General features: G+C 38.7%; 3 protein-coding genes across 6 annotated transcripts in view; all 3 read left to right on the plus strand.

Annotated features, from left to right (window-relative positions):
- LOC134530323 (UDP-glycosyltransferase UGT5-like) overlaps positions 1 to 629 on the plus strand; it is a 12886-nt gene extending 12257 nt beyond the window's left edge. Inside the window, exon 6 of the mRNA XM_063365052.1 lies at positions 321 to 629. Within this exon, the coding sequence (XP_063221122.1) occupies positions 321 to 612 (292 nt within the window). The 3' untranslated portion in view covers positions 613 to 629. The remainder of the gene's footprint in view (positions 1 to 320) is intronic.
- Positions 630 to 9784: 9155 nt separating this feature from the next.
- LOC134530324 (UDP-glycosyltransferase UGT5-like) lies at positions 9785 to 41908 on the plus strand. Of its 3 annotated transcripts, none has more exons than XM_063365053.1 (6): positions 9785 to 9908; positions 13930 to 14173; positions 35390 to 35979; positions 38192 to 38414; positions 40145 to 40364; positions 41504 to 41908. In XM_063365053.1, the coding sequence occupies exons 2-6, from the start codon at positions 13930 to 13932 to the stop codon at positions 41787 to 41789; spliced, it is 1563 nt and encodes a 520-aa protein (XP_063221123.1). In that variant the 5' UTR covers positions 9785 to 9908; the 3' UTR covers positions 41790 to 41908. The 3 variants fall into 3 exon arrangements, with proteins under 3 accessions (XP_063221123.1, XP_063221125.1, XP_063221124.1); XM_063365054.1 differs by lacking the exon at positions 9785 to 9908 and adding an exon at positions 11361 to 11436; XM_063365055.1 differs by having other exon boundaries at positions 40145 to 41908.
- Positions 41909 to 61036: 19128 nt separating this feature from the next.
- Positions 61037 to 87311, plus strand: LOC134530326 (UDP-glycosyltransferase UGT5-like). 2 transcript variants are annotated; one of them, XM_063365056.1, is made up of 6 exons: positions 61037 to 61245; positions 64232 to 64475; positions 80777 to 81366; positions 83650 to 83872; positions 85579 to 85798; positions 86897 to 87311. In XM_063365056.1, the coding sequence occupies exons 2-6, from the start codon at positions 64232 to 64234 to the stop codon at positions 87180 to 87182; spliced, it is 1563 nt and encodes a 520-aa protein (XP_063221126.1). In that variant the 5' UTR covers positions 61037 to 61245; the 3' UTR covers positions 87183 to 87311. The 2 variants fall into 2 exon arrangements, with proteins under 2 accessions (XP_063221126.1, XP_063221127.1); XM_063365057.1 differs by lacking the exon at positions 61037 to 61245 and adding an exon at positions 62368 to 62460.
- Positions 87312 to 128847: the final 41536 nt, after the last annotated feature.

Below are 128847 nucleotides of genomic sequence, written 5' to 3' on the forward strand. Positions count from 1 at the left end.
AACGCAAGAATCATTCAAAGGTTCTCACATCCGACACACTTCCTGTTGGAAAACGGTTATCGAAACAATCTTCGTGCTTCACTTGCACCGCACATGTGATGCATAGTGGCCTTCTCTTGGTTCGCGTACGGATCCATTTCGTCGGGGATCCACAACACTAATGACGACTGCGGACCCTCTAGCGCTTCACTGGTTTGAGTTCCGAGTACATTTTGTAGGTGACTTGTGCTTGTCTATCACCACATGAAGTATGAACCACGAGTTTCAAAACACTCTGCGTACAGCGAACGCGTGTATAAATTTAAGTATTTGTTTAACAGGTACCTAAAACGAGCAAAAGAGGTGTCGAGAATATTTCGTGACCAGCCTCAGAGTCCTCTGGAAAAAGGGGTCTTCTGGACGGAGTATGTTCTGAGGCACAAGGGAGCCGCGCACTTGCGTTCCGCGGCCACGGACCTCAGTTGGTACCAGTACTTGCTGCTAGATGTCGTCGCGGTGTTAGTGCTCGTCCCAGCCGCGCTGGTGTACTGTGTTCTGATGCTGTGCAGGAGACTGTGTTGTGCGACGAAGAAAATTGTAATCAAAGATGTAAAGAAAAAGAAAAAGCAATAATACGCTTTACGCCAAAATGTATAACGATCATTTATCATCACATTATTATAGACCATAAAATATCAGTTTGTGTATTATTGTTAAGAAAGCTGCATCTTAAATATTGTCAGTAAATCAAGCTTTGTGCGAGTTTGTTTGTATAAGACGTAAACTCGAAAACTACTCAAACGATTGAAAAAACTCTTTCACTCATTTAAAACTACATCATTCCAGGTGGACATAAGCTTTTGTAAACTACATTTTCATAAGATACATTAATACTTATTCTTAACTTAAACCACAATATAACGGCCACTCTGACTGCTTTCTGCAAGTTTACATAATTATATAACGTGTTTAAAACGTTTAAACTATTATAATAATGCAAACGACATGATAGTTGAAATTTCAAACACAGACACAGGCTACTGCATATTTATATCGCTGTTGTGGCCCATATTGGCCTTTATAAATGAATTGTATTTGTATTCCCTAGTGAATAGTTTTTTTTTAATTGAAAAAAAACCTATTAGAATATCTGCAAATTACTTTATCTACTTGTGTGAAGCTGGTCACCGGTCACAATTTATTATTATATTAAATTTTTTTGTTTAGGAAAGTGTGTACTAACTTGGATAATTTATTCTAAACCCGAAAAAAAATGCATAATTAACACCCAAAGTCAATCTCGATCTTGAAAGACTGCAAAGTCTTTTGAAGATCGCTAAAGTTTCCCTTCAATTTTAACTGTCTTTGGATTTTATTGTTTCGTAAAGTATTTTGATCCGAACAGCGAACAAATACTGCACCCAATCTTTGTTTTGACTGAGCTACGCCCCCGCAGAAAACAATAATTGAGATATCAATGTGTTTACTATGTACAATTATTTTTTTAAAGTATCGAAATATATATGGTTCCGCTACATTGCTGTCTTACAACAATTAAAGTTTATCGTTTATTTTAAAAATTTATTGGCCGGTTTAATTTTTTTTCCCCGTTTTCTGTTAATATCAAAATTTAGGTACATTTTACCAGATTATCAAATTTCGTAATTTCTTAAAATACAACACAAATTATTTGGCTTAGTGACCACTTATTATTTTTGTTTTTCTCCCTTTTTGATTTGACGACTACTGAAATTGGACACAAGTCCGGCGACAAAAATTCGTATTACTTCCTCACACTCTTCTCCTGAAACTTGCCATCAAACACTCCTTATCCAAGACATTCCGTTTCCCTATCGTTCTCACTACCATCGAGTTCCCCCCCTTGCCACGGCCTTCCTCAATTTTTGGTTTTTCTTCACTTCTTGAAAACTTTCCAAGAATTCTCCCCTTTTATTCTAGGCTTTCCATATGCCACTCGTTGCCCCAGCTCCCACCCCCTTCCTTGTTCTACTGACTATTTCTACCATATTCTCAAAAAATTCACCATAAATCTCAATAAAAATATGTGTGGAAGGTGATGTAAAGAACTGTAAATCAGAAATGTTAATATCATAACAAATAGTGTTACCCCCAACCCCTTTTCCAACCCGGGAAACAAGGGACTGAAAACTAGTGAACGTAAAAACTGTGTTGTGAGAACCGCGTTTATTCACAAATAATTTTAACATCCAAATTTCAAAAGAAACGATTAACCGACAACATGTCTTCTGGATTGTGTGCTAAGTCGTTCCCACAGAACAGCAACACGTTCCCATAACACATATATAAGCATAGAACAGAAAATACCAATTTACTCATCAACATAGATTTAGAAAAAGGAAACAACTTTCACAGTCCTAATAAATTATTTGTACGTTAGTGGACACACCAAAAAATCAATATGGCAAAAATTAAAATTTTATGACTACACGAAAAAGCGTGTCGACTTGAAATATTATACCGCAAATTGTACCACTACAATAGACTTAAAAAAATTTAAGAAATCAATATTCTTTCGTAAGACTTCAACACGAAATAAAAAATATATATTACAACTAGCTGCAGTACCCGGCTTTTCCCGGGCTGAACACCGGGTGATATATTGTCCGCGAGTTACAGCAAAATGGATAGCGATATGTCCAGTGTGGTGGACATTAAGAAATGACACATAATTACTGTTTGTGTATCTGTGACCTATGGTTTTCTGTTTACCCATGGCGATCGGTTGAAAGGTTTAGAAGTTGATGCGCTACAGCGCCATCTAGCGGCGAGTTACAAAAAAAAATTGTTAGCATAAAAACCTTCTCCATGATAAAAACACTTCGATGTGCCAACTTTCATGGCGATCGGTCAAACGATGTAAGAGTTTATCGACGACATACATGCCAACATCCAATTTATATATATTCTTATATTTCAAAATTTTGGGGCTTTCACTTTTGCGGAAAGTGGATGTTCAGGACCTCGAATGGTTTGGAACACTCCATCTCGAAAGAATAGATATTTGAAATTCCTGAAATTGTCGAAATTTTGGGGCTTTGATCCCAGAGGGGGGCGGGGGGTCCGAGGACCCTGAATCGTTCGAAAACACTTAAAATCGAAAGAGATAGATTTTTCAAATTTTTTAACTTTCGAAATTTTGGGGCTTTAACCACCGGGGGGGGGGGGGGTTGACGTTGAGGACACCGAATGGCTCGGAAACACTCCAAATCGAAAGAGATATAAAGGAATATAAGAATGTAGGCATTTACTGTACTCCTATCTACCATAATAACAATATTGACAAATAGAAAGCTTATTACCTACCTATGAATAATTATCTAAATAAATTATTAAATAACTCTATGTTTAAGAATTTACGTACATACATAATATTAAACTTCAAACTATACACACCAAAAAAAAAAAACTAAGGATGTTTGTGAAACTATATTTATTTGTCATAATGTTTAAAACATTTGTAGGATTTCTTTATATGTAAAACTGTGGTGGAAATATTCCGCTTATCCAAAGGAGTATAGAAATTAATAGAGACATCACTCCCTGTACACACCACAAATCTTTGAATTTTGTATAAAAAAAAATAGTCCAAAATAAAACAAAAAGTATAAATAACAACTAATTTGACCAAAAAATTATACAACTGGAATCACAATGTTAACATCCGCCTGAAATTTAATAGAAGTAGGTAGGTAAGAATATATATATAAGAAATTAAATGAAATTAAAACATACATAAATAAAATTATCTCACACTCAACCAAACATAATGTTTAATATGAAATAAAGGAAGATGGCAATTACACGTAACTATTCTAATTAATAAAAAAAATCAACTTTCCTGAAATAGTTAAATTCAAATTTTTCAACAATATATTACATAATTGATAAATATATCTGGTCTTCGGTCTCAGCAGCCCTAAGACTCTTGACGCTCAGCAGATAAATTATAAACACTAAACCAAACTCCTTGCAAATAAGTAGGTAATGTAAAAAAAATAACAATATTGACAAATAGAAAATATTAGTAGGCCCTACCAACCTATGAATAAATTACGAAGAAATTTATAAGTTTAAGAATTTATGTACCTACATAATATTAAACTTGAAACTATCCACACAATAAAAACCTAAGAATGTTAGTGAAACTAATTTTTTTTGTCATAATACCTAAAATATGTATGTTTCCAAAATGAAACAAAGTATAAATATGACCAATTTGACAAAAAAAATTGAACTCGAATGACATTGAATACATAAACGTGAAATTTAAAAGAATTATGAGTGCCCTAGGTAGGGAGGAAAAATATATATAGAAGAAATTAAATTTAAAAAAATGGTTGCGTGTACTTAGGTACGCGCATGTGAAGTTATACTTCTTTGGCATCATTAAAAAATAGTTTCTAATTGCATGCAAAAATATTGCGTGGAGTCCCTCCGCGTGGAAGAAGTGAAACTTCGTAATGTGGAAATGAAAATAGGAAGGGGTGGGAATTGATTTTTAGTGAAATCATATTGTATCAAATCAAACTAAAAAAATAAAGGAAATAAATTTGTAACGATTCATAGATTGATCTTCAGAGAGAGAGAGAGAGAGAGAGAGAGAGAGAGAGAGAGGACACCTATTCAATGTCTATAAAACTAATTTTTTTATGAGAGCCGAATTTCATGAAATATATCATGAAATCATTCAACGATAAAACCTGTTTATTTAATCAAGCGGACGGGTTCGCCCCAAGGAGAAAAAAACGCGGCGAGACCTCGTGGACATAGAGAAATGACACACTCACTATTTATGTGTCTATGAAACATGATTTTTTTTTCTGCAATTTAAATTGTAATATACAAAAACGGTATTGAAAATTGAAACAAATATGGCGACACTACAAACTGTCAAGAGCTTTTTTTTTCTTACTCTCTACTTAGTTCCTTACAATAGCAAAACGTAACGTAATGGCTTGACAGCTATTGCAAGGCAGACATAGAGGAATGACACTAACAGTTTGTATATCTATGACACACATTACATTTTTTAGGTTCTTCTTAACTCAGAATCGAGATAAAATATCCAATTGTGAAACTAAACCATCCTCGAATCCCCGTGAACTCACACAAAAAATTTCATCAAAATCGGTCCAGCCGTCTAGGAGGAGTTTAGTGACATACACACGCACACAAGAAATATATATATATAAAGATATTCGTGAGGGAACTTGAGCAATTAAACAACTTCACATTAAAGAACTCTGCAAAACATCTTAACTACTGTGCTGAAACATGACTGTCCTACGCACAGAAAGTGTTTTGTTTTATTTAAATAACATTTTTAATTATTATTATTATTATTATTTATTGACATTTTATGTTTTGTTCTATGATTATGTATTTGGACGTATCTGCAACTACCGTTCTCTATGGTGTAATCTCAGTGACGCCGAAGCTCAATTAACAAGACCCCTCTAGGGAACAATGGACTTAAAACGGCAAATTGAACTTTTTATTTATAATTTGCAAAACAGAATTTTCATTGTTGGAAAATCCTATTTTAAATTTAAGGCATTTTGATGTATTAATTTGTTTTGTTTATTGTCTGTGAGTGATTTTGAACGTGTAATTAAGTCAACAATCTTAGTGTTTCAGCCAATCAGCGGCGGTGTTACTTAGGATAAGCGTCACTACGGAATTAACGGTAGAGAGTCTTGAATTAACGGTGATGATGGCTACATAGCCCGGGTTTAAATCCCCTCAAAAATCAACGAAGATAAATAGCTGGGTAGATCATCCTACAACCAGGATGTTTCATACGTCGTATAAACCTAAAGTACATGTTATTTAATTAGGGCACGTCATAACTGACGTGTATTTAGGAGTGATTTACCGTGAGTAAACAACCGACTCATGATGCTATACTAATTTAACTGTTTTCTACCTACGTACATCGTAATATTGCCGACGGACTTTTAAATATTACATTTCATTGTTGAGCACGTTAAGGGACTTATTTGAGATAAACATTTTATAAAAAAACAATCCCAGAGGTGAACTGAGACAGATGTCTCAAGGTGCTTTACCGCAATTATTTATTGAGTTCAGCCGCGGAATACAAAAATCAACTTTAATAGAGAACACTACAAATAAATATTATTTTCTCACGCAAAATTTTCGATTATAATTTGAGATTTCAACAGACATTATTATTTTGAAACTAGGTGAACTTTTGTTTTATGCTATCATGTGTGCAACCTAGATCCAACAATTTTAGAAAATATGAATGGCATACCACTGGACCAACTAGAAACTAAAATATATTTTTATTTGATTAAAGAATATTGATGTTAATCATATGTTTCCATGTTGTCATTTTACAGTGTATGTGTATGTGTCCTTTATGTTTTCAAGTTGTCTGTTGCCTATTCTCATGCCTTGTGAAGATTTTAAAGTGTGAGAATATTTCATCTTTCCCTTATGTATCACACTACATTAACCTTGACCTATTAAGGAATTTAAGTTGTGCATAAGGGTGGCGCCCATATATGAATTTTGAAACTTAATCACAGAATATACTTATTACAGAGCCATAAATATCCACAGAGAATTATTTATTATTTAAACTCTAATAACTAAATAACACCATTCCTACATCTATAGACCATATTCAGGAAGTGACAATTATATTTTGTTTCTACCTAACAACACCACACATTATCTGTGTATATGTGTAGATAGTGCATAGCACACTACATAACATTAAACACGAGACACGAATCACCGCCTCGTACTCCGGCGGATGGCGTCAGTCCAGAGCCCCAAGGTGAGTCTTCCCACCATCCTCCTTTATTCTGCCGAGTAGCACTGGCCCAACTACTTCATCACTCAACTCGGACTTCGATGGCGCGGACGGGAAGCAGGAAGCACCGGAGTAAGTCCCAGCGACCACTCGGACACATTTTCCAAAATACTGCTTTCCTCCCCCCCCCCCCCCCCCCCTTCACCAATCTATGTTGCTTGGACTCGGAAGTATTATTAGTTCAGAACTTTGTTTCATGTGGGGCTATTTGAATCACACTGAAATTTTCCTTCGCTTTTTGTTACATCACCATTATGTTTTAAGGTATGACAAACAACAAATTAAAATTTAAAAATTAATACAAGGTCTACCAACATTTTTTTAAACATTTAAAATTAAGAAGCATATAATTTTTACAAAATAAACATAAAACAAATTTATATTTTTTAATGTTTATGGTGATTTTATTTATTTCAATATTGTTTTTAGTTAATGTTAATTTCAGTTTTCAAATTCTGGAACAAAATCTTCAATAATTACTACTAATGCATACAGATTAAATAATTTTATATATTTCATGGAGGTAGTTTTATATTATTTCTTCTTTGTTTTAGGTTGGGAGGTATTATAAGATGAAATGCGTATTTGCAGTGGTTTTAAGAAAAAATGAATAAAGCAAAAATAGGCGTTGTTAATAGCCTTTTAGGCACGACAGTGCAGCATCGCACCACGACGTTCCCTACACTACTCTGCAGAGAGGTAGCCGTAAAGCTATTCTTTAAAGAGATTTGATGAATGATCCTCACCATGCACAAATTCCTACGAAAAGAAAGGCCATTGGTCATCCCACAATATTTTCACCAGAGCAAGAAAAAAAAACAGTGATATAGAGTATCGTCGTAACGTCTGCCATTTGGGACAAAATTAAACGATATATAATTCATCTTTCCACGTGACATCACACTTCCTAAGCAAACTGACACTAAACAAATATAATTTTTTCCTTGTCTAAATGGCTCTATATGGCCAAAAATAAAGATTGCACTTTCTGGCTGGTGCTGGGAAGTGTGTAAACAAATCAGCTGGAATAATTATTATAAATTATATTTCTTTGAAGTACTACTTGGGGCTGGGATTTTGTTAATGATAAACTTAAAACACATCTTAAAAATACTAGTAAAATAATATTCAAGATGATGAATAACGCCGCTCTTTACCTTTCGCACGACGTGGAAGAGACTGTAGACTATAGCATTAAAGTAATATTCTGAGAAGAGGAATAATACCAAGGAAAATGTAGTGTATGAACACTTATCCATGTGCATCGATTACAAGTGAGTACATAAATGTACTGCTCACATAAGGAATATACAATAAACTATTTGGCTTACTTATATTGCAAAGCAGTGCTTGAGATGAGTAAGTTTACTTGTAATAAAATAAAATTTTAATAATGAATTAACTTTGTAAAACGCTAAATTTTTTTCAAACATAGTGAAGTACTTTATTTCGCATAGAGTTAAACTAGGGACTCTGACTTTAATTGTATGAGTGAGGTGATGATTAATTAAATCCTTCTTAATATGTATTTTCAAAACTAAATTACTTTTTACACTGAACAGAGAATGGACCAAGTTATATAAACAATCACATCAATGAATATATAAACAGTTAATGTTAACAAATGTGTGTTTATTTTTATATTTTCTACGATATTTTATGATTTTCAATATGGTGGCCCAAATGGCCGATAAGCTGGCCGCCGGAAAGGTGTCGTACGACCTGATGATTTGATTTAGTGAGCTCTTGATAACAAGTGAAGTAAAATGACGATCGACATAAGAATACATAAGCAAACTAAACGAGAATCCAATATGACGGCTGAACCAGATGCCGTAACTTCACAAGGGTGAGAGTAATTCATAAATCTCTGTGTGTATTGATGTCGGTATGCTTATGTACATCGTAGAAGTATGTAGTATGTGTCGCCATTTTTTTAAAAATAAATCATGTGTTATCTTTAAAAGATTTGTGCAATGGAAGTGCATGACTTGATGTAAGTTTTTGGACATACGCCATTGCTAAGAACTTTTTCTGTTGAAGAAAATCTAAAAGGATCTAACCCTCAAGGATCTAACTATCAAGGATCAAACCCTGGACCTTTTTTAGTCTGTGACGTTAGTTTATTATTTTTTATATCTATTAATTTAAAAAAAACTTTCTTGCACTCGAAGGGAATGACCTATTCATAATTTTATTATGAATATTGTATTAAACCTCCTCTCGATGAGTTTGGACCAAGTAGTTCAACCTTGACTGTACATGTACTTTTTATATTATTTATGTTTTCCAATATTTTATAATATATATTTTTGGTTTGTAGGTTTAAGTTCAAGGTAATGACTTCTGATGGGGAACTTTGTGGACAATACATCCACGCTGTGAAGAATTAGACTCTCTATGGTAAATAGTCCCGCCATTATTTTTTTAACAAAACAAATGGAAAATATCCTTCAAAATGAAAATTGTTTCAACATAGGGAAATTTACGGTTGAAAAGGAAAATTTTGAAGGACAATGTCAAACCTCGATATCATCTAAAATGGATAACCAAGACATCAAAAATTTCAAGTGGCGGCCGGTTCCACAGGGTGCACCTCAAGAACCTTGCACCAGAACCGACATATTTATACTACTCTTCCTCTACCACCAGGCCACGAAACGGTTATGTAAAAGCATGATTTTCGTAATTTATAATCGCAGTTTTAATATTTCAAGCAGTGACAGAGTAGGTATGCACTAGCATTGTCCGTGCAACAAGAGGAATGAGAACCGTCCGAATCATGTCCTCAAGCATCTAAAACTGCATCGTCAACGTCGTCATCGTCTTCTTCAACAGCAACTTACGCAAGTCACGGGTGCGAGCCGAAGAGAGTGATAACGAATGAGTTGGCAGGAATAAAAGAGTGCGTCGTTATTCTCAGCTGGCAGTTGACCTCGGTCGCCGGTGGACGCAGGACCGCTCCTCTCGCCACTCACAACCGTGAATACTAGCGCAGCAGGTCGTCGTGTCTTGTCGTTTTACAGGACTTTCAGAATAAGAGGTACGTTGTCACGACAAAACGTTACAATCCTGACAAAAAATCAGTATGATATTTAAGTTACATTAATTCTGTAATGATATGTGTACAAAAGTACGGCGTTCCTGCACAATTTAGGCTTCTGGGAATAAAGACATAATAATAATAAAAGTAAAATTTCTAATATATAACTTTTATTTACGTATTAAATTCTTCTTATTAATGCAGCTGATGTAATCTAACCTACGTTTCACTTTAATTATTGTTTGTCTTATTTCCCCGAAAGCCGCACATAATGCATGGGCGTAGCTAACTTAAGTGTTATAAAAGCTGGCAAAACATATTTTGGAACATGACACATGGGAAAAAAAAAAACTAAAAAAGGAGGAAAGACCGATATATGTGGGGTCCGACACCCACCTGGCTAGCGAATATCGTTGACATGTCTCAGCAAAATATGTGATTTCTAGAATCAACACACATAGGTATGCTAAAGACATTTAAGTAGTATAGGAAAGTATGTCAGAGTACAGAAGCCGTGTGGTGGTGGTGGGGTCAATGACCCACCGACCTCTGATTTCACAGCGGCTATCTTGGATTCAAAAATTCCTCAAAATTCCTCAAAAATGACTCAAAATTTCTAAATATTTCCCGTATTTGCGGGGAAAATGTCCCTTTTGATAGAATTATTACCGGTTTTTGTCCAAAAAAATTCAAAAATTGAGATTTCGAAAAACCTCAAGAAAAATTTGCCTTAGAACACAAAATCCTAAGCATCCATGTCTACAGCCTCGGATATGCCTCTGACGTCATCTAGGATTATGACATTAGCGGTGGAATTTTCGTTACTGCCGCTATCTTAAATATCTTTATTATCTGATTTAAAAAATTAATTAAAGTTTAATAAAAAATCTCTAAAAAACACCATTGCAAATATCTTTACGGCCACCATCTTGGATTCAATAAATCTTGCATGTTTCGTTACTCCCGCCATCTTGGTTAAGTACGATGTCATCGATACACTTTTCCTTACGACCGTCATATTTGATTCTAGATAGTTTTCGTTACGGCCGCAACCTTGAAAAACTGTAAAATTTATGCTATAAAATCGGAAAAATTTTCAAAAGTGATAAAAAAATTATTAATCAAATTTTTATAAAATACAATTTAAAAATGCACTTAGGCCTTAAAGTCCTCGGTTCAAACCCGGTAACAGCAAAATATTATAAAAATGTCTATAGATCCTTTCTCCACGGAAACCACCTGCAGACTGACCTCCCACCACCAATACCAAGGTATATTTTTTTCATCAGCTGGTATGATGTCACATCTGCCATATTGTTTTCGTCTGCTGGAGGCATCCATCTTGTTTTCGTCTACTAGAGTGCGCCGCCATTATATTAGTTTCTGGAATTTTTTGATAAGATAAGAATATTGTATTAAGATAACGCAACATGATAATAGAATATAGACTATTTGCTCTTCGTATATAGATCTGTCGGCGCGTTTGCACACCGTGGCTGGGAATATATATTGGCTGTTGAATGCTCAGGTACGGAAACTTATTTACTTTTTGTGTATATGGTCCTCCGTTAAATGCCTGTTGGCTGAACGGTCAGATCTTCTGGCAAGTGAGCTGTAGATCCCTGGTTCGAATCCCGGCCGGATGTAGTGTTGTCCCTACACCTCCATACAGCGCAAGGTAATTACGGTTCTCAACGAAAATTCTGGCTTATCAACCCATCAACTTAGCTGTAACGTTTGTAATATTTATATATTATAGTTATGTGAAACAATTTATGTTCCTTGTCTATGGCATAATGTGAAGAGAACATTCAATCTCGATAAACGCCTGACACTCAACCATACAAAAACTTTTAAATCGGGTACCTTTGACTATTATTACTGTAAAAAAAAGTTATTCTTAGCAAGCAAGTTGTTAGAAAATATAGCTAGTTTAGGATAATAGCTTGCTAAGTTAGCATATAATTTATTTACAGTATTAGGTAATGCTAAAGTATGCAATGTTTTTTTTTAAATTGTTATCAATAGAAGGGTTGTTGTTTTATTAAATGACATAGGTTGTTCATAATGGCGTAAAAAAATTTGTGGCTATGTAATTGAATAAAAAACTGCAAATTTTGGAATACCTTCTTTATTTTCAATTCCGAGTTAAATATAGAATTCCGTAGCGAAGTACAGTTACATCAGCTAGTCGTAATATAAAAATGAGAACAAATAATATATATTTTCTCATTTAAAAGTAGTGTGTATCAACAACAATTTCTTCTTTCCATTTATTTTATCACAATTCATGATACCTACTATATAATATAATACACAAATATTTGAAATTAGATATTGGTTCAAGAAACAGAATATTGGTAGTAAAACAGAAGACAGGAGAAATGATGCCTATATTAATAATGTAAAAATTTACAAAAAATAAGCTGTATCGCATTTAGACTTATTATTTATTAATAAAATGCATTCATTGATTTACGATCCGTATTCCTATTTATTTAGTTTGTCAAGTTTGTGATCATGTAGCACGAATACGAAGAAAACGTTGCTGTTTACAAATAATTGTACATGTAGGTACTCAGTAGGTACCCTATAGATAGAAACCTGCAAAATTCGCGGATTCATTCGGTGATAGGCTAGAATTCAAACACAAATACCTCTTAGATAATTTTGCTATTGGATTACTGTTCATCTGGACGAATCTCAACCAGTTAAAACCCTCAACCAAAGAAGGATCGAATCATAGACAAACCAGCTGAGACGACTTACAAGTTGGCAGCCAATGTACTTGCGTTATTTGTCCGAGTGTACAGGGGTATGTGCAGTCTATCCTGAAGGCCATCGAAACCGCGATTTTTAGATTGTCTCTGCTTTGTAGGTTAGTAATCACCGCTGAAAATTGTATCGATCAGTCTGCGAATAATAAACTCATTTACAGGTGAAAATAATTTATTATAATAATTATCATAACGTGTTCATATAGTCAGCAATTTGCGTTCTCTGTTAATTTACCTGTTATTAAGGACAGTCTCTTTTTCGACAGAAGTTATGAAAATAAAAGTTAAAAAATAAGTATTTCGTGGGTACTTTTCTGAAAAAATAAACATTATTTTTTTTTAATAATACTACTATCGAAAAAGTCGTTAACTGGTATTAATGTCACATACCAAACTAACCGTTAGCACAAACTTACAGCATTTTAAATGTAGTTTACCTAACCTAACCCATTTTTCAAAACTAGTAAACAATTGTATATATTGCAACGCGTTCGAACAGAATCATCAAACAGAATCACAGGTACCCAATATACTATATTCAGAATTTTATTTTAATTATTTTCAGAAAAGCACCTATATTAGAAAATTACTGTTTGGTGATTTCTTTTAGTCCACAAATATCAGAAAAAAGTGTAATTTTCTTTGCCCACTACTTTTTGTAGAAGTAAAGTACACAGAATTGGTTCAATAATTATTTATTTTTATAGTATTATTTTGGAACAAGGAAATCAACTTTAAAAAAAAACTAGTTGTATACAGTGTGTGTTTATTGCACTGTTTTTCCAGTAAAATAAAATAGCATTGTCTGCAAGCAACGTACCTTTGTGATGAATTGCGTACCACCTAGGTATAACGATAAAACATTAAATAACAAGAGAAACAATAAAGTAATCAAAAAATCTTCATTAGTTAAAACAATTGTTTTTGTAATTTTTCGTAAGTTTGAAAAAAAAAACTATAAATTTGATGCAAAAAATAATTATTGCTAACGACACGTTGGTTATTTCATTTCCTTGTCGTTGAGCTTGAGGCTACCCCTTGAGGGATACTCATGTATCTCTTGCATTTCTTTTTTGGCCGCAAATTTTGACACCAAATGGTATTTGCTTTCTGTAAAATGCTGTAAAATGATCACACATCACTGACACTTTCATGACGTTTTGCTGGGATTTGTATCTGCTACGTTCTGCGGTTTGCATCTGCTAAGTTAATATCTGGATGCAACATTTGTGCTTGGACAACAGATGGCCGGTTGGTCGAGATGGCTGCTGCTCGCCCTTGTCGCACAAGCGCTGGGCAGGGCGCACACCGCCAGGATCCTGGGCGTGTATCCCATGCCCAGCAGAAGCCACCATGCAGTGATAAACTCACTGCTCAAGGAGTTGGCTGCGAGGGGCCACGAGGTCACCGTCATATCCAGCTTCCCTCCGGAGAAGCCACTCGCCAACTACACGCACGTCGACGTTGACGTCGACGTGAAGAAGTTGCGTGAGTAGAGTCGACATGGGCTAGTAGAAGATACAGTAAATTCACTGGCTTTCCTGGAAGGCATGCAAAACGTTCAGATTTAATTTGTATTCTTAAGGGCTCTGCCTATCTGTGTTAATGAGGGGGTAATTTTCTTATGGCATGGCTTTTCTGTACACAAAATAATAAAATTCTGGAAATAACTTTTTTGAATACTAAAAACGTTTCTATTTACCCTGTCATCGCGTTTCTTAATTGCTACTGGTTTCTGAGAATTTACTGTTTCTAGTTCACATTTGATAGCCTACGCAGTGAAGTGGCCGCCACCTTGTTGTATTTAATTGCTTTGTCGATCCTGTGATTTTCCCCTACACAATAATGAGCATATTTTTGATTTGGATATTTTAATGTAATGTAAAGTAAATAATAATATAAAAACAATATAAATGAGTACTACTGTTCATCCAAAGTCAAGTCACAACAGTTGAGTGCAATTTTTTTTTTTTTTGGCAGTATAGATGCACGTAGTGCCGACATGTTACGTGCGATAGCACGTAACCGGACGTATAAAAGGAATTGTCATTGCTTGTATAAACTTAATAATTTTTACCACTTGATAGTAGTTAAGTCAATAAAGTAAAGGGGTCCTTATAGTCGGCTTGCAAGTGTACATCTGTGGGATTTTTGATGATACAAGCATGGGAGTAGTATCAATCTCTTAGTTATAACATGGAGAATCAGTATTTGGATGGTGGACAGTAGACACTAGTGGCAGATTAATCTTATACTCAAAAAACAAAATGGCAGCCACTCTGCTGTACACGGTATTGGTTTTTCATGTTTAGCTCGTAAAATACAATATTTATGACAAAGTTTCTTCTTACAAAAAGTATTCAGTATTAAATTATACACAAAACATGTGCTTAGGGTATTTTGTGTACGACTGTCCTTTAACATAGAAATTTAGCTTTTAAATGAATAATTCACTCAGATGCTAGAAATCTCCAGTATTACTCGCCAATATCAGCTTCTGTAACTTTGTACATGTTATGTATGCATTTAAAATTTGTATGCATTCAATATTAAGCTAATATAAAATCTATTTTTGTTAGAGATAACTTGGAGAAGTAACTAGAAAAAAAACGTAATAATGGATGCTGCATATCATTGTAGTTTGGCGAAGAAGAGGAAGACAATAAATAATCCTAGTTGTGTCCTCTGTACCTCGTCATCGTCTGAAAAACTATTATCTCATCCATCTAGTGATACTTACAAGAAACTTGTGGATTGCATAGCTGAAAGACAATGTTATGGTGATGAACAATGCGAAAATATAGTAAACCAGTTTGATGATGATTTTAGTGTTGATTCTATGATAACACAAAAGATTGCATGGCATAGGTCGTGTTATCATCGTATAACCCATAAAAAGCATATTGGACTTTTAAGAAAGAAATACGAGGAAAGATTAAATGAGCCATTGCAAGAGGCATGTGCATCAACCTCAGAAAATTTTTCTATGAAACTAACAAGATCTCAAACAAGAAACTATATAAAAGAACAGTGTTTTTTTTTTGTGACAAGCCAGGTTCTAGAAGACTTAAATTAAGAAAAGTGTCGACTAATACTGCTGGGAAAAACTTGCGCCATGCTGTTGAAATAAATAATGATGACATTTTACGAGTACAGCATGGCGAAGCTGTAGACCCAAATGACGCTCATGCAATCTACGTGATGTACCACCCTAAATACTGGGCAAAAAATGTCACTAACATCCTTCGACCGAAGAATACGGACACAAAGCAACAGATTAATGATGTTGCTTCAATGGCAGTATGTGTAGAGTTTATAAATATATTGGAGCAGGAACTGTCTTCAGGAAAAATATTTGGAATGGATGTCCTGGAAGAAACGTATTTAAATATTTGTTCTTCAAACAATGTACAGCGTAATGCTATGACACGCAAACAACTTAAAGTTTTCATTGAAACAGAACTATCAGACAAAGACATTGAATTCTCTCGTCCAAACCAGGGTAACAAGCCGCAAAGAGTTTCAATGAAATGTACTAGAGACAAACTGATTGCTGAAGCGGAATGTTGTGCCGATGAAATGATGAGAGAATTGAATGTATTGCTTCAATATGCAAGCATTATAAGAAAACACATTTTTAAAGCAAAATCATGGACATTTAATGGTGTTATTCCAGAAAGTCTCACAGAAATTGTTCCACAAGGAATTGAAATGTTCTTTAAATGGTGTATAGCAGGGAAAAATACCATTAATGAAAATAAAATAACAAAGAACGAAGATGTACAGAGACGAGCAAGCAATATGTCACAGACGCTCATGTCAAACTGTCTTTCTCGAAGACAAGTAGAAAAGAAAACATCTTTAAGTTTCCACCACAGTCGAGAACTACCTCTTCAGGTGGCTTATGGCTTAACTATTCATAATACAACACGAAGTCAGTCTTTTATCAAACTCATGTATAACATTGGTTGCAGTATTTATTACTCAAGAGTCCTGAGAATTGAAACAGATATTGCAAGAAGTGTGGTTAATAGGATTATTAGCAATGATGGTGTATACATACCACCAGATTTGGTTACTGACAGGTTTATACATTGTGCTATGGACAATATTGACTTTTGTGAAGACACCGTTGATGGAAGAAAGACATTTCATGGGACAGCTGTAACTGTTTACCAAGATGTAAAAGAGTCTGATCGGCATGCTCCAATATCATTGGCCTCATCAAATAATTTGCCATTACCAAATCTTGAAGATGCCTTACCAAAAATACTGTATTGTACAAAACCTACGAACTGGAATACATTTTGTCCAGAACCAGTCGTTTCCAACATTGTCCAACAATAAGGTGAATTACTTAAAAAAGCAATATGTTTTGACAAAGTTTGGTTTCTGTTACGAAGATCCATATTGAATGATAATGATATATCTATATACTCTCCCACATGGATAGGGTATAACAGCTATTTAGGAGATTTGAAATGTGTTTCCAGAGTTTCATTGCTGCCAGTAATTCCAGAGCCTCCAACCAATAGTTCTGTTCAGTTAACAGTTATGAGGCAGCTTGAAAAACTAAACGAATATGTGAATAAAACGACAAACAAAGTTGTTGTTACTGCTGACATGGCAATTTATAAACCTTTAAAGCAGTTTGAAATGGCAAAAGAAGATTGCAAGGGCAAATGGATATTGAAGCCTGGAGAACTGCACATAATCATATCTCAACTTAGAACAATTGGTGAGTTTGTATGTGGAAGTGGAATACCAGAGCTGTGGGTGGAATGTGATTTGTACTCATCAGTGACTATGAAACAAATACTGGAGGGATGACACGTAAGGAGAGCTATTGAAGCCCGTTTAACAACTGCAACCACATTAAATATTCTTCTTCTAGAAGAATTTGACAAAGAACGACCGGGAAAAATTACATTGTTACAGCCTCTACTGGATGAACTGGCAGTAAGTTTACAATCTCACAATGAAACCAATATTAAACAAAACATGATGCGGTAATGTCTTTCATTAAAGAAAATAGGATACTTGAAGAAATTAAAAGATTTGTGAGTTCTAGAAAATCAGGGGAACCGGTCTTCAAGATGGCATGTTCATATATGGATATGGTACAGTCTATGTTGTGCTTTATCAGATATGTTAGAACATCTGATTGGAATCTCAGCCTGGCTGCTCTTCATGACTTTCTGAAATATTTCTTTGCTCTAAATATACTAAATTATGCATGGATGATTTCACTGTATCTTGCTGAGATGGATGGATTACAATCAACAGATCCAGATATCTGGAAAAACTTCATAGAGGGAAAATGGGTTGTCAATCGTAATGTTTTACCCTTCTATGCCCTAGGTGCAGATGAAGCTTTAGAGCACCAAAACTGTAAATTGAAAGTGCAAGGAGGACTGGTAGGTATTACACAAAATGATAATGCCAGAAATCGTTTCTTCCTTGTAAATCCCGAACTGAACAGAATTTCAAATGAGACAGAAATTTTGCTTGGGATGAAAACTGGTGGACAGACAAAACACCACGGGCTTCTAGATACTGCCCAAAAACCCCAGGATCGCAATGTATTGAAACTCAAAGATGCATTTATAAATTCTACCAACCCTTTTCAGTGTAAAAACCAACAACTTACCCACATTCTTACTCAAAGAGTGTTCCCGGAAGATGTGCAAGATTTTGTAAGTAACATAGAAGAAGTGGGTCAAAAGTTAGAGGAATCTTTTATGGCAGAGCGTGTAAATAGCAACAAAACACAATTTTGGTCTCCAATGAAGAAATATCCCACAAAAACTTGTAAAGCATCAGCGAAAAAGGTTAAAGTTGTCCTTAAAGACAAAATAGTATCTATGAAAACAGATCTCTCACTTATGTCTAGGCTATTGATATCATCTCGAAGCAGAGATGATATTGACATAAAGTTCAATCTGAGCAACTACGAATTTTCACCCCTCCCAAAATCATTGTTTGCTTGTGATGGGAAAATGCATCATTGTTCCAACAAATCAAATCTTGCAGCGATTTTGGAGTCATTGCCCTCAAATGAAGAACAGATTGATAGAAGTTCACCACTATCACATCCAACAGAAGACTCACAAGGATCGGACAAAATCGCGGCTATAATTGATGGAATGGCTCTACTGCACACTTACAATAAGCCTAACACAGTAAAAACGTGTCACGATCTAGGAATGCACTTAAGCGAGTGGATTGGTAAAAAATTGAATGCCTATAATTCAGTACATATTGTGTTTGACACGTATAAGGACAATTCATTAAAAAATGAAATGAGATGTATTCGGCAACTGAGCAGTGATCCCATCCGTTACAAAATAACGCCTGGAATGATAGTTAGCAAAACTTCAATGAAGAATTTGCTTGCTCATAATAAAAACAAAGATGTGCTAACAGAGTTCCTATCTAGTCACATATTACAATGGGGAGTGAGCAATAACAAGTCATATATAGTTAGTTGGAGGGATCAAGCTGCATCATCAGATGGAAACAGATGTTTCAAGCCTTCGGACCACACAGGAAGAAGCAGATACCAAAATCATACTTCACGGAGTATACGTGTCACTACAAGGATACAGAACAACACACGTTTATTCGCCAGATACAGATGTTCTGGTTTTAGCCTTAAGGCGATTTCCTCAAATGACATTACAATTTGGAATTTTCCTTGGTCAGGGAATGAAAAGGTTTGTTGACATAGCCCCTATCCACAAGTCATTGGGATTACTCAAATCTGCTGCTCTCCCTGGACTTCATGCCTTATCAGGTTCAGATGTCACTGGGTCATTTGCCAATAAAGGGAACCTTAAGTGGAGGAAAGCATTGTACAACACCCACTCTTCCAAATGATGTCAGAAACGCTTTGGAGTCATTTGTTTGTCAATTATATATTCCAAAAACTACAATGACTGAGATTGGAGATGTGCGATGGTGGCTTATCACAAAAAAAAACAATGTCAAGATTAAAATCTTCCATCAACAAAAGCTGCACTAACTCCAGCACTGTTAAGAGCTCATATTCAGGCACTTAAGTGGAATCAAGATATCAAACAAAACCCAGTTATACCGTCACCACTCAGCTTCGGATGGACGTACGTTGGAGGAACGTTTGAACCAATCGTGTGCACCTTGCCTTGTGTTCCAGACCTTATGGCAGAGCTTTGTATTTGCACGTGCTCCCTACGTCGCTGTTGTCCACCATGCACCTGTCTCACGTATGGACTAAAGTGCACAGAAATGTGTATATGTGAAGGCGATCCAGAACTATGTGGAAACTCTAAGGATACAGAAGACATAGATGAATGCAATGAATCAACTATAGAAAGTGATGACGAGATTTAGAATGCAGATTTTATTTGATAAATCTTGCTTTAGTAAAATGCAGTATACATATGTTAGATATTTGTGTAAACTTTGAAGTCTACTTATGTTTTAGATAATGTAATTAATTTGAAAATGTTAGTATTTTTTCTTTAAAAGAAAAAAAAACACTGAGTACTTTTTGGAAAACAAAATAATAAATTATTCATTTAAAAGCCGAATTTCTGTGTTAATGGTCAGCTGTACACAAAATACCCTAAGAACATGTTTTGTGTATAATTTAATACTGAATACATTTTTGTAAGAATGATTTTGTCGTAAATATTGTATTTTACGAGCTAAACATGAAAAACCAATACTATGTACAGCAGAGTGGCTGCCATTTTGTTTTTTGTGTATAAGATTAATCTGCCACTAGTGTCACCTGTCCACCATCCAAATACTGATTATCCATGTTATAACGAAGAGATTAATACCACTCCCATGCTTGTATCATCAAAAATCCCACAGGACATAGTTTTTGTACATTTGCAAGCACACTATTAAAAACTATTAATTTTTGATTGTACATGAGGTTAAGAACCATGATACAATACTGGAACCTCATTTAAATTCATATGACCTGACATTACTTAAAAGCCATTATTAAATTTTTAAAATACAAGTGAGAAAATTAAGTTAGTACTTACTTGACTAGAATATTTAATCAATATTATTATTTATTTAATATGAATTTAATTATATAAATGACATCATTCTATTTTGTTATTAACTAATGTAATAAGAATTAAATATCATGTGAATAAATGTACATATATATTTATAAATATGTTGCTTTTATTGATGAAATATTACTGGTTTCTTTTACTCTGCTATCACTAAGAACAAGATATTGCTAATTTATTTTTAGTAGCTTTTATATGTTTCACTTTGTGTTAAGCGTTGGTGGTGAGGGGGTCAAATTGTATTATGTAGCCTCACTTTCAGGGTGTAATATAATGTCGGAGTTCCTAGATATTACTAATAATGTCTTTGGTCAATCCTCTTGGTTGCCACCATGTAGAAAACCACGTGGACCCAGCGGAGACTCTAGTTAACCGGGACGTGACGTGACCTTTGTCGTCTGCTCTCCTGCTCTCGGCGTATCGGCACGCTACTTACTATTTACAAAAAATTGTGTAATATGTTGTCTCTTTAGGCATCCCACATGTCTCAACCTCTGCGTCATAAAACACATGGTCGCCTAAAAGATTCACTATGTTAACTGTAAAAATTTGGTTCTGTTGGCTGTAACTCTCTTGTTCATTAATAAGAGAATTCACTATGAAATTAAGATTGTTTGAATAGGTACGTCACGGAATTCAAACCAATTGAAGTCCAGGATACCACGCAACCTGCTCTAAGTTCAGCGATAATCTACTATATCAAAAATAATTAAACGGGAGAAGAATTATTTAGGTAAAGCAGACTACCACATTAAGAAGGCCTACAGGAGAGACAAGAAGATTTATAGAATGCTTTGGTAATGTAAGGGAACTAACAGTGGACATTCTATAGAAGCAGTGTGAAGATGTACCGAGATATAGCCAAGACCATGGCTGCAGTTTGCCGGAATCCTCCTGCCTCTGCATGCTACCCACGCTCTGCGTTCTGCTGAAATGTGCCATCTCGCGTTCTGCGTGCCGCACTGCCACTGGCTAGAGGCAATCACAGTTCGTTCGCCAGACTTATCTCCTAACACCAGGGACAGGGTAGAACCATGAGTAGAGACCCGGAAAATTCGCGGGTTCAATGACCTCCAGGATAGACTCCAATATCCTCTACACACTCGGGCAAATGCCAACTGCTCATTGGCTGCTGACTTGTGAGTCGTCTTGACTGTGTGGCCTGTGATTCGACACTTCTATGAGTGAGGGTCTCTAATTGGCCCTCAGTCCTCCAGATTAACAGTGAACCAATGGCAGAAGCAGCACTAAGGTATAATTATTTGAATTTTAGCATAACACGAAATGAACCCAAGAATTTTCCGGGTCTCGAGCCATGAGCTACGGGTGTGTGCACGGAGGTTCCAGGTTCAGGTCTCGATAGGGTTAAGAGCCTGCAGCAACACATCCCATCTAACTTGGATGAATAAATCGGAATTCTCTCGCATGGGAGTTCAGGTCTAATAGAGCAAGGACTACGAAATCGAGAACACAGTGTTTCCAAGAAATCAAAACTCAAAGGTTCTACAAAAGACAGCAAATGTAAATGGATCAGTAATGAAAAATTTAATGTCATTGGGGCACGATGAGCATCCTACCTTGAGTCGTTATCTCAAGAAGCTGAGTGGAGCACTGCGCACAATGGCCACAGTGTGTCCGGCCACGGAACTAATGACAGCTGGGTTACTGCAGACCATGCCATAGGCCAAACAAACACTTCAATAATACCGTTAAAATAAAATATAGACCCTTTTACAATAAACATGTTTAGTTATTAAGTTACTTCAATTTAAAAGATGGTAAAAGAGATTTTGGATTGGGGTGCATTCCGAAATACCATGAGCATAGCACGGCTCCATCATTATTATATTGTTTAAACATGCTGAAAAAGGAAATCTCTACACTTGGAGCAGTAATTTAAAAATTACAAAATTGACATATGATTATATTAAAGGAACGTGCATTGATTTTGCATAATAAATCTGCATACGTGTGCGGGGCGCGATGAAAGGGTGGCCGTTATCCAGATTGGAGTGAAATATTTCAACTCTAAAAAGACAAGCCAAGGTTTTTTCATCTCGTAGGTCCCTTGTCTTTTTTCCGACTTTGTCAGGGCAAAACAAGCGTAATCAATAGGTATAAAGGTGTTAGCCTCCCAATTTACTAGGATTGCCCCTTGAGCTACAGAATATGATTCTACCAGGAGTGCAAACCACCGCATGAAATCTTGCGAACTTAAAACAAGCTTTGATGCAACCCGTTGTTTTAAATTCACAAATGCCCTTTATTGTTCTTCTGCTCAACGGAATTCTATGTTTGTATTTCTGAAAGTGTTCGATGGTGAAATAATGGTAAAAAAAAATTGCCGTATTCGCCTATTAAACCCAGAAAACACTAAACGCTCTTATGTTTCTTGGATGCAAAAATTTGTGATACTATCCGGATCCATGATTTCTCGCCCTATAATAAAAAATGGCCAGTAGTATGTATTGGTTCCTCCGGGCACAGGGTCCAGGGTGTGGTGTCTGTGGTGTTTTCCGCCATATTGGATTGTGACGTCACGGCGGCCATCTTGGATGGTTGTGACCTTGACCTTTGACCTTGACCTTGACCCCGGTGGCCATCTTGGATCCGCCATTTTTGATGACGTCATTGTGTGTTCTCGAAAATTCCGGCGATGTGTTTTCCGCCATATTGGATGATGACGTCACCGTTGCAATTTTCGTTACGGCCGCCATCTTTAAATTTTTTATTTATTATCCGATTTTAATGAAATTTGTTTTAAAAATTATAAAAAAAATTAAATAATAAAATTTTAATACATTATTTATAAAAATTGTACTTTTACGACACGGAGTTCGGAGTCCTCGGTTCGAACCCGACGAGTGCAAAAATAAATTTAAAATGGCGACCGATCCTTCCCCCTAGGTGACTGCAGGCAGACTGACTCCCACCACTTTTTTTTCAAAGCATATATAACATCATCTAGTATGACGTCATGACCGCCATCTTGTCTGCGATGCTGGAAGCCATCATCATTGTATCGTCGGCTAGAGTGCGCTGACGCCATGTTAGTTTAATTCTTACCCGCTAGAGTGCAGTAATCATTTATTACTAAGGTGTCCGCCATCTTGTCATTTGGCCGCCATCTTGAAAATCCGTAATTATTTAGCTAGAAATTCGGGAAAAATTCCAAAATTCATTAAATGAATCACTCATTAACTTACATATCGATTCGATCTGCTCCTGTTCTCGGTTCGATACCCGAACTATGCAATAATGTTTAATTTTATGTAAAAAATAATAATTGCAATAAACCATGTTCAACATATTTAAAGAGACTCTAAATCCTCTACTACCATCATCCTATCAGACATCAAGACCACCATATTGGAAATTCGTAATTTTAATGCTAGAGATTCGGGAAAAAGTTCAAAATTCATTAAATAAATTTGTTATCTATATACTGATTGATTAGATCGAATAAGGTCCTTGGTTCGATCCCTGGCCGATACAAAACAACTTTAATTTTAAAAAATACCACAAAAGCGACAGGTTTGAGAAAATAAAAACACCACAAGTTCTTTTAAAACAATTTATTACATAAATTCAATACACTACTACAAGTACAAAAAAACACTGACAAATTACCAAAGCCTTTTGGATTCCTCGTTTCAAACAGTCTTCTTATTGTACGGACTAAGCCTTTTACATGACTTTAAATGTCTATCCGATCCGTTCACTACCGCAGCCAGAGACGGACTGAAGTCCATATCACCAGGGTCTCACTTATATAGACTCATCAGTCGGTACAACACATGAGTCAAAACAAGAACCATGTTCATTATACGTCTCGGAGCATTTTTTATAATGAAGATGTAAGCTATCAAGACGTGAAATTAGTTTTTTGCACTTATTGCACTGAAATTGTATTCTTTTAACATTATTAGAACAACTGCTTCTTTCATGTCTGCGAGCATTTGAGGTGATAGTAAATGATGCGTCACAGTATTTGCACTGACGCAATGTACGCTCTTCATTAGTTTAAGAATCCATTGCTGACGATGAAACTTCGGATGATGGTGGTATCACGTCTGTTGAAATCTCCTCCAATGTTGACATCGTCGTTGCACACGGGATCTGCTCCTTCTCCGTCGTAGCTGTCGTCAAGGTTCCCGTAGTCGATGGTACAACCTCCGAGTTCAACGTTAAAGACGGTAAAGATGCCATCGAGGTCTCAAGAACAGCTACTTGACACGACTTATGCACCAGAAGAAATAAACTAGGTGATCCTTACACCGCCGTCGTCAAAAACAAACTGAGCGTCCTGCTGTCTAGGACTCGCTTATATACATGCACCGTATGGAATAATACGCTAGTCAAATCAAGAACCATGTACAATAATACTAGAGTCAAATCCACAAATTAAAAAAGAGGATCATTTGATCAAAAAAAAATTCGATCTCTCCAATATACGCCAGGCTCCAAGAGCTACAATTCACGTCACCAGATCCATCTACATTTTGCTCCTTTGCTTCAATTGACCATTAGCTGCAAGTGCTCCAACAGCTCCATCAGCTTCAACACGTAATGTACGCAATGTACGCGCAATACATGCAATTTACACGCAATAAATGTAATGATTACACAGTACACACAGGAAACGGAACGTACACACAGTACACACAGGAAACGGAATGTACACACAGTACACACAGGAAACTAAACGGACACACAGTACACACAGGAAACGGAACGTACACACAGTACACACAGGAAAATGAACGTACACACAGTACACACAGGAAACTGAACGTACACACAGTACACACAGTACACACAGGAAACGGAATGTACACACAGTACACACAGGAAACTAAACGGACACACAGTACACACAGGAAACGGAACGTACACACAGTACACACACAAAAATGAACGTACACACAGTACACACAGGAAAATGAACGTACACACAGTACACACAGGAATCTGAACGTACACACAGTACACAAACAGGAAACGGAACGTACACACAGTACACACAGGAAACTAAACGTACACACAGTACACACACAGGAAACGGAACGTACACACAGGAAACGGAACGTACACACAGTACACACAGGAAACTGAACGTACACACAGTAGACACAGAAAACGTAATGATCACACATACAGTAGCGGAAACACACACAGGCTTAGTTGGAAATCAGAATACAAGAAATTAAAAACATTAAATTTTTACTTTCAATATTTTATTACCTCTCAACATTACACAAATACAAGTAAAAGAAGCCATTATTGTATGTAGCCAGCTTTCCTCAGTTCTTTGAGTATGAAGGATATTTCTTTGATGCACGGATAGTTTCCTGCACAAAGCGAGCCATGTAGAAGTCTTAGCCGGTCAACCAATATGTTTGGATCTTTCCATGATGTGTAATCAATCTCTTCTACCACCATCTTACTTGCTTGTTTATTATAAATACTTTTAATATCACAATCATCCCAGTGATCATAATAAGCATTATCAGATTTATTTATTATAACACGACGTTTCCATCGTTTCGGTCTCAGGACATCGCCACATTCTTCTATCTTGTCAGCTCTAGGTGCTTCATCACAGTCTATGCCTTTGTCAACAGCCTCAGAGTCACTGTAACAATCACTGTAGAAGACATCCTCTTCACCCAGATTACCGTATGAATTCGCTATCGATGATGTCGAAGTGTCTTCATCGTCTTCATGCTTCCTTTTTAGGAGTCCATCATTTTTACAAAGAATGGAGGATCTACTGAATATAGGCTTGAATGTATTCTCACTTTTCACGGTGTTGATACTTCCATTAGTTTCAGTCTTCCCGAAGCCATTAGCATCCTTCAATTTATGTTCTTCCTCACGATCGGGTGAGCTAATACCATCACGCTCAGGACAAGGAAAATTATTGTCATAATGCAGATCACTCTTCTTTAGTCTAGTGGATCCATCGGTGTCCTCTATGCCGTAAGTAGTCTTGACTTTACATGTTCTACCATGTCTTTTTAAGCTGTCAATTCGTGTTAACAACCTGCTACAACGATTACAGCTTAACATGTTGCGTAGTGAGTTTCTAGCACAATCATTCTTCTCATGACGTCTAGCATTCCTTCTCATGACAAAATCCTTGCCACAGTATCTACAGCGGCTTCCTTCCGATTCAGCTATAGATAACAAACCACGATCCATGGTAGCTTCTGTGACTAATGTTAGATACAAACTGTCAGTTTTCTTCAATTGGAACCATTTCTTAAATAGAGTTTTTGAAATATTTAATCAGCGAGAGTTAAGTTATCTAATGCAAAGCAAATTTGTAAATAGTTCCGGCTGTCGTCAACAGATGGCGCCACGTGTTGCTTGCAGGTAAATAATATATATTTCATTAATGTGGGATGAGGAACGCTCACTATCGATCGCAAAGGGAGGTTGGCTTCGATAGTATCCAAGGAGAAAAAGTTCGTCCTTCCTGCTTGTGCTTCTCAGATTTCTCACGGTCCGCAATCTTGGATTACGACGTCACGGCGGCCATATTGGATGGGTGTGACCTTAACCTTTTACCGAAACCGCAGGAATGATCGCAAGCACACGGATTAACCATCAAAATATTGATAAGAATAATCAGGAGCACACAGAGAAAACCATCATAATATTGGCAAGAATAATCAGGAGCACACGGAGAGAACCGCCACAAGTTTTCATTGATATCATTAAAATACAAAAAAAAAATTTAAAAAAAAATAAAAAATAAAAACTAAAAAAAATAAATTCAAACATTCTGGCTTGTACTAGAACTCTATCTTTGCTCAACAATGAGAAGTTCACAAGCTAGCAGAATGTTTGAATTTTTTTTTTTCGTTTTTATTTTTTATTTTTTATTAATTTTTTTTGTATTTTAATGATATCAATGAAAACTTGTGGCGGTTCTCTCCGTGTGCTCCTGATTATTCTTGCCAATATTATGATGGTTTTCTCTGTGTGCTCCTGATTATTCTTATCAATATTTTGATGGTTAATCCGTGTGCTTGCGATCATTCCTGCGGTTTCGGTAAAAGGTTAAGGTCACACCCATCCAATATGGCCGCCGTGACGTCGTAATCCAAGATTGCGGACCGTGAGAAATCTGAGAAGCACAAGCAGGAAGGACGAACTTTTTCTCCTTGGATACTATCGAAGCCAACCTCCCTTTGCGATCGATAGTGAGCGTTCCTCATCCCACATTAATGAAATATATATTATTTACCTGCAAGCAACACGTGGCGCCATCTGTTGACGACAGCCGGAACTATTTACAAATTTGCTTTGCATTAGATAACTTAACTCTCGCTGATTAAATATTTCAAAAACTCTATTTAATAAATGGTTCCAATTGGAGAAAACTGACAGTTTGTATCTAACATTAGTCACAGAAGCTACCATGGATCGTGGTTTGTTATCTATAGCTGAATCGGAAGGAAGCCGCTGTAGATACTGTGGCAAGGATTTTGTCATGAGCATGAATGCTAGACGTCATGAGAAGAATGATTGTGCTAGAAACTCACTACGCAACATGTTAAGCTGTAATCGTTGTAGCAGGTTGTTAACACGAATTGACAGCTTAAAAAGACATGGTAGAACATGTAAAGTCAAGACTACTTACGGCATAGAGGACACCGATGGATCCACTAGACTAAAGAAGAGTGATCTGCATTATGACAATAATTTTCCTTGTCCTGAGCGTGATGGTATTAGCTCACCCGATCGTGAGGAAGAACATAAATTGAAGGATGCTAATGGCTTCGGGAAGACTGAAACTAATGGAAGTATCAACACCGTGAAAAGTGAGAATACATTCAAGCCTATATTCAGTAGATCCTCCATTCTTTGTAAAAATGATGGACTCCTAAAAAGGAAGCATGAAGACGATGAAGACACTTCGACATCATCGATAGCGAATTCATACGGTAATCTGGGTGAAGAGGATGTCTTCTACAGTGATTGTTACAGTGACTCTGAGGCTGTTGACAAAGTCATAGACTGTGATGAAGCACCTAGAGCTGACAAGATCGAAGAATGTGGCGATGTCCTGAGACCGAAACGATGGAAACGTCGTGTTATAATAAATAAATCTGATAATGCTTATTATGATCACTGGGATGATTGTGATATTAAAAGTATTTATAATAAACAAGCAAGTAAGATGGTGGTAGAAGAGATTGATTACACATCATGGAAAGATCCAAACATATTGGTTGACCGGCTAAGACTTCTACATGGCTCGCTTTGTGCAGGAAACTATCCGTGCATCAAAGAAATATCCTTCATACTCAAAGAACTGAGGAAAGCTGGCTACATACAATAATGGCTTCTTTTACTTGTATTTGTGTAATGTTGAGAGGTAATAAAATATTGAAAGTAAAAATTTAATGTTTTTAATTTCTTGTATTCTGATTTCCAACTAAGCCTGTGTGTGTTTCCGCTACTGTATGTGTGATCATTACGTTTCCTGTGTGTACTGTGTGTACGTTCCGTTTCCTGTGTGTAGGGGAAGGTCGGGTAATACCGGACAGCGGGTGATACCGGACAGTACCAGTTTCCAGAGGTGCGCGCTAGGGGCAGCACCAGTCGGTCGTTTGTCTCGTAGGTCTCTGTGAAGGACACGCAGTGTCGCCATTATGAGTTCGTGCGTTGTCTGCTTGTTGAGTAGTGCTACGTTTTATTGATTTTAGGCCAAGATCTTCTGCACGAAGATAACTTTGCCGGGTTGTTACAACATAACAAGTAAGATATTTATAAGTTTAAGTATAGTAACTTGTGTACTAACCATTTATATATTACCATACAGTGTAACATCTGTGTGCGACAAATACTAAATATTTTATGACGTAATTTCGATGGCATGTCCGTCGGGTAATATCGGACAACCTGCTGGAGGGTTATATCGGACGGTTGCGGGTGGTATCGGACACAATGGTAGAGTAATTTCCCGTCTATTCTGATTCAAGTATTCTTTCTATTTGCAGAAAATGGAGAAAAGAAGGGGAAGGTGGAAAGAAGAAGATATGAAATTAGCAGTAGAGCATGTTATAAATAAAGAAATGAGCATTAGAGAAGCAAGTGAACAATTTTCTGTTCCGAAGAGTACACTAGGTGATCGACTCATTAAACTTGGTTCGGGAAATGAGGCAATTATGAAACCACACATGGGTACTTTCAGTAATACATTCAGTGATGCACACGAGGAGCAGTTATACAACCATGTTAAAGCTTTAGATAGACAACTCATGCCATTAACTCGAGATGAATTTCTTAAATTATCTTTTGACTTGGCAGAACACCTAAATATTGATCATCGCTTCAATAAGCAAAAAGAGAGGGCTGGGAAAGACTTCTATTATGAGTTCATGAAGAGGCACCCCGATTTGAGCCTAAGGTCTGCAGAATCCACAAGTTTGCAGCGAGCTGCAGGGTTTAATAAAGAACAAGTTGATCGGTTTTATGAAAAGCTGACTGAATTAATGGACAAATATTCATTTAGTCCATCGCGGATCTTTAATGCAGATGAAACTGGGGTATCCTGTGTTCACAACAATCAACTGAAAGTCATGACAATAAAGGGAAAGAAACAAGTGGGGAAATTAACATCAGGCGAAAGAGGAAGAAATGTAACTGTTCTCTTATGCATCAATGCTTCTGGAGACATGTTTGTTCCCCCACTCTTTGTTTTCCCCAGAGTTCGCATCGATAAGGATCTCACTAAAGATGCTCCTGTTGGAAGTGTGTTTGACGGACAACAAAGTGGTTGGATAACCAAAGATGGATTCCTAAAATGGTTCAAATTATTTGTTGAACGAGTTGTGCCAAGTGAAAAGAACCCTACACTGTTAATTGTTGATGGTCATTCAAGTCACAAGGACTTAGAAGTGATTCTGTTTGCTCGTTCCCACCACGTCCATATCCTGAGTTTACCACCTCATACAACTCACAAAATGCAACCACTGGACAGAGTAGTTATGAAGCCATTTAAGAATGCTTTCAATGAAGCATGTTCTTTGTGGATGCGAAAATATCCAAAGCTGAAAATTGCTCTCAAGGACATAGCTGGACTGGTTAACTATGCATTAGCAAAAGTCTGCAGAATGGAACTCGCTCAATCAGCATTCATGTGCACTGGAATTTACCCACTCAACCGTAGCATATTCACAGACTTGGATTTCCATACTAGTTTGAATGACTTACCAATCACTGTTCAAGAAGAATCTCCACCGTGTGTTCGAAGACAGAGTTCACCAGAGCCTTCAACTTCAGATCAAGCAGTAGGTCTAACAACACAGCAAATGTCAACTCCATCATGCTCCAGAATGGAAGGTTCTGAAAGCACTGTACTGCACACTTCAGCCTTCACTGTAGTAGAACAAATTTCTCCACTTCCTAGCAGTGCAGTTGCCAAGTTGGCCTCACGAAAACGACGGGGAGACAGAAGTGAAGTTCTAACATCTAGCCCATACAAAAATGAGCTTGAAGCAAAAAGATGCAAGTTGAATGTGAATCAAAAGTCGCAAACCACTAAGAAACTAAAAGGGAAACATCTCAGAAAAACATCAATGCATAGAACACCCCAACCAAAAGTTCCATGTGCAACAAACGAAGAGACTACTGACTGTATCATTTGCGGTGAAAATTTCAGTGAGGATTGGATACAATGTACCATATGTAAAGGATGGGCACATGAAAACTGTGCTGACCTTGAAGGGGATGCTGTATTTTATAAGTGTGATGTTTGTAAGAAAACCTAAATGTTATTTACAGGCGGTATTTTGTAAAAATCTGAAGGGGAAATGACTGTCCGATATAACCCTCCAGTTTACTGAAACTTCCAAATACCACTGTTTGTTCAAATGTAAAATACTAATATTTCTAAATGTTTTGGCCCATTTTCTTTATTAGGCATTATAAATAATTAAAGTACAATTCCAGAGACATATGTACATTTCATTTTTTGCAGTAAGTTATATTTTTATTAAAAGAAAACCTAAGGTGTCCGGTACTGCCCGACCTTCCCCTACTGTGTGTACGTTCAGTTTCCTGTGTGCACTGTGTGTACGTTCCGTTTCCTGTGTGTACTGTGTGTACGTTCAGTTTCCTGTGTGCACTGTGTGTACGTTCCGTTTCCTGTGTGCACTGTGTGTACGTTCCGTTTTTCTGTGTGCACTGTGTGTACGTTCAGTTTCCTGTGTGTACTGTGTGTACGTTCCGTTTCCTGAGTGTACTGTGTGTACGTTCAGTTTCCTGTGTGTGTACTGTGTGTACGTTCCGTTTCCTGTGTGTACTGTGTGTACGTTCCGTTTCCTGTGTGTACTGTGTGTACGTTCAGTTTCCTGTGTGTACTGTGTGTACGTTCCGTTTCCTGTGTGTACGTTCCGTTTCCTGTGTGTGTACTGTGTGTGTACTGTGTGTACGTTTAGTTTCCTGTGTGTACTGTGTGTACGTTCCGTTTCCTGTTTGTGTACTTTGGGTACGTTCAGTTTCCTGTGTGTACTGTGTGTACGTTCATTTTCCTGTGTGTACTGTGTGTACGTTCCGTTTCCTGTGTGTACTGTGTGTCCGTTCAGTTTCCTGTGTGTACTGTGTGTACGTTCCGTTTCCTGTGTGTACGTTCCGTTTCCTGTGTGTGTACTGTGTGTACGTTTAGTTTCCTGTGTGTACTGTGTGTACGTTCCGTTTCCTGTTTGTGTACTGTGTGTACGTTCAGTTTCCTGTGTGTACTGTGTGTACGTTCATTTTCCTGTGTGTACTGTGTGTACGTTCCGTTTCCTGTGTGTACTGTGTGTACGTTCAGTTTCCTGTGTGTACTGTATGTACGTTCATTTTCCTGTGTGTACTGTGTGTACGTTCCGTTTCCTGTGTGTACTGTGTGTCCGTTTAGTTTCCTGTGTGTACTGTGTGTACATTCCGTTTCCTGTGTGTACTGTGTGTACGTTCCGTTTCCTGTGTGTACTGTGTGTACGTTCAGTTTCCTGTGTGTACTGTGTGTACGTTCATTTTCCTGTGTGTACTGTGTGTACGTTCCGTTTCCTGTGTGTACTGTGTGTCCGTTTAGTTTCCTGTGTGTACTGTGTGTACATTCCGTTTCCTGTGTGTACTGTGTGTACCTTCCGTTTCCTGTGTGTACTGTGTAATCATTACATTTATTGCGTGTAAATTGCATGTATTGCGCGTACATTGCGTACATTACGTGTTGAAGCTGATGGAGCTGTTGGAGCACTTGCAGCTAATGGTCAATTGAAGCATAGGAGCAAAATGTAGATGGATCTGGTGACGTGAATTGTAGCTCTTGGAGCCTGGCGTATATTGGAGAGATCGAATTTTTTTTTGATCAAATGATCCTCTTTTTTATTTTGTGGATTTGACTCTAGTATTATTGTACATGGTTCTTGATTTGACTAGCGTATTATTCCATACGGTGCATGTATATAAGCGAGTCCTAGACAGCAGGACGCTCAGTTTGTTTTTGACGACGGCGGTGTAAGGATCACCTAGTTTGTTTCTTCTGGTGCATAAGTCGTGTCAAGTAGCTGTTCTTGAGACCTCGATGGCATCTTTACCGTCTTTAACGTTGAACTCGGAGGTTGTACCATTGACTACGGGAACCTTGACGACAGCTACGACGGAGAAGGAGCAGATCCCGTGTGCAACGACGATGTCAACATTGGAGGATATTTCAACAGACGTGATACCACCATCATCCGAAGTTTCATCGTCAGCAATGGATTCTTCAACTAATGAAGAGCGTACATTGCGTCAGTGCAAATACTGTGACGCATCATTTACTATCACCTCAAATGCTCGCAGACATGAAAGAAGCAGTTGTTCTAATAATGTTAAAAGAATACAATTTCAGTGCAATAAGTGCAAAAAACTAATTTCACGTCTTGATAGCTTACATCTTCATTATAAAAAATGCTCCGAGACGTATAATGAACATGGTTCTTGTTTTGACTCATGTGTTGTACCGACTGATGAGTCTATATAAGTGAGACCCTGGTGATATGGACTTCAGTCCGTCTCTGGTTGCGGTAATGAACGGATCGGATAGACATTTAAAGTCATGTAAAAGGCTTAGTCCGTACAATAAGAAGACTGTTTGAAACGAGGAATCCAAAAGGCTTTAGTAATTTGTCAGTGTTTTTTTTTTGTACTTGTAGTAGTGTATTGAATTTATGTAATAAATTGTTTTAAAAGAACTTGTGGTGTTTTTATTTTCTCAAACCTGTCGCTTTTGTGGTATTTTTTAGAATTAAAGTTGTTTTGTATCGGCCAGGGATCGAACCAAGGACCTTATTCGATCTAATCAATCAGTATATAGATAACAAATTTATTTAATGAATTTTGAACTTTTTCCCGAATCTCTAGCATTAAAATTACGAATTTCCAATATGGTGGTCTTGATGTCTGATAGGATGATGGTAGTAGAGGATTTAGAGTCTCTTTAAATATGTTGAACATGGTTTATTGCAATTATTATTTTTTACATAAAATTAAACATTATTGCATAGTTCGGGTATCGAACCGAGAACAGGAGCAGATCGAATCGATATGTAAGTTAATGAGTGATTCATTTAATGAATTTTGGAATTTTTCCCGAATTTCTAGCTAAATAATTACGGATTTTCAAGATGGCGGCCAAATGACAAGATGGCGGACACCTTAGTAATAAATGATTACTGCATTCTAGCGGGTAAGAATTAAACTAACATGGCGTCAGCGCACTCTAGCCGACGATACAATGATGATGGCTTCCAGCATCGCAGACAAGATGGCGGTCATGACGTCATACTAGATGATGTTATATATGCTTTGAAAAAAAGTGGTGGGAGTCAGTCTGCCTGCAGTCGCCTAGGGGGAAGGATCGGTCGCCATTTTTAATTTATTTTTGCACTCGTCGGGTTCGAACCGAGGACTCCGAACTCCGTGTCGTAAAAGTACAATTTTTATAAATAATGTATTAAAATTTTATTATTTAATTTTTTTATAATTTTTAAAACAAATTTCATTAAAATCGGATAATAAATAAAAAAGTTAAAGATGGCGGCCGTAACGAAAATTGCAACGGTGACGTCATCATCCAATATGGTGGAAAACACATCGCCGGAATTTTCGAGAACACACAATGACATCATCCAAAATGGCGGATCCAAGATGGCGGATCCAAGATGGCCGCCGGGGTCAAGGTCAAGGTCAAAGGTCAAGGTCACAACCATCCAAGATGGCCGCCGTGACGTCACAATCCAATATGGCGGAAAACACCACAGACACCACACCCTGGACCCTGTGCCCGGAGGAACCAATACATACTACTATGGCCTAAATACTTTACGGAAGATTTGCACAAAACTACCTTGTTTAGGTTGACAGTCAAACCAGCCTTATGATGACATCATCCCAATTGGCATAACGTAATATAATTTAACAGGCTGCCTAGAAAACAAAATTTGTGTAATAAAGTGTAAATTATAAATATTAAATTTATTTAAGATATTCAGATGCGATGTTGAAAGTGCTGATGTTGTTTGTACACTTTGTGAAGAAAAATTTTGCAATCATGACTCTAATTTCTTTGATTTTTTTTTTTTTTCAGTCGGGAAAATAAATACATTTGATTTTGGCAAGATGAACTCCTTTTCAAATGTGTTACAAATTGTTGCGTTCGGGGAGGTTCTTTCTAAATATACGTTTGAAAACGAGAAAGTACAAGAAATAATAAAATCAAAGAAGTACCAGTTTGATGTTGTCATATTAGAAGATTTCGGCAATGAAGCATTAGCTGGAATAGCCCATGTATTTAATGCACCACTAATTTACTTCAGTTCTGCTGTTGGTTTTGTTTGGACGAATGACTTCATTGGGAATCCTGGCTGCTACGCATACATTCCAAACATATTCTCGGGCTATAGTGATCACATGACATTCACAGAGAGAGTACACAACACTCTCCATAATCTGTTCTCAGAACTGTATTATCATCTAATTTTCATTCCTAAACAAGATTATTTGATGAGAAAATATTTGCAAGAAATTGTTGACCTGCCACACCTATCTGAAATAAATACAAAAACATCTCTCGTCCTTGCGAATGCATTGCCAGGCATAAATTACCTACAGCCTGTGTTACCAAATTACATTCAAGTTGGAGGAATTCATATATCGCCTCCAAAACAGCTGCCACAGGTATGTATACACATTCGTTTGGCTAGCTACATAGCTGCTGGTCTATGGGTCGGCATACCTTACTTATAACTCTGGAAGATGGTGGATTAAGTTTCTTTGAGGATATATGCTTTTAGAATAATTTAATAGTATTTTTTTTAATATTCTCAATAAGCCTAGCATTTAAGTAAAGTATGCTAACTTCTTATAAATAATAGTTTTGTATGAGACAAATCATACCAGAAAAATAAAACTTGAGCACCACAAATATGTATCTGTTTGAATTTTTATATACTGCAGCGTAATGTCTTTCACTGACGTCTGTTAAAATTGAGTTTATGGTGTCCATAGAAATAATCTAATTTCTTAAACTTTTTTTAATATATATTGTCGGCAGTACGGTCATCATGTGTGTAGTGCTTGTATTTAGTGAGTAGTGTTTTTTATGTTATATATGGTTGCGTATGCATCCTGCCAATCCGTAATATATTCCGCTGTATTGTGGGTGCTGTGTTGCACAATGCAGTCGTGGTAGTATTGTGTAAACTGTTGTTTGTGTTGTAGTATTGGCAGCGTACTGGATTCTGATCCAGCAGTCAACACATTTAGCCACGTAAAACACAAGTACTGCAATAGCAATAATAATAAACTAAACAACGCAAACTTGCGTATAGCTTAATGAACAAAATACTGATTTTTTAAATAGATTTTCATATGGAACAGAATTATACTTTTCCAACGTACACAAATACCAAAGATATCAGGGTGGCTTGCAAAATATATGACTGACGAAACAATAACATTGGATAGTGAACAGCTAATAGTGTAAACAAGGTTGTTTATACTGTAAACAAAACACTATAGTTCAGTCATTCAATAAAACAAGGATAAGTAGTCTGTGCCAGAAGAGTGCAAATTAAAAACTGGAAGTTAAGTCAGACACTCTCACAAATACAATATCATCACAAAACTATAATCTTCATGTAAAAATATTTTCTCCGGGTTATAGTTTTTTATATAAATTTTGCTAGCATTCAGTAACCTAGTAGTTGGCAAGACTGGGCCATACTAGACTGATATTCACAATGTTGAAGAACAATAGTTTGTTTACAAAATGAGAATTGGACACAGATCATCATTAGCGAAAATTAGATGGTTGCATTTCTGTTGTATATGACCTCCATGGCGTAACAAAAAATAGTTACCTGCGGTGCGCCGTGGTGGAAACCGCTGTCAGCATAAGGCACATCAGTAGGACGGCCGGTGTAGTGACATACTTACGACTATAGTTGCGTCACATTCACACACAAGCACAGTCCTAATAACGCAGCCCAGCCTATCATGTATTGAATGTTAGTCTATAAGATGATGCATGGGCCTAGGCCTACAACAAAAGCACTATATCTTTAAAATTTCTAAGTTCACATAATCCAAATTGGCACCCAAATACACCGCTGAGTGTCGCAGGTTCTGTCCGTGGAGGCACGAGGAACTCACCGAATAAACGGGATCTGGCGTTTATACACCGGCGCCGGCGTACCGATGGCTTGCTTGGATTGGAGCAGATTTAGCGGCTGAGCGCCTAACGTAACAATTGCAATAAACAACAATCCAAAATAAAAGCTACGTAGTGGTACATACAGCACAACACACGTAGTAATTACTGACACAGATTAAATGTTTACTAAAAATGCACTTAATAATTAATATAAAAATACTTCACACTGCTTCCTGATAACATGTGTAATCCCACTTCTAATTATTTGAAAATTGGTCCATGGAGTACTGTGTTTGTAGGATGCTTTCAAAACATAAAGAATGAAACAATGGAAATGCACACGGAAGTGCATGCACATAATGTTTATGTCTTTAAAGTATTTATTATATTTAATATCATGTGGCCACATATCAGCACAAGCAACGTAATATCTTGTTTAATGAGGTCTGTTAAAATTGAGTTTATTGTGTCCATATAAATATGACATTTTCTTAACTTTTTTGGGTTTTTTAACTGTCAGCAGCAACGTCATTACAATCGGACAAAACTGGGGAAGGAATTGGCCATGGCGTATTTTAAAATACACGGCCCATTAACATCCCCTCAAGGCACATATATTTTATCCAACTAAGTTTGAAACTTTTGTTTTTCTTTTTTAAAATTTATGCCTGGGTTTTAAAATTGTTTGTAGGTTTGTTTCGCTGTAGACATCTCTTAACAACTGTATGATTTCAGGACCTACAAGCATTTCTGGACAATGCCAGCGAAGGTGTGATATACTTCAGCATGGGGTCCTTTCTTAAGAGTGCAGATTTTCCTAAACACATACAAGAATCCTTCTTAAAGGCATTTGGTAAACTGAAGCAGAAAGTGCTATGGAAATTTGAGGTCAACAATTTGCCAGGGCAGCCAAGTAATGTTGTCATTAAAAATTGGTTTCCACAAAATGATATTTTAGGTAAGTAATTTTGTTCCAAGACAGGGTTTTTTATGTAATTAGTTTGAAATTATTTTCTGAGTTATGCTATTTGATTATAAACTTTGTTCTGGTATTAATCTGAAACTCTCTTAATACGTGTTTACAGCCTGGAATATAGTTTATGAGTTTAAATAGTTTCCCTTTGGCTGTAGTTCTATGTAATAAAATCATTTATATATTTAACGTTATTGAATAATGGCTTTGTACTGAAATCACAAAATATTAAGACTTTTTTTATTTTTTCAAACTAATAATTATAAAAAAGGACATTTTATCATACTTCCCAAATATCTCCGCCTTCAAAGTAAACATTTTTCTTTGCAAGGTTTTGAAGTAACAGCACGAATAACTTAGTGCTTGGTTTGAAGAAGTAAAGTTATATATTCGAAATACTACTCTAATATTTCTACGTGAATTATTTTAATTTCCACGTTCACACACTGTGTATTCAAAATAGCAAAGCTGTTTGTTTTGTCTCATAATACTATTTTACTTTCTATCTAATGCCACAACATTTGTGTAACACTAAATACGTTACAAATTAATAATATAGCAAATAAAAATAGTAAGTTATTCTCGCCCTAAGCCTTACGCAGGGGTAACAAAGGGGAAATGGGGAGGGGTATAGCCCCTCGGAAATCATTTTAAAAAATCTATTAATATATATCATTCTCAACAACAACAAAATAATTTTTAAATTGAAAACTAGCAGTAGGCAAGATGGTTCCGACCCCCTCCCCGCTTTCCTTCCTTCATCGACATGAAATTCTGCATACATCCCTTAGGTTGTTTATTTCATTCCAGGTCATTATTTTATACTTACATTAAACCGGTTTAACTTGTACACATTTTAAGTGGCATGGCTATCACAAAATGAAATATATATTTATGTATTTTGCATAATTATCTGCATGTTTTACGTTTTGGTGCAGTACCAATGAAAAAGAATTTAAAAAATGACAACAACAAAAAAAATTTATTTCATTCTACTTAGCTGTCAAAATCTTAACCATTTCTCTGCCTTGTATCTGAGGGCTTCATAGAGGATCGCTTGTGAACTACATAATCTAAAAAAAAACTAATGCCCAAGGAAGGACTCAAACCCACAACACCAGGGCTATAACCGGAAATGCTCACCCCTGAATACCACCGAGGCAACAAGTAATTGTACTTCAGCATAGTGTCTTCAACTATTTTACGGGTACTATCTGGTCGGGATGTATGTGTGTTAGTGTGACGGAATGATAATTGTGACGTTCACTGGTATTTCTAGCGCGGTATAGCCTCTAAGCGCAAGGCTCTGAACTGGCGCGTAGTCTTCTCTTCGTTACAGGAAAACTGTGAAATTTTGTGATGGCCTTAAAAACACAATTTAATAACTTAATCCAAAATCAAAAGAACGTTTCGGCACTCGGCGAATTCTTAAATGCTTTTTGTAAACAGGCCCCACTTGTATATCTTGAGTAGTTTTGAAATAACTTCGTTTTTACAGAAGCTCTGCACACCGTATGTGTGCCCGGGCAGACAGCATCCTTATTTGCTGCTTCTTCCTTCATTCTCCTTCTCATCCTCTGAGATATGTCAATGGGTTTGCCTTCTAAGAGAAGTCATTGTATGATGCACTGCTTCAATTTTACCCAGTGCTTCGACACTTTGTTTTTGTTTTACTGCAGAACGCAATGCTCATCTGCAAACACATGCTGTTTCAGCTCACCCTAACACGAAGCTCTTCATCACTCACGGTGGTCTCCTGAGCAATCAGGAAGCTGTGTATCATGGAAAGACTCTGTTGGGAATTCCCATTCTTGGTGACCAAAGACTCAATATGAGGAACACCGTTAGGCTGGGTTATGGTCTCATTCTGGAGATGTCCAACATTACGGATACATCCGTGGAATGGGCTCTAAATGAAGCTCTGAATAATCCACGGTGAGTGCAGTAAATTAAAATAAAATTGTAGCTTTCAATTATGGTTTCACTGCTGTTTAATTTCATTAAAGCATGGTTACATATATTACTGACAACCAAAATATAGTGTCTATATATTATATTTATCATAAATAATATTGTTCTATTTGAAGTGTCGTGATAAGGGTTTTCAGAGGGTCTTTAAGGTGATGAGAGATAGTGGGAGGACACGTGGACCCGGCTGAGACCCGCCTCAGAGCGTGACGTCACCCGTGTGAGGCAAGATTCGACCCTCAGTTGCTACACGTAATTCGCTCAGACCTGGCCCGCTCTCAGCGTCGGGCACGCTTATACTTTATGAATCGTGGGCTCCCAAGGCGTCCCACACGCCTGCTCACAGTGGATAGGTCACCACGTGGTCGGTAAAAGAAAAGAAGAAACGCTTTTTCATACTTAAGGTATTTAATGTATTCACGCGCTCCCATACACGGCTTCGAGATGATACAGTTTAAAGGCCCAGGAGACTCAATCGATTCAGGGTAGTGAGACCCACGCAAATGCCCGCGCAAAACAATTACGTAGTATGTGATAAAAAAAGAGTCTCGTTAAGAGCTGAGAAAGATAATAAAACAGTCCATCGACCGAGTCAAGTCTCGGGGATAACGCGAAAGTGATTGATAATTGATTACAGACAAAGTAGAACTATGGATCAGAGTAAGAAGGGTGAAGTCCCCTGGGTACGGAGGGCTGTCTTACCTCGGTCGTTGGCGGTGGAGAACTGGCTGAGTGTACACTAAACGGGACGGACGCTGACCAGGCTCCTAAGACACAGGCCCGGTTGACATCAGTAGTTACACAATAATATATAAATAGATAGTATTGCCGGTATAGCACTTAAAAAAATAAAAATATATTAAGGGGAAAAATTGGTCCAAACCTTTTTATTTCCCAAATGAAGTTTATTGGCGTTTTTAACTAGAATTGCAAGTCAACTCCTTATTAAATATCTTGCACAGCATCAAATTTAAATGTATGGATATTTTATGTTATGTTGTCTCTGCTGGAAAGTTACCCACTATCCAGCTTGGAGTTAATCACGAGATTCTTCCAGTCTCAGTGTCGAAGCATGCTTGTGTTTGTAATACAATTTTTTTTTTCAGCTATGCGAAAAGAGCGAAAATGGTTTCAAGAATATTCCGGGATCAACCTCAGACTTCGAAGGACAAAGCTGTGTTTTGGACAGAATATGTTATTAGGCACAAAGGGGCACCACACCTACGTTCGGCTGCCTTAGACCTCGCGTGGTACCAGTACCTGCTTCTGGATGTCGTAGCTGTCATTTTGCTTGTTATTTTCACATTTATTTCTATTGTTATATTTTCATGCAGAAAACTGTTTGGTAGTAAAAGGAGTAAGCCTGTAAGTCTTAAGAAGAAAATTAAGTGATAAAGACTTCAAACTGTAGTCTTATATCAGTTTTTGTTTTACTTTTGAAATTTTTGAACTGTTATCTTAATATAAGTTAAATTTATCATAACAGAACTATAAAATAAAAAAGATCAAAAGAAGAAGAGAGAAGTGGTGTGTTGATTGTTTTTTATATATAAATTCCAATTGCATCTATATATATATAATGTATTTTATAATATATATTTGTTAATTAGTTTTATTGATTTTTATAATGTTTCCAACAAAAAAAACGCTAATATATACAGTAAGTTACCATTATAATTATAAGTAAATAATTTATTTTATGTTTATTATTTTGTATTCTTTGCTAAAAATCTGATTACGTATTTAAATAACAATAACTTCATTAACAAAAGTCTAGTGTTCATTTATGAGTAATAATTTTAAAGCTTAAAATTTATTTTTAATTACATTAGTCTATAGGTTAATAAAAAAATATTTATGTTTGCTAATGCATTTAACAGGGTTCCTTCACTCCCAGCCTGCATATGACTATTAATGGACTTAATTGGGGGGAGTCGAATTACTAGCTTCACTTGCTTGGCTAGCACTTAAAATAATTCTTCCTCGAAGGACTGAGAGATTGTGGTGTTCTTAAATGATTCGTGCAATGGGGAATTTTGATTTAATGCAGTTACACCAATGCAGTTTTGCATTGTTTTCTATGGAAAAATTTCATAAACAAAATGAAAAAAAAAAATTAAAATTTAAAATTCACAGAAATAAGACTGAATCAGCTTATGTCGGAAAAACGAAACCAACGATAAAACTCAACAAGCATTATAGACAACATAGCTATGACGGCACGGACATAAAATGTTCAACCTCTAAATATCAGACAGCAAAGAATTCCGTTGAAGGAACTTAGTCATGAAAAACAATATACAACATCACAAACAAACACAGTGGGCTAACAACGACGAGCCAGACACATTAATTATTCCCTATGTTCAGTGGCTGATCTACCAGCACGCTGAGTAGGCTTGAGCCTAGGGCGGCAGATTTTTGGGGTGGCAAATTTGGGGACCGATTTTTTTTTTTTTGCTACCTCACATAAATCTGTATAACGGTTTTCTGTTTTCTGATGTTTTACTGATAGAAGTCTGCAACAAATTTTGCCTATGACTTTCCCCTCTCCCTTGTCATTGTACGTTCCGTGAATCTGTGTAGCAAACTTCCATATTCTAGAGTAAAACAGCTAGTTCGCCGCCCCCCAACCAGTAATCGGCCTCTGCGCCCTCGGCCCACACTTTTAATGAGTGAAAAGAGCGAAATTATTGAAAATGAATTTCTCTCTTCCCACTATTAACCCATACATGCCAGTCCTACTAGGAGTCTGCGAACTGGATGGTTTGTATATAATGAACAAGATTAATTACGACGATATCATCGATGATTTTGCCAACAAAAAATTGCGCAAAAAAGTATTGTAACGAACTTTTATAACTTTACTGAGTTGATTATTTTTAACTGTTTGCAAGCGCGCAATAAAGATTATTTATCCACGTTTACCGTATGTACATTATTGTGTAAGTAGCGTGCATTACCCCGCCTTATAAATCGTACATGATTGAGCTTTGATTAGCTCAAAAATATACCCAAAATTTATTTTACGTGCAATTTCAATGAAATTGTTGAATTTCAAAAATAATCTAGGACATGAAAGTTGTGGAGGCAAGGGCGGCAAAAATAAATAAATAACATAAATAAATAACATTAGATGAATTTGCCATGTTAAAAGATAACATTTTTGTATTTTGAGTTACGTTTTGTCAAATTTGCTTATTGATTTCAGGTTTTTAGTTACATTTCAGTGATAAATTGTGTATTTACATTCACATCTGTGTTAGATACGCGTCACTATGTTATTTTGGTTTTTATCGCAATTCACTTGTCCATAGCTATTAGATAATATTATGTAAATTCTCCTAAAAAAATTGAAATGAAACATAAAATGCAAGAGCACTGTGGTCTAAAATTTGTAGGAGTAGTATAGGAATGACAGACTTGACACTGGGTTCTGGGTGTGGATTGTGTGGATTGAGATTGCCGAGCGCCATCTTGGATTGTGACGTCACGGCGGCCATCTTGGATGGTTGTGACCTTGACATTTGACCTTGACCCCGGCGGCCATTTTGGATCCGCCATCTTGGATCCGCCATCTTGGATGACGTCATTTTGTTTTCTCGAAATTTCCGGCGTTGTATTTTCCGCCATTTTGAATTATGTCATCACTGTTTCAATTTTCGTTACGACCGCCATCTTTAAAATCTTTATTTATTATCCGATTTTAATGAAAAAAATTTTAAATTTATAAAAAAATCAATTAATAAAATATTAATGAAAATATAAAAAAAAATACTTTTACGACATGGAGCTCGGAGTCCTCGGTTCGAACCCGACGAGTGCAAAAAAAAATGGCGGCCGATCCTTCCCCCGTAGTGACTGCAGGCAGACTGACCCCTACCACTTTTTACCATGCATATATATCGTCAGGTAACATGATGTCATGTCCGCCATCTTGTCTTCGTTTGCTGGAAGCAATCATCATGGTATCGTTGGCTAGAGTGTGCTGACGCCATGTTAGTTTAATTCTTACCTGCTAGAGTTCAGTAATCATTTATTACTGACACCCGCCATCTTGAAATGTTGGAGCCATCTTGAAAATCCGTAATTTTTATGCTAGAAATGTGGGAAAAGTTCCAAAATTCATTAAATAAATCACTCATTAATTTACATATTGATTCGATCGATTCCCGTCCTTGGTTCAATCCCTGGCCAATAAAAACCACTTTAATATTTAAAAAAATTACCACCAAAGTTGCAGGTTTGAGAAAATAAAAAAACCGCAAGTTCTTTTAAAAAAACTTTTATTACATAAATTCTACACTACTACAAGAACAAAAAAAATACACAGACAAATTACTAAAGTCTTGTTCAACCTAAACAACCTCTGTACAAGATTTATTTCTGCATTTAATCTTGTGTTGTTCAAGACGCTGTATAGCTGTGAGCCCTGATTTGTGAGGTTGATTAGCGAAATACTTAAAGCACATCTTACACATATAAATCTTATGTTGATGTTTCGTAACCTGGGGTCTCATAAGTTGGGAGAAGTTTTTGATGTAGCAGTAGTGTGCAACACCGCTTTCATTTGTCACAAGCAACAAATCGAAATGATTTTTTATTTCTTGTTTGGTTACCCGAATCGGACACACCTTATTATCTGCATTAAGTGCATACACATTAACTGAAACTTCAGGGTTATTTTTCTCAAAATTTTTTATCTGATTCAATGGTGGCGGATAGTACAGTCCATCAAAATTGTACTTATTCTCCAAAGCATAATACATTTTATCAACGTGGTTTTGATGACTTCCCTCGACAAATCTTGCCAAAATACTCCATTTAAAACAAAACTGATCCTTCAAGTTTTGGCAATTGACTACTGCTCTTTTGTTGACTATTGTCTCAGGTAAAGCAATAAATGAGGATGTCTGATGGTATGGAAGCATACTAGAACTTGATTCTTTCCCTATGCACATAATCTTGTGACTATCCAGACTGTTACAATGCGAAAAAACCTTATCACATTTGTCGCACTTATACGTCTCTCGAGAGATATTCGAATGCCTACTGCCGGTTATAAGGTGTCTTTTCAAGTTACCATTCCGTACAAATTGATTATTACACTTGTTGCACTGAAATCGTATTTTATTAACATTATTCTGACAACTGCTTCTTTCATGTCTGCGAGCATTTTAAGTGGTAGTAAATGATGCACCACAATATTTGCATTGATGCGATGTACGCTCTTCATTAATTGAAGTCTGGAATGCAGATGGTGAAACTTCAGCTGATGATGGAACAACACGTATCGTTGTCTCCTCTGCAGTCGGTATGGGGATCTCCACAGCTGTCGACACCGCAGCCATTGAGCAAAGTATCAGACAAAAAGCATAGGTGTTTGGTGGAATATTTCCGCTAGTCGTTATCTCGATCCTGCAGTCAATGATGTTTGAATTTATTCGATCATCGTGTTTGGAAACGTCAAACACCATTAACGGAGCCTTGTTCTTGAAACTGTCGGGACTCAGTATCGGTGACTGTCTCCGCCCATAGTAAGCTTGCTGAAACATGGCGTACATTTGATATGCGAGAAGAAATCTTCCACTTTAAAAGTCCATGTTCATGGCAACATAGGGATAAATTTCGCTGTTTAAAATTATTTTTACATTACGTATTTGGCAGTTATCGAATACGGAGCGACTTACTCCTGCATTGAGCTGTCTTCCGGTCTGAAACCCGACGATGATCTATCTTGGTTTTTCCGTAGCGAAGCTGGACTTTACTATCCAATTGATACGCTGACTATGAGGCAAGCCAGAATAAGTTTCCAGGCTCCAGGATCGGAATGGCACATCGAAATCTTGCCATTTTCTATGTTCTTCAACATCTTTACTGGTTCAACGGTGCTCACTTGGATGTGGGGCAGCATCCACTCGATTGACTGCAGTGTTAGCGAGACATCTTGAGGGTTTTCTGCAGCGGCGACAATTGCATTAATGTGCGTGTTGGCGAGAAGCAGTACGAGCTCTTGTTTCGAATGAATGATTATATGCTTTTAGTCCTCAGCGAATCCAAGAAGCATGGACAGAGGAACACAAACTTCGAACTTTCCTTCGGCATAAATCAGAAGCTTATATTCATCCTCGAGAGCCCAACCGGCCATCTTTGCAGCAGACAGTTCATTTAGCGTGAGCGAAAGGTAATTTTTCATAGCAGATGTTATGCCTACATCTCTCGACTGGTCTACCTCGACACCATTGAGTACATATGTAATGCGCTCGATTAGGTGAAGAATACCATTGCAGGATATTGATGTCGTTGTCGGGTGTGTACCATCCGCTTTTGTCAGCGTGCCTCTTATAAGTAGAAATGACTGCGAAGGTAAAGTACAAATATCTTGGTGCTTTACTGCAATGAGTACTTCCGATGGTAGTGCGTACGGTCCGAGCAGGAATGGCTGGTACTCGTGCAATTCCATTTTCGTAATGCTGTCATCAAAAATGACTGGATCTTCCACGTTGAGGACTTCGTCTTCCATATTTATTCGGCACTTGTCCAATACTGAGAATATACTTTATGCTGTCAGGTGTTAATGCACCGATGTCTGGTAGAGAACTGTTCTTATTCACGGCAATACGATTTCTTTTATAACTGTTCGGTGTTACGAAATTTATGCCCATCGCTTCAAGTGCAGACGTAATGTAATTTCTTCGTCTTGAAAATTCACCAATCGTCCTCGCTGGTCAACGATTCTGACGACGACTTTGTGTGCGCACTTCACGACGACTGGAACGTAAATGATACTTTGCGTTACTTCGACCAGTTTATATCCTGGCGGGACCATCGGTGAAAACTCGTGCAGCATATTGCTTAGTCTTCCGTTGAGATACGTTCCACTTGCCAAATTAAAGTTTATTCTTATGACATTCACAGGCAAAATGTTTACTGCACGCGTAGATTCGTACGTTCTTCCTGTATCATACACCTTTGATTCGAATCCGAGCATCGTACCTATGGTGTCAGGTTTCGTAAAGTCGACATTTTCACTACATGTTAGAATGCTTTTTTGAGTGTTTAGATTTCCACGCAGTTGAAAGTCTACATCCTGTGGTAACATATCCCTGATGTAATTTGCAATGTCATCAATTTCGTAAGAGCCAACAGGTAACCGTATTTCATGAGCGGTCCCATCGCTTTTCAGGAAGCAGATCTTGCAATTTTCTTCGTCGATAATCGGTATGGCATTATACGTTTCAAAATCTACGAGTCCGATACACCATTCTCCGTCTAAATCCAGAGGCGGGAAATGAACCGCCCGCAGCTCAGATGCGTGACCTGTCAAGGTAAGTGTTATCGACATGACTAATAAATTATCATCACTGCACAGCCTTTAAGTAGCAATTTTCATTTGTCAGCTAATTTTTGTTTGTTAAAAAGCGAAGACACAAGTATCCGCAGTTTGTTTGATTAGGCTTCTGCTCCGTTTCGTGATTGTAGAACAATGTTGTGGACCGGCCCAGGTACTGTCGCAGTTCTGGCGGAGGCCGTAAATTTCCAAAACTATCGTAGTACTCGGCCATTTTTTTAGTCTTTACATAAGCCACCCAGTGCGTGCCACGACACGACGACGTATATAAATTAATGATGGCGCACTCACGTGTCTTTGGCTTGCTGGGCAAAGTGTCTCGCACAAACACGCCTCGGAAATTTGGTTATTTTCAGTTTGCGTGCGTACTCGATTAAATCTATATTGGTGAGCGGTGGTTTCGGTAGAGAACTTAGGATTTTCTCTTTACTCGTTTTTTTTTTTTCATGCCACGACCTGCCTTGTGAGGTCGTTAGTACAGTCCTGCGCCGTTTTTTTTACCAATGGCAATGGCTTCCATGCTGGCATTGTGTCGTTGTGCTTCTTTTAACTGCTTGCGCTCATTCTTCGAAGTGTCGACTGCCCGCACTATACCGCTCGTTGCACCGATGAGGCCGCCGAGAGCACCCAATGCAGGCAAAAGCAAAGGAAGAAATCCTCCTATAATCTTCTTGTTGAGAGTCTGTAATTTTTCTTGGCTTTTTGCACGCCTGCGCCAGTCTTGCGTTTGGTCTTGCGTGAGTTAGTCTTTGACTTGATGGAGCTGGCTCTACGAGCACCCAGTCCTAATTTGGTCTTTGCCGTCATGATTTTAGATACACCCCACACTGCGATTTTTTCTCCAAGTCCCACGTTCGACGATTTACTTATATCTTCGGCTTCCTGTGCCAATATATGATCTGCTCTGTGCCTGGATTCCAGATCCTTGCTTAATGAATATGCGATATCGTGTTGTTTGCACTTTTCGTCTAGAGAATTAATGCCCACGACACCGTGAGCTAACCTTTTCGCTAGTTTATTGCCGGGGCCGTAGAATTGGTAGCCGGGAATGTGTATCTCGAGTTGCAGATTGTTTATCAGCGAGTTTACGAGTCCTGCACCGATGTGTTTTTTGTTCTTACCTCTTCGAGTCATTGCGCACAACTGACCATAAAGTATAAATGTGTTTGATTTTATACAATTTCGTCAGTACAATGCAAATCGTCAAGCAAGAAGTGTGTTTGCCCGTGCACATTACGCAAGATGATGTATTTAGTGCGCCTGAATCACGGCATGGCTTACTGTTGCCTTCTGCCGTACGATGCATAATGGCTGGTCCATCCAACTGCGGTAAAACGTGCGTTCTAATGAGTTTATTAGAGGAACCAAACGGACTTAGGTTCGAAAACGTGTACCTCTATTCCAAATCGTTGCAACAGCCAAAGTACCAGCGCCTAGCTACGGTTCTACAATCGGTGGATGGTCTGGAGTATTTCCCATTTAATGATAATGTGGATGTGGTACCTCCAAACGAAACAAAAGCCAATTACGTGTTTATTTTCGACGATGCAATGTGCGAGAAGCAAGGCATAATACAAGAGTACTTTTCCATGGGCAGACACGCCAAGGTAGACTGTGTTTACCTGTGTCAGACGTACAGTCGTATTCCAAAACATCTCCTACGAGACAACGCAAATGTCATAGTACTTTATTGCATGGACGAACTTAATTTACGTCACGCTTATGACGATCACGTAAACACCGACATGACATTCCAGGAATTCAAAAACATTTGCTCCTTGTGTTGGAAAGAAGATCACGGATTCCTAGTTATGGTCAAAGACTGGCCTCTATATAAGGGCAGGTACAGACGAGGTTTCGATCAGTTTATCGTCAAACATGAGTCATAGCATTTCCAAATTTGGACGTACCAGTCGAGACTTAAGTACTGCTCTCAGGTCTCATGACGAAGATATCCGCAAATACATTTCGCTACTGGCTCAAAAAGTAGAAAGTGTGAACAACGAATTACTAGAGTATCTCGTTGCCATCGACGAGCGTGTGGAAGCCTCGGATTCTCGCATAAGCGACATGATCGAAGTATCGAATACACAAAGACGTGACGATCTGAGGACTTTTCAAAGTAGTCTGAAAGCATCACTATCTCACTTGTCAACAAATTCAGATTTAGCCAAACACAAGAAAGAAGTTTCTGCGAACGAATAAAACCCTATAAAAGGAGGTCTTGCAATATGTTTTCAGCCAGTACAATGTCGGACCTGGCCAGTGACCTTCATCGAGCTATACAGTCTGTTCGTGAAAAATATTTACTTGCTAGACGAACCAGACTTGCACGTGAGATGGAAAATGAGGAGATATTTAAACCAATCACTAGTCACCTCGACGAACTTAAAAACAAGGAAGAACCATCCATCATTGTGAAGACAGAAGTTGAAGATGAAATGCCAACTGTAAAGAAGAGAAAGTATGAACCAGATCGAGAAGAAGAGGACTTAACAAGTACAGAGTCCATGCACAAGAAAAAAATACCGAAAAAGGGGCACCAAGTTAATGCAATGGTACGGCCATACCTGATATCGTTTACGAGTCGGAATAATGACACGACCTACGGAGTGTACAGAAAACATAATAAGTGGTTGCTCGGTGCTAAAGAAATAGACTTTCTACCAGGGACTTTCTACAACGCGCGGGACTCCGGGTCTGTACGAATTGCTGTTTCGTAGGGAGCCAAAAGGATATTCTCACAAAGACTTACAAGAGTACAAAAAACTGCTAGAGCTAACCAATGCACATTTTCGCGATAACGATCCAGATAGTGGTGTATATAAAGACGAAGATCATGAAAAAATCGACATTCTCGCTAATCTCTTCAGTGAACTAACAATACATGGAGAAGGTTTAAGAAAGCTAGAAAGTGGTCAGATATTTGACTATGTATATTGGGACGACCCCAATGAATTAGTTGATCGTCTTAGAGTTCTACATGCTTCGCTTAGTGTAGGAAACTATTCGCACATCAACGAAATAGTCTCCATACTTGAAGAACTGAGGGAAGCCGGCTACATACAATGAGTCGAACCGGAAGCGCTCGCGAACTTCATGCTCCTGCTAGACAGAAATACCTTCGTCGCAAAGTCATAGTTCGTGGAATTGATGATTTATTCCAGGTGGACCTTGTTGAGATGATACCGTATTCCCGATTGAATAAAGGTTACAAGTACATGTTGACAGTCATCGATGTTTATAGCAAGTTCGCTTGGTCGAGACCTGTCAAATGAAAGACTGTAACTGACGTAGCCAAGGCCATGAACAATATTTTGCAGGGTGGACGTGTACAGTCGTACCTGCAAACGGACCTCGGGAAAGAATTCTACAATGCAACCTTCAAGGCTTTGATAAAGAAGTATGGCATCAAACACTACTCTACATTTAGTAACGTCAAAGCCTCCGTTGTCGAAAGGTTTAACAGAACTTTGTGTTCCAAGATGGGGCGACAGTTCACGGCTAACAGAAATAACAAGTGGCTTGACATCTTGCCGAGACTAATAAGCGAGTATAATTCCACGGTGCATTTTACCACGAAAATGAAGCCAAATGACGTAACGGACAATCGCCTGCTTCAAACAGTGTTTTCCAACACGAAGAAGAAAGATCCATAAAGGCGTAAAGCTAACATCGGTGACATTGTGCGAATCTCCAAGCAGAAAGGTATCTTCGAGAAAGTTTTTACTGCGAACTGTAGTCCTGAACTTTTCCGTGTGACACATATTCGTGAATCAGAGCCTAGGACCTACTACCTCGAAGATTTGGACCACAAACCTATCCCTGGCGGCTTCTATGCCGAAGAGATTCAGCCTACGTTGTATCCCGATACGTACTTGGTGGAGAAGATTATAAAACGAAGAAACGGACGGTCCTATGTCAAGTGGTGGGGCTTTCCACCTCGCTTTAATTCGTGGGTGGCTGATACAGAAATCGAGGAATCCAAAAAACTTTAGTAATTTGTCTGTGTTTTTTTGTACTTGTAGTAGTGTAGAATTTATGTAATAAAAGTTTTTTTAAAAGAACTTGCGGTGTTTTTTATTTTCTCAAACCTGTCACTTTAGTGGTACTTTTTACATGAAATTATTTTTTGTATCATCCAGGGATCGAACCAAGGACCTTAGTCGATCTAATCAATCAGTATATAGATTAAAAATTTATTTAATGAATTTTTAACATGGTTTATTGAAATTAATATTTTTTTCCATACAATTAAACATTATTGCATCGATCAGGTATCGAACCTAGAACAGGAGTCGATCGAATCAATATGTAAATTATTGATTGATTTATTTAATGAATTTTGGAATTTTTCCCGCATCTCTAGCTAAATAATTACACGATTCCAAGATGGCGTCCAAATGACAAGATGGCGGGTGTCACAGTAATAATAAATGATTACTGCACTCTGGCGGAGAAGAATTAAACTAACATAGTGTCAGCGCACTCTAGCCGACGATACAATGATGATGGCTTCCAGCAACGAAGACAAGATGGCGGACGTCGCGTCATGTTACCTGACGATATATATGCTATTAACAAAGTGGTGGGGGTCAGTCTGCCAGCAGCCACCACGGGGGGGAGGTTCGGTCGCCATTTTTTTATTTTTTTGCCCTCGCCAGGTTCGAACCAAGGACTCCGAGCTCCATGTCGTAAATGTATGTTTTTTTTATATAAAAAGTTATTAAAATTTATTAAGTGAATTTTTTATAAATTTAAAAAAAATTTTCATTAAAATCGGATAGTAAATAAAAAAGTTAAAGATGACGGGCGTAACGGAAATTGCAACGGTGACGTCATATTTCAAAATGGCGGAAAGTTCGAGAAAACAAAATGACATCATCCAAAATGGCGGATACAAGATGGCGGATACAAAATGGCTGCCGGGGCCAAGGTCAAGGTCAAAGGTCAAGGTCACACCCATCCAAGATGGCCGCGGTGACGTCACAATCTAAGATGGCGGACACCGACACCACAACCACATCCTGAATCCTGTTTCAGGAGCCCCCAAACTACACTACTTTTTGACAATTTACTCAGCAGACTAATTGGCCTATAATTTTGGGGCAGTGTCTTATCTTTTCCCGATTTATGAAAAACTATCACATTCGCTTCTTTCCACTGCGATGGAAAATACTGTAGTTTAAGTATTCCATTTATTAATTGAGCTAGGTATTCCAAAATTTCGTCAGGCAGTTTCTTAAAGACTACTGCCTTAATGCCATCGTTTCCCGGTGCCTTACGTGGTTTCATACGCCTGATAGCCTGTTTAACTTTATGAGATTGAGTTAAGTAAGGTTTTGAAGTTAAAGGCTGTACCGTTACGGTGCATAGTTATCTTACAAATTGTGCATGTAATTCATTTAATTATTTTTGTTACTCCATGGTTGCGGTCAAAGACAACCATGTCTATGTGTACATTATTCTTTGGAAAGGCTTGTTTTATGAAAAATAAGGTGGTTGCTAAGGACGCTAAAAAGGAAAATGTATGTAATTAATGCCGAGAAGATTGAAAATAATATTACTAATCCTATCTGTTGGGAAATACCAAAGGAATTGACGTAGAGTTCATTTAAGAAACAATGTTCGTATTGTAAGTTCATCCTGCTGATGTGGTATGTGTACTTTATTACATTTCTTTTCGGGTTCTACAAGATTCAAATATTATATATACATATAAGTAACAGTCTAAAGTGAAATCGGTGATAATTTTAACCAGAAAACTGAATTAAATATAAGTTAAAATAAATCAAATATTTTCTGGATAATATGTTTTCTGTTGAAAGAAGTCAAGTCATTTTCGGCCCCCAGAAGTCTCCTTAGAAAGAACTCAAGAAATGCTACCCTGAGATTAAACTATAGCCGAGGAATTAAAATAAATTTTAACCTTAAAGGAAATAATAATTAAAAATTGTTTGGTGTCATAATTAAACATAGACATCTTAACTAAACATTCATTATATTTAAGAACACTTGAGTGTTATGTGTCCGACCTAATCCGTGTACTTGATCAAAACTCAGTCTGGTACAGGGTAGATCCTATAAATTATATATTGTAGTTATACAATAATGGTAATTTAAATATTAGCTTTCATACCTAGTGTAAACATACTAATAATTCTTAAATTTGTATTTATCATTTTATTATAAAATTTGTCTACGGATCTGGATACATAACAGTGTGATGTATATACGCAAGGAACATATACGCACATAAAAATTTGTCACTACAACGTGGGGCTCGATATTAAGCCAGAAAGTGATTTGATTTGGTTGATAGTTATTGTTCTTTTGTGTGGTATAACCCACTAAATTTACTATGTCTAGACAAACTACCGCCGGATATTGTCTGCGAAATCGCTCTGAAATGCATCCTGATAAAGAATTAAATGTAGAAAAGCAATCATCAAGTAGCGAAAATCTGACTGCAAATTCGGATCACCTAAGTATAGTAGATGTTAATGATGTTGGCATTGACAGTGCATTGATGACACGACAAGGGGAAAACGAGGAGGTGGAGCGGCCGTTGTTGAACGAAACAAACTTATCTCACGCTTTTGTACAGCCAGATGCATTGTTAGAAAACAATGATATAGTAAACACTCAACACCCTACATTATATGACCAATTTCAAGGTGAAGATATCGAAAGTAATGTAGATGTTGGCAGATCTATTACTGCAAATAGTGAGTACACACGTACACCGGTAATTACCGTGGAAATATTACAACAAGTGTTGGCTAGTTTTAAGTCAGATTTTCAATCTAGCCTAGAGTCTGGTTTGAACAGCGTACGATCTGATATAAATGGTTTAGAGGTTAAGGTGAGCAGTGGTCAGTCTAGCCTACGTGCTGATTTTCAGTATGGCCTAAGTAACGTGCAGAGGGATATTGGGGAATTACAGGACAGGTTAGGAGCACATATAGCAGAACAGAATTCTGCTATTGAACATCTCAATGAACGAGTATCACAAGGACAGTCTCGACTTGATATTTTAGAAACGAAGACCACGTCTTTATTAACTACTGCTCAGGAGAAACAACAAGAAATTCAGAACCAGTGCACGCACAACCATATGTTACTGAGGTCTGAAATACACAAGCAGGCAGAACAGCTGAATTTGAGGTTAGAGCAGGTGGAAGAGTCTACTGCTACTTTTCACAGCAGAGTAGATGCTCTAGGAACTAACTGCATCCAGGTAGCTACCGAAACAGTAAGTAGTCACACTGAACTGTTACGAAACCAGGTTAAGGAGCTGGAGCGGCGGTTAAGCAAAATAAGCTGTGATATGTCACCTCCCCTACCAACAATAAATAATACTACACCTATTCAGGCACCTAGAGTCGATTACATTCCTGAACCAGCGGTAAATGATCATATTTCAGGACAGGCATTGTTGAGTAATACCGTCAGTACCCCAAACATGGACCCTGCCACGCTTATGCATCACCCGGCACGCCATTGGTCTGAGGCAATGCCGACATATTCCGGAAAAACATCCGAAAATCCTATCAGATTCCTTAATAAGTTTGAGGAATACGCCCAAACGTTTGGACTACAGGACACAGAAAAATTAAAATGCCTAAACACTGCTTTAAAAAGTCACGCATTTTATTGGTGGGAGATGGTCAACACTACGATCACGTCATACGAACATTTCAGAGAATCGTTTAAACAGCAATACTGGAGCTTAAGGATCCAGGGAAATTTGCGTGCGCAACTACATACTGAGCGGTATGATCATAAGCGAGGAATGTCGCTAGAAGCTCATGTATCCAGCATGTTTGAACGCACTCGTTATTTGGATTTGCAGATGACGGATGACGAATTCATCGCCACCATACTGACGCAATTACCGATAAAATATCAATTGCAATTGACTGGTAGGACATACAGAGAAATAAATGATTTCCGAGAACAACTACTAAATTTTGATAAACTCGAGAAAATGAATCGCACACAAACACCTCGCGATAATCCTGTCCACGACATTGTTCAACATTCAAAAAATACCCCCGTTCATAACTATTGGCATAATAGAGATAATCGACCTAAGGATGAACGAAAAGCCGCGGTAAACTACGTACGCTGGCAGTACCAGGAAGAACGACCAAGGCACCGAAACAATTTCAAGGGAAATTATCAACAATCAAACCAGCACCAGCGAAAAGCAGCATACAAGGGGAAAACATGGTGGTCTCGCAACAAGTGGTACAGTAATGATCATGAAGAGGATTACCATCAGAATAGGTACAGCAGGAGCGACAACCGACAAAGATCACTAACACCAGAACAACAGCCTTCTAGGGAATCCATGTACGAGAAACGGCGAGCTTATTCCGATGATGAATATGAAGATTCACGCAAGGCGCACGAGACAAAAGAATACCAGCAAGCATCGAGACACTGCACGGAAGATCAACAGCCATTATCCCAGTCTTTTACTGTACGAGGAGATCGTCTCAGCCCCAGAACAGCAGGGTACGCCTCGAACAGTAAACAAATCATTTCTACATTTCCTCCACCGTTCACTTCAACATTATCACCACAACCACAACATGGCTATTTTTCTAGGAACGAGCCATTGAACCCTACAGCTCCAAACTTCCAAACAGCTGTAAATAATGCCAACAAAGCAGGCATATGGATGCCGTCAGGAGCTGCTACATCTACAGTAACCGACGGAAGAGAGGAAGGTGACCAGACGTTAAACTAGAACGGGTCAAGGTAATATCGCCCGGACCGATACCCTAGTACTTGGAAAGAGGTTAACTCCATTTGAAATCCTTTGTCTGAACCGTTCCGATGCGATAGACCCGCGTTACCTTCCTGGACTAGACGAGAAATCATCAAGAGAAGACCTACCTACGAGCGAAGATGTCCATCAGCTAGTACAGGCTAAACTACTGTCTGCCGCAGCAACAAGATGCCGAAGAAAGCCAGCATCTAAGAGAAGTAGCTTCGAAATTGGATCGCTAGTTCTTCGTAAGACGTCCAATATTAGCAAGAAATGATAAAATGTAACCAGCAAGTTATTCTTACTATTCACTGGACCATATGTGATTACTGAAGTCATCAATGAAAATTGCTATATGCTAGCTGAGGTAGATACTAAGCGTGTAATTGGTAGATACAATATTGCTCAATTACGCGAATATAAGCCTCCGATAGTTAGATAGATTGATGTCAACACAATGCTTATGTAATCTGTTATGAAAGTAAGCAATTGAGTATGGTCAGTTAAATGAAATTTAATTATCTACATAGTTCTCCGGAGTAGAGAGAAAATTCAGCTGCATCGTGTATAACAGTATGGTACAGTAGTTATAAGTGCCGACGAGTCGCTGGAATTGACTGACTGTGTTTTTTTTGTGTCGGCTGAAGTATTTTCCAGTCGATGTCCGACGTATAGGTGAGGTGTGATACCACCTGCGTACGGAATATTATGTCACAGTTCGGCGAAGTCCGAGGACTTAAAGCATAGATTATATTTACTGTGATTTGTGATCAAACCATGAGTTTGGCATTAACACGTCAGGTCAAGATATACAGAAACTATTCGGTATCAACTAGTACACTACTCAAGCACGAGAGCCAGTATTATTTAATTTGACGAGATTTTATCATATGATGATAGCTGATTTTACTCACATGTATATTTCAATAACGCCTGTTACATTTTGTGATCTGACGAAAAGCGTATTTTAGAACAACATCGTAACTATCAGGCTATAAATCAATCAATATTATCTGCAAAATAAAGGAAGAGACTACACAGTTGCAAATACACTGTCAAGAATGAGTAATTACCTTGTTTGATGATAGTTCCGTTGGTATCCAGTGAAATAAGAAAATATATATATCCTCACTCGTAGTTGACACTATTTCGATTGGATTGAAAAATTTGAACATTTTAATTATCTTAAGAAGCACACGAAAGGTGTACGGTATGTACAACGCCTCCGAAAAGCGTTTATTCGCCTTGTCAACGCAACACATCACTATACACTGTTTACATATTTTTTTCCTCAGCTGACAAGCTAATTAAAAAATTGACTCTAGGTTATTATGTTAATCTAACACAACGTTAGTGTTAAATATTATTAAGTGTATTTAATTTAGTTAAAAAAAAATAAAAGATCTATTCTGTACCAGACAACTTCAAGAAAAGAAGCTTTGTGTAGGTGTAAGACTTGCTCAAGGAATAGTGCAAGTAGACACATTTAATTTCGAAATTAGGACACGCTATGTTTCAAAGTGTGTGATAGTTATATGTAAGTGCTGGGACACCTACCATTAAACCCAAAAACCATTTAAGAGACTTGTATAATGGGTATCTGAACGACGATCAGCGGATGGTTGTGAGTCCAAGTGGCGGAAGCGGCACGGATCGCTGCCACGTGCTTCGTCGCGGTGATGGCGCTGTCGCCTGGGAGAGGCGCCTGTCATCGGCAGCAGCGACGCATGGACCAGAATCATTATCATAGCCCCGAGGCTGACAACTAGTGACTGCCTGTCAACCCAGGAAGCTGCTTGAGTGGTGTCCACTGCCAGGACACTGCCAATCGACCTGTACCATTGCCTCTACCCAAGTACACTGTTGTTTTCAACATGGAGGTAAGAGTGCACCGTGATGTCTGCTTGTTTGTGTCGTCGTCTTTGAACATCAACGCAGGATATGCAGAACATGGAGTCAGATGCTGCTGTATAATGCAGTACGTCTTCGTGCAACGAGATACAACATTGCTTCGGACAGACATCACCCATTGTTGTGAATGTTTATGTTACAGTGTGTGTTGATCGCCCGAGCGATAGTACGTGTTTTATTTAGTAATACAGTTGAGTGTACACGGTTAATGTGATTCTAGAGATTGTTAATGAACACAAAAACTCCATAGTCCAATTACTGTGTGCTGACATAGTCTGTTTTGTGTCATTATCAGAAGCGGCAATTATGTACCGTTACGGTGCATAGTTATCTTACAAATTGTGCATGTAATTCATTTAATTATTTTTGTTACTCCATGGTTGCGGTCAAAGACAACCATGTCTATGTGTACATTATTCTTTGGAAAGGCTTGTTTTATGAAAAATAAGGTGGTTGCTAAGGACGCTAAAAAGGAAAATGTATGTAATTAATGCCGAGAAGATTGAAAATAATATTACTAATCCTATCTGTTGGGAAATACCAAAGGAATTGACGTAGAGTTCATTTAAGAAACAATGTTCGTATTGTAAGTTCATCCTGCTGATGTGGTATGTGTACTTTATTACATTTCTTTTCGGGTTCTACAAGATTCAAATATTATATATACATATAAGTAACAGTCTAAAGTGAAATCGGTGATAATTTTAACCAGAAAACTGAATTAAATATAAGTTAAAATAAATCAAATATTTTCTGGATAATATGTTTTCTGTTGAAAGAAGTCAAGTCATTTTCGGCCCCCAGAAGTCTCCTTAGAAAGAACTCAAGAAATGCTACCCTGAGATTAAACTATAGCCGAGGAATTAAAATAAATTTTAACCTTAAAGGAAATAATAATTAAAAATATTTGGTGTCATAATTAAACATAGACATCTTAACTAAACATTCATTATATTTAAGAACACTTGAGTGTTATGTGTCCGACCTAATCCGTGTACTTGATCAAAACTCAGTCTGGTACAGGGTAGATCCTATAAATTATATATTGTAGTTATACAATAATGGTAATTCAAATATTAGCTTTCATACCTAGTGTAAACATACTAATAATTCTTAAATTTGTATTTATCATTTTATTATAAAATTTGTCTACGGATCTGGATACATAACAGTGTGATGTATATACGCAAGGAACATATACGCACAAGGCTGATTAAGTTTAATTGTAAGGTCTCTATATTTTCCGGCATTAAATTGCGGGTCACGGGGTTCGATATTAGGTTGAAAGGCTAATCCAAGGGTATTCGCGAAGGCTTGTGCCTTGTCTGTCGGTGTAGAAGCGAACTTAGTGCGAGTTTGTAGCGGAGGTATTTTATCTATCGCGCTTTAATGTCGCGCTGCCTACGTCAAGTATATTCGCGCCTTAATCTATTTTTCTGAGAAATTAAATCCCTAATATACACCGGCAGTTCATCTTGCTTAAATCTAACCACCTTTTCTGGGATGCACGAGTTAATTGCAGTTAGAATTTTAACTGTAAGTTCAGTGACTGCTGATTCGATGTTATCTTTCGTTTCGAAGTTGGCAGCATCGGCTGCAGGCCAATTATCGACTAAATACGTCTGAAAGCCTCTCCAGTCGGCTTTCTTGTAGTCTTTAATTTTTCTCGGAGGACTGATGTCAGTGTCCACGTCATCGAATAGTAGATGTACTGGAAAGTGGTCAGACGACATTTCGTGAAAGACTCTGAGTTCGAATCCCGTTTGAACTCTCTTATTTAATGCAAAATCTAAAATATCGGGGTTGTGCCTTAGTACTCCGCTATCGTGCGTGGGCTCTGAGGGAGCATGTACTTGAGAATTTTCATTATACTCGTGTCTTTGCAGCAGTAGGCCGATTTTTTTTTCCTAACCTAACTAAAACTAAGTGTATTTTGGAGGGGTCCGGGTTAGGGAGGGACCTAGGTGCGTCTCAGGCCGAAGCCTATACGCCTAGTCATGCTGGGATTAGCCATGCAAGGAGAGGGTCGCATGCATCATGTGCTAGGAGGGGATTGGCCAGCCATGGCAGCGATTGGCGCCATGACTAACTCCCCTCACTCTTAAATCTAGACTATAACTAGAGATAGGTTGGGCCCAGGTAAAACCTGCATAGACACAGGGAAAACCCTGGGCACATTCATGCGGGATGCAAATTGGCATGCATTACGTGTAGTAATTTACAGGAGACAGAGGATGGTCTGGATGAAGTGTTGGACAGAGTAGAAAAGAGTCTACCATGCGGGGGTTGGGCACTTGGACTCGTGGTCCGCTTTGAATTTTATTTGTATCTGGAATATTTGACCAGGGACGCAAGCGCCCCTGGTGGTGAGTGGTTGCACTGACCACTCACTCCGCCGCCAGTCAGCCAGCAGTAGGCCCCTCTCGTGCGCGCGCCCGAGTCCGCCCGAGTCCGCCCGAGTCCGCCCGAGTCCGCCCGAATCCGCCCGTGTCGCACGGGACACAGCGCCGGCCACGCCCACCCGTCCTGTCTGTGTTCAAGGCAGTCGGATCAGCAACGGACAGAATAGGGAATAAGAAAACCAATGTGACGCGGAAGTGGTGCAGAAGGTGGTCACGCGAGAAGCAGACAAATGGTGTAACGAATTTTAACCTTAACATTATCGTAATTTTCTTAGGATGAATTCTTCACTACTATTCCAAAAGCTTTCAACGCTGCTAATGCCACCAAACAATATGGAAAGAAAACCACACTTATCAGATAGGCTGAAGAGCGACTGGCTGTAACACTGAGGTATTTAGCTACAGGTAATACACTCGAGGAGTTGAAATTCGCAACAGCGATTGAACTTCTTTGAGTTATCATACCTGAAACTTGTGAAACCATTTTTTTGCATTAAAGAAACAAAAAATGAAAATAAGTTGTAAAAAAAATTTAAGGCATCTAAAATGAAAGCGGTCTTTTCCCTCTATTTATATATATACACACTATAGTAATAACTACTTATTTAATTTTAACAAAAAAGGGTATTTTAATCAAATTCCTTGTACTCGTATTTGTTTCAAATCTTTTTTCACTTTTATTGGAGCAGTTTCATTATATAGTTGAGAATTTCGGCCTGCAAATTGAATGTTTCAATAATCGACGTATCTGCTCCGACAGCGAATTCTAGCGGCGGATGTGGAAACTACGTGTGATTGGCGTCTAGAGATGTAGTTGGAAACATATTTTATGTATATTTACCACTCTTGGCATTATTTTTAAGAATTCTACCATAAATTTTATGTCTGAGTTTTGTATTATAAGTCCATTTGCACACGATGTCGTTACCAAGGTTAGATGATGTTGCTGGCGAGTACTAAAAAAAATTGTTTGCATGTTTAATTTTAAGTTTGGAAAAATGGCTAAAATGTGTGTTCCAAGGGCATGAAACTTCCTGTACATTTTCTTGAAACCACTCAAGGGACTTTCATTACATCATTATCTTCATTTATCTGCCATAAAATGTTACGTTTACCACTAAAATCGCATAGTTTCCTTATGCACGACAAGAAGACTGCGCGCCAGTCCACAGCCTTGCGTTTAGAGGCGATACCGCACCAGCGAGCGTCGCACTGTCATTCTACCTCAACAACACAAATACACCCCTGAATAGGTGGGCCCCTTAATAGCTTGTTCGTCATCAGAATAGCATCTTCCGCGAAGGAAACACTCCATCAGAATTCACGTGAACTAGCAGAAAATAAATAAATGCGATCATACTGTGATTCTAAAGAAAAAAATTATAGTTTTATCTTTTTGCAACTCACATGCAGTCTCTGAAAGCGCAATGATTCATTATAATTTAACTTACGTCATATCAATACACAGGAAATTTTTTTGATAAGATAACAATATTGAAGTAAGATAACGCAACATGAAAATTGGATATAGTCTAGTTTCACTCTTGCACTGGGTATCTTATTCCGTCGGCGCGTTCGCACACTGTGGCTGTGAATACATCTTGGCTGGTGAATGCTCAGGTACGGAAACTTATTTACTTTTTATGTAAATGGTCCTCAATGTAGTTAAATGCCTGGTTAGACCTTCTGGGAAGTGAGCTGTAGGTGCCTGGTTCGAATCCCGGCCGGATGTATTGTTGTCCCTACACCTCCATACAGCGCAAGGCGATTACGGTTCTCAACGAAAATTCTGGCTGATCAACCCATCAACTTAGCTGTAAGGTTAGTAATATTTATAGATTACCGTTATGTGAAATAACTTAATTATGTTCCTCGTCTATAACAATATGGCGAAACGTGAAGAAAATATTCAATCTCGATAAACACCTGACACTTAAACATGCAAAAACTTAAATCGGATACATTTGAAGATTAATAATGTAAAAAAAAGTTATTATGCTTACGTAGCAAGTTAGAAAATATAGCTAGTTTAGGATAATAGCTTGCTAAGTTAGAATATAATTTTTTGTTACAGTATTATGTAATGCTTAAGTATGGAATGTTTTATTTTTTTGAATTGTTATCAATAGAAGGTTTGTTGTTTTATTAGATGACATAGGTTGTTCATATCGGCATAAGAAATATTTTTGACTATGTAATTTAATAAAATCTTGCATATTTTGGAATAGCTTCTTTATTTTAAATTCCGTGTTCAATGTAGAATTCCGTAGCGAAGTACGGCTACATCAGCTAGTCGTAATATAAAAATGAGAATAAATAATACTTGTTATTTTCTGCTTTAAAAGTAGTGTGTACGAACAGCAATTTCTTCTGTACATTTTTTTTTATCACAATTGATGATATCTACTAGAGAGCATACACAAATATTTTAAATTAAGTTTTGGTTCAAAAAACAGAATCTTGGTAGTAAAACAGAATAGAGAAGAAATGATACCTATATTGATGATGTAAAAATTTACGAAATTAAGCTGTATCGCTTTTAGACGTATTATTTATTAATAAAATGTATTTATTGATTTACGATCCGTATTAGTATTTATTTAATTTGTCAAGTTTGTGATCATGTAGCAAAAATACGAAGAAAACTTTGCTGTTTACAACTAATTGTAAATGCACTCTGTATGTATAGATTGTCTCTGCTTTGTAGGTTGGTAATTACCGTTGAAACATTTATATCTAATTATCTATCAGCAACTCGTTTGAACAGAATGATAAAAAAGAATAACAGGTACCCAATATACTATATTCAAAATTTTATTTGAGTTATTTTCTGAAAAGTACCTACTTTGAAAAATTACTGTTTGGTGATTTCGTTTTGTCTACAAATATATATAAAAAAAATGTGTAATTATCTTTGCCCACTAATTTTTGTAGAAGTAAAGAACACAAAATTGGTTCAATCAATCTTTATTTTTATAGTATTATTTTTGAACAAGGAAATCAACCTAAAGAGAAAAAACTAGTTGTCTACAGTGTGCGTTTCTTGCACTGTTTTTCCAGTAAAATAAACTAGCATCGTCTTCAAGGAACGTACATTTGTGATGAAAAATCTATAAATTTGAAACAAAAAATAAATATTGCTAAACAACAGGTTGGTTATTTCATTTTCTTGTCGTCCAGGCTACCCCTTGAGGTATACTAATATATCTCTTGCATATGTTTGCAAGAGAATTTTGACACCTAATGTTATTTGCTGGCTGTAAAATGCTGTCAAATGATCATACATCACTGACACTTGCATGAAGATTTTCTGAGATTTGTATCTGCTACGTTCTGCGATTTGTATCTGCTAAGTTAATATCTGGATGCAACATTTGTGCTTGGACAACAGATGGCCGGTTGGTCGGGATGGCTGCTGCTCGCCCTTGTCGCACAAGCGCTGGGCAGGGCGCACACCGCCAGGATCCTGGGCGTGTATCCCATGCCCAGCAGAAGCCACCATACAGTGATAAACTCACTGCTCAAGGAGTTGGCTGCGAGGGGCCACGAGGTCACTGTCATATCCAGCTTCCCTCCGGAGAAGCCACTCGCCAACTACACGCACGTCGACATTGACTTCGACTTGAAGAAGTTGCGTGAGTAGAGTCGACATGGGCTAGTAGAAGAGACAGTAAATTCACTGGCTTTCCTGGAAGGCATGCAAAACGTTCAGATATTTTTTTGTGGTCTTAAGGGCCTTGCCTATTTGTGTTCATGAGGGGGTAATTTTCTTACGTCGTGGCTTTTCTGTGCATAAAATAATAAAATTCAGAAATAACATGTGCCGTTTCAGTGCCACTTTCAGACACAAATGTACGAATTTAAATTTGATTTTTAATTTTTAAAGAAGGAAACCAAATAATAAATTTTTTTTTTTTTTTAGTTAATTTAATTTTGTTTCCATTACTGTACACTCCGACGTAATCTTGTGCAACCCAGTGCACCTGCGCTTGTTCGCAGGCTTCAATTAGATACTGGTTGCTGACGATTTGTGATCGCAGCATCTCGGCCGCGGTTCGCGTCACGTTTTCTCCATGTAACAAAATGACTTTCGTGCTAGTGAACGCTACCCCAACCCCACTGCTAGCAACTTTCATTTCTCGGAGGCAAGCATACGTAAGGGTTTTGCCAGCACGCCTCTGGACCAAGTTACAGCCAGCGGCGAAGCCTCGGGACGGTCCACATGACGCCTTTCCCAGGCGACTTAGCAAATTTAAACCCCCCTCCCCTCATCCCCACCTGTGGCTTCACGGGAACTACAACCCGGAGCATCGACCCCCAGTGAACCCAGGCGGAGACATTGTCTCCCCAAGGACATTCCCACTTGTCAAACAGAGCCCTCAGCGAAGTCTAGCGGCGGGAAAAATCCCTAACCTTGCTCTGAGCGCTGGTCGCGAGCGCGCCCACTCCACTCTAGCGGATGTTTCTGTGACCATACAGACAGGTTCTCGTCTTGGCCACCAGAGAGCAATACTCATCCCTCCCATAAGAGACAGCTTGTCACAATCGACCTTGGCAGCAGTCGCAGTGTGATTGCGATTTTAGTTCGCCTACGACTCGCATGACAGCGCGGCGAATATGTTGCAGTTAGGGTAACCTATATAGTATATAGAATGAGTACTCTCACCACTCCATTTTGTAGGTATGACGTCACAGGATTGTGTACATTTTAATGGAATATAGCCAAACTTTAGATGCAAATAATTATAGTTGAAAGCCTTAAATGATAAACATCTTTGTTCAGGCGTCTTCAAATTCATATTTAGTTCGACGTGCATATGGAATTAATTTAATATAAATGTACGATTTTATATAATAAGATAATATAAGTGTTAGGTTAGTGGCGCGATATTTGAATTTCCTGTATTCGTGGCGTCATTTCTACCCTAAAATAAATCAACATAAATGCACTTTTGTGCCTCCTTTATCTATATTTTGGTATTATTGCGGCTGTAATAATTGGCTATTAAAAATTATTCAGTCAAAATCCTTGTTGATTACATTTTTTTTTCTCTTAACCTACAATATTATCAACAACCAACTAGCATTGTCGCTGAAGAGAAACTATTGTAGAACGCACTATGAGCAAGCAAAAAAGTGTGTTCTTTTTAAAAGGGTGAAGTCTCTGTAATGACTTTTAAAAGTGATAAGACAAATACCGGTGCTACTGGTAACATAACCTCAACCTCTGGAAATGAATATGACTACTTCAACACAACCTTCGATGGCTTGTTGAAATCATTGATACACTTATATAAAGATGTAAATTACTTATAAAGGTCCTGATGTAGTGATATAGTAATAAACCAAATTATTAGTTCTTGCTTGTAAATGCATAGGCCATGTTTCGATATTGCATAAAACAAGCCAAATTAAATACAGATTGTTAATTTTTATACAGGAGCATAAGTATTCTTCACTCACACATTTTTAATACTTTGATACAGATAAGTTGCAATTTTCTTGAAAGAATGTACACTGTTTTGCAGTGCGGTTACCATTCCGTGTGTCCATGGAGGCTGTTCTAGCATACATTTTGATGTAAGCATGAGCATTATTTGGCCAGTTTACTTCCATGTAAATTAACTCATGTCATTACTGATAGTTAATATATTACAAAAATTCCTCCTCGCTGTAAACGAAGCGAACCTAAAATGAACCCATTCTAGTACACAGCTTAGGCCTATGACTGAGATTGCATTCCATTCAAAACATGACATCTGTGTAGAAATAACATTAAATAAAACCAAACTGGTCTGAACAACAACTTAAGAAAACTTTTGTTGGCTATACACTGTAGATGCTAAATTTTAAGGGCCTACTTATTAATACTTACCTTGCATATATCTTTATCAGTAACTTTGACAGCTCTTGCAGCATATAAGGTAGGCTAGGTTGGCAGCAGAATTGTAAGAAATAATTTCACAACTTCATATTTATAGCCTTTGAACATCTGTGTTGGTTTAAGTGAATTGCAAATTGAATATAAATGTACTACTTGTGTAAATTTAATAATGAAAGTGACCCAAATTCTTATCTAGTATCACAGTATAGCTGATTTAGTTTATGATGCAACAGTTTACATGTGATGGAAGAAACACCGAGTTCTAATTATATATATTCTCTCAGCAACAAATACTAGATTCAAAAAGTTAAACTTGGGTATTGGCTTATTTGGATGGTTTAAGTACTCTCCCCCTCAATCAATCAACCCTCGATCAGTTATGGCCCTGAACCTTTAAACAGAACAAATTTGTTTACCTGTTTCATGTAATGTGTAGTTTCCAAATAGCTGTTCAATTGGGCTGACAAAATGTAGAGACTAATTTTTATACTCTGTAGGTTTTGGTGCTAGCTTTTCTTCGTCCAAAGTTATATTTGTTAGGTAAATAATGTATGGCTTTATAAAATTATTGAAGTGATTTCAAATGTGCTTAAATTTTTCAGTAATTTTACGAATAAGTTAATGGTTGCATGTTATCTGCAGGCCAAAACCTTTAGTACCCTTGAGAGCACTCAAATATGCAACTTACCCACAAACGACAAGCAAAATCTTTACGAATGACTTCAAGTGTCAGACCAAGCAATTTACAGCTTGCATCCTCCGCACAACATTGATGACGAATACCAACCTTTTTGTAGTTATATTAAAAAACTTGCTTAAATTTCAATAGAACTATTTTTTTTTCTTCCAGGATTTGAAAAGTATATTCCGAAAATACTTGTCATAGCAAATACTACTAGTCATCTATATATAGAGACAGGATTCATTGTGCATTGGTATAACACAGAAATAAAATATAAATAACAGAAAAATAAAACTAATATAAGTAACAAAAATGCAAATTGATAATGCTGAAATTGATGTTAAATCATGAAATTAACTAAGTTCAAACAAAATAATTTCATATAACTACTAGTTTAGCTAAATATTTAAGGAATGTTCTCCTTACATCAAAATGAATTTTGATAAAGAAAAATGTGTGGGTAAAATAAAATAACTTAAGAAAATTCAAAACTGTGCCATTTATGACCAAAAAAAATTAGGCTATCTATTGTAATCAACATAAAAAAATTAAATCTTGTCCTTACTTTCAAACTTCCTCTGAAATATTAACAGCCGAAGAAAATGCCACTTACAGTAATAACAGTAAGAAAAGTTCAGTTGGCTATTTTTTGTTATTGTCATGAGAAATTGAAAATTGAAACAATTATTTCTTTTAGAAATGCAAAACAACAGAAATGACTTGTTATTTGAAACAAAATTGGCATAACAATATATAGGCAATTTCTTATCCCTATAATGGTCACTGAATGAAGTTGCAGAAATGTAGCCTGCGTACATAAATGACTTCTAGCATTTTAATTAATCTATATTATTTTCATCATAGAGGCAGTTAACCATTAATGATTATTTTATATAACATAACATACGAGACAGATGGTTAGAAGTATTCGCAGATTAGCTCTTGCGAATAGCAACACACAAAGGGACGACACATTTTCACGCGGATGCACAACACACAACGTTTCGGTAAGTTTAACCCAACTTTTAGTAATTAGTAGCCCAGCAGCTTTTGAATGATTATTTTATATGTGTAATTATTTAAAAAATGAGTCATGTGATGTTTTATGGAATTTAGAGCAAAAAATGTTCATAACACTTCTCTAAAACTATCCATGCTGAAATGTTGGTAAATTCACAACTTCAGTGCTCCATCCCCCTTAACATCAGTTAAACAAAAACATAATTTGCTAGGAAAATATGTATGGTTAAGTTAGCCCTTTAAAGTTAATAATAATTTTGGCAGGAAAAGGAAAATATTTCACCACTTTTATTTTATGTAAAGTTCAAATTTGTTTACATTTCGTTTGAGATTGTTTATAATCCAAGTTTGCGTAAACCCATGGCCATTAGTCTAACATCATCGGTGTGTACTTCAACCTTCTCAGAAGAGGCACCGATGCACGAAAAAGGTTTCTGGAAAAAAAATAATAACTGTTACATATAAATACTCTAGTTTGAAGAATCTCTGTCTCATAAGTAGTGTTGTATTTTTTGTATTGTATTTTTAATTATAAATAAATAAGAAAAGGAATGTTACCTGTAACCTATAAACAATGTCATGCTTACAAGTATGAACAACTGTATATGGACTTGTCGGAACCCAACTCCCCTCTTTCCCCCCCCCCCCCAAAAAAAATATAAATAGTACAGCCATAAAGTATATAATTACTAAATAATTTACTTATTTTTCAAATAAAGAATTATGCATATCATTGATAGCCATATAAAATAAGTAATAATTAATAATTATCAATGGCAAGGGTATGTCCTGTTTAAAACATTATTCTACAATGTTTCTGATTGCTCAGTTACTTTTAGACCTCTGAATAAGTACTTTACATCTTTATTCCTCCTTACAAATGCAGACAATTCACCATGGCATTTCCTAGTATTGTTCATGTATTCGGAATTAAGTGGAACTATTTTGTAGTTTTTATACTAGTTTTATAATGCCAACAAAACCCAGTTTTAATAATGTGTATGCTGAGCCAACATGCAAGAATAAAACCATGTTTGGTGAAGTCCTTTTTCTGGAAAATTTCATAATGTGAACAATTTGAGTCTTGCATTTTTTAATTACATTTATAATTTAGTCTTATAGATGTATTTCAATAAAAATTGAATGTACTTCATAAACATAACATGCTTAGTAGCAGATTTAATCCCAGCCTACAGCACTGCAGAATATTATCTCTCACTAATTTCATTAACCATACATACTCACTGAAAATTCCTCATCACAAAAATATTCTTATAAGTGTGATTACCTTACAAAATGCTGACAAGTTTATTCCAAAATTAAAGACTTTCATAATTACCTGGACAAAAAAACCATTCTGTCCACAGATCCTGTGAGTAGGGAAAATTAATGGCACAGCATCTCGACGCAGCTTACGGTTTCCATCAGAACGATTTAATTCAAACTGATGACTGTCGAAGTGGCACTGGAAAACAAAATATTAATATTAACATCATTTACAAGTGGCTTTTTTTAAATAATTTTCTTCGCAAACCAAATTTCTAAATTTGAATTATTACATTAATCAGGGAATAATTAATTGAATATATGCAAGAAATGTGTACTTTCTGTGACACCAAGGTCAAAAAATAATAAGTAGGTACTTGTGGCAGCTGAAGACTTAGAACTATGAATTGCTACTGTGAAATTAGCCTGTTATTTTCTTTCAGTATATAACTATTTCATGTTCTTGAAAGCATTCTTCAAAATAATCCCATTAAGTTTTCATTTGTGTGGCTATGCCAGTGTTCCGACTCATTTTGTAACATTTTGTCACATTGAAGAACACTTCCATGTGCAACTGTTCTCAACCTAACCTAAATTATAATATTTTTAACTACTACTGTATAGGTAAGCATTTCAAAATTATTTCTGCAAATAACTAACCCAATATTTATTATGGGAGCAACAAGTGTACTTTTATTTCAATACAACCAACTATATATCAATTAAAACATTTTGTTAATTAACGAAAATAATAATAATAATAATAATAAGGCAGCTAAATATAATTTTCTTTTGTATTTTGTATAAATTCACAAGTTAGAAAAATGTAAAAATAACATCATCTTATAGACAAAATTGAGCTACGTGACTATTTTGTGAACATAACATGCCAATTTGCCAATTGGAACACTTTCTTAAAGGTTTTTTTTCTCTCACAGGAAATTGATATTCCCTAATCCTGCAATTTTCCTGGTCATCATGAAACATCACCAGAGAAGTATTATTACAAATAGAATATATTAAGTTAAGCAAAATAATTAATGCAAAGCATTGTAGCAATCAATATTTGCCATAGCAGAAGCCTAAAAAATTGATACAGCACTACAATTTTTTTTATAATATAAGCCTATTTACAGCTCACATTACAGATTATTGGCATCAGTCACACACTGTACACGTAGCCTACAAAGTAAATGTGATTAAATAACAACATAAAAGTGTACTTAAATTACGTCGTAAGAATTACATTAAAGGTATGTCTATATAGATGTATAAATTGGTACAAAAGTTAACAATTGTAGCTTGTGTATCTACATACGTTTACAGTTTGATTAATGAACATAAGGCCCATAAAGGCCTATTGCCATGCACATTGAGACACGGCGATCAGTCTATGTAAAATAAAATTAATATTGATCTTACCTCACAAATTCTGTGGTGTACTTTTCTCTTCCAGTCTTTACGTCGTATATAAGATTCTCAAGTAGAACTTCTTTTTTTGTCTGACGGAAAACGTATTAGACGGCAATTAAAGATGTGTGGCTGCATTACACCACACAGCATATTTGAGGCATTGCTAAAACTTACTGGGAAAACGCTCAAAACAGCGAACGTCATCCACAAAAGCGAACAGACATGTTAGCTTGACGCGATTGACGTCATACCTCCAAACAACGCATAGCACCTTTCTGATTGGCTGTTCCGCATCCATAAGCGAAGAACGGGGTGAGAATACTCATTCTATATAGGTTACTCTAGTTGCAGTCTGCTTCGCCCCTTCGGGCATCTCCGGACACCTTCGGGCAATCACCACCCCCCCCTTCCCCTTTCTTGGGCTGGGGGCAGTTGCTTCCTTTAATTAGGCGCCCCGACGCCATTTTTTGAAGATTCGGCGGGCAGCATCTGGTCTGTGCGGACCACGCGTCGCGATCCGCGAGAGTCAATCTCCGTTGTTCGTTCCAGACTCGACACTACGTCATGTAGTCGCCAACGTCAAGGTATAGAGGCCTCACTTTTCGTATTTTTAAATTTTGCTGCCCGCAATAGTTTTTTTTTTGTTAACCTAAATAATTTAATTTTCTCTAATCATGATTAACAAGAACTTCCGTGCCGCGAGCTGCATTTCCTGCTCCTGGAGGCAGTCTACATGAACTTCACCCCGCTGTTTTGGGTAAGTGGTCGTCATCCCTACTCACCCCCCCCCCCCCCTTTTTTTTTGCATTTTACTGGGCATAGTCTTGCCCAGGCTTAGCCGGCTGTTAACCAGTCTAAGTAATTTGGGACTTTGGTTGCAGGCGGGGTCCAAAATCAGCCTCCAAAATCAGCCTCCAAAATGAGCTCCAAAATGAGCTTCGAAGGTTAGCTCCAAAATTAGCTGCAAGCTCCAAAATTAGCTGCAAGCTCCACTCTAAGTTCAACTCCGAGTTTATCTCCAAGTTTCTACTCAAAATGATTTCTTCTGGACTTAAATCTGCCAAAACCTCCGGTGCCAGGACACGGGATATAATTAAATTTCAATGTAATTGTTTATTTCTTTTGAGCCTGCGAGCTAACTTAAAACCAGTATTAAGTTCAAGATGTATTATTGTGTTACTTTTATATGTATTTTGTTGCCCCGGGGCTCCCTCCATTTTGTAATCAATATATTTTAATACCAGTGTACTTAAAAGATAAAAAAAAGGAAGTAAATTATTTTAGTAAAAAGGGCACTTATATAAATCAAACCACCAGTCTTGTTATGTCATTAGTATTCAACCCCGATCCACATAGCCTACTAGAGTTGCTAGGAGGTTATAAATAAAATTTCTTTTATACGACGTCTGGGCACCTCTGTGATTATTGTTGTTATTGTTTTCTTTTCTGGGCTGACGCTTCCAAGGCCTTAATTTAATTATTCACTTTTGAGTGTTTACCTGCAGCCCAGCGTTCGTTATAAACTTTTGTGAACATTAAAAACGTTTCTATTTACCCTGTCACAGCGTTTCTTAATTGCTACTGGTTTCTGAGAATTTACTGTTTCTAGTTCACATTTTATAGTCTATGCAGTGAAGTGGCCACCTCCATGTTGTGTTTAATTGCTTTGTCGATTCTGTGATTTTCCATACACAATAATGTGCAAATTTTTTATTTGGATATTGTAATGCAATGTAACATAAATAATATTGTAAAAAATAAATATATTAGTTCCTACTGTGCATCCAAAGTCATGCGTCAACACTTGAGTGGAATTGTTTTGGCGGTATAGAGACACGTTTTGCCGACATGTTACGTGCGATAGCACGTAACTGGACGAATAAAAGGAATTGTCGTTGCTTGTATCAAACGTAATAATTTTTTACCCCTTGGTAGTGGTGAAGGCAATGGACTGACGAGGTCCTTAAATCTCCTTCATTTTTTATCATAGAAGAGGTTACGAACCATGATACAATACAGGAACCTCATTTAATTTCTCATGACCTGACTTCACTTAAAAGTAATTACTATATTTTTTTAAATACAAGTGAGAACATTAAGTGAGTACTTTCTTGACTGGAATAATTAATAAATATTAATTTACTAGCTGTACCCTGCCACGCTTCGCGGTGGCATATTGTGGTTGCATGGATGAGAAATAACGGACAAAACAAAGAATACGTTTCATAGAAGTTTAATTTTGCAGTACTTTTGGGTATACAATAATTGTATATTTATTCATTTTCTCCATAGATATAAAGGCTCTCTGGTTTGCCGACTCAGGAACAAGCAACATACAGTTTTCCAAGTGAGACGCAATCAGCATCTAAATCTAAACCACACAATTCTAAAGATTGACCTTGGGCTTTATTGATTGTGATTGCAAACGCCAATCTAATTGGGAATTACAATATACTTTAAATTGAAATGGTGTATCCGTGTATCACTCGGGATCGTGTGAATTCGAGGGATTAGGACATCTTCACCTTTGAAAAGTCCTGTTAAAATCTTTGCTTCCACTACATTGTTTATTAATTTTTTAACTGCGAGTCGCGTGCCGTTGCAGAGTTTTGGCTGATTAATATTCCGCAACATGATAATTGGCACACCTTTTTTCAATTTTAATATGTGTGGTGGTATTCCTGGCAGATCAAGTGAGTTCAAAAATTCCATTGGATAATTAACTACTTCATCTGCTTCCACAACGGTGTTTATCGATTTATATGTAATTTCCTCACTTTGAATGCTGGATTGAATAACATTATTAATTTGATAGAAATATTTATTCTTCATGGCCAGGATAGCTTGTTCACTGAGCCAATCATAATTCCCATAATTAATTTGAATATTATGTAATATTTTTACCATCGGTTCTTCTTTCGATGTTACTAAATCACAAAAATTATCTGGAAATGATATTCGTTTTGACGTCTCATCAACTGATAGTTGTCCGTTCCCAGAGTCTAGTAACTGTTGTGAGAATACTTTGGCTGAATGATCGTTCTGCAGCTGGACACACATATTCGTTGTCAACTGCAATGTACGTACGTGTCGCCACAATGTTAAATATTTCAGGCAAGCATTTATTTCGTCCGCTAGTGTCGATCGAAAAATTACAGACAATGTCGCTCTAAAATCTCCTGTGAGCAATATCAATGCATTCCCAAATGGTTGAACGTTTCCACGCAAATCTCGATCAAGAGCTTCAAGCGATTTTTTATGTGCCATCGTACATTCATCCCAAATAATGAGCTAACAATTTTGAAATACTTTTCCCATACCGGATGCTTTGGAAATATTGCACGTGAGAGTCTTATCTGCAAGTTTATTGGCAACTTCAGAGCTGAATTAGCAGTCCTTCCAACTGGTAACAATGTCGCGGTTATTCCAGACGAAGCGAGAGCTAAAGCTATGTCATTTTTTGATTGAACCGTTGCCAGAAAAAATTTAATAAGGAATGTTTTCCCAGTTCCTCCTGGCGCATCCAAGAAGAAGGTCCCTCCAACTCCGCCATTTATCATTTGCATTATGTGATCACAAAAATGTCCTTTTCACGCATTAATTTGGGAATGTTTGATTTTGCATATGACTGTAGATCACCAGTGTTGTAACTCTGTTCACGGCGCAAATCCACATTGAATGAAGCAGTCGCAGGTCGGGTGGTTGTTGGCATTCCCAACTGTCTAAGAACTTTATTTGCAATAGCTAAGGACTTGTCTTCAATACTTATTCAAGTTTCGTTGTAAATGCCTTCTGTAAATTCCATGGAAATATTGGCATTTTCTAGGCGTACTCTATGCAGAATATCATTAGCCGTTTGTACATCAGAGTTCTGGCGAAAGCGTCTTCCTGACATAAGGTGAAGAAAGCAGTCAGAGTTGTACCAGGTGGAATAAGGGCTCTTTCATGCACATTTGTATCTGTGAAATAAACACGCTGTCCATTTTCGAAATGTACTGCTAAGTGAACCACAACTGGATTGAGTTCATGTTTGGGAAAAGAAAAAAATTCGCCATTCAGCCTACTTGCTGTTTATGTATCTTCCAGCCTGGTATTGTGCAATTTCATCGATAACTCGTACCGCATTTCTGTCACTATTTTCTAGTTACACACCAAAAACTGCCACATCGCTGCCTTTATTCAGATACTTACAGATGTATTTAATCGATTTGACAGAATTACACTATTCTACGTTTATGTGCGCTTTGTATGTTTTTGACAACAGAGCCGAACATGGGACCACCCAACGGTTGTCTACATCAATATTACCATTTCGCATGTGTATTGTTGCCGAATTCCCGCCATCTTCAGTTGATCTTCTCCTATACCGAGGATATCCTGATACTGTGTTGGCTGTGAATGCTCGAGAATATTGCTTAGAGCATTTCCCGTCTACCATGCATGGCGAATTCGGATTTAGTGTACCGCATGGTCCATGTATCATGTTTTTGATAAAAACTGCATGCATATCCTTAATCGATGTCGGACCGTGGAATCTCAGCGTATATCACATCGTCGATTTCGTCTGAAGTTATTTTATTGAAGAGCCGGATTAGTATATGCGCATAAGAGAATCCTCTCTTTTGCCATTCTACTAAATACATCCAGCAGCGCACAGATCCAAACACTTCATGTTTGACAATGAAATCCATTATTGACTTTAGATTTTGTCTGAAAACACTTCCTGTGATGTCATGCCTATCCACGGGTGATTGCCCAAGAAGTAACAGCTGCTGTATCTCGTCCCAAGCTGGATTGCATGTGAAGGTAATAAATAAGTCTGGACGCCCGTAATGACGAACATATGCCATTGCATCTTGAGAATATTCCTGCATGTGACATGGACTACCTATTTATGAAGATGGAAAAATAGTTAGCTTTCCAACGTTGGTTGTATTACCGTCATTCTCATCTGCATCTCGCAAATGAAAGTATTATTCGGAGCGAAGGAACAGCAAATGTTCCGTTTCAATTTTTGCATACATATCCACAATGTACTGGTGAAACAACTGACGGCATTTTTAAATATAATTGTCCTCGTTCCTCCTAATCATTAAGCGATATGCGTAAATATTCATTGCGCTGCACTTTTTATTGATATCTGCACCATTCACTGTGTTTGTCATTTTCACATTGAAATGATATCCATCGGCACCATCCCAGAAAATAATTGGATATTTCAAAGCATCGTAACAATGGTGAATTTCTGCGACGTTTATCAATTGATCGTTTCTTCGATGGAGAAAAATATCTCTAGGTTGGAACTGATCTCCGACTATGACAATTGCTACTTCGTCTATAGTTGGAGCATTATATCTCCGGACATGTTCCCAGGGGGTGTTTTTTCGGCTTTAATGACAATCTTGAGGGTATCTGACGGCATCATATCCAATGCCGTTTTGAACAAACACACCAAATTGTTCTTTTCGTGAAGGAGCTCCTGTAGTTGCGAAATTATGGATCTTCTTAGCGAGGTATGTATTCCACAACGAGCATCGACTTCATCTCTATCATCATCGATGAAGTTCATTTGAAGGAAATTATGGCAACCACCTGGGAACAGGAGCAGGGAGCCAGCTTTGTGATATATTTGTCTTTTGATTTTAAAAGTTGGCATGAATTGAGCAGTCACAATTTCCGCACCAAACGATGTCATTTGGAATAAAGAGTTATATTTCCTGATGTTCGATAGGAAATGCTTCGATTCAGTGGTAGATCCAGCGAGTAGAGTTTTCAGCGGCTCTGGTGGTGCTTCAATTTGAGACAATTTGATTTTTTCAGCCAGCGCAACACATCCCTTTCGTTTCATTATTGAAATTTAGAGCCTGGCAGTAGGTACAGACATGACTCATCTGGCCAATGACAACATGCGGACTTAAACTATAATCAACAGCTGGATTGTACCGAAATGCAAGAAGATTGTATTGTAGATTCATATCTGCTGTTTTTTGGGTACGTGTTTCAGTTATCCTCGACGCCTCGCGTTCATTCTGTTGAGAACTAACCAAATCTGTTGCTGCAGAACGCGACTGCCGTTCCCGCAATCGTGCATCCTCAAGCCTGGCTGCTCGTCTCTCTGCTGGTTCCGTGTTACGCACCAGGATGGTGCTTAGTCTGTTCGTCTCTCGTACGGAAGGCCCACTCTTCCCCAGTCATATTCGAAAGCCGTCTTCTTGATCCTTCTGTGTGGCAAATGCGATGACCAAAATTCGTTTTTCTGCGAGGCATTATTTCAGTTTTCAATGGAATAGAAAGAAGGGATATGATTATAACCTCTTATGGCTCTCACAACTTTAGGTTAAAAACCACAAGAGATAGGAAAATAAAAAATAATACAAAAAATGTTTAATTTAAAAAGGCCAAAAAAAAAATTATTTAAACTTTTTTTCACCTATCTCTAATGAATTTCATAGTTGCAGCTCGACAACGATGAGACAAAGGACAAAACTTATTGGCAAGTTGCAAAAATTGCTATTAAAGAACACAAAGCTTAAACTGTAGGGCCTACATAAATTTTGGCGAACAGCACAGTGAAATCCCAAAGCGACGATGAAAAATCATTTCAGTCAAGATGTAGCCTGTTGTAGGGACAAATAAATTACAATAAGAATCTTGTAATTCTAAGAGGGCAAACAATTTTATTAATTTTTTTTCTGCCCATCCCTCATCATTTTTACAGCTCCGTGTCGACAACAATGAGACACAGGATATAAACAGTATTGAAAAATTGTAAAAAATTTAATAGTATTTGTTAAATACATTAATTTACATAAATAAGTAAAATATTCGTTAAATAAAATATTTAAATCATAACTACAAAAAATATATTTTTTTCTGTCCATCCCTCGTACATAACACTAATTCTGCTTACGATTTGTGGATTCCTTTTTTTTGTCAATAAAAACTGTAATTGGGAACAGGTAATGTTTCACATGTACTGCGGTTCTCGTTAGCTAGTATAGAGAGTGTTCCCCTCGCTTCCGGCAGATGGCTCGGTTGCTGGTACACAGCTGACCGTTTAAAAGGCTGTTTTCTCGCGGTCGCGGGTATGTTACCGACGCGAAAAATAGATAAAAACCATATTTGAAGCGTGTTGTATGTTGTGTCAAAATTTGAACTCAATCGGTGCAGAACATTTTGTGTTTTTGAAACGTACATAAACCAAGTTAACATATATATATATATATATATATATATATATATAAATATGAATTTAATATCATATATTACATATTCTATGTTGTTATTAATTAATATAATAAGAATTTAATCATGGGAATAATTATACATATATGAGTTTTTATAAATAGGTATGTTGCTCTTATTAATTAAATATTACTAGTTTCATTTGCGCTATCACTTAGAACAAGATATTACTAATTCCTTTTTCAGTAGCTTTGATAATTTTCACTGTGAAGGGGTCATATTTTATTGTGTAGCCTCACGTTCAGGGTTTAATAGAATGTTGAAGTTCCTAGATATTACTGATAATGTCTTCTGTCAATCCTCTTGGGGGCCACCATGTAGAAAGGCACGTCGACCCGGCGGAGACTCTAGTTAACCGGGCCGTCACGGTGACCTTTGTGGTCTGCTCTCCTGCTCTCAGCGACCGGCACGCTACTTACTATTTACAAAAGATGTGTAATATGTTGGCTCTTTAGGCATCTGACATGTCTCAGCCTCTGCGTCATAAAACACATGGTCGCCTAAAAGATACACCATGTTAACTGGAAAGATTTGGTTTTGTTGGGTGCAGCTCTCTCGTTCATTAATAAGAAAATTCACTATGAAATTAAGACTGTTTGAATAGGTACGTCACATAATTCAAACACATTGAAGTCCAGGACACCACGCAACCTGCACTAAGTTCAGAGATCATCGATTAAATTAAAATTCAGTAAACGGGAAAAGAATTGTTTAGGTAAATTAGACTACAACATGAAGTAGGCCTAGATGAGGGACAAAAAGATTTATAGAATGCTTTTGTAATGTAAGGGAACTAACAGTGGACATTCTATAGTAGCAGTGTGAAGATGTACCGAGGTATAGCCAAGACCATGGCTGTAGTTTGCCGGAATCCTCCTGCCTCTGCATGCTACCCACTCGCTGCATTTGCTGGAATGTGCCATCTCGCGTTCTGCGTGCTCGCACTGCCACTGGCTAGAGGCAATCACAGTTCTTTCGCCACGGAGACATGTATCCTAACACCAGGGGCCGAGTAGAGCCATGAGCTATGGGTGTGTGCACTGAGGTTCCAGGTTCAGGTCTCGATAGGGTTTAGAGCCTGCAGCAACACATCCCATGTAACATGGATGAATAAATTGGAAGTCTCTTGCATGGGAGTTCAGGTCTAATAGAGCAAGGACTACGAAATTGAGAACCCAGAGTTTCCAGGAAATCAAAACTCAAAGGTTCTACAAAAGACAGCAGATGCAAAGGGATCAGTAATGAAAAAATTTATGTCATTGGAGCACGATGAACATCCTACCTTGGGTCGTGATCTCAAGAGACTGGGTGGAGCACTGCGCACAATGGCCACAGTAAGGTGTCCGGCCACTGAACTAAATGATATTTGAGTTACTGCAGACCATGCTATAGGCCAAACTAAAAAAAACCTTCAATAATAGTGTTAAAATAAAATATATACTCATTTACAATAAAAAATTTTAGATATTAAGTTACTTCAATTTAAAAGATGGTACAAGTGATTTCGAAATGGGGTGCATTCCGAAATCCCATGAGCATAGCACGGCTCCATCCTTATTATATTGTTTTACTTGCTGAAAAAGGAAATGTATACACTTGGAGCATTAATTTAAAAATTACAAAATTAACATATGATTATAGTTAAGGGAATATGCATTGATTTTGCATAATAAATACACATACGTGTGCGGGGCGGGATGAAAGGGTGGCTATTATCCAGATTGGAGTAAAATCTTATAACTCTAAAAAGACAAGCCAAGGCCTTTTCATCTATTAGTTCCCTTGTCTTTTTTTCCGACTTTGTCAGGGCACAACACGCGAAGGCAATAGGTATTAAGGTGTTAGCCTCCCAATTTACTAGGACTGCCCCTTGAGCTACAGAATATGAATTTACCCGGAGTGCAAACCACCCCATGAAAATTGCAAACTTAAAGATGCAACCCGTGGTTTTAAAGTCACAAATTCCCTTTATTGTTCTTCACCTCAACGGAATTCAATGTTTGTATTTCTGAAAGTGTTCGATGGTGAAGTAATGGTAAAAAATTGGCGTTTTAGCCCATTAAACCCAGAACACACTATACGCCCTTATGTTTCTTGGATGCAAAAATGTATGGTACTATCCGGGTCATGAGTTGCTCGCCCTAGAATAGAAAATGACCTAAATACTTTACGGAAGATTAGCACAACACTACCTTGTTTGGGTTGACAGTCAAACCAGCCTTATGATGATATCATCCCAAATGGCATAACGTAAAATAATTTAACTGGCTGCCTAGAAAACAAAAATTTGTGTAATAAATTGTAAATTATAAATATTCAATTTATTTAAGATATTCAGATGCAATGTTGAAAGTGCTAATGTTGTTTGTACACTTTGTGAAGACAAATTTTGCAATCCTGACTCTAATTTCTTTGATTTTTTTCAGTCGGGAAAACAAATCCATTTGATTTTGGAAAGATGAACTCTTTTTCAAATATGTTACTAATTTTTGATACGGGAGAGGTAATTTCCAAACAAACGTTTGAAAATGAGAAAGTACAAGAAATAATAAAATCAAAGAAGTACCAGTATGATGTTGTCATATTAGAAGATTTCGGCAATGAAGCATTAGCTGGAATAGCTCATGTATTTAATGCACCACTAATTTACATCAATTCTGCTGTTGGTTTTGTTTGGACGAATGACTTAATTGGGAATCCCGGCTGCTACGCATACATTCCAAACGTATTTTCGAGCTATACTGATCACATGACATTCACAGAGAGAGTACACAACACTCTCCAATATCTGATCTCAGAACTGTATTATCATCTAATTTTTATTCCTAAACAAGATTCTTTGATGAGAAAATATTTGCAAGAAATTGTTGACCTGCCTCACCTATCTGAAATAAATGCAAAAACATCTCTCGTCCTTACGAATGCATTGCCAGGCATAAATTACCCACAGCCTGTGTTACCAAATCTCATTCAAGTTGGAGGAATTCATATTTCGCCTCCAAAACAGCTGCCACAGGTATGTATACACATTCGTTTTGCTAGCTACATAGCAGCTGGTCTACGGGTCAGCATATCTTACTTATAACTCTGGGAGATGGTGGATTGAGTTTCTTTGAGCATAGATGATTTTAGATTATTTTAATAGTATTTTTTAAATAGTCTCAATAAGCCTAGCATATAAGTAAAGTAAGCTAACTTCTTTAAAACAAGCTTTGTATGAGACAAATCATACCATACCAATAAAACTTGAGCACCAAAAAATGGGTCTGTATGATTTTTTATATACAGCAGCGTAATGTCTTTTTGTTTGAGATCTGATAAAATTTAGTTTATTGTGTCCATAGAAATAATCTCTTTTCCTAATTATTGGATTTTTTGTTTTTACAATTGTCGGCAGCAACGTCGTCATGTGTGTAGAGCTCGTGTTGAGGTAGTAGTGTATTATTATGTTATATATGGTTGCATATGCAGCCTGCCAATCCGTGATATATTCCGCTGTAGTGCATGTGCTATGTTGCACCTTACAGTCGTGGTAGTATTGTATAAACTGTTGTTTGTGTGGTAGTATTGGCAGCGTACTGAATTCTGAACCAGCAGTCAACACTTTTCAGCCACGTAAAACACAAGTACTGCTATAGCAATAATAATAAACAAAAACAACGCACACTTGCGTATAGCTTGTGGCAAAACCTTAAGAGTGAGACAGGGATGCTTATCTATAATGAAAGCAATACTGATTTTTAAATAGATTTTTATATGGCTACAGAATTATACTTTTCCAACGTAAAAAAATACCAAAACTATCCGGGTGGCTTGCAAAACATATGACTGACGAAACAATAACACTGGATATTGAAGAGCTAATAGTGTAAACAAGATTGTTCAGGCTGTAAACAAAACACTATAGTTTAGTCCTTCAATAAAACAAGGATAAGTAGACTGTGCCAGACGAGTGCAAATTAAAAACTGGAAGTTAAGTCACACACTCTCACAAAAAATATCATTACAAAACTATAGTCTTCATGTAACAATAGTTTCTCCGGGTTATAGTTTTTTATATAAATTTTGCCGGCATTCAGTTACCTAGTAGTAGGCACGAAATATATTCAAAAGACCACTGGGCCATACTAGACTGATATTCACAGTGTTGACGAACAATAGTTTGTTTACAAAATTATAATTGGACACAGATCATCATTAGGGAAATTTAGACGGTTGCATTTCTGTTGTTAATGACCTCCAATGGCGTAACAAGGAATTGTTACCTGCGGTGCGCCGTGGTGGAAACAGCTGTCACCATAGGGAACACCAGTAGGACGGCCGGTGTAGCGACTTACGACTATAGATGCGTCACACTCACACACAAGCACAGTCCTATAACGCAGCCCAGCATATCAAGTATTGAATGCTTGGCTATAAGATGCTGCATGGGCCTAGGTCTACAACAAAGTTCTAAGTTTCTAAGTTCACATGATCCAAATTGGCACCTAAATACACCGGTAAATGTCGCAGGTTCTGTCCGTGGAGGCACGAGTAATTCCCCGAAGAAACGGGATCTGGCGTTTATACACCGGCGCCGGCGTACCGACGGCTTGCTCGGATTGGTGCAGATTTGGCGCCTAAGCTCCTAACTTAACAATCGCAATAAACAACAATCCAAATTAAAAGCTACGTAGTGGTACATACAGCACAACACACGTAGTAATTACTGACATTGTATAAAAAGTTTCATAAAAATGCACTTAATAATTAATATAAGAATACTTCACACTGATTCCTGACAACATGTGTAATCCCACTTCTAGTTATTTGAAAATTGGTCCATCGAGTACTGTGTCTGTTGGATGCTCTCAAAATATAAACAATGAAACAATGGAGCATAGTTCATGGCAGACATGCACACGGGAGTGCATGCACATCATGTTTATGTTTTTTTAAAGTATTTATTATATTTAATATCATGTGGCCGCATATCAGCACAAGCAACGTAATATCTTGTTGACTGAGGTCTGTTAAATATGAGTTTATTGTGTCGATATAAATATGCCCCTTTCTTAACTATTTTTGGTTTTTTATACCGTCGGCAGCAACGTCATTACAATCGGACAAAACTGGGGAAGGAATTAGCCATGGCGTATTTTAAAATACACTGCCCATTAACTACCCCTCAAGGCACATATATTTTATCCAACTAAGTTTGAAACATTTGTTTTTATTTTTTAAAATTTATGCCTGGGTTTTAAAATTATTTGTAGGTTTGTTTTGCTGTAGACATCTCTTGACTGCTGTATGATTTCAGGACCTACAAGCATTTCTGGACAACGCCAGCGAAGGTGTGATATACTTCAGCATGGGGTCTATTCTTAAGAGTGCAGATTTTCCTAAACACATACAAGAATCCTTCTTAAAGGCATTTGGTAAACTGAAGCAGAAAGTTCTATGGAAATTTGAGGTCAGCAATTTGCCAGGGCAGCCAAGTAATGTTGTCATTAAAACTTGGTTTCCACAAAATGATATTTTAGGTAAGTAATTTTGTTCCAAGACAGGGTTTTTTATGTAATTATTTTGAAATTATTTTCTGGGTTATGCTATCTGATTATAAACTTTGTTCTGGTATTAATCTGAAACTCTCTTAATACGTTTTTACAGCCTTGCAATAAAGTTTATATGTTTAATTAGCCTCCCTTTGACTATAATTATATGTAATTAAATTAATTATATGTAATGTTATTGAATAATGTCTTAGTACTGATATCACAAAAACAATGAAGACTTTTTTTAAATATTTTCAAACTAACAATTAGAAAAAAGTACATGCTATTATACTTCCCAAATATCTCAGCCTTCAACGTAACACTGTTCTTTGCCAGGTTTTGAAGTAACACCACGAATAACTTAGTGCTTGGTTTGAAGAAGTAAATTCATATATTCGAAATACTGCTCTGTTATTTCTACGTGAAGTTTTTAATTTTCACGTGCACATACTGTGTATTCACAATAGCAAAGCTGTTTGTTTTGTCTCCAAATTCTATTTTATTTTATATCTAATGCCACAGCACTTGTGTAACATTAAATACGTTACAAATTAATTATATAGCAAATGAAAATGTAAGTTATTCTCGCCCTAAGCCTTACGCAGGGGTATACACAAAAAAATAGGGAGGGGTAAAGCCCCTCTGAAATCATTAAAAAAATAAGTCTATCATTATATATCATTCTCACCAACAGAAGGAAATAATTTGTAATTTGAAAGCAAGCAGTAGGCAAGGAGGTTCCAAACCCCTCCCCTCCCTCCATCCTTTAATGACATGAAATTTTGCATACATATATTAGGTTGTTTCTTTCATTCCAGGTCATTATTTTATACTTACATTAAACACTGTTTAACTTGTGGACTTTTTGAGTGGCTAAGCTTTCACAAAATGAAAAAAACAAATCATGTATTTATGTATTTTGCATAATTAGCTGCAAGTTTAACATTTTGGTACAGTACCAATAAAAAATAATTAAATAAATGACAGAATAAAAAAAATTCATTCTAATTAGCTGTAAAAATCTTAACCGTTTCTCTGCCTTGTACCTGAGGGCTTCATAGAGGATCGCTTGTGAAATACATAATCTAAAAAAAAACTAATGCCCAAGGAAGGTCACAAACCCAAAACACCAGGGCTACAACCGGAAATGCTGACCCGTGAATACCACCGAGGCAACAAGTAATTGTACTTCAGCATAGTGACTTCAGCTATTTTATGGGTGCTATCTGATCGGGATGTATGAGTGTTAGTGAGACGGAATGATAAGTGTGACGCTCACTGGTATTTCTAGCGCACTTGCGCGTAGTCTTCTCATCGTTACAGGAAAACTGTAAAATTTTGTGATGACCTTAAAAACACAATTTAATAACTTAATCCGAAATCAAAAGTACTTTTCGTTTCAGCGAATTCTTAAATGCTTTTTGTAAACAGGCCTCACTTGGATATATTGAGTAGTTTTTAAATCACTGTGTTTTTACAGAAGCTCTGCACATCGTATGCGTGCCCGGGCAGACATCACTCTTATTTGCTGCTTCTTCCTTCATTCTCCTCATCCTCTGTGATATGTCAATGGGTTTGCCTTCTAAGAGAAGCCATTGTATGATGCACTGCTTCAATTTTACCCTGTGCTTCGACACTTTGTTTTTGTTTTACTGCAGAACGTAATGCTCATCCGCAAACACATGCTGTTTCAGCTCACCCTAACACGAAGCTCTTCATCACTCACGGTGGTCTCCTAAGCAATCAGGAAGCTGTGTATCATGGAAAGACTCTGTTGGGAATTCCCATTCTTGGAGACCAAAGACTCAATATGAGGAACACTGAAAGGCTGGGTTATGGTCTCATTCTGGAGATGTCCAACATTACGGATACATCCGTGGAATGGGCTCTAAATGAAGCTCTGAATAATCCACGGTGAGTGCAGTAAATTAAAATAAAATAATAACTTTCAATTATGGTTTCACTGCTGTTTAATTTAATTAATGCGTGTTTACATATATTACTGACTTTCAAAAGATAGTAGCTATATATATTTTTTCATATATAATTTTGTTCTATTTGTAGTGTCATGATTAGGGTTTTCAGAGGGTTTTTAAGGTGATAAGAGATAGTGGGAGGACACGTGGACCCGGCTGAGACCCGCCTCAGGGAGTGATGTCCGTGTGAGGCAATATTCGACCCTCAGTTGCTACACAAACTTCGCTCAGACCTGGCCCGCTCTCAGAGTCGGGCACGCTTATACTTTATGAATCGTGGGCTCCCAAGTCATCCCACCCGGCCGCTCTCAGTATATAGGTCGCCACGTGGTCGGTAAAATATAGAAGTAAGTTAGTTTCATACTTAAGGTCTTAAATGAATACACGCGCTCCCATACACGGCTTCAACATGATACAGTGCAAATATCCAGGACACTCAATCGATTTAGGGTAGTGAGACCCACGCACGTGGCTGCACAAAACAATTACGTAGTATGTGTTTAAAAGGACTCTCGTTAAGAGCTGAGAAAGATTTAATAAAACAGTCCCTCGACTGATGCAAGGCTCGGGGATAGCGCGCAAGTGATTGATAATTGATTACAGACAGGAGCGGAAGGCTGTCTTGCCTCGGTCGTTGGCAACAGAGAACTGGCCGAGCGCACACTAAAAAGGGCGGAGGCTGACCAGGCTCCTAGGCCGCAGGCTAGGTTGACGTCAGTAGTTACGCAAAAATATATAAATAGATTATATTGCCAGTATAGCACTTAAAAAAAGAGTACTAAGGGGCAAAATTGGTCCCATTTATTTTTGCCCACATTAAATTTATTTGCAATTTAAACTGGAATTGCAATTCAACTCCTTATTAAAGATCTTGCACAGCATCAAATTTAAATTTTTGTTAAATGTATGAATATTTTATGTTATGTTGTCTCTGCTGGAAAGTTACCCACAATCCAGCTTGGAGTTAATCACGAGATTCTTGCAGTCTCAGTGTCGAAGCATGCTTGTGTTTGTAATACAGTTTTTTTTTTTTCAGCTATGCGCAAAGAGCGAAAATTGTTTCAAGAATATTCCGGGATCAACCTCAGACTTCGAAGGACAAAGCTGTGTTTTGGACAGAATATGTTATTAGGCACAAAGGGGCATCACACCTGCGTTCGGCTGCCTTAGACCTCGCGTGGTACCAGTACCTGCTTCTGGATGTCGTAGCTGTCATTTTGCTTGTTATTTTCACATTTATTTCTATTGTTATATTTTCATGCAGAAAACTGTTTGGTAGTAAAAGGAGTAAGCCTGTAAGTCTTAAGAAGAAAATTAAGTGATAAAGACTTCAAACTGTAGTCTTATAACAGTCTTTGTTTTACTTTTGAAATTTTTGAACTGTTATCTTAATATAAGTTAAATTTATCATAACAGAACTATAAAATAATAAAGATCAAACGAAGAAGAGAGAAGTGGTGTGTTGATTGTTTTTTATATATAAATTCCAATTGCATTTAGATATATCATGTATTTTATATAATATATTTTTTAATTAGTGTTATAGATGTTTATAATGTTTCCAAGAAAAGAATACAAATATATACAGTAAGTAACCATTAAAATTACAACTAAAGAATTTATTTAATGCTTATTTATTGTGTTCTTTGCTGAAAAAAATTGATTACGTGATTAAATAACAATAACTTCATTACCAAAAGTTTAGTGTTCATTTATACAAAATAATGTTAAAGCTTAGAATTTATTGAAGTTATACTTCTTTAGGCGCGTTATGAAAAAATGATGAGAGTGAAATTTTAAGAACCGCGCGCATCACTGTAACACAAAATTAACAGGTTGAAGCTGCGCGCGCACCAAGTAACGACATTTTCAAAGGAAGATGGCGGACCCACGTGTATGAACATAAACCCACATTAAGGGACATTACAAACGTATTGGTGTGCCAAATGAAACTTTATGATAGTGAAATGACCATGGAATTTATTTCTTTAAACTAAAATAGTCATAGTAAAGAGTAAATTCCAAGGTTTACAAAATAATCACATTATTTTATAATTACATCAAATATATTACCTTCTGTCAGATCAGTGGTTTTACTGCGCGGCCAATATGCTGAAAGGCCGTGGTTCAAAATTCGGCGGTAGGTTTTTTTTTTTTTACTTTTTTTTGTAGTTATACTTCTTTAGACACGTTATGAAAAAATGATGAGAGTGAAATTTTAAGATGCGCGCGCATCACTGTAACACAAAATTAACAGGTTGAAGCTGCCCGCTAAACCGCACATTAAGTCTCGAAAAAAAGCTACCAACAAAATAGAAATAGAAACTCTATTAGTGGCGCATGTTGGCACGCTCGTCGCCTCTGATAACTGTTTTCATATTTATAATTTTTATCCACATGTTTCTAGTTTCTACATTCACAGCACGTTTTTTAGTTTCATACAAGTGCGAATTTTATATGTGCTAATAAATTATATTCACTTGTGATTTAAATTGAATATTTTAATTAATATTAGTAAAAAAAATTGTGCTTATATACTTTTTCAAGTGCTCCAATATAATTGAGGTTAACTATTCGTATGTATTATTTATTGATATAAATTAAAATATATTTATTTAACATAATTAATACTAAATATTATTAAATTATCAATGTTAAATATTTACAGTTGTTTATTTAATATTTACAATAAAAAAGAAATAAATTTAATAAAACATTTAATAAAATATTTGTGAAAAAATTAAAATCAAACATCAAATTAAAATATTAATTTTAATTTTATTATTAAAATAAATAAATGAAAAATATTTTTAAAAATAAATGAACAAATTTAATAAAAACTGTTTGAAAAAATTTAAAATGAATATTAAATTAATAAAATAAATATTAAAAAAATTAATAAACTTAAATTAAATTTTTGAATTTATTATTAAATTTATTTATATTCTTTAAAATAATTAAATAATCAATAATAAATATTTAAAATTAAGAATCTCATAATATTTAATACAAATTATATCATATAGGTATATTTATTATTCTCTAAATTTTAATTATTTAATTTTTACTATTTAAACTGAACTTTAATGACTGTGTTGACTATCTATTTCCAGCCCTTTTATTATTTTATTGTAATTAATTATTTGCATGCAATTAAAAACTATTTTTTAATGATACCAAAGAAGTATAACTTCTCACGCGCGTATATAAGTACACACTCATTTTCTTTTTAACCACATTAGTCTATTGGTTAATAAAAATAAATAACAGTTTAAAAAACTAAAAAACACGCTTTTATAGAAAATCCAACTAAAAAATAGAAAATAAATTTTAATAAATTTAATTTAAAAAAAAGTGTAAATTAAAAAATGTATTTTATTTAAAAAAAACTGTGGAGTGCATGGTGTCAATAGTTATAATTATTTTACTGACAGATATGAGTAGAAGGATTATCATTTTGATAATATCTTAAAAAGCACCCCATGCTTTTTTTAAATAAAATACATTTTTTAATTTACACTTTTTTATAAATTAAATTTATTAAAATTTATTTTATATTTTTTAGTTGGATTTTCTATAAAAGCGTGTTTTTTAGTTTTTTAAACTGTTATTTATTTTTACTTTTTATTTTGTTTATTTATAAACGCGTGTTTTTTTAATTTTTTAAAACTGTTGTTTGTTATAATCTACTATTAATTCCGTGATAACTATAAGTAACTGTATTTATTTTACAAATTATTAATGTGTACAGCTGTATTGATAGTCAAATCTCGATTTTAGAAACCATTCAAAAATTTTAACGTTATCAATATATACAGTGAGACTTAATGGTATAAGGTTATTGACGAACAAGTGATATCTACCAGTCTTACGTACTGTACGAAATTAATGCTGTGAAGCAGGAAAGGATGGGAGTTACGGATTAATTATTACGTGAAGCGTTCCACATTTACGTAACAGGAATTTTGAGAAGGATAAGGATTGAGAAAGGATGAGGAAAGGACCTGCTCAATGAGAGTGTATAGAATATGTGAGAAAAATTCGGATAACCGGACTGGGATTCGAACCCAGAGCCTTCCGATGACATGTCGGCTGCTCTACCATCGGGCGCTTGATGTACGATAAACATGGAACAAAGCGCTCCACGCTTTTTTCACAATAATACTAGTATTTATCATTCATTATTGTTTTAAGCCTATTTTAAAAATTATTTCCTCAATTTCTTCCAGGTAAACTGTAAGTTTTGTTTTCTATCCAAATATGTTTTTGATATATCATCTGTCAAACTTATCCATATTTTCCGTGTTTGATGTCTTTTATTTAAATAGTTACTGACCTTGGCATAGTTTGGAGTATTTGTAACTGCTTGGTGTAGATTTGCAGGTTGGTGTTCGAGTGGAATTTCAAAAATCTGCCCATCAGGTGTAGCTATTGAGGTTATGCATATGGTGTTTGATTTCCCGGTTTCACAGCAAATTCAAACCTCAATTTTACCATGTTTCGTGAAATATTTGCATAAAATGTTGTTTTATAATAATGTTTCACTCTTGGTTAATTGGTAAAATGAAACAAAGACGTAATTGTATTTCTCTATTTAACGAAAGAAACAACATTTAAAGCCCTTATTTCAGGTTTTTGTTTTCCATATTTTACAAATATAGATAATATTCTCTTCAAGAAAGTATATTGTTCACAATAATCATAACCCACTTTCACTTTTCATTTAATTAAATGTCATAATGTTTAGTAGGCTTTGTTTATATCGCGCCAAAGACAAACTGAAAGAAAAGAGTTTGCACATTGTAAAGAAAACCATTTCGGTCATGTGCGAACTCTTTTCTTGTGAAATTATATAAATTGACAAAAATCTTATTTTGCAAATTTAATAATGGAATAATCTTATCAAATTAGTGTGTTGTCATCGGTCCTCGATAAATCTACAAAGTTTGAATGAAATCTGGCCTTTTAAAGTGGGTCAAAATCGCACCCAAAGGAGTCGGTTACAAACATACAAACAAACATACAAACAAACATACAGGTGAAGCTAATATAAAGCGTGTAAAAATATTAATGTTTGCTAATGCTTCCAACAGGGTTCCTTCACTCCCAGCATGCATATGACTATTAATTGACTTAACTGGGGGCAGGGACGTAACTAGACATTTTTCCACCCGGGGCAACATCTCATCTTTACGCCCCCCACCCTTTTTATTTTTCCCCAAACCAACATAGAAAAATTTACCGACAACACGTCATCATATTACCACTACATATGAATTCCACAATTCCAAATATGTTTTATTAATTAGATAACAAACAAATGTATTTATTTACAGCAATTTCATTTTTACTACAAGATAAAATACCCACTTATGGCTAAGCTACATAATTGACATGTATTCTAAGAGTAGCATGTTTGATATATACTTTCACAATAATTCCATAAATACTGCAAATGAAATGAAAAGTTTATCATCAAATGACAGATCAATATGTGTGGACTGAATCGACAAAAATAACAGGATACTTTATTATGATAAATAGAGATAAATTAAGAATAAAAGGTATCACTCAAGTTGTTATCTTGAGAATCATAATTATACATTTGATTATACAATATCTTAATCTACTGGCTAATTGTGATAAAAAAATTAATTCACACACAGAAAGCTTGACCTAAAATTTAACTTTTGGCTGCAAATGTTTTTACAATGCCCTCAAAAGATAGCTTTGAAACTAACTTGTGCTCTATTGATATGATGCTCAGGTTGGTTAGTCGTTGCTGACCTGTTAAATTTCTAAGGTAATTTCTTATGACTTTTAGTTTGCTTAAACTCCTTTCATTTGAGGCGGTTGAGACTGGTATTGTGCAAAAAATTCTCAATGCTGTCGTTATGTTAGGGTATGCGTCTTCAAGCCCATTCTTATATATTAATGGCAGAAGATCTACTGGTGAAGCTGTTTTCATATCAGGGCTTAAATCCAAGGCACGATACTTAAACCTTCAACTTCTATCGCCAGCTCGTCCCTGTTTATGTCTTCTTTATATGTGGTAGCTAAATGAAGTGCGTGTTTCTTCAATTCTTCTCCATTTAGTGTTTCAAAAAGAGCTCCATTGAGGAAACCAAATAAAATATTCATGTTTAGAATAGCTTGAAACCTTTATCTCAGTTCACTCAGAATCCGATCTATTATTTGTATAACCAACAGTCTGAACTTTTTTCCTTCTGAGAATTCTTAGCTTTCATCTTCACCCTTTTCATCAACCATCCGCTTTTTCTTTCTTCCCCTACTTGTTTGAAATGAGGATCTAGGTTAAGCTTTTCTGCTATTTATTTCGCTTCTCTGATTGCGTTTGTGGAACTATTTAACCTTTCTGATCCTAATTCTGATATCAGACGGTTAATATGTTTTGCTGATAGATCGATAGTGATGTAATCTCTTTGTAATAATTTCTTGACGATATAAAAACGGCTTAGTTCCCTATGCAAAAAACAGGAGAAGACAACGAATTCAAACTTTTTGACATTTCTTAGAAAAGAAGTTACTTCTGTTTTTGTTTCAGCTGTTGTTATTGGGCTGGTCCCGAGATCATTCAAAGCATCTATAATCTTGTCTAGATGCTTATATATTACACCTACAGCTTCTCTCTTAGTCGACCATCTGGTATTGCTTTGCAGTTTGAGAGATAAGGGAACATGTTGCACTAGAACCTCCCATATATTGGTGAAGGAAGCAAAGAAATTGTAGAGACAATTAAGTTGGCCAAAGTAGGACTATGACTCTGGTGATAAGCTAGCAGCATTCACCCCAACTAAATTTAGCGAATATGCTGCACATGGCACAAAATATGCCAAACTATTTACTTCTTTGATTCGAGATTGAACTCCTTTGTACACACCAGCCATGTTTGACCCATAATTATATGACTTCCCTCTGCAGTTCTTAATATCTAATCTATCATTTCTGAGTTTTTCTAAAATCTCTTCTGAAAGAGCCAATCCAGTTTTTTCACTAACTATTACGAAATCAAGAAAACTTTCCACTATCTCAGGGCCATTTTCGGTGATCTTCACATAACGAATAACTTTAGACATTTGTTCAAAATGGCTTAGATCGGGCGTGCAGTCAAACATAATGGAAAACTATTTAGAAGCTTTGATGTCATTAACTATATGTTCTCTTATTTTTTCAGTGATTATTTTTTAATAATTCATTTTGGATATAAGGAGAAAAGTAGCTGACTTGGCCCTTTTTATGGCGGAGAATGTGCTCTCTCAGTTGGGGATGATAATGAGATACCAGCTCTATTGTGTTTAAAACTTGCCGCATCTAGGGTCACCAAAGTCTAGGGATTCATCAGAACCTCTTAATGGACTACCTTGTTTTGCTAAATGTATAATAACATCAATTATTACATACAAAACTCCTCTGCAGTATGTTTCCTCCTGTGCTATTTGATCCTACACCTCTTTATCAATACCAGAGCATTTATTTAAGGATAATTCCAATGTATTCCACGAGCAAAAACACTTTGTGTGGTTAAGTGAATTTTCATGCTCAGGAATCCTTTCACTCAACTTTTTCCACTGAGTGAAACCTTCCTCCTTGGCCAAAACAGACACTTTTTGTTCAGAAAACATGTAGGAAAAAAGGTTTGCATGGTACACAAAACAAGGTATTTTTTGATTGACTGTATGTTAGCCATGTTCGGCGTACCTTTAGACCACCAGCCAATGTTTTGGTGAACCAGTCTTTGGTTAAATTTCTTCCATCTCTTGAGGTGTTACTTAGATCAGGCTCTACCTTCCCCTCGTTCAATAATCCTGATACTATAAAGCATCTTTCTGTATCCGAAAAGGTTGCAGGCCATTTCCCGGGGTCTCTGAAATCAAAATGAATAGCAGTCTCACCCTGGACTAGGTCCTTTGTCGGAATTGTAGAATCCGAAAAAAATGCCTTTGATTTTCCAACAGTAGTAGTAAAATGCTGCTCAGATACAGTGCATCTTCATTGAAGACTTGTGTTACTGGAATTTTAAGTTCTTCTTGATGGCTTCTTGCCCGCTCACTCTCTGTTCCAGTTACACATAACCTCTTGAATTGAATGTTCTTCAGGATCCTTACTGCTACTGCTACCACCTACAAAACAAAACCAAAGTAATTCGACTTGTTTGATCAATGAGTAATTCTAGATATGCGATTTCTGTGTAAGCTATTGCTATACTATTTTGAAATTCTAATTTGAGCTGGTAAATCCTATACTCTTTATCTGAAACAATTTTTATAAGACTAACCATTGCTGCAAAGGGTTGAAAAAAAGGGGGTGAAATTAAAAAAAAAAAGAATACAATTCATACCATTAACTCTATTAAATTCATTACTTTTTATTGTAAAACCTAAAAATATTATCTACAAGCTTCGTCTAAATCTATTTTTTATATGCCCAGCTATTACTGCAAGGGGCGGAAAATAACATGGATTGAAAGACAAAAAAAATAGTCATTACTCCCTTAGTACGCACACTATTAGATCAGTACAAATTGTTTGAAAATCATAATTTTTATCTAAAACATTTGTATTAAAATTGTTTTCATGATTCAAACCATTATTGGAAGGAGTTGAAAAAACTTGGGGTTGGAGTAAGAAAATAAATAATATTTTTTCAACCATATAACTACAAATCCATTGCTATGTTTTTAATTTCTAAATATTGTCTAAAACTATTATTAAAATTATTTTTTATCTGACCAAGTATTACTGCAAGTAACATGGTTTGAAATTAAAAAAGAGGCATTATATTTTTTAAATATACCTATATATACTATCGAATCCGTAATAATTTATTTATAAATTCTTAACTTCATCGAAAACTTTGGCTGAAACAATTTTTGATGAAACGAATTACTACCGCATACACAGGTTTTGAAATTTTAAAAAATTCAAAATATCCTTAGTAAGTATCAAATTCGTTCGAATTTATTTTAAACCGTCTTAATATTATCATAATCCTTGGTGCAACGAAATTTTTTATATGACCACGTTTTTAGTGCAAGGAATGAAAAAAAAATGTTAGAAGGTCAAAAAAATTAAATACTTACCTACCTTAGCTGACACATATGAAAATCGTTCTATGCTCTTTAATGCTGGATACAATGAGTTAGAAATGAACAAACATTCAATCGATCATTTTGTAACATTGGAGAACATAAATAATTTAAGTACATTAAGTAATTAAAATGTTCCTGAAGTTTATAAGAGTCTTAAAAATACTTCCAGAGTAAATATGTATTACTTCGAAATCTACATACGCCTGTAGGCTGTGCCGAAAGGGATTTTTTTTTAAATTTTTATTTCAAAGGCCTTTTGATCCAATTTCCATAAAAATATTTTTATATCCTGGCTACCGAACTGGTATCTTAAGATTATTGCTAATCCATCCAGTAATTTTGAGTTTTTATAGTGAACCTTGCTCTCTCAAAATGCAGTCTGCTAAATCATTGATTCAAAAAAAATATGATTAGAAAATATTTAAATTACCGCTTTTCCAAGGATGTTATTATTAATTACCCAAAAACCTACAAAATAGTACAATAATTGTATACACATAAATATCAAGTTTAATCATACATAATTTTGCTTTACAACGCGTTGAATTAAACATATATTACCGGCAAATAGGCAGAGAGACATGCGCAGCAAAGAACTAATGTCCTTTGTTTGCGTACGGACTTAAAAAATGTTGTTCAAAATTATGTATTAGATCTATCGGTGGCCCTATTTAAGTTCTAATGCAATACTTTTCTATTACAAAAAATAAAATAAGAACGTAACATCTAAAAAAAATTATTGTTACCTTAATTTTTTTCAAGTAAGTTAATAACGCACCTTCTTCATTAACCTCTTTTACATTAAGCCAAGATGATAAAAAGGACGAAGACTGGCGAGCTTCTTTTTCTCGTTCTTTAGCTCTTCTTTTGAATTCTGCACCAGATGGTTTTTTTGACATGTCTTGAGATTAAACACGATGGTTTAACACAATTGAAACAGTTTACGAAATTGTGTATTCTCAAATAGCATAAGTGACATAACTGAGAGAACAGAAATGCTACGCACATGAAACGATACTCCCGGGCGAATGACCCTACTGGGTTGTGGTTGTGATCAACTGAAGCTATTTCAGACACCCGATGCCTGACGTGGCCTGGGTGGGGCGGTGGGGGTGAGAAATGTCGCAACTTTCCAAGGTCGGGTGGGGATTTCCCTCCATAGTTCCCACGGGAAGCCTACAACTCACGTAGTTTCGGTTCCCTGCAAGAATTTCCGAAGATTTCCGAAGTTTTGCGTTTTGGTATTAACGCCACTTCAGCCGCTAAATCAGAAGTTTCCAGTGAAAACAAGCATGTTGTGACTGACCTAACCTAACCTAACCCTTCGATTTTTTTCATTTCAATTTTTGAGAGAAATCCTAAGTTGCGCGAACGTGGTAGGGAACCGAAACTATGTGAGTTGTAGGCTTCCCAGTTCCCACAGGGCCACGGTAGAGTTTCCAGACGTACAATCTAGAAGGTATTTGTACCTACCAAAATTCAGTGGTATGTACCTACCAGTTACCACCGTACCGACGCAAGTTAGAATGTACGCGAATAATAACATTTTTATTAGCTTATATATTATATATCTTCCATTATGAATAGTTCCGTTAAACTGCCCTCGACTATCTTCTTTGTCTAACACTACGATATTGAAGTAAATATATATAGTATAAATTACTCTGCAAGTTCAGCGCCCCTCTAAATACGGCGCCCGGGGCACAAGCCCCGTCTGGAACCCCCCCCCCCCCCTAGATTCGTCCCTGACTGGGGGGAGTCGAAGTACTAGCTTCACTTGCTTGGCTAACACTTAAAATAATTCTTCCTTGAAGGACTGAGAGATTGTGGTGTTCTTTAAATGATTCTCGCAATGGGGAATTTTGATTTAATGCAGTTTTTTGTACATACACCATTGCAATTTTGCTATGGAAATTTCCGAAAAACAAATTTAAAAAATATGAAGATTAAAAATTCACATAAGACTGAATCAGCTGATGTAATGGACAAATGGAACCAACCATAAAACTCAACAAGTATTATATACAACACATTGATGACAGCACGGACACAAAATGTTCAACCTCTAAATATCAGACAGCTAAGAATTCCGTTGAAGGAACTTAGTCATGAAAAATAATATATAACATCACAAACAAACACAGTGGGCTAACAACGACGAGACGGACACATTAATTATAACCTATGTTCATGGTCTCTTGTAAAAATTTGTTGTCTGTAAAGTCGGTTTATGGACGATAGTTTAACGTGACAACGTCATAACAAAACATTGAAAAATTTTTTGCATACTTTTATGAATAAAAGTGAATCATTTTTATTGAATTATCACTATTTTGTATGGATACAAAGAAGGAGTGAAATGAAATCTGCAATTTAATTGATAAATGTACTTTTATTTTCACTCATTAATTCAAATATGTTTAATACTTTAACGAAGAGATTATTTCAACTATAACTTTAATACATGTTTGCTTTTTAACTTCTTCCAATCTGTGTTATTCTGTTAAGGATAGGACGATGATAGGAAAAGTAAGAAATGAATGGGAGTGTTCTAGTTTAATGTGCCTCGAAAAAGTCAAATTGATGTTTGTTCCAATCGAGTGGAAGAGAGATAGATGCGGCGCAAGCGTACAATGAGCGTAACGGGACAATGTGCGTAACGGGACAATGAGTCATCCTTTCTCGTGCGTGCAGCTGGCGTTCATCGATTTATTAGACGTTGTCACGTCAAAAATAATACATTTGAGAAACAAACACAGACTAAGAACAGTTTACAAGTACAATTCCACTAATAAAAGCATGATTACCAAAGTAAAACCATCCATAGATAAGATTCAATGTCAAAACTGTGTGTATCAGATCCCCTGCGAAAGTGGTGGTATGTAGCCTACATAGGAGAACTCTGAAAATGATAATTGCTACAACCAGGGAGGCGCAACTGAATAAGTAGAATAGGGTCACTAAATATTTTGTGTGGTTGTAAATGCCAAGCTGCTGGCCATACCGAACACAGCAATGAGGTGATATCTATTCTTGAAGAATTTAAGGAAGCGGGATATATTTCGAAATGAGCGGCGCACAACGTGGGATTGCTAATGAACTGCATCGCGGAGTTCGTAGAATTTTTCCTCGTAGACCTGTATTGACCTATGGGCTTCTTGATTTATTACAGGTGGATTTGGTGGAAATGATACCGTACAGTAAGATAAATAGTGGTTTAAAGTACATCCTTACAGCTATAGATGTGTATATCAAACGTGGTTATGCTGTTCCAGTTAAACGAAAGACAGGAATGTTAGTCACCGCAGCCATGGAACGTATTTTAAAAGAGGTATGGGATGTTTTAAGAATATTCAAAGCGATGCTGGAGCCTTAATGCATAAGTATGCAATTAATCATTACTCCAGTTGTAGCGAGGTCAAGTATATGCTTTATCGTGAGTTCTTGGCACAAGGAAGCAATAAGTGGCTTACACTTTTACCGAAAATACTTCGTGTCTACAATAATAGATTCCATCGCACTATATGCATGGCTCCGAACGATGTGAGGGATAACTCTTTGCTACAAATTGTTTACAGATATGTTAAGAAAGTAGATCCTAGGCGGCCAAAAGCCTCGCGTGGGTTCCTACGTACGTATTTCAAAATACAAGACGATGTTTCAGAAAGGTTTTAAACCGAGATGGTCACATGAGGTTTTCAGAGTATTCAGAGTTACGCATAGTTTTCCACGTGTGTTTCATTTGAGTGATTTGAACGGTAATGAAACTAAAGGCGGCTTTTATGGTCCTGAGATTCAAGTAAATGCGTACCCTGAAACTTATTTAGTGAATAAATTTCACAGAAAGTGTGGCGGTCGTTTCCTTGTGTCGTGGAAGGGTTTTCCTGTAACGGTAAAGACGTGGATTAATGTCGGTGATATTCAACGGTATTTCCAACATTCATGTGGCGTCTCTTGATGACCGTGTGGTAACCGGTGACAATAAAAGGTTTCTCCTCCAACCACCTCGGGTGACGGCCCGACCTTGCGGTCGCGGGGGTAAACACTTTCCCTGCCACCCACTAACCAGGTCTCGCGGCAGGCAGGTGTCAACAAGCCCGCAAACGCGGCGCGCGAGCAGACTTCCAGCTCAGAGACTTTCCTACACAGCGTTTGTGTAACGCTTATTTTAAATTATGTTTACTGCACATATGCTTATTTTACTTGACAACCTGGAAAAGAGGTAGTGCTGTTTTTCTTACTGTATGGGCAGGCTTCCAGCCCAAAGAGAATCTTTCCTACACAGCGTTTGTATAGCGCTTATTTTATTTTTTTTTAAATTCATATTAATAGTCTTTAAACATGAACTTTTACTATTTTTTATATTATTGTATTACTTATTACATTAAAGACATTGTTTTTCTTTTTTTTGTAATAGTATCATATAAAATATGATGTGGAGGATTATTATTGCGCTGTAATGTACGCTGGGCTGCAGATAAACAATCAATAAATTAATAAGTATAAAATTAAGGCCTTGGAAGCGTCAGCCCAGAAAACAAAACAACAACAACCATAACCACAGAGGTGCCCAGACGTCGTACAAAGGAATTTACTTATAACCTACCAGGGACTCTAGGAGGCTATGTGGATCGAGGATGAATAATAATGAAATAACAACACTGCTGGTTTGATTTATATAACTGCCCTTATACTAAAATAATTTACTTAATTTTTTTCTTTTCTTTTATCTTTAAGTACACGTGTATTAAAATATATTAATTATAAACAGAAGGGAGCCCCGGGGCAACAAAATACATATAAAAGTAAAACAACCATATATCTTAATCTTATCCCTGGTTTTAAGTGAGCTCGCAGGCTCAAAAGAAAGACAATTACATTTTGTTTTTAATTTTCTTTTGAAATGAATTTAACTAAATTCTGTGTCCTGAAAATGGCGGTGCTGGCACTGGAGGTTTCTGTAGATTAAAGTCCAGACAAAATCATTTTATGTAAAAACTTGTGTGTCGACCAGAGAGGGGAGAAAACTTGTGACTGCATGGTAGCCAATCACGGTCTGCCTATTTTGGCAGAGAAGTTCCATTCTAATTCTTGCAGGCTAATCTTGCACATTATTCGTGCACCCCGCCTGTAACCAAAGTCCCAAATTGCTTGGACTGGTTAACAGGCGGCTAAGTCTGGGCAAGACTATGCCCAGGGAAAGGCAAAAAAAGGGGGGGGGGGAAATATGACGATCACTTACCCAAACAGCGTGGTGAAGTCACGTTAGCTGGCTCCAGGAGTCGAGTAGGCAAAAAGCGGCGCGGAAGTCCGCGGAAGCCATGACGAGAAAAGAAGAAATAAAATAGATCAAAAAAACTATTACGTGCAGCCAAATTTAAAAATACGATAATTAAGGCATTTATGGCTGTTGGCAACTACATGACGTAGTGTCGAGTCTTGGAAGTACAAGTGAGATGGACTTTCGTGAATCGTGACGCATTATCCGTACTGACCAGATGCTGCCCGCCGAATCTTCGAAAATGGCGTCGGGGCGCCTAATTAAAGCAGGTGTCCGGAGATGCCCGAAGGGGCGAAGCAGACGGCAAAACGCTCGCCGCGCTCTCACGCGAGTCGCAGGTGGACTAAGGTCGCAATCGCAGCGCGACTGTTGCCAAAGTCGATTGTGACAAGTTGTCTCTTATGGGAGGGATGAGTAGTGCGCTGTGGCGGCCAAGATGTGAAATTGGCTGGAGGGTCACAGAAACGTCCGCTAGAGTACTCTGGGCGCCATCGCAACCAGCTGACCGAGCAAGGTTAAGGATTTTTCGCGCCGCTAGGCTTCGCTGAGGGCTCTGTTTGACAAGGGCGAATGTCCTTGAAGAGACCATGTACCCTGCGCGAGTTCACTGGAGTTCGATGCTCCGGGTTGAAAGTTCTCATGAAACCACAGGTGGGAGATGAGGGAAGGGGGGTCAGAACTTGCTAAGTCGCCTGGGAAAGGCGTCGTGTGGAATGTCCCGAGGCGTCGCCGAGGACTATAACATGCTCCTGGATGTGCTGGCAAACAGCTTACCTATGCTTGCCTCCGACAAATGAAAGTTGCTAGCAGTCGGCTTGGGGTAGCGTTCGCTAGCACGATAGTCATACTGTTAGAGCCCGTCTACAATAGTCCGAACCTGTGCGTGGTCCATGTGAGTGACGTCACATTGTCTCACCGAAAACTGCCCTGTCCACAATTGCGATGTCCGATGTCCGAATGTATTGATTTCTAAAGTTGTCACCAGAGCGCAGTAAATGTGCCAAAACAAATGTTTTTGTTTATTGTTTTGATGCTTTGTAGTTTGAGATTGAACTTATGAAAGTTATGTAAGTTATAAGTGACTTACAACACCTTCCATTTCCTTCAATAACAAAAACAAACACCACGTTTTCAAAAGGGAACCGGAAATTCAAATATCGTGAGTGTTCTGTTCTTTTTCTGTGTCCGAAGTACACAGGTTGGGACAAAAAGTTCAAATTGATGAATGTCTTCGGACCAGGTAGGTTCGGACCTTTGCCCACTTGACGCATGACGTTAGAGGGTCACGTGGACCAATCAGCGACGAGTGTCCTTCGGACACAGTTTAGGACATTGCTATTGTAGACGGGCCATTACAGGGAGAAAACGTGATGCGAACCGCGGCCAAGATGCAGCGATAGCCAATTGTCAGCAAAAGGTATCTAATTTGGCCTGCGAACAAGCGCAGTTGCACTGGGTTGCACAAGATTACGTCTGAGTGTACAGTAATGGAAACAAAATTAAACGAAATTTAAAAGGCAACTTTATTTTTGTGGTATCCTTTGACGACAGTCGTCGTACCCTCCCAGATACAGAGGCCGTACCTGGCCACCGACGCGGGCCTGAGGGGGCCTGTTTTCCCCCCCAGTGAACCCCAGTGTGTGCGACGGCCAGGGACGCACCCGCGTGCGCCCTAGCATGCCAACGAGTGTTTTTTCTATGTGACTTTATCTTTTATTTCAGTGTGTATATATTTGTAAACGATTAAGGGATTTGAATGTGTGTAATTAACTTATTTTATTTATTATTCATTGTGCAAGTTCGCTGTGTAATTAATGTCTCGTGTATGTCTTTGTAAATAATTCAATAACTTTTTCTGAAGTGTTTCGCCGTAGTATGTAATTGCAGCCTGGCGCGCCGCGGGACGGAGCTCTCTCCCACGCCGGCCGATTTTCCCCTCCCTCCCCGCCACCCGCGGGCGCCGGCCCGCGGGCGAGCGGGGAGAGGCAGTCGCGTCCTGGTCTCGAGCGGAGACAGACGTGTTCGTTGCTCCGCGAGCCGCGCACGTTGCGCTCGGGATTGAACGTTCGCTCAGTCCGCAGTCGGTCACGGCAGCTGAGCTGCCACCGCGAATCAGCTTAGCATTGTTAACTTACGAGTCATCGGGAGACGTGTCTAGCGGGCAGTTCCTACAACGCGAACGTGGTGCTACGAGTCTCTGAACTTTTCGCTGTCCACGGAACATTACGTAACGGGCCGCGTATGTACAGCGTTCCGTCTTCGGGCCCTTTCTCACTGGGTCAGCCTAGCATTAATAAACTTTACGATTCGCGCCGAAACGTATTTGAGAACCGCCCCGTCATCAGGGAGTCCGTGTCGCCGTGGTAGGGCACTTGTTCCGCGACGGTTCCGCCAGGCTGCGGCAGGACTTTATAAGCGTTAATAAAAGACGGCTCGTGAAATTCGTTAATGCCGTGTTCTGCTTGCGACAACCTACCAACATTCCTCGCAATCACTTCACTCTCCCTCCAGGTCCCGCCTTTCCCGGTCCCGGCCACGTTGGCCTGGACCCACACCTCTCCGACGAGGGCAGTACGGGCATAACAGGACATTTATTTCAACGGGAAAACGGGGACCTGAAGCCGAGGGACGTCATTTGGCGCCCAACTAGTGTGGCCGTAAGCATACGCAAGCGCACGCAAGCGCACGCAAGCGCGCAGGTGCAGGACAGAACGGAAGCAGGTGCGGCTGCGCGGCGTGGGAGCGGCTCGAATTCGAGACGTCGCGCCGGCGCGCCGGCGGGAGATAACGCAGCGCGGGAACGGCGCGAACACGAGACGTTTCGGCGAGAGATAGCGCGTCGTGGGGGACAGAAATACAAGACGGCGGTGCAGCGGTATCCCGGACTGAAGATAACGCGCTGGGGAGGATCGTATTGTATTACTGGGGGAGATTGTGTTCACGATCCGCGGATCAGTAGCACAGGAGGACAGGATGGCGTGGAAACAGGCGGGACAAGAAAGATACGATCTAATCAGTTTCGAAACGGACTTGTGTGAGGAGGGAGACTCCGCGAAAATGGACGTAAAAGACGAGGTTTGCGGGTCCGGCGGCGCGGCCGAGGGCGAAAACAGCACGGACAGCACAGTTGAGGACAGTAAACGGGAACAGGGGGACAGGCACGCGGACGCAGATGGGCCGGTAGTGCGGTACGTGAGCACGCAGTTTGAGTTGCCAGAGTTTGCGGGGAGAGACAACGAGGACCCGCGGGAGTTTTTGCGGGAGTGTGAACACCTCCTAAAACTGTACGAAGTGCGACGGGCGGAGTGGACGCCGCGAGTGGCGGGACAGCTCCGCGGCGAGGCAAGGAACTGGTGGTCAATGGCCGGGAGTTTTGATACCGAGTGGGGACATTTTGTACGCCAAGTCAAAACTAGGTTTGATAACGATCAGGCGCGGGCAATGTGTTTGCGGACATTTTATTGCCGAAACCAGGAGGAGGACGAGAGTGCAGAGCAGTTCATTTACGAGAAGTTACGCATGTTCCGCCGATTGGGGACAAGTGGGGACGTGAGTGCGGCGTTGCCAACCATTGTCGAACAATTGCTGCCAGAGTTTCGCCCCTTCATGAGGACGGCTGCTGGTCGTGACACGGAGGAGTTCGTGGCCCTCGCCCGCGTGATCGAACGTGACATGTCGCAGTGGAGGACGGCACTCAGGGGCGCGAGAGCTCCCCGTGCTCGCTCGGGGCCGCGAGGGGTCACCGTCACAGAGGTCACGGACAGTGACTTGACCGTGGTGAGCTACGCCGGCGGCGCGGGACCGCGCAGGACAACAGACCGCGGTGGCACCAGGGAACGCCCGGAACCAGCTGCGACAGGAGGAGGACGTCACGAGCGGACAGATACGAGAGAGAGGGACGATCGTCCGCCGCGATGCCGTTTTTGCCCGGACGCGTACCATTGGCATCGCCTCTGCCCCACCAGAGCCGCGTGGGAGGAGGCGCGCGAAGGCAACACGTCGCAGGCGGGAAACGCAGGACCGGGGGCGGAGGGACAACTGGGTGCCGCTCCCCGGCCCGCCAGCCACCGGCAGTCCCAGTAACTGACAGAACACGTCGACCACCACCGGCGCCTACCGCACTAACGTCCTGTATGCCGCCGGGAAGCAGGGGACAACGGGACTACTCCTCATCAGCTGTCCCCATGCCGAGGCAACTGCGGGGACAGCTGACTGCCGGCGCCACCACCGCGGCCCTGAGGCCGGGTATACCAGGGCCGGACCAGCCGCCTCGTCGACACGCCGTCGACGGGGTGGACAACCAGAGCGTCAGCGCAGGCATCCCGCCGGCCATCTCCGTGCAGGGACAGCTGACTGCCGGCGCCACCACCGCGGCCCTGAGGCCGGGTGTACCAGGGCCGGACCAGCCGCCTCGTCGACACGCCGTCGACGGGGTGGACAATCAGAGCATCAGCGCAGGCATCCCGCCGACCATCTCCGGGCAGGGACAGCTGACTGCCGGCGCCACCACCGCGGCCCTGAGGCCGGGTATACCAGGGCCGGACCAGCCGCCTCGTCGATACGCCGTCGACGGGGCGGACAACCAGAGCATCAGCGCAGGCATCCCGCCGGCCATCTCCGTGCAGGGACAGCTGACTGCCGGCGCCACCGCCGCGGCCCTGAGGCCGGTTATACCAGGGCCGGACCAGCCGCCTCGTCGACCTGTCGTCGACGAGGTGGACCACCGGAACGTCAACACGTCGGCGCCGGAGCGAGCCGCGGACCTCGCCGCGAGTTCCCCACGCCCGGACGGCCAGGTGGCCGGGGGCGGTGGGGGACAGACGACTGCACAGCTGGGGCAGGTCGGCCCCGAGGAGCCGGAGCTGCTGCGAATTCCTGTCCGCGCTAACGGGCGGGAGATGCTGGCCCTGGTGGACACCGCCGCCAGCCGAACCTACATCGCGGCCCACCTGGTGGGAGCGGAGGCAGTGACACCGCGGAGGGAGCTGGTGCAGCTGGCCACCAGGGATGCTGTCGTTGCAGCAGGGGGCATCACTCAGGTAACAATGAGCATCGTTGGTCACGTTAGCCACGTCGAGGCCTGGGTGGTCCCCGAGCTCCGCGAGGGGCTGATTCTGGGGGTCCCATGGCTGCACGAGGTCGACGCCACCGTGGAAGTACGAGCTGGCCGGATGCACTTCGGCACCCAGGGGCGCTGGACGGTGTACGGCGTGCACCAGGTTCCCCCCAGTCCCCCTCAGTCAGTCATTCGCCTAGAAGACCTTCAGCACGGTGTTCCAGAGGAGTACGTCGATGTCATCAACCATGTCCTCACCTCTCAGGCACAGGTATTTGCGGCCGCGGACCGGCTACGACGGACAAACGTGACGGAGCACCGGATACCGATGGTACCGCACCGCCCTCCCTTTGAGAAGGTATACGGATTTGGCATCCGGGAACGGGAGGCCATACAGACTCAAATTGACGAGATGTTACGTGACGGGGTAGTGGAACCCAGCACCTCCCCGTATAACTCACGGGTGGTGCTGGCCACCAAGAAAGACGGAAGTCTACGCTTTTGCGTAAACTTCAAGGCGATAAACAAACTGACCATTCCCGCCCCGCCCCCGCAGATCAATATCACAGACGCACTGGCAGGACTGGGGGACGCCACTATTTTCACGACACTAGACTTAAAATCAGGCTACTGGCAGGTGCCGGTATGTCTGGAGGACCGCCCTAAGACGGCATTTACGGCACCAGACGGTCGACGTTACCAGTTCTGCGCCATGCCGTTTGGTCTCATGGACGCCCCTGCCACGTTCCAGGCCCTGATGGTACGTGTTCTGGATGGGTACATTGGTGAGTTCGCCAGTGCCTATCTGGACGACGTTATCATCTGGTCCAGGACGTGGGAGGAACACGCGCACCATCTGGCATTGGTGCTAGAACGTATGGCCAGACACGGACTGACGTGCGCCCCAAAGAAATGCCACATTGGGGCCACGGAAATAGAGTTCCTAGGACACATAGTGACGGCGGAGGGGTGCCGCCCCCGACCTGAGCAGTTGGAGCTAATAGAGGGAAAGGGGGCACCGAAGACCAGGAAGCAGCTCCAGAAGCTGCTGGGGCTGCTCAACTGGCTGCGGTCCTTCGTCCCCGACTTCGCCACGGTGACGGCCCCGATGACGGACCTACTGTCGCCGAAGACTAAGTTCCGGTGGACCCCCGCCGCGGACGAGGCCTTGCGACAGGTGAAGCGCCGGTTCAGGAACTGTCACACGCTCTCACGCCTGGTGCCCAGCCGCCCCATCTTCATCCAGACGGATGCGAGTCAGGAGGGGATGGGGGCGGTGTTGTACCAGATGGATGACCGGGGCGAGAGGCGCGTGATCGAGTACGCCAGCGCCAAGTTTGGGCAGGCTGAGCGGAAGTATCACGTGAATGAGCAAGAGTGCCTTGCGGTGGTCTGGGCCCTACAGAGGTACCGTCACCACGTCGAGGGCCGCTCATTCACGCTGAGAACCGACAGCCAATGCCTCCGCTGGTTGGACTCCGCTCAGGGCCGGAAGTCTAAGTTCACTCGGTGGGCCATGCTGATCCAGGAATTCTCGTTCACGGTCGAGCACATTCCTGGACGTGAAAATCAGTTGGCCGACGAGTTGTCCCGGAATCCGGACCCTGAGAATGAGTTCCACGACGACCAGGGCTGGGAGGAAGTGCTCCTCCCTGAGCGTGAGCGCGGGGTAGAGGACTCGGTGCCGCGACCGTGCGCGTTGTACGCGCTGACAAGCCCCACTGCTCCTGCACCTGACGCGCGACCCGAGACTATGACTGACCTGCTGGCGTGGGTCCACGCGGCGCAACTCCGGGACCCCGACACCCGGACCCGACTGACAGAGTGTGGGGAGGGGGTGATACCGGGCTGCCGGAGCCTGAACGGGGTGCTCCAGACCAGGGGGGCTCACAGGTCGAGCGGGTGGCGGACCCACGTGCCGCCCGAGGCCAGGCGCTGGGTCCTGAGCTACCTGCATGACCACCCCCTGGCGGGACACCCGGGCGCGGAGCAGACGCTGCGTGAGGTCAGACGGACGTTCCGCTGGCCTGGCGACGCGGCAGAAGTAAGACGCTACGTGCGGGCCTGCCTGCGTTGCCAGGAGCGGAAGTCCAGGCGACCCGACGGCAAGGAGCAGCAGGTCCCACGACGGCCCCGGAATCCCTTCCACACTGTGGCGGTGGATATTATGGGGCCGTATCCTCGCACGTCCCGTGGTCGGCGATTCATTGTTGTGGTCACGGATGTCTTCACCCGCTGGGCGGAGGCGTTCGCAGTACCAAACGTGAAGGCCGGCACCGTGATTGCCCTGCTCGAGCGCGAGTTCTTCCCGCGATACGGGTACCCCGCGGTCCTGCTGACGGACAACGGGGTGCAGTTCACGGGGAGAAGCTGGCGAGTGTCCTGCGCGGGTTGGGGGGTGGAGCATCACACGACGCCCACCTACCATCCGCGCGCGAATCCGACCGAAAGGCGGAATCAGGACATTAAAACTCAGCTGCGCATCCGGTTGGACGAGGACCACACCAAGTGGGACCTGCACCTGCCGACGCTGCTGTTTTGCCTGCGCCGTCGGACGAACGCGGTCACGGGCCATTCCCCCGCTGAACTGGTGCAGGGCCGGAACCTCGCCCTGCCCGGGGAAGCGCGCGCAACCCCCGACTTGCACAACATGACCACGGACGATCTGCGCGAAGACGCCCGACGTCGCCAAGCTGACTACCTGACTAGACGTACGCCGCAGACGCACCAGCCCCCAGCACGACTAGAGCCTGGCCAGCAGGTGTTTGTTAAGTGTCATCACCTGTCGGCTGGCGAGCGGGGCTTTTGCGCCAGTCTGGCTCCTAAGTGGGCGGGGCCACAGGAGATCGTAGACGGACTGGGCACCACCTCGTACCTCGTGCGTCGCGCCGACGGACGGACAACTAAGGTGCACAGGGACGACATTCGACTGATAGGCGACCCGCACGACGAGTACGACCACGACGACAGCGGACCAGTGGACGGTGACGAGGCCGAGGATGACGTCACCGAAGGTGTACTGGCCGACCTCGGCGCCCCTGTGGTGGTACCGCCGGAGCCGGACCTGGGACGTCGACGGGGACACGCCCACCCCAGGTCACTGCGGGGGGTTGGCAGGAACGTTGACAGGGACGACGACACACGGGACGGGACCGATGACAACGTCGCAGTAGGAGTCCTGGTCGACCTCGATGACCCCGTGGTGACGCCACCGGAGCCGGATCAGGGACGTCGACGGGGACACGCCCACCCCAGGTCACTGCGGGGGGTGGGCAGGAACGTTGACAGGGACGACGACACACGGGACAGGACCGATGACAACGTCGCAGTAGGGGTCCTGGTCGACCTCGGTGACCCCGTGGTGACGCCACCGGAGCCGGATCAGGGACGTCGACGGGGACACGCCCACCCCAGGTCACTGCGGGGGGTGGGCAGGAACGTTGACAGGGACGACGACACACGGGACAGGACCGATGACAACGTCGCAGTAGGAGTCCTGGTCGACCTCGGTGACCCCGTGGTGACGCCACCGGAGCCGGATCAGGGACGTCGACGAGGACACGCCCACCCCAGGTCACTGCGGGGGGTGGGCAGGAACGTTGACAGGGACGACGACACACGGGACAGGACCGATGACAACGTCGCAGTAGGAGTCCTGGTCGACCTCGGTGACCCCGTGGTGACGCCACCGGAGCCGGATCAGGGACGTCGACGAGGACACGCCCACCCCAAGTCACTGCGGGGGGTTGGCAGGAACGTTGACAGGGACGACGACACCTGGGGCACGACACATGGACGGGCCCCCACGACGACACCGACTCAGCCTCCTACGGGGGGACAGCAAAAGGGGAACGGTGGTTGGCAACTGGCAAGAGGGGGCGGGGAACGGACGCCCGTCAGAAGGGGCGGAAGGGGTCCGCGTGGCGCAAGCATGGCAGAGCTGGAGCGCTTTGTGGACCGGGTGCTCCCGCCTGATGACGTCAGCGCCTACGCCAACGACACTGATGGACCGCTCATCGAGGACGTAACACATGACAACACTGCTCAGGGCGACCTGGTCGACCTGAGTGAACCAGTGGTGACGTTGCCGGAGCCTACCCAGAGACGTGGACGGAGGTACGTCCACTCCTGGGAACGGCGGGTGACGAGGACGGACGTGAGCAAGGACGTGACAGACGGGGTAACGGTCCGGCTCCTCAGTGGGGAGGGCGATGTCGACAGGGCCCAGCAGGTGGTCCTGGACTTGCCTTCCGGGGAGCCGAGGATGACCGCTCACGCGGGGAGGGGACCGGCGTTGCGCCGGTCCACGCGTGAGAAGACGGCCCCCCACTACCTCCGGGACTACGAGTGGGGGAGTCAGCGCAAACCCCGCGACGTAAGACAAACGACCGACGGGGGGTTACGCTGCAGCGTGATGCAGCTCCTGCCCCAGTTTGCCCGACCCGGACGGAATGACGTGACGAGCTCCGACGACCAGACAAGTGGCCGGACGCGGACGCGGCTGCCGGTCTAGGTCGGCGTCGGGGGCCAGGACGGCCTCGGGAGAGGGGGGGCATATGACGACAGTCGTCGTACCCTCCCAGATACAGAGGCCGTACCTGGCCACCGACGCGGGCCTGAGGGGGCCTGTTTTCCCCCCCAGTGAACCCCAGTGTGTGCGACGGCCAGGGACGCACCCGCGTGCGCCCTAGCATGCCAACGAGTGTTTTTTCTATGTGACTTTATCTTTTATTTCAGTGTGTATATATTTGTAAACGATTAAGGGATTTGAATGTGTGTAATTAACTTATTTTATTTATTATTCATTGTGCAAGTTCGCTGTGTAATTAATGTCTCGTGTATGTCTTTGTAAATAATTCAATAACTTTTTCTGAAGTGTTTCGCCGTAGTATGTAATTGCAGCCTGGCGCGCCGCGGGACGGAGCTCTCTCCCACGCCGGCCGATTTTCCCCTCCCTCCCCGCCACCCGCGGGCGCCGGCCCGCGGGCGAGCGGGGAGAGGCAGTCGCGTCCTGGTCTCGAGCGGAGACAGACGTGTTCGTTGCTCCGCGAGCCGCGCACGTTGCGCTCGGGATTGAACGTTCGCTCAGTCCGCAGTCGGTCACGGCAGCTGAGCTGCCACCGCGAATCAGCTTAGCATTGTTAACTTACGAGTCATCGGGAGACGTGTCTAGCGGGCAGTTCCTACAACGCGAACGTGGTGCTACGAGTCTCTGAACTTTTCGCTGTCCACGGAACATTACGTAACGGGCCGCGTATGTACAGCGTTCCGTCTTCGGGCCCTTTCTCACTGGGTCAGCCTAGCATTAATAAACTTTACGATTCGCGCCGAAACGTATTTGAGAACCGCCCCGTCATCAGGGAGTCCGTGTCGCCGTGGTAGGGCACTTGTTCCGCGACGGTTCCGCCAGGCTGCGGCAGGACTTTATAAGCGTTAATAAAAGACGGCTCGTGAAATTCGTTAATGCCGTGTTCTGCTTGCGACAACCTACCAACATTCCTCGCAATCACTTCACTCTCCCTCCAGGTCCCGCCTTTCCCGGTCCCGGCCACGTTGGCCTGGACCCACACCTCTCCGACGAGGGCAGTACGGGCATAACAGGACATTTATTTCAACGGGAAAACGGGGACCTGAAGCCGAGGGACGTCACCTTCTTTAAAAATTAAAAATTAAATTTAAACTTCAAAATTTGTGCCCGAAAATTATGATAAACGGCACAGCGCACTGTGTGTGTGGCGTCTCAGCAGACGACACCTAGATGGCGCCCACCTCTGTGGCGGGCTCTGGTGGTAGTTGTTGACATTAAAGATGGTGGTGCGCTCTGGTTGCGTGTGTGGGCATTAAAGATGGTGGCGAGAGTATGTGGTGCTTCCTGGCAATTGTATTTAAACATAACAGTATGGCGGCGTTTGTTTTAAGCATACTTGGAGTGGTTTTTTTAGATTTAATCATAGCAGTATGGTGGTGGTTTTTTTTATAGAATTAAACATATATTCCTTACTTATTTCTCTACTCCTCAACTGGTCTCGTCTAATTCAAGTAACAATAATAATTACAGAAAAAATTAGGTAGTTGATTTATCTATTCCATAATAAGTTATTTTGTTGGGCATTTTGTACAGATAACATAAAATACAATTCTTTAAGGAAAATATGGATAGGTAATAAAAAAAAACGTACACAAAAGCACTGAATTATCAACTTTCAAGTGAAATATTTTGAAATTTATGCTTCTTAAACAAAAAATAACTACAATTTTAAAGTGTCCATGCACAAATCTTTTATGTGGAAAAAAAAAATATGTAAAATGTGGCCTTAAGCTAAAGACTTCACCCCCTCCTCCAACATAATCTCTCGAAACTCTACATCGCGTCCAAAACTGCACCTGGTACACTCGTTCCAAACACATCCAGGTCAAACTTCGTTACGTACAGGGTGCCATCTTTCCCTTGATTCTCTATTCGAACAACCAGCCGTTCTGTCCGGGTAACATTCACAAGTCGTCGTTGATGATTTGTAGTCGTGATCGGGTAATTCAGCCCAAGTTGCCTGTCTCTGGCCGCTCCGTAACAGTCCGCCACAAACGTCGTGTATCCCTTGTGTTTAAATATGCCCTTCATGCACCAAACACATCACCTAACTCGCTCGCTTCTTCACTTCGCCTGGCGACTAGAAATTCTGTTATGTCGCCGGCGAGACTTTTAAAAAATTAGGTGCTATTTTTTGGATTCCGATCAGCGAGTTTTGCGTTCACCTCACTCTATAAGTTCCAATTCGTTTGGGCGAGTTACCTTTACCACTGAGCTGCCGGGTTACCTTGCTCCACCGCTGCACTTAGTCCCTTAAGCCTGGCACTAGTTGTCCTCCTCGCTTGGGCTAAGTCCGAAGTGAAGACTATAAATGTTCAACTTCTTACCCGGTGCAGAGTCCAATTTCTTCGGGAAACGCGTGGTTGGACAGCGTGACGTAGTTTCAGGCTACGAACAGCGCAGTGGCACGACGAAGACATCTTGAGAGCGTTCCTCATTCTCTCGGCTGGTCTGTTGCCCTGTCTGTAGCCTGCCCAAGGCGTGCTATAGGTATATACTTCCCTTGCCTCTCCGACTTTTCAGAACATTGCAGTAAGCGGGTGGAAGGTTACACTGCTGAACTATTTTCAAGACATGTGACCTGACACGTGGTCACTCCCACTCCCGTCCCAGTCACATGACTGCTTCTGATCATATGACAAGAGCCGCACAAGCCTGCCGAGGAGTTAGGCAACCTCCCACGCTTCGTTGTCTGACGAGAACATTATTTTGTTCGATGAAATCAATTTTAATGTCCTGGGATTTCTAAACCATATATTTGTGGCCACCTTGAAATAGCATTTGTTTGATTTCAGATTATAAAACTTTGCGAATTAAAAATATAATAAGCTTTTTAGTACAGCCAAAATTCATTTACTCCTTACCTCCATTTCATTGCAAAATTTGTTTTAGTCAGTATTAGTAGTATATAATAGTATTTCCTGAAACAGGGTTCAGGGTGTCGTGCCGGTGCCGGTGTCCGCCATCTTGGATTTGTGACGTCACGGCGGCAAAAATTCCTCAAAATTCCTCAAAAATGACTCAAAATGACTCAAAATTGCCCGTTTTAAGAAAAAATTTCCCGTTTTCGAGGGAAAAATTCCTGTTTCGAGAGAAAATTTCCCGTTTTAGTCCTTAAAAATCCCAGCGGCTAGAAATGTCCTGATAGAGGCTTAAGCATCCTTAACTCAAGCCTCAGTTAAGCCTCTATCAGGATGTGACCTTGACCTTTGACCTTGACCCCGACGGCCATCTTGGATCCACCATCTTGGATGACGTCATTTCGTTTTCTCAAACATTCCGGCATTGTGTTATCCGACATTTTGAATTATGACGTCACCGTTGCAATTTCCGTTACGGCCGCCATCTTTAAATTTATTATCTGATTTTAATGAAAAAAATTTAAAAATTATAAAAAAATTAAATAATAAAATTTTTAATAAAATATTTAAAAAACAAACATTTACGACACGGAGCTCGGAGTCCTCGGTTCAAACCCGACGAGTGCAAAAAAATAAAAATGGCGACCGATCCTTCCCCCGCGGTGGCTGCGGGCATACAAACTCCCTCCACTTTTTTTTTCAAAGCATATATATATCGTCAGGTAGTATGACGTCATGGCCGCCATCTTGTCCTCGTCTGCTGGAAGCCATCATCAGTGTATCGTCGGCGAGAGTGCGCTGACGCCATGTTAGTTTAATTCTTATCCGCTAGAGTGCAGTAATCATTTATTATTGCTGTGACACCCGACATCTTGTCATTTGGCCGCCATCTTGAAAATCCATAATTATTTAGCTAGAAATTCGGTAAAAATTCCAAAATTCATTAAATAAATTTGTAATCTATATACCGATCGATTAGGTCGACTAAGGTCCTTGGTACGATCTAGGACGATGCAAAAAAATTAAATATAACATCAATTTAACACAATAGTAACAGGTTCGAGGAATTAAACACCACAAGTTCTTTTACAAACATAATATTTATTACATAATTTCTATTCTACTACAGGATCATTTGCGAAAGCCAGCAATCTCATAATCATTTAGTTCCGCAGCGGTGTGAAATGACTAATTCTTAGCTCCAATCGGTTTATACTAGACAAAGTCCAGCCAGAACCTTTACAGACATAGTCCACCTCTTCTTGACAGAGTTTCTGGATACCGTTTTTACCAGTTTGCTTCACATCGTTAGAACTGTAAATTACTGCAGCTGATGTCTTGAATGCACACTTCTTCACTTTGTCATCGAACGGATATGGCTTTCCATATATACAGTCCAACCACAAGTTATATTTCAAAGGTCCGTTTGTTGCTACATCATCAGTAAGCTGATTGATTATGTCCTCTCTGATATCGTCAAGAAAATTACAAATGTCCTTCGACTCACCTAACGTATTTAAATAATAGTAGTTTTTCAATGTTCCACGAAATGCAGACTGCGCCAAGTAGAAGCCATTATCGTTCACTTGTAATGCTCCGAACACAGTCTTAGGTTTAGTTCCATGTTCAGACGTCATACCAATCGGTTGCTGCACATCGGTTTTTTTGGTTGTACACTTTCGTGTCTCCAATCTAAAGCGAGGAGTCGAAATTTCTGCAGGTAGTTCAGCAGTAGGAGCACAGACTCCACCTTTACATTTTTTTCGCATGATGTCGCAAACTGTCAATTCGAGTAAACCATTTAAGGCACTCATCACATCGAAACTTCATGCGAGAAGGATTCTTCGTGCATTTGCTCCGCTCATGTCTTCGTGCATCATGGGAAAATGCGAACGACGTATCACAGTAGCTGCAAGGATACCGTGGTGATGAAGACGATCCTTTCAGACCCGATCCAGATACTAACGTTGCCGCAGATGCACCATCTCCAGGCATACTCTTATGAACATCAATGCATCGTTGTTGCGCCGAAACCTTTACTTTCTGCCGAACAGCAGGACCTTTGCATGCCTTCATGTGCGTTTTCATATTATCTTTTCTGGCAAACTGCTTATGACATTTCTCACAAACAAACATTTTACGATATAGGTTCTTGGCACATTCGCTCCTCTCGTGTCGCCGAGCATTGCTGTTGTTTGAGAAAATCTTGTCGCAGTAACAGCACCGATGTTCGCTAGTTGTCAAATCAGCATCCATTGAAGTCTCCATTGATGGCGAACCAGCGTTCGCCGAGTTTCCCTGTGCAGCCAGCACTAGAGGAATTAAAGTCTCTTCTGCTGGCGGTACCACGTCTGTTGAAGTCTCCTCCAGTGTTGACATCGACGTTGCCAACGGGATCTGCTCCACCATCGTTGACGCTGACGTCAAGGTTCCCGCAGTCGATGGTACAACCTCCATCGAGTTCGTCGTTAAAGTCGATAAAGATGCCATCGAGTTCGCAAGAACAGGTAATTACGTGATAAATGCACCAGAAGAAACAAACTAGGTAATCCTTACACCGACGACGTCAGTAACAAACTAAGCATCCTGTTGTCTAGAGCTCGCTTATATACATGCACCGTATGGAATAATACGCTAGTCAAATCAAGAACCATTTACAATAATACTAGAGTCAAAACAACATTAAAAATAGAAGCACCGACAACGAAAAGGCAGCACATTTGGAAGCACCGACAACGAAAAGGCAGCACATTTGGAAGCACCGACAACGAAAAGGCAGTACATTTGGAAGCACCGACAACGAAATGGCAGCACATTTGGAAGCACCGACTACGAAAAGGCAGCCTATTTGGAAGCACCGTCACGAAAAGGCAGCACATTTGGAAGCACCGACAACGTAAAGGCAGCACATTTGGAAGCACCGACAACGTAAAGGCAGCACATTTGGAAGCACCGACAACGAAAAGGCAGCACATTTGGAAGCACCGACAACGAAAAGGCAGCACATTTGGAAGCACCGACAACGAAAAGGCAGCACATTTGGAAGCACCGACAACGAAAAGGCAGCACATTTGGAAGCACCGACAACGAAAAGGCAGCACATTTGGAAGCACCGACAACGGAAAGGCAGCACATTTGGAAGCACCGACAACGAAAAGGCAGCACATTTGGAAGCAGCGACAACGAAAAGGCAGCACATTTGGAAGCACCGACTACGAAAAGGCAGCACATTTGGAAGCACCGACTACGAAAAGGCAGCACATTTGGAAGCACCGACAACGAAAAGGCAGCACATTTGGAAGCACCGACAATGTAAAGGCAGCACATTTGGAAGCACCGACAACGAAAAGGCAGCACATTTGGAAGCACCGACAACGAAAAGGCAGCACATTTGGAAGCACCGACAACGAAAAGGCAGCACATTTGGAAGCACCGCCAACGAAAAGGCAGCACATTTTGGATGCATCATCGAATAAGGAAGCACATTTGGAAGCTCCATCAACTAAAAAAGGCAAAAAGGAAGCACAAGTTACGAGATCTAAGTCTTAGTAAGAAATTATAATACAAGAAATAAAAACATTACATTCTTATAATTTAAATTATTTATTTTATTGCTTTACATTATACAAGTGCAAGTAAAACAAGTCAATATTGTATGTAGCCAGCATTCCTCAGTTCCTTGAGTATGAAGGATATTTCTTTGATGCACGAATAGTTTCCTGCACAAAGCGAACCATGTAGAAGTCTTAGCCGGTCAACCAATATGTTTGGATCTTTCCATGATGTGTAATCATTCTCTTGTACCACCATCTTCCTTGCACCTTTATAATAAATATTATTATCTCTGGTGTCTTCCGTTTTACCACCAACCTCAGGGTAACTTTCATGTTGGAGACGGTGATCATCACAAGCTTGATCAGATTTATTTAATATATCACGTCGTTTCCATCGTTTCGGTCTCAGGACACCGCCACATTCTTCGATCTTGACAGCTTTAGGTGCTTCATCATAGTCTATGTCTTTGTCAACAGCCTCAAAGACACTGTAACAATCACCGTAGAAGGAATCGTCTTCACCCAATTTACCGTAATAATTCGATGTTGATGATGTTGAAGTGTCTTCATCGTTTTCATGCTTCCTTTTTAGGAGTCCATAATTTTTACAAAGTAGGAAAGATCTACTTGAATTCGGCTGGAATATATTCTCAAATTTCACGTTAAGGATTCTTCCACCGTCTTCATTCTTCCGTAAATCATCAACCTTCTTCAATTTAAGTTCTTTGTCGAGATCGGAAGAGCAAAGAAAATTATTGTCGTAATGCAGATCACTCTTCCTTAGGCTAGTAGATTCATCGTTGTCCTCTAGCTTGTACGCAGGCTTGGCGCTACAAGTTCTGCCATGTCTTTTTAGGCTCTCTCTCCGCATAAACGACTTGCTACATCGAACACAACTTATCATATTGCACAGTGGATTTTTAACACAGTCATTCTTCTCGTGTTGTCTTTTATTCTTTCTCAAGATAAACTCTTTACTGCAAAACTTACACCTATGTTCTTTCGATACAGCGTCAGATCCCAAATCGGAATTCATATTAGTTACTGAGACTAATGCCAGATACCAATTGAGTGTTTTAAATTAGATTCAATACTTAAATAGAAATTTTTTCATATTTCATCAGCGAGAATTAATATATCTCATGCAAAAGTACTTTATGCATGTAGTTCTGCTTTTCAACAACAGATGTCGCCACATGTTGCTTGCAGGTAAATAATATTTAGTTATTTTATGCGGGATGCGGGATGCTCACTATCGATCGCAAAAGAAGGATGGCTTCGTTAGACTCCAAGGAAAAGGAAGTTCGTCTTGCATGTTGGTGCTCCACAGATGTCTCATGGCGTAATATTAATTTGACTGAGTAATGATATTTGTTAATTCCACCTGATAAAAATATTGCAAGTTTTGATTTAGTAGCAGAAATTATCGAATTAAATGTAACTCCAAATAAAATGACATGTCTCATTAGAACAAAAAAATCCATGCAGAGAGCGGTTTCTCAGAATAGTCAGAAACACTTGAAGAAACCACAGGAATGATTGCAAGAACACGGGAAAAACCATCAAAATATTGTCAAGAATAATCAGGAGCACACTGAGATAACCACCATAATATTAACAATAATAATCGGAAGCACACGGAGAAAACCATCATAATATTGACCAGATTAATCGGAAGCACACAGAGAAAACCACCACATGTTTTCTTTGATATCATAAAATTACAAGAAAAAATATTTAAAAATAAAAATAAATTAATAAAAAATTTAAAAAAATTAAAAAAATGCATAAATTTCTGGCTTGTACAAGAACTCTATCTTTGCTCAACAATGATAAGTTTACATTTTTTCATTAAAATCGGATAATAAATTTAAAGATGGCGGCCGTAACGGAAATTGCAACGGTGACGTCATAATTCAAAATGTCGGATAACACAATGCCGGAATGTTCGAGAAAACGAAATGACGTCATCCAAGATGGTGGATCCAAGATGGCCGTCGGGGTCAAGGTCAAAGGTCAAGGTCACATCCTGATAGAGGCTTAACTGAGGCTTGAGTTAAGGATGCTTAAGCCTCTATCAGGACATTTCTAGCCGCTGGGATTTTTAAGGACTAAAACGGGAAATTTTCTCTCGAAACGGGAATTTTTCCCTCGAAAACGGGAAATTTTTTCTTAAAACGGGAAATTTTGAGTCATTTTGAGTCATTTTTGAGGAATTTTGAGGAATTTTTGCCGCCGTGACGTCACAAATCCAAGATGGCGGACACCGGCACCGGCACCACACCCTGAACCCTGTTTCAGGAAATACTAGTATTTACACAAATGTTTTTTGATTTAATTAATATTTATTCAAACATCCAGTGTTGGTCCTATGAGAGGGATTATCGCCACCCCCCTTCCCAACCATCCTTTTTTTTTTTTTTTTTTACAAAAAATCACTTTAATATAAATACTGGAGGTGTATCAAAAATTATCTACTCCATTCCAAATCTGACCTTTGACAGAGGTTCCCACCCCCCCCCCCCAAACACTATGACTCAACCCCCCCCCCCCTTTCCTAACCTAATGATGGGCCCCCCCCCCCCCCCGAAATTTTTTATGCCATTTTCTCAAATATTATACTTTTTTAGTATTATATTTTATCACATTTTGCATTAATGAAAACTGATTTTCTAATAATAATTTTGGTCATATCAGGTAATATTTCCATCCTGAACCGACAGATGCCAAACTGCTTTTGTTGAGGAAAGTGCGGGGTTGCCATTTTGATTTACAAGATCCCTTTCAATTATTAAAGCACTAGAAACGTATGTTCACATTAGAAGCTATAATTATGTAAATAATATATACATTTTTCTCATCTTTTAACCACCCCCCCCCCCCTGAAATTTTAATGACGCAGTCTGCGTCCTTACCCCCCTTTGTGGGCACCCCTGCCTTTGAAGTACGTTAGATTTTTTTGTCAAAATATATAATTTACCTATTATAGTGTTACTGTACTGTATACATATTTTTTTTAATTTTTGAGACGTTAAAATAGAGACTTTTTTAATCTTTGAACTTGCCTTTTAACCGGCAGGTATTCCGTACCACACAACATTATCCGCCCATCCGCCCCTCCCAAAATTCGAGGCTAGGTCCGCCATTGACATAACCCCCTGTTCTATAGAGGACTTATACGGCCTTTTCCGTTTGATATAGTCCCTTGATGTTTTATCACAGTGTTCCTAGTTTCAGGTGAGACTGGTCAAAGTTTGTACACATCTTTCTGAAACACGTTTACTTACCGAGCAAATCGATTCGTGGCCGAGAGTGCGAGAACGCTTTGTTACGAAATCGAAGTACAATTCGTCAACGGACATCTATAGTGGAACAAATCTGATTTACACATTCACTGAAAAATCTGTGTGGTAGAATTGATTCTCACGCCCATTTACAACATGGCCATCAGTTACAATAAATATTAAACACTGCATAAAAATTATATAAATAAATAAGGCAAAAACTTACATGTATATATTCCCAAAAATGAATTTTTAGTAGTCAGAATCAAACTATCAATCATAAAATAAAAAAATAAAAATTAGATCTAATTAGAAAATTTAAATTAAATAAATTAAAGTAAATATATTCAAATTGAATTATATCCAGCATACGTATATATATATATATATATCCAACAATATATATATAAAGGTGGTTGTTTTAATTTAGGTTTACTTTAATGTTAAAATTATAAGTAAACTGGTACCTCATTAATCAATGCGACCACATGTCAGCTGACCGTATGGCCAGTGGGTCGCTCTCCGCCTTTGGACTCCTTAGAGAAACGTCGCCATTAGGTGGGAATAAACGTCATCTGAAAAAAAAATCATCGTCTGTACCGTGGCATTAACTTTCTATCGGTGTAAAGCTAAGGAAAAAAGAATCTCAAATTTATTGGCAAACAACTATATTTTCAGCACATTAGTAAATATTTCTCGCGTGGGCTGGGTTCACAATCGAAAAAAATTATAAATCTTTAGATTTGTGTTGTCGACATTCTTTCTACTCTTAACTTAGCGATAATTACTGCTTGTATCGTGATATTTTTAATGTGTCTATATCGTTGAAATACTTTTAAAAGTAACTTATATCAGTAGCCTTAAAATAGGTTTGACTTTTGACTCTATATATATTGACTAGTGCTTTAATCTGCACCAGACGATTGTGTAATCCGAACGTCATGTATATTTCTGTTTATCTTAAACTACCTTACATCTCAATGTCAATACTAGAGTTTTATCAGTAAACGTCCGAAATTTATTGTTTTAATCTATTTCACATTGATATCACAATCGCTCTAAATACTCAAGTGTCATTATAAAGACTAACTACAGTCCTGATAATAGATAGCTGTGTTAAATATAACGAGACATTATCGTGAAACTTTTTCATGCCACAATTTTTTCAATATCAAAATTTCAAAAGTGAAATCGTGAGGCTACTGGTTAGGCCTACAGGTTGCGTGTTAAATGAAATAATCCCAGTGATTGTCGTCTTAAGATAGATAAAGGTGCAGTTTGACTTATTTCTTAACAGAAACGCAATGTCGGTTACTTCGATTTTAGTACGGCTGTAAGGTTTTTTAACTCCTAATAAAATTATAGGTAGGGTGTGGATAGTTAGGACATGGGGTTTTCTGGATCAAAATAAGAATAAAAATATTCCCCTCTTTTATTCAAAGCTCAGAAGCCATTTCCCGTATGAGAGCTTGTGAGTGAAGTTGTGAATGGAAGCGGTAGAAGTTTGAATTAAATATATTTAACTTATCTCATGCGATATCAATTCATAACTGGTGAGGTAAGTATTTTCAAATGTAGCTTTCGATTTTCATTCATTAAGATCTCACATCTGCATGTTGCGTTTGTATTACTGCCTGCAACAACCATTTAGCCGTTATCTATGACAACTAACGACATATGTTGCTTGGTCTCGTAACTATTATAAGTTTAGAACATTGTTTCACGTGTGGCTTATTGAACCATGTTTGGTGGGGCTATTTGAATAACACTGAATTATTCCTTCGTTTTCGTTAAAATCACTTTTATGTTTTAAGGTATGGTAAATAAATCAAATTTTAATTTTTAATACAAATTCTATCAACTAACTTTTAAAAATTTCAAATTTTAAATAATGTAGGCCCTATATAATTGTTACAAAATAAACATAATTCAGTTTTATTTTATTAAATGTTTATGCTGAATTTATTTATGGCAATATTTTTTGGAGTTAATGTAAATTTGAGGTTTTCAATTGCTGGAAACTTAATCTTCAATAATTACTACTAATTCATACAGATTAAATTAACTTGTGATATTTTATGAAGGTAGTTTTTTATAATTTAATTTTTCAAGGGGGAAGGAATTATAAGTGTAAGAATGCGTATTTGCAATGGTTTGAAGAAAATATTAATCAAACGAAATAAAATGTTCTTCATGACGAGAGCTGTATCAATGCACCTCAATGTTTCCTACACTACTCTGCTGAAAAGTGGCCGTGAAGCTCATCTTCAAAGAGATTTCATGAATTATTCTGACCATGCACAGATTCCCAAGAAGAGAAAGGCCATTGGTCATCCCAAAATATTTTCACCAGAGCAAAAATCTGATCTCGTGAGCAGACTCAAATATCTTTATAGCCGTGGTTTTCACCACTCATCTTCTGTGTGAGAAGGGCAGGGTACCATTTTGAAAAATTAATGAACATCAGTACCCCATCAAGTGATAAAATGAAAATAGCAGGGAAGATTATCTTTTGTCTTTCATGGCCACACATAGTAATTGCATTTTCTTGGGAACACCAGGTCTTTCGAAAGCTCAGGTAATGGGTTCGAATAACGATATGTTTTGAAAATTTTTATGACATCTTGAGAATTGTGTCAGTGTGTCAGTCGAGTTTGGTATTCAGGACCAGTCTCAGAACATGTACAAAGTGCATGAGAGCGGTTTTCCAATGAACATTCCCTTTAAAATAATTAGTGAAAGGAGTATGAGCTTTGAATATATATTCAAAGGTATGAGAGAGGTTTTATCGTTGACAAATTAGGAACGTAGAGATATAACAGCAGTTGTCTGTTGCAATGCACATCTTCGGAACACATTAGGAAAAAAAACTAAAACCAAAAAAGAAAATGTATTTTTTTTAAAATCAGCACTGAAAAGAAACAAGAAAACAACAAGTCCTCATGCAAAGTCTAATATAAAAAAGAAGCGACAGCGCAGAACGAGTAAAAAAAATGAGACCTCTACGAGTGCCAACGAAATTTTGTCGGAAAATCACATGAAGACAATACACCACGAGGCTTCTGTGGCGTTATGTATTTGGAAGAAAAGTTACAGAGCAAAAATTACTAGATAAGTGTCAAAATGCTGCGGATGGTCCCATGAAATATGTGTTGGTGCTTATGAAGGAGTGGGGGAATACTATATTTGTGGCAAATGTGTGTGAAAAATATTGTGTTAGTATATGCAGTTTTTAGCAACAATAAACGTGATTCAAATAGCCCCAAGAATTTAGGATTATCATATGGACGTAGTGTTTTCTTTAAAACATTTGTATTTTACGTTCGCAAAAGCTTTGCTATTTTACCATTGACTTCTTGCTAATGCATTAACGAGTAATAACGGTATCCGAGAGGGGGGTGGCAAAATGTGTGAAATTTGAGAAAATCTATGATATACCCGTTCGGGTATCGATCCCATATCAAATAATTAATGACAAATTATGTAATTTACACACACCACAATAAATGTGATATTTTTTATTTCTTATTAATTATTATATTTGTAAAAAAACACGAAATAACAAACGTAAATATGCTTGTTTCGCATTTATTCCCTATCTCAAAACTGTGCGAAAATAGTATATGAATGTTTTTCTAGTATATTTTATATTACCCGAAATTTTAAGAAAAATATTATATTTAACTGAAAAACTTTGTAAAATTTATACTTAAAAAAGGTTCTATAAATAATTTCTATGTGGTTTTTTTTGCATATAGATACGTAGAATACACATTTACTATGTTACGATATTGGTTAAGTTATAGGCCTACCAATCACTCAAACCAATTACATGTAGGAGCAATACGAAATGTTCATAAAACTCTAACAGTGAAATGGTGTGATTTTTTAAATATAATGCATTATATAATTATATATAAATTACGTAAATTTATAATTAATTTAATATGCAGCACGCCCCCGACTGTCTTGCGGTCTGGTACTGCAAAACCGGACACTCGATCAGGAGATACACGCAATACAAACCAAATTTAAATATTCTTCAAACCTTGAGTGTCCTCAAAACGTATTGGTATTGAAACTTTATAACAGCGAAACTATCCTTGAATACATTTTGTACACTTTAATGGTCATAACAAGTAATAATCGCAACTTAAGAGGCCGTGTCACAAATTTGCGCTATCTATATCAATGTTATTTTAAAAGGCAGTTTTTCTCAAAGTCTATAAGAGGTAGGGGCCGGAAATTTTGCCTACTGAAAGTATACAATACATTTAACATAACAGCTTTTTTCAAATTTAGTTATCATATCATATATTATTTCTGTGATGAAAATAATATTATCAATATTTTTATTTGTCCAGATACAGTGAAATTTTGCTTATATTTATAATTATTTAGCAAAAACTGAAAAGGCCATTGAAATGTATTGCACATTACCTTCCGATCAGTGTCTTCATGATCATGATGGGTTTAAAAACCTGGGTGTAATCAAGTCTTTAACTATTACATGACATTTATACTTAATAATTTGGAGATATACCTTTTCTATCCTCAGCCCCTGAGCTTTTACTATCTGGTCTGGCGACCGACCTGACACTCTTCAACCACCCCAGGGGTCTCCGATTGTACATCCCATTAAAAAAAAAGCTGTTCGTTCCTTTGTTTTCGTGTTCGAGCGAAGGTTTACTTCTCCATAAGTGCCACAGACTTCACACATTTATGCCAAGGGAATATTCTGCTGATGTGACGCCATACGAATGTATTATTCGCGACCATACAACTTTTTTTGTTTGTCATCGGGAAGAAATGTTCATTTTGAATTGAGCATTTTTAAATGTCAGCGTAGAATATGCTTATCTGCCCATTTTGTTTCTTTCCATAATAATGAGTAAAGTTAACATTGTCATAGACATTTTATTATATTCGTTTGCCATCCAAGTAAAAATGTCACACTATATCGCACGTAATTATATATTTTACTAATTTGTTAGTTGTCATTTTATTTAAGTTACAAATAACAGTAATAAAAAATTATTAATTAATAGTCCAGAAAAGAGATTGAGTTATTATTCATTTAATAGGGGTTTAAAATATGGTACTACATACATACTTATATTATCTTGTTGTCTTCTTTGTAACTTTACTGGAAGAATGGCATTTGGTATGTATGTTAACTCACAATGAAAATACTTCAGAAGTACTCAACAGTGAACAACCTAGGCCCTATACTAATTTCATTATGTTCATGGAAATATAATTGAAATTACTAATAATGAACTGTATGTGTTTCACGTAGAGATATCGTACGAACTGTATGTGGTACAGACCAACATTTGCTAAGACTCTGTAAATAATTAATTTCAGTTAATGTGTAGAGAATATTAAAAGTTAGAAATAATGATATATATATAAAACAATGCAAAGTTATCAGCATAAAAATAGAAGTTATTTTTACGTAGCGCCTACTGGAATAAGTATTTTGTGTTGAATTATGTGGCATGATTAATATTCTCTTATGGTATGTGTGTTTTGTTAAAATCTTATAAAACATAACTTTCTGTTAAAGGATTTTCATTTTTTTGGTGATGATCTTACTTAAACAAGTTTTAATAATATTGCACATGTCTATTTTAAAAGCATTTTATGTATACTTATAGAATTGTAATAGGCTTTATACGGACTCTCGAAATGCATGTGAGCATCTATAATTATCTACATCACCATTATGGTCGTTTCACAAGATCAAATATTTATTGAATTCAATCAGTTGCATTCATTGTACATGATTTTCGATATGTACATTGAATTCAATAAAAATTGAAGATGTTACTCAACTAAGCTTATTCTTACTAACTTATAAGTATTTTGTTTGTTCAGTACATAAAAGTAAAAGATTCTTTATTATTTAAATAATGAGCATCTATAGGCAATAACGTTTTCTAAATATTCACATAAACATAATGGAATATATTTTTTCAATACATTATACCTACGATCACATCAACGGCAGTATTATGTAATCAATGAGGTAATGAAATATCTTTAAAGGATATTTTCTCCTCTGTAAAGTAAATTTGTAATGCAGCCCTGTTAATTTTAGTCTTGTGAGTTATTTCGTCTTCTAATATTCTACAGCAATATATAAAATTAAGTTTTGTTAGTGTTTTAGTCTTGTGTAATGTTAAAGTGTAATGTAAACAATTCAATATTTTTTTTTGTAAATTCGTATTCATAAAAATACATTTCGTAATCAGATAAATAGTAATATTTGTAAATTTAAATTCTTTGAAACAAACTGTATGATGGTGCATTGTAAAAAATTAGGTAGTCTGACTTAAGTGAGATTGTATTTAGATTGTGTGTAATGCATATGCAATTTCTAAGCGTATGAATTTATGTTATTATCCTTTTAAAACGTTAAATGATACATTTCGTATACTTTTTAATGTCAACTAACATTATTTTTCACGTAATATTACATCCAGATAAAGAATAATTACCACATGTTTGAAGATTAATTGTATTCCGATACGTTTAAACTATTTAAATTTTTAGATACGACTCATACTATAGTTGTAAATGTGCGGTTTCTTGGTTCTGAATCCCTGCATCCGCAATTTCCTAGTGAGCCGCCGGTCAGATTGTCATCCTCTCAGATTGTCGAGGAACCAGATACATTTTTCGTCGAGTAAGCTGGAGCTGTCAACCGTCCCACTAATCCTGTGATAAGGGTATAGTAGCTTTATCACGCGCTGCGGCTACAGTTACTTCGGTTGAATAAGCCACTAAATGTCACTGTTAAAAGAGAGAACTTCTAGATCAGAATATTGGAAATAAACATTTACTGACACGGCCTCTTAAATAGTAGGCTTGAGAGAATTAGAAAGGGGGTTCTAGTTCTGCTATCTCTAGTAATTTTTTCCCCCCGTAATAATTGTACCGATGGTTGCGTAACGTCCGCTAGAATGCGTTGAAACCAGTTTCTAGCCTCGCGCAGGGCACCGTTTATAACCGTTGGCGATTATTTTCACTTGCTGGGATTCGTTTCGGACACGTTCTGTAACGCGACCCGCGAGTAAGTTTCTGTCCCAGCAAGGCAGTGCTTGTTCGCTGAACGTCTTGAAACTCCGCCGTTAGGGCCGCTTGCAGGGTCAGGTAAGTAGAAGCCAAGCAACAACTAAGGTTAATCAGATGGAGAAACACTCCACTTTGCATCAAGTCATGACTGGGGAGTCGGTCTCTGCCCCGTCGCTTGGCGATCGCTACACACGCTGCCGACCCCACACAGGCGATTTTTTTTTTAATTTTTTTCTAACCTAACTAAAACTAAGTGTATTTTGGAGGGTTCCGGGTTAGGAAGGGACCTAGGTGCGTCTCAGGCCGAAGCCTATACGCCTAGTCGTGCTGGGATTGGCCATGCAGGAAGAGGGTCACATGCATCATGTGATAGGTGGGGATTGGCCAGCCATGGCAACGATTGGCGCCATGACTAACTCCTCTCACTCTTTAATCTAGACTATAACTAGATATAGGTTGGGCCCAGGTAAAACCTGCATAGACACAAGGAAAACCCTGGGCACATTCATGCGGGGTACAAATTGGCATGCGTTACGTGTAGGAATTTACAGGAGACAGGGGATGGTCTGGATGAAGTGTTGGACAGAGTAGAAAAGAGTCTACCATGCGGGGGTTGGGCACTTGGACTCGTGGTCCGCTTTGAATTTTATTTGTATCTGGAATATTTGACCAGGGACGCAAGCGCCCCTTGTGGTGAGTGGTTACACTGACAACTCACTCCGCCGCCAGTAAGCACCTAAAAAACTAATAAACTAAGACAGAAAAAAAGATAAATGACTTACAAACTAGGTATTTCGTTACGAAATATGCAAACACCCAACTTCAGGGATGGACGTGCAATGCTTAAGATAAAACTAAAATAATAAATATTAATATTATTTTTCGATTTTTTTTTTTAATTATTTTATTATTATTTTAGAAATATATATTTTTGATGACTATTACTTAGTAGCTAGTACTTATTACTAATTTACAAATCTCTAATATCTACTACTATACGACTAGTTAAATATAGAGGAACTGTCGGCGTATAAAGTTACAGGTGAATTAAGTGAAGACCTATTCGCATTATGGTATTTGTTGCAAGCTTGCGATTTTTTTTCTCTCTCTCTCTCTCTCTCTCTCTCTCTCTCTTTGCATTCATCACTGCTTCGCAGCATATTATAGAAAACAATATCAAAAACGTCCAAACAAAACTTTTATAGGTCAAACCAGGAGGTTATAGGTCGCAGTAAGCGACCTGGGACTCCTACAGGGGCCTAGCGGTTCGATGCCAAGTCGCGGCACTCGGGCCCCTAGGCCCACACTGGCGATGATGAAATCCCTGTCAGTCGGACGTGAGGCTGCTTGGGGTTGCTTCATTAAGCAATTATTCTGAGCCCCTCTCTCTCTATCTATTTATATAGATACACACAATAGTATTAACTACTTATTTAATTTTAACGAAAAATTGGTTGTCTGTAAAGTCGGTTTACGGACGATAGTTTAACGTGACAACGTCATAACAAAACATTGATGAAATGATTCCATACTTTTATGAATAAAATTGAATCATTTTTATTGATTTATCACTATTTTGTATGGATACAAAGAAGGAGTGAAATGAAATATACAATATAATTGATAAATTAACTTTTATTTGCACACATTAATTCAAATATGTTTATTACTTTAACGAAGAGATTATTTTAACTATAGGCTAACTTTTATACATGTTTGCTATTTAACTTCTTCCAATCTGTGTTATTCTGTTAAGGATAGGAAAAAGTAGGAAACGAATGGGAGTTTTTCAAGTTTAATGTGCCTCGAAATGTCAAATCGATGGTTGTTCCAATCGAGTGGAAGAGAGATAGATGCAGCGCAAGCGTACAATGAGCGTAACGGAATACAAAGTAACGGGACAATGTGTGTAACGGGACAATGTGTGTAACGGGACAATGTGTGTAACGGGACACGGCGTAACGGGACAATGTGCGTAACGGGACACTTTTTCGTGCATGGAGCCGGCGTTCATTGATTTATTAGACGTTGTCACGTCAAAAAAGTGTATTTTAATCAAATTCCTTGTACTTGTATTTGTTTCAAATCTTTTTTCACTTTTATCGGAGCCGTTTCATTATATAGTTTATAATTTCGGCCTGCAAATGTAATGTTTCAATAATATACGTATCTGC

Source organism: Bacillus rossius, chromosome 3 (assembly GCF_032445375.1).
Source record: "Bacillus rossius redtenbacheri isolate Brsri chromosome 3, Brsri_v3, whole genome shotgun sequence".
NCBI lineage: Eukaryota > Metazoa > Arthropoda > Insecta > Phasmatodea > Bacillidae > Bacillus > Bacillus rossius.

Bases quoted from the DNA above. Each gene is read 5' to 3' on its own strand.
- LOC134530324 (XM_063365053.1), top strand. From the start codon at position 13,930: ATGGCCGGTTGGTCGAGATGGCTGCTGCTCGCCCTTGTCGCACAAGCG. The intron at 35,980-38,191 runs GTATGTATACAC...GTATGATTTCAG, and splicing joins CTCCAAAACAGCTGCCACAG to GACCTACAAGCATTTCTGGA. The intron at 38,415-40,144 runs GTAAGTAATTTT...ATGCTGTTTCAG, and splicing joins TCCACAAAATGATATTTTAG to CTCACCCTAACACGAAGCTC.
- LOC134530326 (XM_063365056.1), top strand. From the start codon at position 64,232: ATGGCCGGTTGGTCGGGATGGCTGCTGCTCGCCCTTGTCGCACAAGCG. The intron at 81,367-83,649 runs GTATGTATACAC...GTATGATTTCAG, and splicing joins CTCCAAAACAGCTGCCACAG to GACCTACAAGCATTTCTGGA. The intron at 85,799-86,896 runs GTGAGTGCAGTA...TTTTTTTTTCAG, and splicing joins GAAGCTCTGAATAATCCACG to CTATGCGCAAAGAGCGAAAA.